The following is a 132,624-nucleotide window of genomic DNA, read 5'->3' as shown; positions in this document are numbered from 1 at the left end:
GACCTTTGACTGCTTCCATCTTTTTCATTATTATTATTCGGCCACACCATACAGCATGTGGGATCCTGTTTCCCTGAACAGGGATTGAACTCATGCCTCCTGCATTGGAATACAGATTCTTATGCAACGGAATGCATTCCCTGGACTGCCAGGAAGGGCCGTGTCCCAGCTTTCACCGTCTGCCCCCTCACTCTCCTGATGGACGCAGGAGGCTGTAGTTATGTGCGGCCCCAGCACCAGCAAACTCTCAGCCTTTTGGCCATCATGTTTTCTGTTTGCTTTTGTTGTTTCTTTCTTTATTTTTCGCTGCGCTGGGACTTCATTGCCGCGCGCAGGCTTTCTCTAGTTGCAGTGGGAGGGGGCTACTCTCTAGCTGTGTGTGGGCTTTTCACTGCAGTGGCCTCTCTTGTTTGCAGAGCATGGACTCTGTAGAGTGCGGGCTCAATAGTTGGGTCACATGGGCTCAGTTGCCCCATGGCACATGGAATCCTCCTGGACCACAGATCTAACCCATATCCCCTGCACTGGCAGGTGGATTCTTAACCACCAGACCACCAGGGAGGTCCAGCGGTAACTTTTTAAACGGAAAAAAAAAATTGCAAAGGATTATAAAGGAAACCAATTATATTGAAACACAGTTATCAAAACATCTACATTTTTTGGTATAGTAATATATATGCTTCTTTATTAACACATTAAAAACAAGATCTAACAACTACGGTTATTTCAAAGTAGTGATGAGAGTAAATGATATTTTGTGATATCTTCAAAAACTATAACACATTCTGAACACATCTGTGATTTCTGTTGGTTACAAAGTCACAGGCACTCTTAAAACTACTGTGGCTTATTGCCCGTACATAGGAGAATGGTAAATTTCAGTTACAGGTGAGTAAACGTAAAGATATAACTTTTTCCTATCTAGTTTCACAACCCCCTGAAATCCATAGACCCCAGTCAAGAACTTCTGGTTACAGAATAGAATGGGAAGGAAAGGAGAAAACCATCACCATTGAGCCTTATATTCCCTCTGCCATTTAATCTTCACACCAGTCCTGTGAGAGATATATTATAACCTAGATTTTCTGATGAGATACTTGCGGCTCAGAGAGGTTGAGTGTGTTGCCCCACGTCATCCAGGCCCTGCTCAGAAGCCTTTATTGCTCCTCCACACAGAGGTGTCTCCTTAGGGCAGATGAGCTACAGAACAAGATGTTCAGCTGACCCTTTGGCCCTAGAGTCCTGTCCCCTCCCCAGGCCTTGTGACCTGTGGGGTTTATTTAACCAGTGTACAGAAGAGTGATGGCCCCTGGAAATCACACACACTCGGTTATTTTTATCTCCAGTTTATTTTTTTTAGACTAAGAGCAGAGTATGAAAGTCACAGCCAAAGCACTTGAAAAAGGCCCAGGAGGATGGGTGGGGGCCACAGAGGATGGGCAGGGCAAGGTCTTGGGAGCTGGGTCCCGGCTCAGGGCTGGAGGGGGGCATTGTTGTCTCACGGTCTCCAAAAGTGTCTGTGCGTTGCATAGGTCCTGTCTTCACAGAAGACAAAAGAGGGGCCAGGGGGTCCCCCAGGGGGGCCTAGCCTGGTGGGGAAGGGGTCTGAAGCTGGAGGGGGAAGTCAAGGAAGGTCAGGGGGTTAAGGAAGGGGAGGGACTCTGTCCGTCTGTACATTATATATAGATATATAGAGTCTGTACATGCCTGCCTGGCACCCCAATGCCCACCCCTCGTCACCCTTGTCCACTGTCGGCGGCCCCCCACAGTGGTGTCTGCTTGTAAACTTGGATTCAATCCAAACCACAATCCTGGGAGTGGGAGTGAGAGGAGGACGTGCTTATTGCTGTAAACAGGGGAGGGGCAGCCGGTGGTGCCATCCCCTCACCCATCTAGTCCCCTCCCTGTGTTCTGGCCCTGGAAGAGAGTGACTGGGGGTGTCTCCCACACTTCAATTTGCTCTCTCTGGGGCACATTTGTCTCTCGGAGGGGGACAAAGGGGGAGGGCACCAGGGGTCACAGAAAGGTACCAGGGGGCAGGGAGTCCTGAGCACTGCCCTTTACAGCTCCCGGGTTTGGTACCAAACATTACCAGAGCCACAAGGCCACTTGGGACCCGTGGCTGTCCCTGTGCCTGGTCCACTACAGTGCCCTACTTGGTGGAGAGGGGACAGAAGGGGTGAGCACAGATGTATGGTGCAGACCCCACTTCCAGCCGTCGAAGGAGGGGTCTAGGCCCCACGGCTAGGCTTCCCTGGAGAGGCCAAAGGCTCCCTGCTCTGTCCCAGCCCCGCCCCAACTCTCCCCTCCAAGGGAGGGGGCAGAGCTAGGAGGCCAAGAGTGTCATCAGGAAGAAGGCGATGCCCACCGCCAGGGGCAGATGTTCCCGCTTGGGGCTGGTACCGCTGATGCTCTTCTCAAGCTTGGGCACCTGGGGGTTCTCTCCCTCAAAGTCTTCTGTGGATAGATGAAGAGACAGACTGGTGAGAGCCGGGCTGCGCGCTGGGGAGGGAACACGCGGCAGCGGTAGCAGCAGTGGAGCGGGGGGACGTAACCACCACGGGGGTGGTGAGGATCGGTGCCCCCGGGGGAAAGACATGCAAGAGGAGCAGGCACCGGGGAGGGGGCTGCGGTTCCAGCAGTGGCCACCAGAGGGCGCTGCGCAGACTCACCCAGCACGTTGATCTTCACATTGGGGCCCATGGTGAACTGGGGGAGAGTGGGGACCGGCTTCTCCCCGGAGTGCGATGCTGCGGGGTGGGGTGCGGGTGGGGAGAGAGGAGGGGAGAGTCAGGGCCAGGATCCCCTCCCCCTGCTACAGCTGGGGAGCGAGTCCCCCTCGCCTGTGCCCTCCACCTCCACCCCCAGGAAGCCAGGGGAGCCCCAAAGCAGGGGAGCCAAGGGTGGGGTCGCGGCTGGGAGCCGATTATACTCACTGGAGGCGCAGCAGACGAACACCTTCATCCTCAGACACTTCCAGTGCAGGTTGTGGGTGGGAGTGGCTGGGGAGGAGACTGGGCCTGAGTCGCTTTTTCTCCAGATATTCTACCCCGTGCCCTCCTCGCTCAGAAACTCCCCTCAGTCCCTCCAGACTGCCCCTCTTGCGCAGTGTCCTTCAGGACCTCCTCCACCCTTTGCGCATCGGTCGTGGTGGCTCTGCCGTTAGCCCTAGAAGCTCCTGGGGTCCTATCTCTCAATAAACTGAACCCGAGGTCCCTCCTCCGAAATGTCCCTCACAGAAACAGTGACTCTGTGACCTTTGGGAATGCCACTAGACCTCTTTTCTTAGCCTCACGACCCTGAACTAGAACCCTGAGGGCCCCAGCTCCCACGCCTCATCCTGGGGTATCACTTGGAGCCACAGAGACCTAGCGCCTGCAGCGTTGGCCGGCCCCCGGCCCCTTGGGACCCCGCCCCCTAGCACTTAGGCCCCGCCCCGGCCCGCCTCCAGGCCGTCACTTACAGATGTAGTAGTACTCGTGGCCGGCGTGGAACTCGTAGCCCAGAGAGAAGGCGCTGTAGCGCTGGAACTTCTCCGAGAACTTGATGGGGCTGTGGGGGGCGTGCGGTCGGTTGCACTCCCAGCGCTTGGAGCCTTGGCTGGCGTTGCAGGTGCGGTAGCCGTCCCGGCTCACCATATACAGCACGTACTGCTCTGCCCCGCCTCCGGGCCCTGGCCCCGCCCCGGGGCCCACCCCTGAGCTGTTGTAGTGCGGGCAGTAAATATCCAGATAATCGTTCACGTTCACCTGCACCGTGTAGCCCTCTCGCCGCAGGCTGTGGGGGAAGGAAGCGGGTCAGAGAGAAGAAACCCAAAGCCAACTCGCTTTCCACCTCACCTCTCCGCAGACCTTCCCTAGGGTCCTTAGAGTCTCCAGGCTTTCCTTCTGAGCTTCCTCTCCTCTCTAGTCCCTTTCTCTATCCCCAGGGCCCTAGTGCCACCAATCCCCGCACTATCTTTCCAGGCCCACTCCTGGTTCTGCCCTTCTCCTGGTAGCCACCGGAGGGTAGCAGAGACGCAGGGAAGCCCGGCCGGCCTCCAAAGGAAAAGAGGCGGGGGAGAAGGGTGGAGGGAAGAAGGGAACGTGTGCTTTGGTTACCACAGAAACGGCGCAGGTCCCTGCGACTCCCAGACCCAGGCCCGGATTTCCTCCGTCCATCCCCCATAATTCACTAGTGGGGAGGAGGAATGGAAGGAATGGAAGTGTGAAAGTGGGAGGGATCCCTTGGAGGGATGCGCACCCTCCATCGCCTCTCCCAGCATGCTTTCCTGATGCTGCCAGTCCACCCCCAAGGCGAGTCCGACAAGACCTGCCCTCACAGACATATGTATGCAGGCTTCATGCATATACATGCACAAGTTCTGTGGCACACACACAAATATGTCCACCGCCCACTCACAGGCAGCGTACACATAGAAAAACTAGACGATATGTGTGCTGGACTGGCATGCCAGTATTGGTTGACCCCAGCAATCTTCAGCTCTCTCCCTGCCCTTCCTATACAGACACACACACTGGCACACGCTCTCTCTACAGTATGACTGGCCTCTGTACCTTGAGTCTCACTGACCTCCACCCTGAGGGTATGGACAATTAGGTCTCCAACAATGTGACACACGAGGACTTCCCTGGTGGCTCAGATGGTAAAAAATCTGCCTACAGTGTAGGAGAGCTAGGTTTGATCCCTGGGTTGGGACGATCCCCTGGAGAAGGGACTGGCTACCCAGTCCAGTATTTTTGCCTGGAGAATTCCATGGACAGAGGAGCCTGGTAGGCTACAGTCTAAAGGTTGCAAAAAGTCCGACATGACTGAGCGACTAACACATACACCAATGTGACACAATAGATCAGGGAGCAAGGGACTCAATACCAAGGCTCCAGGTGGTGTCATGCCAAAACTGGTATCTCTATACCCCCCTCTCCTCCACCTGACACTAACTCCCCTTTAATGATGCTGAACAGAGTAATGGGCAGAGTGCCCAGACAAGATGGCTGGGCCTCTTACTTCCCTGATCCTTCTATGGGCAGAGAAGCAGATGCTGGGTCCCTTGTAATCCCCACCTGCCTTGCTAGTTATCATCAAAGTGTTGGTCTTAATGCTCTCTCCATGGTGGTACTGAGTGGTGTGGGGACGGGAAAAACATCTGAACGGAGAAAGAAACTCAGAGAAGTAGGTAGGAGTTTCCCCTAATTTTCTTTGCATAGGAATGCACACATCTTGGCAGTGAGAGGGGCGTATAGTGGACACAGGAAGGCATGGGATACTTGGCAAAATGTCAAACCACTGGGGTCTTTGGTTCCTGGGAACTCCCTGAGGGGAGAGACTCGCTCCCCTTGTCGCCAGGCACCTCCCAGTTCCACAAACAGTAATTAGATCCATTAGGGAAACGAGCTTGGAGGCCTTTGGATGGGGTGGGGCCTTGAGGGTCCCTCCCCACCTCACCCTACATCCTTGGCCTTGCCTGTGCCACCCCCTCCCCAAACACCCCCTTTCAAGCCTAGCAGTAAGGAAGACAGGTAAAAGCTGGTGTTTGAGCACCCCAGTAAGAATGGGCTCAGCCTCCTTGAGTCATCAAGAATGCCACCAGCCCCACTCGGTTCCCATGGGAGTGATGGGTCACTCTGGCTCCTCCCTGGCCCTGGCACCCAGGTGGGCAGGAGTCTCGGCCTGGGGCACTGGGAGCAGGAAAACGGGTTAGACCAGGCCTAGCTCCCAGCTGCCACCCCAGCTTTACCTCTCTATCCACAAGCTCAAAGTCTACTGTTCCCACAGGCTTTGAGGAGGGGGCCCCCAGTGCCAGACCGGGAGCAGCTGCACAGCCACTCGAGGCCTCTGTCCTTGAGCCTCACGGGGTTTCCAGCCCTGAAGCAGTGCCTCCCTAGGGCACTGCGTAGTTTTCCTGCAACACACCCTGGGCTGAGTGGCGTGAATCGCCCCTGAAATGCCCCTACCCTTCCTGCTGGGCATGTGGGAGAAAGAACTGCTGGGGGAATGACTGTGCCCAGTTGGTAGCTGGTGGACTGGGGGCAAAAGGCTGGCTGCCAGGAAAACCCAGCCACAACTCCTGGGAGACCTGAGGTGTCTGCTTGGCTTGGGCGCTTTAATTGAATCTGTCATCCTCCCAGTTTGGGCAGTAAAGAGGGAGGTGCCGCTAGGCCCCGGCTTAGCTCCACAGCTAACCTCTCCTTCAGGGCCGCGCCTCCCTAACCTCGAGCCACACCCCGCCCCACCCCGCCCCCGCGGGAGAGCGGGGCAGGCTGGGCTCTGGGGGCTGGGTCGCGCCTGCCCCTTCAAACAGTTCTCTACCCTTCCTCACTTCATCCCCTGCTAGCCTCCCACTTCCCTCGCAGAAAGGCGAGAGTCAACACACCCCACCTGGAGGGGTGCCCCTCAACCTGGCTTTCGCCGCCCCCAGTGCACATTCCGGCCCCTCTCTTCCACTCCTTCTGTGCCCTGTCTGCCGGAGCCTCGTGGGATGGGCGGCGGGGGAACCGGGAAGGAGCAAACCTCTCCCCCCGGGGCAATTAGGGGCTGGTAAACAGGGTGTCTAACAAGACCAGGGAGTAAGGAAAGGATCCCAAGAGATCCTGAACTTGTTAAATCCCTGCCCCCCACCTCTAAACGCCAAGATGCAGAGCAACGGAAGTGGAGGAGGGAAAAAGACACCGGACCCCTGTTCTTCCCTCTAGCGCGCGCCCCCGAGGCTGCGCGCCACTCACCCCAGCAGGCGAGGCCGGACCACGTGTGCGCGGCGTGGGGTCCGCGCGCCCGGGCTGGGATGGGTGGTTGGCGAGAACGCTCGCAGGGCGGCGCGTGCACGGTGACACCCCCCGCACCCCTCTGGCGCCCTGGGCCTCCGCACCCCACCGGACTGGGTCTCGCCAGCTAGGGATTCGGCTCCGGGCTTCTCCGGCTGGCGTCGGGTGGGAGAAAATCAGCGCGCCCCACATCCCCGCCCCTCCTCCCTGCGACAGCGGCGGCGGCGGCGGCGGCGAAGGTTTATTGATCTGCAGCGGCGGAGAAGCGCGAGAGACCCGCCGAAAGCGAGACATACAGAAATGGAGTGAGAGGGAGACGCACACCGAAAGGGGGGATGAACAGAGACTGGATTCACCGAGAGGTGAAAGGGAGTGAGACAGTGAGAAAGAGAGGAATCCAGAAGCCGAGAAAGAGATGTTAGAATGAGACGGGAGAGAGGCTTGGAGAAAGGGAGAGCCATAGAGGCCGCTCCAGAGAGGCCCACAGACAGCAAAGACGGAGGCAGGGACGCAAAGGAGAATATCAGGGACAGGGAGCTGGTTCAGGGCAGAGACTCGGTGACAGGAAGAAAAGAGAGAGAAAGACCAACAGGGACGTAGTAGAGCCTCAATAAATATTTGTTGAATGAATGTATGAATGAAAGAGAGATAAGCAACAGAAACATTCAAGAGATAGAGGGACAGGTAGGGAGACAGCTAGAGAAAGATATTCTGACGCTTCTTGAGACAGGGGCGAATGTCAGCACCCTTGGACAGTTCTGCAAAGAAATGAAGCACAGACCTGGGCGCTTCCATTTGGCCACTGGCCGGTCCCGCCCCCCGCCATTCAGTTCCGGGCTCATGGGACCCCTCGGCCTCATACTCTCATGCTTTCTTCCAGTAAGGTTCCCCCATGCTCGGTTTCCGGGCCAGACTGGGAACAGGTCTCCTCTATTCCAGAGGACCAAACGGAGGGACTGAGTGCGGGACAGGGGCAAGATCACGGTCGCTGTGCAGGGTACTGCCCCCGGGTCTGTCAAAGAGGCCACCGCACGTGTCCCACCAGTACCCTCCCACGTGACCCCCAGGAGGCGGGGTCGCAAGACCCTCTTCACGTGACCCCAGGGGGCAGAGACCCTTGGCACGTGATGGGGGGGTGGGAGTCAGGAGCCCAGCTCACGTGACCGGGGGGAGGGATACGGGAGCCTGTGGCTCGGCCCGGCCCCGCCCCCAGCTCCCTGGCCCTCTCCACTCCCGGCTCCGGAGCACGTCGCTCTCACGATTTATGGGGCCGCGGCTGCCGCAGTGAGGGAGCCGGGGAGCCCGGGCGCAGCGGCAACAAAGGCGGAGGAAGCAAGGCGGGGGCGGCGGCGGCCTCCCGGCCCGGTACGCGCCCCCTCCCATCTCTACCCGTCCAGACCTGCGGAGGAGCAGGGAAGACAGAAAGGAGGCTCTCGGAACCTGGGCTCCTCCACCCCCTCCCAGGGCTTTCACCTGCGCCCAGGTGTATGCGGGGGAGGGGAACCTGATCAACAACATCCCCCTTTCAGCCCTACCCCCCCGCCATTCCCGCATCCCCTGGCTCCGGCTTATCCTAAGAACGTGAGGGTGCCCTGACCGTGGTGGGGAACCCGGAGCCCCTCACCTGCGTGCTCTCCACTCCCTGCCAGACTCTAGCGGGGCGGGGGGCGGACGTGTGAGTCTGGGGGAGGGAACGAGCTAGATAGAGAAGGGGAGTCAGCCCCTAGCGGCCCCCGGAGTTCTCCGAGTCCCGCTGGGGGGGGAGGGGCCGTATCCCCACCCCCGAGGTTTCCATGGGAAGCGAGAGGGGGGCGTCGTTGCCTCATCCCCACCCCCAGTCTGACACTCTGGGCGCGAGGAGGGAGAGAGGGGGAGGCGCAGAGCCCCAAACAACAAAGAGCAGGAGCCGCGAGCGGCAGCCCCTCCCCCGGGAGGTTGGGGGTCGCGGCCGCCCGGCCCTCCTGGTCCCCTCTCGAGGGGCCTCGCCATTTGCTCCCGAGTCGCCCCCTGGGATGGAGAGCCAGAGACAGTGCGGCCGCCGCCGCCTGGGCAGGTGTGACAGTGACCCCCGTGTCCCCAGGGATCCCCCCAACACACAGACACACGGAGGCGGCAGGGGTGCTACACACGGCGGCTCGGCGGGGAGGAGAAGACAAGGGCAGCAAGGACTGAGCAGAATGAGAAACTGGCCCCGCAGCCGGCACCCAGCCGCCGCTCCACACACCCCGGGAAACCACACGGCCGCCCTGACACCCGCCCAGACCGCGGCGGCGCCGACAGCCACCCTAGCCCAGACGCGGCCGGCCACGCGGACAGCGACGCAGCCCCCTCCTCGACCCGTCGCCCGCTCCCACCCCCAGACGATCGCCGACGCAGACACACAAATCACACACTCAGACACACACGCACACTGACAGCCGCGCACGCCCGCTCACACTTGGAGCCACACGCTGTCCCCAGCCCGGGTGTGTGTGTGCGTGTGTGACACGCCGACATCTCCTTGCCTTCCTCCCTTTCGCCAGTACCCCACGTTCCTATCCTATCCAAGCGGCACCTCCAGAGCCCCCCAACTTGGCGACCCAGCCCCAGCTCATCCCAGCCCCGCTTATCCATACAACCAGGGTAATCCATTCACCTTCCTTCTGAGGAGGTGCTCGCCCGGACTCCTTGCCTCAGCTTTGGACCCCACTTGTTAAAGCAGGAGTCATGCCCAGAACCCCTAGAAACGCTCGCCACTGAAAACAGGTCATCCCTGGGCTCCCCAAGTGCGGCGGCCTATCCCCAGCATGCTCGTGCTCCCAAACCCCAGGCCGGCCGAAGGGGGTGAAGATGGGGGGACTGTCAGTGGGGGGTAAGCTATTCCAGAGGCGGTTGTGGAGAGAAGCCAAGGTGGGGTGGGGTATTCCCAAGCAGCTTCCTCCGCTCAGCCCAAGCCTTGGTTACTCTACCTTAACAGCCTCTTTCAGACACCCGCTGAGTTTCATAGACGCCCACAGAGTGTGTCCCCCTCTCCCTCGCCTTCTAGCCCCCAACTGTGGTTTCCCAGGACTGCCACCCCAGGTTCCCCCAGGACTTCCCAGGCCTCCCCCTCTCACTGACGCGGGACGCATGGGCTCCCTGGGCCCCCGACTCACTGCTGGTTGGAGCTGTTCCAGTACACCGCATGCCGGTTTCCCAGCGCCCCCCCGGGCCCCTGGGCCAGCAGCGGCAGCAGCGGCACGGGCACGAGCAGCAGCAGCAGCAGCAGCGGAGCCGCCGCCATCCCCGGAGCCGCCGCCGCCGCCGCCCCCCGACTGAGCCCCGCGCTCCCGGCTTCTCGCTTCCCAGCTCCCTGCCGCCGCCGCCGCCGGCCCCCGAGCCTTAGGCCACGCCCCCAGCCCTTCCCTCCGCCCTCCCGGGCGCGCCCCCAAGGCCCCGCCCCTGGCGCGCTCCCGTCAGGCCCCGCCCCGCTCGGGCCTGGAGCGCGCGCGGCGCGTGGGAGGTGAGAACCGTGCTGCCCTCTCCGGAACAACCGGAGCGCTCCTCGCCTCTCCCTCGTAGGTTTAATTTGCTACCGCCGGTCCCATATCTTCTGCTCCCCAGTCTGGAGAAGAAGACTAGGGAGGCCAAGACAGGGATCTCAATCTCTTGTCAACATTCATTTCTGGGATGGGAGACTTGAGAAGAAGCTTGGGGTCCAGGATCCTTTAATGAGTAACACTAGAGCTCCCTCCTTTCTGAACAGTCAGGTCCTCTGCTCTCTTCACATTCCTGTTCCCATATGCGTGAGGAGCCAGATGGGGTCTAGAGGGTGGCTGAGAAGCCCTTTAGCTGCCATCAAGGACCTTATTACTGTTGCCCTGACCCCCCAGCTGAGCAGGAGGCTTGTTTTTCCTGGCGGTAGTGTAGAGGAGCTCGGCCGGAGAGTGTCAGGGCTGGGTGCTGGGAGGGCCTTCGGCAGTCCAGGGCCCAAGGCAGAGGAGGGACTGAGGAGAGTCAGCTAGAGCCAAACCGGCTTTCCTGGGACACTGACAAAGGATTCTTCACTCACTCTCAACCAGAGATCCCTCCCAGAACAGCCAGTGGCGTCCCTAGGCAGTCTCACTCCTACTCTCACAGACATTGATGAGAGCGCGTACAGGCAGAGCACCTTGTACTCCAGTTCTCATCACAGTCATTGTCCTCACAGTGACACCCAAACACAGACATTACATCCACACATTCAGAAGAGGCACAGACACCCAGAAGCAGAGAACACAGAAACACAGGCATATAGACACACAGATAACCCTTCAGAGACATAAAGGTATAGGTGTCACCAGGTACCTGTGTAGAAACACAGAGATTCAGTACACAGAGACATTGGAGCACACACACCTAGACACACACATGCACATCCTCTGACATACACACAGTTCTGTAGTCTCCTCTTCTCTCTTGTCCTATGAATTAGAAATTCAGGGAAAGAAAAATCTAGAATCTAGAAAGTGTTAGTTGCTCAGTTGTGTCCGACTCTCTGCGACCCCCCGCCAGGCTCCTCTGTACATGGGATTCTCCAGACAAGAATACCAGAGTGGGTGGCCATCCCTCTCCAGGGAATCTTCCTGACCCAGGGATCAAACCCTGGTCTCCCACATTGTAGGCAGATTCTTTACCATCTGAGCCACCTGGGAGACCCCAGAGATTGAGGGAAAGGGTCTCAAATCCAGACCTAGGGATTGTCCACCCCTCATCTCCTTTTGTTGGGGACGCTCCGATTAAGAATGATCAGGAGGACCAGGTCTCAGCCCAGACTCTCAGAACCCAGTCCAACCACCTGGGCCCAGGGTGACAGGAATGATGTGCTTTTCTTCTACTGCAGGAGAGAAGATATACAAGCACCCTTTATGTGCTTATTGTTGGCAGGACAGGGGTCTTGACCACAATTTGGCCTCAGATGCTGGGTTTGGGGGAGGGGCAGTACCATCCAGAAAAGGCCCTGTGCCTAGCTGCTGTCAGGAGAGAGCAGGCTGTGTCCTCCCTGGGCTCTTCTCCACCCCAGGAGATCTCCTCTCCCTTCTCAGGAGCCAGAAAATAAATTAGGCCCCTTGAGGTGGGAATGGGGGACATTGCAAACAGCTCTCCCTCCCCTCAGACACCTCAGCCCGAGGGAGATTTGTTTCACCCAAATGATGCTGACCTGCCTACTCCAGGTGCCATGCATCGCAGCCTCCTCCCCGCCTACCCACATTCCTATTCTGCAGAAGCAGCGTCTCTCTGTAGGTCCCACAGTTGGCAGAAAGGCTGCCCGTATTCATAGGGAGTGGGAGCTTGCTGGTTTGGCCTAGGACTTTAAATTCCATTTTAGAAGCCCTGTTTATAGAATCTGGGTCCCACTTTAGGATTTGGGCTCTTTTCCGTAGGGCTCAGATACTCCTCTTTAGAATCTGGCACACTCCCTCCCAGCCCCCCAATAATAACTGAGCTCTCGTCTCTAGAATTTGGAACCCTCTCTTGTGGATGTAAGCAGCTCTCTCTATGGGGTCTAAACCTCTGGCTTTTAAGTTCTGAGACACTCTCTAAAGAGCCTAGGCCTCTGACCATGGGATCTGGTGCTCTCTCTATCTAGGCCTCTAAATCAGCTGCTGGCTGATTTGGGTTTTTGTGTGAATTAGCAAAACCACCCCTTTCTGCAGACCCAGTCCTTAGGGTGCATCTCTTGGCAAGTGGTACCTTTGTGCAAAAACAGAGGTGCCGCTCTTTCCAGTGGGAAGTGGCCCCATGTGTCTCCCCATCTTAGTGAGGGAGCTTGGACTGATTGTCTCTACTACTCATTGTGGGGCTCCTTTATGCCAAGAACAAACAGCACTCCCATATGTGGCGGTTCTGAATATAGGAGATGTGCTTCCAGCTGTAATTTTTAGGCCTGTCGATAGGCCTCTATTCGTGGCGTCTGGGCTTCTCTAGGGATGGGGTCTCTGTGTATAAGATCTGGGCCACTGTCTACAAGCTGGGATTTGATCTGAAGCCTATGCCTCTTTATGTGACATCTGGGTCATTGAAGAACCCAGGCTTCCATCAATGGGGCGTAGGGCCTCTGTTTATAACTGTGACTCAAATCTTTCCTGTGACCCACAATAAGATGTATATTTTCCATTTGCCATACAGCAGACATACACACATTCACATATAATTGAAACAACAAGTTTCGTGAAACAATACTTAGCCTTATTACAGAGGCTGCACTCTGATATTTTTCTTCTGTTCTACTCTTAAAAAAACAAAAATACAAAGCTCGTTCAGGCCCAGAAAATTGATTCCTTGGTTGTATCACCCCTAATGGGTTACAGTCTACAGTTTGAAATGCTCTAAGGCCTGGGCTGTGACTGCCACCTCTCTGTTGGCTGAGGGCCTCTGTGAAAGCCGAGGTTCTCTCCATGGGGCTGATCCTCTCTCTCTAGGGCCTTGGGCTGCTTTCTCCTCTTCTTCAGGCTCTGCCTACATTTCCCTCTGCCCTCAGCTTGCCATGTTCTCTCCACGGGCACTGAGCTCAGGCCCCTGGGAGTTATCTGAATGTGGTGCCTCACCCCGCCGCCCCCCCTGCCCCCTGGGGTCAAGGAAGCAAGGAGCTGAACAGGTCGGGGGCAGAGGGAGTACTCAGGCTGTGTGGCCGAAGGCGGCTCCTGGGACATCGGGTGGCAACCACAGAGCCGAGCTATGTTCAATAAATCATGGAGGCTAGGGCCTGGGGGAGGGGGAGGCCAGGAGGGAAGGGGGGCCGTGGATAAATAATTCATTAAACAAACAAACAAGGAGCCTGTAAGAGGGAGGATGGGGCATGCGTGTGAGCAGGAGAGGCAGCTGCCAGCTCCAGACATGAAATATTCACAGGTTCCACACCTTGCCTAGGGCCCACGTGTGTGTCCTGGTGCAGGCAGCCTGTTGGCATGGTCCTAACATGGGACCCTGCGTGCCAACAAGGAGGGTGATGTATGTGTCTTCTGACTTCCAAGTGTGACATGTGCGTCAGCATGGCTACGTGGTTCTTTAATGCCCTCGAGTTGACATGGAACAACACACATGACTGACAGTGGGGAACTTGGTGCACGGGACACAGGAAGTTAGGATTCAGAGCTTGATGGGTGGGATCAGAGCATCATAACCTCTGATTCTAGTTATGCCCTGACCCCTCAAATGAGTCCAGCAAGCTAAGAACCGTGAAGTGGAGAGGCATCTCTGGGGTGTTACACTGGAGGTTTGAGTGCGTCCTCTGAATGTGCTTGTTTCTAGAAAAGCTGAGAGGGAGGCAGTTGGGCTTGGCAGTTAACAGGATGGGATTGGGTTCAAATTCCATTTCCACCATTCACAGGCTGTGCTGGTCACCTTAGTTCTCTGAGACTGTATCCTTATCTGTAAACTGGGGATAATAACACCCTTCCTTGAAGAGCTGGTTGTTATGAGGATAAAGATCTGTGTCTGGGAAGCATTGGGCACAGAATTTAGGACCCACAAGGTGCTTGACTGATGGAGGCCTCATCATTATTGTTATCCTGAGGTCTGCCAACCTAGACTAGCTCCAGACTCTCTTTTTCATCTTTCTTCCCAGCCATTTCCAAACTTCTCTAATAGCTGTCATAGTGGGAGAGGTGACCTTGGGCTTGGGGAATAGCGATGGGATAGGAAAAGCTCAGATAGAATGAGGGGGAGTAGAAGTTACAGCCAAAGAGACATTCACATCCTTGAGAGTGTGAAAAGAGAGGTCCTTGACCTTCTCCTCAGACCCCAGAGCCTCTTTTTAGCCCCTAAATCTCTCCTTCAATCCACAGTGTCTTCTCTTTCCTGCCACCAAACTTGAGCTTTCTAGTAAGTGGCTGCAAGGGGACAGAAGGAACTGGGATAGAGTCTCAGAGGAGCATTGCAGTCTCCTCACCCCACCCATCTCCAGGCCAGTCCTCACTGCCATAGCTCTAGCCTCTACCCTCTGCCTACTGGTTGAGCACTTCCCTGGCAAAGATGGCTATATCTGGGCAAAACCCAGAGAAGTGGCACCCCCATAGTGGGTGGGGAGAATCCAGGCTGGAGAGAGCTGCAGAGGGCCAGGGTGGAGTACCTAGGGCCTCCTAGTAGGCCCTAGCATTCCCCAGCCCTCTCGTGTCCCCTGGAAAGGATCCGCTCCCAGTGGGAGAGAGCCAGCAGACAGGTCTGAGCTGGTCTGCTCCTCCACAGACAGAAGAAGAACAGGCTGGGGGAGGGGGCCTGAGATCTTGGTGGGGAGTGGTGGCTATAACCCCCACATCTATGGGGAGCTGGGGCAGAAGGGACTGTGGCCTGGGCATAGCTTGCCATAGCCTGGGGGCCCAACTCTTGGCTCCCTTGGCTAGCCTGCTGCTACTTGGGGTGTCAAGGGTCTGGGCCCCCAGGTGGCGAAGGTGGTGCCTGCCCACCTCTTCCCGGAGAGCCAGCACTGGTTCTCCACTTCCCCTCCCCTGGGCTGGGCAGGTTCAGGCTAATCTGCGCCAGAGCTTCACAGCAAACGTTGATCTGTAATAAAACCACAATGTGTGTTTGGGAGAAGGGATTCCAGACACAGAAAAATCCAGACACACACACACACTCACACACATACACATGGATGCAAAACATACAGCTCTGAGGAGTGCAGACACCAGCAGTCCTGAAGACACAGCTAAACATGGACCTCTATGCTGAATCAAAAGCATGATTAGCTCTACACTTCCCCTCCACGCCATAAACTTTGTCCTTCAACACCCAAGCCTTCTCTGACAGTTCGCTTTCCCTGTGTTCCCACAGCACATTCTGCACAGCTCCATAACGGCATTTGCAGTTGGCATTCTAATTATTTGTTGGCCAGTTTTTTCTCCTCAAGTAATCTGGATTCCTTAAGGGAAGGGATCCTGACTTAGGCAAGTGTATATCCTCAACATCTAGCATGAAGCCTGGTATTTAGCTAATAGGCATAGGTGAGGTGCTTAATAAATAATTGTGGAATTGATGAACAGAAGAATAAATGGATTCTGATAGTGAGTCACCCATGCTGAGAATCCCTCAGAAGCACACAGCATAACTAGTACATGCTACTCAGGCCTGTGGTCCCACCTTCTTGTCTCCAGCTCCCCTGACCTTACTGCCTCTTAGGTTCCTCAAAGGCCCTCCTTTTTCCCTCTGCTCAGTGTGAGACCATGAATTTGAGTACCACCTGAGGGCTGGTAGGCAAGGTAAGGGTTAATGACACATCATTAGTGCTTAATTGGAGGAAGGAAGCTGCCCTGGCACCAGACAGGTGGGCAGGCCTGCCCCTCAGCTGGAAGCAGGCATCCCTAGTTCCAGCACCCTGCCGGGCACGTGGGTGATTTGGCCCTGGAGACCCTCAACTCAGCCCAGGGCACCTCCCCCAACCATTTGCTTTGCCAATGTAGTCTCCAGGCAGTACAGACCAGCCCTCCCCATCTGTCACCAAACATCCAGTGGGAGAGGCAGACTTCTTATCCTTTCTCCTTTAGCTAGGCTGTGCCCTCTCCCTCCCCTGGAGAGACTGGAGGCTGGGAGCAGAGGTGGGGTAAGGAACTGGACCACTGAGAGGTAGATTAGAGAGCCAGGGAGGAAGAGATTTGGGATACAGACAAGCTACAGAGCTGGGGATGTGGAGATGTCTGCCCAATTTGACCTTAAATGAAGAGAATGCAAATGAGATGCAGACGATATGCAGATGAACGCGAGGATCTCAGAATTAACATTCTGGGTGGCGGGTGGCGTAAGCTCTGTACCCAGGACCCCCACGCTTTTGCCAATACTCTCCTCCTAACTTCCTCGGCTGAGTGAGTAAAAGGATCTCTAGAAAAATAAGAGCTTGGTTGGGCTAGGACTGCAGGACCTGGGAAGCAGGGCTCCGCTCTCTCCTCTCCGCCCCCAACCCAAGCACCACCCAAGCTGCCATTGAAGCACAAGCAGACCACTCTCCAGGTTACGCTCGGACGCACCGTCGGTTGCTATGGGGACCCCCTCCACGTCCAGGCCTGAACCAATGGGCACCACCGCTGATGACCTCATGCCCCAGGCCCAAGGATTCTATTGGTTATTTGGAAGTCTGCGTGCCCCTCTCCAACTGCGTCACCGCTGGGGATCCCCCGACGACCCCAGCTGGTGTGGCCGACTGTAAGAAGAACGCGCTGGGAGCTCACAACTTGCCGAATGAATGAGTAAGGAAAGGAAGGAATTACTGAAAAGGAAGAAGAAAAAACAGTGGGGTTACATAAAAAAGACCAAAACTTTAGAGTTTAGCCTCTGGTGAAAGACTTATAACCCCAGAAAGTGGGGAGCAGGATCGAGGTCAGAGGCTGGGGCTCTAAGGTTCTCGGAACAGCGACATAGCTTGATGCGAAGATGAGGGGTTTTTGCATCATTCTGGTGAGACTAGGGCAAGCCCAGCAAATTGAGGGCCCCACCCTCGGCCATCTAGCGCCGCTGAGTTTAGGGGAGATCGGCGACGCCTCAAAACCTGCAGGTCTGCCGAGCCTCCTGGAACCACGCCCGGGAACACGCCTCGAGGACTTCTCATGGGTAGGGCCCAGTCCCGGAGGACCGCCCAGAGTCTTCGTCCTGTCTAGGCCCCATGAGCGGACTTGGCCCTCGCTTTCTTTGGAGACGCGCCCCGCAACTGAATCAGTTGTCCACACAAGGCCCAGGCTGGGCGGAAAGTGAGTGTAGGGAGGGGCTGGCTAGAGGCCTGCGGCCGGCGGGCCTGCGTCTCCCCCGCCGCCTCCTCTCCCTCCCCAGCCCAAGTGCGTGGCAGCCCAGGTGTCCACCCTCACACCTGCAGGGAGCTAGGAGCCGGCGAGGGCCTGCCTGTGTCTATGTCAAGTGTGCGCGTCTGCCTGAGAGAGAGGGCGTGTGTGTTGAGTGTGGGGAAAGCCGGTTTGGCCCCGCGTCTCTTTCGCACATGCGTTATCAGCGGCGAGATCCGCGCGCCGGCTATAGGCTCGGGAGCGAGCGCGCCGGGCTTGGTCCGCGAAGGGAGGGTGCCTGCGGCCGCTGGGAGCAGGATGAGAAGCCCGCAGTCCTTAGTGCTGGTCTAACCAGTCATCCCCGGCCTGCGCCGCCTCTGGCTTCACTGGAAAGGGGCGGAGGTAGCAGTACAGTCGGTTTCCACGGCGACAGATAGACACCCTTCTGGTTGGCATAGAGACTGAACTCGAACACAGGACCGAAGACCGAGTCCCTAGCTCAGGCTTCAGCTCAGACTTCACCCTCTTCACTCTGGTCTCTCGCCCCCACTAAGAATCGTGTTTTGGGGTGAGGGCCCTGACACGAATACGCCAGCATGCACCTACAGATACGGCATTTTGAATCAGGGGGCGGGTCAACTCATGTAGGCTTCGTCCTGGGTTCTGTCCTCCGCCCCAGGCCTCAGCTAGAGCGATGGAAACAACCCAGAGGGACGGGGTGTGAGCCAGGTGTGCAAAGGGGTGGGGCAGGGGTTCGAAAACCTCCAGCGTTTCGGCCTGGTCATCGGTCTCTGGACCTCGAGCGCCCTCCGCCCGCCGCCCCCTCCACGCGCATGTTCACACGCCGCCTCTCGCCGCCGCAGCCCCGCCGAGCTAATCAGCACAACATCCACCTATCGATCGCTGGCTGGGTGCCAGGCGGGCCGGCACCGTGCCAGGGGAAGCTGTGGGGCACCGGGGCGGGTACAGCATAGCACCGGGGGAAGGGGCACCCCTTCTCTGGCTCCCCCCAGGTCACTGGTCACTGGTTAGTCTTGGGGGGGCGTCATAGCTTTGCCTGCCAGAGGTGATAGAGACAGAGTGGGGCTGAGAGCAAAGGGGGCCCTCCCTCCTCGGCCCCACCCCCTCCTCCTTATAAAAGCGAAGAACAAAGAGGCCGCTGGGGAAGGAGGCTTTGATCTGACCCCACCTTCTCAGTTCTAGGCCAGGCACCGCCCAGGCTGCCCTTACGGAGTGGGGGGACATCCAGCTCTCAGGGACCCAGGCATTCGGAAACCCAGATGCTCTCTTTCTACTACCCCTTGCCTTTGCCCCAACATCCTGTTTGGTGCTGCCACAGCTTGAGCAGTGCCCCGAGAGTGTATGTGGGGGCTATCAGGAGCACCTGTCCCCTCCCCAGCCCAGGAAACCAGCTAGAGAGGTGGTAGAGGGTGCCAAGCTCCACAGCTGCTGCTGGCACCAACCCCACACTGCCCAGAGGGGTGCCCACTGAGGCCTGGCATGGATGGCTTGGGCACAGCTGGCATGGGGGTCAGGCCAAGCCATGTTGAGAGCAGAGACTTCAGGGAGCTCCGCTGCTGTGCCACCACCCACCCTGCATCCCGCTCCACCCCCTCCACCTCCCGGGCCCAGTGTCAGGCAAGGAGCTAGAGGGCAGAGGGCGGTAGGTTGGAAAAAGCAACAAAAAGATGGGTAGTTGGTTTATTGAAGTCCAGACACTTACAAAAATACAAACTGGCATGAAATTCAACCTCATGGTAAGTCCGTCTTCACAGAAGACAAGTGAGTGATCCTCTGGGGAGGTGAGGTGCTGCCCCAGGGAAGAGGCCCACAGGGCACCGGGGACAGATGGCAGGCCTGGGCTTCTTGCCTGACCTGGTCCAGCAATCCGCCTGTCCCCAGGTCTTCGCCTTGGCCCCCAGCAGGCTCCAGGATGCCATCCCATCAAGTCCCAGCCTTCCTGAGGGCAGGGATTTGAGCATCAAAGCCACCGATGGAGACCTTATGTTTGTCTTGCCTCTGCCCCAAGGTGCCCAGGGCTGTCCACTGCTCCCCTGTGGCTCCTCTTCAGCTTGTGATGAGGAGGCCAGTACCTGGAAGGGTCAGCTCAGACCTCCCTCATCACTCTTCTATCTTGTCTGTCTGGCTTGACACTCCCAGCTCAGGTAGGGGGCAGGGGCCCCTCTCCAAGGAGTCTTGGGAGGGCTCTGGTTCCTGGGGGTGTCAGGAAGGGTCCGCTTGGCTCAGAGAACTCTCAGGAGTCGCAGAATTGGGAACAGCAGCAGCAGCAAGAGACAGAGGGGACTGGGAGTGGCCCCTCCTTGCCACCCTGACGTGCCACTCTCTCCATGGCTCCCGACAGGATGGGCTGACTCAGGCTCTGTGAGGGGAGGGGTAGCACCGATGGGTCCTCCTGCTTCCGCAGCCTCCTTCTTGCTCTGCCCGTTAGTTGGTCACTCCCACCCCTTTGTTCAGGGTCTCTCGAACTAGCCAATCCCTCCCATAATCTGCCACCTCTAAGCCCCGACTTGCAGGGCTCCTCCCAGGTGCCATTAGAGGCCACCAGTTCAGTGAAGGCCTTGGAGGGCCTTGCCCCTGGAGATGCCATTCCCACTGTGCAGCGGAGGCTCCCAGAGGCTAAAGGGGGAAGAAGAGGCCCCCCAGAGTCTAATGCTCCCAGACTCTTCCCACTGCCCCCCCGCCATTCCCGAGGGCCCCACACTAGCCAGAAGGGTTGCTCCCCTGCCCCAACCCACTCACTGTCCTCCTTGCAGCAGATAGACACCTGGAGCCTCAAGCATTGGCCAGGACTCCCCGGAGCTGGCACTGCTGGGTGGTGGGAAATTGGGAGGAAGAAGTTAGCATGGGCTAGTTTGCATGCTTCAGAGTCACTTTAAAACCCTCCCAACTTCTCCTCTCTCCAATTCCCTGGAAAGCTTTTCCTTATTTTGGGGCTATATCTAGGTGCCCACTTGTATCCCTCCTCATGTCACCTTGCCCAGCTCCTCTTCCTTGCCCCGTCTCTTTATCAGCTCACTCTAGATGTCCCCCTACCATGTCCTGGACCCTTGCCCGCTCCCCCCTCCGAGGCCTGGCCGTCCTTTTGCTCCTTTCCCTGCCCTTCAGGCTCTCTGCCTTGACTGCTGGCAATGGCAGGTAGTCCCACTCCCCTCCCTGCCTTCCCCAGGAGGTGGCCAGGGTGCCCATCCTCACTCACAGATATAGTAGTAGGTCTCTCCAGGCAAGAACTCCATGCCAAGGGAGAAGGGCGTGAAGCGCTGAATCTTCTCTGGAAATCGAACAGGGCCAAAGGGAGCGAAGGGGTGGGAGCACTCCCAGCGCTTGAAGGCACCTGGCCCTTCAGCCCGGCAGGCCTTGTAGCCTGCCCAGTCCACTACGTATAATGCGAATGTCTCGGGGCCCTCAGGGGGCCCTGGACTCTCATAGTGTGGGCAGATGATGTCTAGGTAATCCTTGAAGCCCAGCTCCACCACGGCGTCTCCTCGAAGCAGCCTGCAGGCATAAGGTAGATGAAGGCAGAGGGGCTCCTTGGCACAGCACACCGGGGGCACGAGGGTCAGAGATACCCCTTCCCAATGGTCCCTGCCAGCCAGTCCCCCACCCACTGGAGCGGGAGCAGCTTGGGAAGGTCTTTGAGTTCCCCAGACTGACAACTCTTGAGAAACAAAGAGAGGGCCAGAAATGGATGAGGTAACATGCACAGTTTCAGAGAGGTTAAGGGACTGCAGGGCCTATAACCACGTGGCTCAAATGTGGGAAGGCACTCCCACACCCTAGCTTTTGTGTGGGAGCTGCCACCCCTCTCTAGCTCTAATGCCCAACACAAGGCCTTGGTGTAGTATCTGTGCTTGACAAATGTTAGGTGGATGGCTGCTGTGAAGAAGCTGGGGCACAGAGGCAAGGGGCACAGATCTGGGCCCACAGTGCAGTCAGCCTAGAGATGGAGACTGGGAACAGTATCCTCTTTAACTGATTCACAAAGAGGAAGGCTGCCTTTTTAAGATGTCAATTCAATGCCGAAAGAATGCCATAGTAAGAAAGAAAGAAAAAGAGTGGATGGTGGGAACCTCCCTCTCCCCCTCCTTTTTTTGCCAGGACAACAAAGTGCCAGACTTGGAGCCCCCTCCACATATCTCCCACTCTTTGGCCTCCTCAGGACTCCCTTCCACCTCTTGGGAGACCCTGGGGGATCCAGTATGGGTGGGAGGACCTAGGACAGTCAACCCCTCCTGCATCAAGTAAAGCACGAACGACTCCCACCCCCATGCTCATCATACACAGAGCCCAACTTGACTTACGAAAGGCCCCCAACTCTCTCTCAATGGGTGGTCTCAAGACCACCTGCATCTGTAGTTGTGATTAGGAATGCAGATTCCTGCAGATTCCTGGGCTCAGCTCAGACCCGCTGGAACACAAGCTGGGCCTCTGTTTAGTTCCATGGCATCCCTAGTGCCTGGAAAAGTGTCAGGCACAAGGAAAATGCTTAATAAATATTTGGGAATGGAATGAATGAGTCAGAAACCTCAGGGTTAGGGGGTAGAAACCTGAATTTTTAACCAATCTTCCAAGTCATTCAGAGGCACTGGTCTGGAACACAGAGAGGAATTCAGAGGTAGAAGACAACAGCCCTCACCATACAGCATTGGTATTGTAATGACCTGTTCTGAAGCCTGCTCACCCGGGGATCCTTCGGGATCCCAGAGGGCAGAGCCTAGGTCTTATTTCTAACCCCCAGCGCTCTAGCACAAGTCCGGGCACATGGTACACGCTTAATAAATGTTAGTGAGTGACCAAATGAACAGAGTCACAGATTGTTTTAAGTAGAAAATCAGGAAGGAAAACATGGAGAAAGCAGAGAGAGGCAAGGAGAATTGGGGAGGAGCATGGAAACAGGGAAAATACATACAGGTTCCAAAGCAGGCAGATGAGGAAACAGAAAATAGTCGTTTATATCTGTATAGCCTTTACCTCTTGGACACACATGACCTCAGTCTACCTGACTTCCCAGGGTACTAGACATTATTACCCCATTTTACAGATGAGATAACTGAGGTTAGGGAGGTCAGATGACTTGCCTAAAGGTGATTCAACTCTAGAAGGGCAGGGCCGAGACTGCACAGAAATAGAAGGGCTAATAATGACTGAGATGAAAGCGTTCTAGAATGAGCTCAGGAGAAAGAGCGAGCGCCAAAGAGGAGGCCAAGCGAGCAGGAGAGTAACCCTCTTTCACAAGAGTAACCACCGCCTCTCCGGCGCCCCGCAAGTCCGCTCGCCCCAGCTTCGGCCGGAGGAACGCTGGGGATCCCCAAGACAGAAGCGAGGGGGGCGGGGCTCGGAGTGCAGGCTGAGGTTCCCCCAGCTCCCGGCTCTGAGACCCCACCGATTGCCTTCGGGACTGGGGTCCGCCGCTCGCCTCCAACGCGTGCGGGCGGGCATAGGGGACCCCAGGCGCGCCTCGCCCCTCCCTCCTCCCCTGCCGGCTCAAACAAAGGATCCCCGGCGCGCGGCCGGGTCCAGGCGGCGCCGCGCACAGAGCGAGTGTCGGGCGCGCGCCCGGCCCGGGAGCGTGCAGGCCCGGCTCGCCGCCCGCCGGTTTCGGCCCGGCTACCTGGGGTTACTGGAGTTCCAGTAGACCGCAAGGCGGAGGCCACAGCCCCCTCGCAGAGGGGAGCTGAGGAGCACGGCCCAGAGGACAGTCTGCAGCAGGGGCTGCAGCCGCATCGCCCCCTAGGTCTGGTGTGGTCTGGCCCGGCCCGTCCCGGTCCGCTTCGCAGTCGCGACGAGAAAGGTACAAAGTGCAGAGGAGGTTGGGGTGGGGTGCAGAGACTCACAGGCCACGCCCCTGGATAACTTTTCACCAATGGGGTCGCGTCTCCGCCTCTTCATTCAAAGCCAACTCTTGTTAACCTTCTGGGCGCCGCAGCGCTCTCCAGCTTCGGCAAGCTGTTGCTGAGGTTGGGCCCATTTCAAGGAGGCGGCGAGGAGGGACACAGTCCCCTGTCTAGGAGTTGTTTTAGAGAGGTCTTGTCTTTCGTGCTTGTGTTAGTACAGGGTGCTTCCCTGGTGGCTCAGCGGTAAAGAATCCGCCTGCAGTGCGGGAGACGCGGGTTCGATCCCTAGGTTCGATCGCTGGGCACTTGGCGGGCTACAGTCCATGGGGGTCGCAAAGAATCGGACTGAGCGACTAAACAAAAACAATTAATATAGGGTATGTGTGTGTGTGTTCAGTTGCTCAGTCGTGTCTGACTCTTTGTGACCCCATGGACTGTAACCCGCCAGGTTCTTCTGTTCTTGGGATTATCTCGGCAAGAATACTGGAGTGGGTTGTCATTTCCTTCTCCAGGGGATCATCCCGACCCAGGGATTGAACCCGCGTCTCTTGCGTCTCCTGCATTGGCAAGTAGATTCTTTGCCACTGCACCGCCTGGAAAGCCATAATACAGGGTAGAAAGCCTTATTAAATCTTTGGAAGACTTAAATACGGGCCCACGCCTCTCACCCAGAAAGAGGCAAGTGAGGTGCGGGGCGAGGATCCATGAAGTTTATCCAGACATCTTAGGCACATTGCTCCTTTTTTTTTTTTTTTTTGGACGTCTAGAGATACAGCGAGAGGAGGACAAATCGCCTCCCGGGGACCCCTCACCCCACCCTTTACAGAGCCTCAGGTGGCAAGCTTGATGCTTACCTTGGGATTGGCGCCTGTCCCTTTCCACCCCACACCTTCGTTCTGGGAGAACGAAGGCCACAGTCTCCAAGAAGAAGTAATGAGGTGGTTGCGGGCCGGTACAAAGCATCTTTGTTCCCAAACCCTCAGGTGGGGTGGGGGAGGGGGGAGGCAGGTGTGCCGCCTCGGAATCGTGGGAGCCGCCGCCCCGCCCTGCCCCAGCTCCGGGGCTCTGAGAACACCAGCTGGTTCCCTTTTCCCCAGCCACTGGTCAGAGGGTGGGGAAGGCGAGTCCAACAGCTTGACGGATTTGTCAGTGGCCGCCGCTAAAGGGCCGCGCAGCGTTGGGGGCGAAAACTTGGCGATTGCGGGTGGTAGAGGTCATATAGCGTTCTTTGTGGTACTGGATTAAGCGGAGAGACATCACAGGCTAGGCAGAAACAAGCCGCGAGCATCCCAGGGATCCTCTCACCCAGCCTGGGACTCTCGCCCTCCCTATCCTGTCTTCGTCTGAGGCGGCAGCGTCTCCTGGCGGCCAGACCCGGAATCGCAACAGGGGAGACCCTCCTTCCCAAAGCAAACTTTAAAGGCGTGCTCCCAAGACCTCGCTTTTATTGTAACCCAGCAGACAGGCTGTGCGCACTTCCTTCAGCTCCGTCCAGCTCCCAGACCCTCCCCAACCCCCAGATGCCGCGGCGTGGGCCAGTCCCCAGAGTGCTGTTTGACAGCAAGTGAAGATACCCGGTGCCTTAAGACTCCTGCTCCACAGCGTCCAGGCTCCGGCTCCTTCAGTCACCGTGGGGGGTTTCAGGGGTCAGGTCTGCCTATTGGCGTCCTAAGTCCAGGCTGGAGGCAGCAGAACCTCAGGAGAAGTTAGAGGTAGAGCGAGGACGCTGCTGGGGGCGGCGGCGCAGGCCTGGGATGTGGAAAGCGAAGAAAAAAGGTCAGAGGCGCTGTTTCCCCAGACCACTCGCCCAATCCACCCATCCTCCGCCCCTCTCCTCTCCTCTCCTCTCCTCTCCTCTCCTACCTGGAGGGTACCACTGGGGGCGGGATTCCAGCTCCAGGGCCAGGCAGGTCACCAGAAGGGCGCCGGCCATGAGGGTCAGCAGGCAGTGGCTTTCTCGGGGGTGGGGGCTTGGTGGGCCCCTGTGACTGAGAGAGAGAAGGCCAGCTTGGGAGAGCATATCATGTTGTTCACCTCTGACACACTGATGCTGGGGAGCACCAGCTTGAGAGGTGGCACCCTAGGTCACCTGTGTCTCCAAACGAACCTGTCACCATTAAAGATGCCACCGGCGTATGTGGCCTCAGGCACAAAGGGCATCTTGCCACCAGCACCACAGCCCTGGGTGGGGGGAGAGGCTGTGCCCTTCTCTCCCCCCACGGTTACCTTTGGGCGCCTCACCACCGGGTCAGCGGGCAGAGGGCGGGTGGGGGGATTGGGTCGGTCTGCCAGCTCAGCCTGAACAGAGAGAGGGGCAGTGGCTATGAGAGCACAGCCAGGGGCAGTGGACATGCGATGGGTCTCCCCAAGGGTTCAGGTCAACATGCAAAGTCAGCCAGGGGGGCAGGAGAGAACTGGGGCATGCGCATGGGGCTTGAGCGCATGCCAGGAGAGGCCTCAGGGGAGAAAGGTGGGGGTCACTGGGGGTGTCCCTGGCCAACTGCAGTCCCACCACTGACCACTAGATGGTGGTAGAAACCAAGACAGGAGGCTCACCCTTTGCTGCTTCTGGGGCTCTGAGGGCTGAGGGCACCCTGGTCCCCTAATGATGAGTGCTACTGGCAGGGAACAGGGATGAGAGCTGCGGTTGGGCACCAAGCCTCCCACCTGCCCTGGGCCAGGGCTGGGCCTGGCCCAGATTTACCTGGAGTCTCTTGGGCACAGGGTCAGGAGGCAGCGGCCTGGAAGGAGGGGCCGGGAAGCCAAGAGCACTAGCCTGCTGAGAGAGCAGGAGGAGCAGACAGGCAGGGGACGGGGGAGGGAGCAGAAAGACAGATGTGGGCAGAGAGGTGTTAGTGCTCAGGGATGGACAGCCAGGGCCCCAGGGGCAGTGGGGGCTGTGCATGCATGCGGTTATTCAGTTGCATGCAGAGGGGGTGACAAGTGGTGGGGTAGGCATGCAGACCACCTCCACACACGCACTCCTGTCATCAGATCCAGGGGGCTCAGGGCAGAGGCACTCACCAGCCCTTCTACACTTGGTGACCAGGGCCTCATCAGGTCCTGGCACACTGAAGACCACTCTGAGCACCCCCTCATGCCCTCCTGGGGCGCCACTGCTGGGAGCACAGGTAGACCCGCCTTTGAAAGCCACTGGCTTGGCCAGCTCACAGAGCTCAGCGCTCCTAGGTGATTGCCCCTCCCAGTCCAGACTGGACTCTTGCTTCTCAGCCTGCAGCAGGGGGGGTGGCGGGAGGGCTGGCCCTGACTCCAGTGACTGACTCCTGGGCCATGCAAGTCTTATCTCTGAGTCCAGAGCCTTGGACACCCCCACCCCAGGGCCCAAGCTGGATTCCTGGCTGGGTCGGGGCCCTCTCTGCTCTGGCATACAGACTTACCTTGGCACCCGGCATCACCAGGGCCCTCTGTGGGGGTCCTGGGCGTTCTGGGGGACCAGACTGGGCTGCCCTGAGCATGGAGAAAGGCAAGGAGGACGAGGGCTCAGCCTCAGACCATTTTGTGCCCATAGGCAGCCCTGGAGTGGGGTTAATCCTTTGTGGCCCCTTGAAGCATGGTTTAGGCCAAATCAGAGGTGAGGAGGGGAAGCTGATCAGCCTGAGGGAGGGCCCCACTTATCCAGCCCTGGGGCTCCTGGAGAGAAATGGTCCTAGCAGCGCAGTTGCCCCACCTGGGTCTACACGTGAGGTGAAGAGTTATGGGGCACAAGTAGGGAAGGGGGTGTATGGGGTGTGGTCTGGGGGCTGCCCAGGGGGTAGGGGCAGGGCTCTGGAGCTGTTGTCCTTAACAGAAATGTTGAGAGAGTTGGGAACAGGGAGGCTGGTACCTGTATTGGCAGCTGGGTCCTTTGAGCTGGCAGAGTCGTTGGCGCAGGCGGGCACGGTGCCAGTAGCTGGCACCAAGGAGCACCAGGACCAGCAACAACAGAAGGCTGAGGGGCAGCCCTGTGGTCAGGGAGCTGGTTGCTGTGGGTGAGGTCAGGTGATCAGCGAAGGTGAAAGGGTCAGGGGTCACAGGGAGTCAAGGAACCAGCAGTGAAGGGATCAGGAAAAGAGGGGCGATGAAGGACGCCCTCTCAGCTGCCCCTGCCCCCCGGCCCCGCTACCTCTGATGTGGGTGGTGCAGTCTGGGGGTGCCCAGCCCTCCTCACAGTGGCAGCTTCTGTTGCTGTCGCAGACCTAGGGTGCACAGGTTGGACAGTGAGGAGCTGGGCCCTCTGGGGCCATGTTTCCCTGTCCCCAGCTTTTCAGGATCTCGGATGTCCTGTCTTCTCCCAGCACAGCTGGGAGGTGTGCTGAGGATGAGGGGGTGGAAGGTGCCACCGCTCTGGAGAGAGGGACTCTATCGGCGCCAGCGGCGGAGGAAGTTAGACTGAACTCACACTGTGAGTGCCTTCTATCTGCCCTGGAGTGCAGGGCACTGTGCCAGAAGCTAGGGTACTCATCTCATGTGCCTCAGGAAGTGGGTACTACTATTATGCCCGTTAGATGAGGAAACTGAGCTCAGAGAGGTGAATAACCTGCCCGGGTTCCCTAGTTAAGACATGCTAGAGCAAGGATTAGAGCCCAGGTGTGTCTGTTTGCAAAGCCCACTGTTATTTTCCTTCCCAGAGGCTCCCTGCGCCCCTTCATCTCCCCCCATGCCAGCTCACCCCATGCCCGTGGCATCTCCTTCGACATTCCTGTGCTCCCAGGACCTCTACTGGCTGGCACTGCTGCTCAACACACACCTGCCCAGTGGGGAGAGAAGAGCAAAGATCACCCTCTCACACGCTTTACTGGCACTGGGAGGCCGAGGTCCACCACGCTTTTACATGGGGACACCAAGGCTCACAGGACCACAGGATCTGCTCCATCTGAAGTGAGAATCTGAACTCCCCTCAGAGACTGCACTGTTTGCACTGGTGGTTAATGAGGCCTGGGCACTGCTCACAGCAGTTCAGACATCCCTCCCCACCTGGCCCTGCCCACCGAGGCTGCTCACCAGGCCGGGGCCACAGGCTGTGCCAGGCAGAGTCAAGAGGGGCTGGGCCACGTCGTTGCCCAGGTCCAGGTGTACCCAGCTGCAGTTCAACTTCAGCTGGGTCCCGTTGGCTTCTAACATCTCCCAGCGATGATCCCGGGCTGAGCCCAGCAGAGGCTGGGCCCTCCCGCCCTGGCACTGGAGTTGCCCGCACACGGCATCTCTGGGGTGAGGGAGGAGGTGCAGGGTCAGTGTGGTGGAGCCAAGATGCCCACAGACCTAGAGGAGGAGCCAGGTTCCCTCACTTACCGAGGGGCACAGGACACATAGCTGCCGTCAGCATTGCGCCCGCAGCTCCCAAAGGCGTCCCCTCTGGTATTGGCAGTAAGGAGGCAGAGTGGTGTGGCGGGCGTGGCCCCAGGCCCCCAGAGAGCCTGGCACTGCTGGGCATAGGACGCACAACGTCCTTGCATGCACACAGCCTGTCCTCCAGCACAGGGCTCACCGTCCCCCATGCTGACATCCGGGGGGCACTGGGAGCTGTCTCCTGGGCAGAACTCGGGCAAGTCACAGTCACCTCTGGTGGGGCGACACTTCCAGCCAGCTGGACGCAGCTGTGGAGGGTGGGTGAATGTCAGTGTGGGGGTGGGGCAGATCCAGCCAGGCCCTGGGAGTTAGGGTGACCTTTTCCACCCTGGCCCCTGGCAGGTGGGCTCTGGGTGGCCGGTCCAGTCTGTGCCCACCTGGCAATTGTGACAGCAGAGTCCATCAGATGCGCACTGGGCCCCTGGCCTCAGCTGGCAGGTGAAGTAGTCACAGCAGGGATCAGTGCAGTCCTGTAGGGAAGGGCACCGACGGCCAGGCATCAGAGCGGGCTGGGCCCGGGACCCCACCCCAACTGCCTCCTGGAGCCTGAACCCTAGGCATTTGCACAGCAGATGAGAGCTGGAGCCCCACAGTCTGCCTGCTGCCCCCCAGACAGGCAGACGGGGAGAGGGGCTCCGGGGGCCGGAGACAGCCGATGAGCCTGGGTGAGGGCACAGAGGTGCAGGGGCAAGGCTCTGGGGGAGGGGCTTACACCTGGGAAGCCACAGTCACACTGCTCGCCGGGCTCCACCAACATATTTCCGCAGACACTGGCCATAGAAGGCAGACCGGACAGCCGTTCAAAGAGGCAGCTGCCCATCCCACCCAGGAGGGCTTTTTCCAGGGCCTGTCGGCTGCAGTTGCTGAAGTTCAAGCCTGGCAGGAAGCTGGGGATGACAGCAAGGAGGTTGGGGCTGCGGACCTGCCCCTGCCCCCTTCTCTCTCCATCCTGCAGCTACTCACTCTGTGGAGGCCTCCATGATGCAGCTCTTGGCTGGGGCTGGACCCGGACAGGGGCAGCTGTTCCCAGGGGAGTCATGGCCCAGGCCCAGGCTGTGTCCCAGCTCGTGGGCTATTGAGGAGGCGACTCCCAGGATGCTCGTGGAGTGGTCCTGTCATTGGGGAGGGGATAGCCCAGGTCGAGCACCAGCCTGATTGCTCCTGTTCTCTCTTCATCTGACCTCTTGGGCCCTGAGCAGGTCCCGCCTCCCTCCTTAAGTGCTTCTAAACCAGGAGAGCCCAGGCCTGGGTGGTAGGAAACCTGGGCTCTAGCTCAGCTCTGTTCCCCATATCTCACACTGTATGGCCCTGGGAGAGTACCACTGTCCTCTGGGCCTCAGCTGTCTCCCCCGCCCCCAAGAAATGGGCAGAGCTTCTAGGTGAAGACATGATGAGCTGGCCACAGGCGAGGGGCACCTTTCATGTACCCCTGCCCTCTATACCCTCAGCTTGGGGCTGGCAACTTTGCTGGGGGTTTCCATGAATATATGGCACCACAGCTGGCAGGACCTGGATGGGGAACAGTGAGGAGATGTAGCCATAGCTCACCATGTTCACGCCTCCTGAAAACTCAGGAGAACAGATGGAGTTCTGAATGGCCATGCCCACCATGGGCCCAGAGAATGAAGTGGCACTGTGGGATTGAGAGGTCAAAGGTTAGGGCTTCAAAGTAAAAGTGGCCAGAGCGTCAGGCCCTCAGGGAGGGAGTTGGGGTGTGAAATTGGCCAGGCCAAGGCAGAGCCAGACCCTGCTGGCTGATCCTGGGGGAGGCCTTACGTCACCAGCTGGGCGCTGTCGTGGGGCAACCGAGGCAGCAGGTTTGTCCGGCGCCAGTGGAGGAAGCTGTCTAGTGTGAGACCTGGGTGCTGGCTTATCTCTATCAGGTTGTGCTGGGTCCAGGCCTCCAGGCCCACCAGTGCCACCCGGACATTCATAGGCCTGAAGAACTGAAGAACTGGGACTCAGGAGAGGGGTTCCCAAGGTTGGGGGCCATAACGATGCTGTCAGGCCTGACACTCACTGTGTCCAGGAGGAGGGCCACTTCCAGGGTGCGGTTCAGGAGGCTCTGGAAGCCCCGGTGCCTCTGGACCTGCGGGTCAAGAAAGGTAGCCAGGAAAGGTAGCACGGCTGGCAGAGGCCAGGGGAGGGCAGCCAGGGGCCGGCCAGCTCACCTCGGCATGGTCAGCCACAATCACCAGCTCAACAATCTTGGGCTCTGTCACCACATCCCGCCTCCACTGTGGACAAGAGGAAGGAGCATCAGGCACACCCACCAGTCACCACCCGCAGCCACGCCCACCTGGCCAGGCTGTGTCCACACCCACCCTGTGTGGTCAGAGCGAAGAGAGTGAAGAGTCCATTTTACAGAGGACCACTGAGAGCCTGGGAGGCCGGGGACTTGCCCAAGTGGACTAAGAATAGGTTATGAAGCTGGGAGTAGAGCCCTGGTTTTCTGGCTTCAAATTCAGTGCTTTTTCCAAATTAGGAAAAAAAAAAAAAATAGCTGACACCATGAAATACTTAACATATGCCAGACAGATTGGAGTTCTAAGCATTTACATACATATATATATGTATGTAGATTCATTTAATTTTCACAGTAATCCTATAAGGTAAGTAGTTCCATTATCCCCATTGAATAAATTGGGTTCTTATTGCTTGATGATCAGTAACTATGTATTTGATATCCAAGTGAGAGCTCTGCATTTGGATCATAAGACGGATGAAGGGTTTGAGTCAAGTGCCTGCATCCAAATCCTGGAAATACCATGTATTAGTTGAATGGCCTTGACCAAGTCACTTAACCTCTTAGAGCCAGTTTTCTCACTAAAACAGAGCTATGAATAGCACCTATCCCCCAGGGTTGCTGGGGTGACTGAAGGAGTTAATGTTTACAAAGTGCCTGGTACTGCGAAATCACTCCATGAACAGGAACTGTCTTTACTATGAGCCAATAGTTCTAAGGGCCAGGGGGCCAACCCCGGGAACAACAGAAGCCCAGCCCTCCTGCCTTCCCTCCTCACCCGGCGAGTGTGACGCCGTCCCAGGGGGTGCTCCGGTAGAGCCTGAGTGAGCACAGATGTAGGCCAGCTCAGGGCACAAGTGTGGCGTGGCAGGAGGAGGTCTTGGATCCGGGAGATAACTGGGGGACCCTGAAGGTCCCCGGGCCCCAGCTCCACAGAGTAGCTTCTTTCTGGGGACAGGATCACTAAGCCCCTAAGCAAAGATGCAGGAAGTCAGAAGGCTTACCAACTCCATGCCTCGTTCACCCTCGCTCTCTCCACCTTCAGGGAATCGGCCCCTTGTACCTGAGCCCGGAGCAGGTGCAGAGAGAGACCCAGGAGTGCGCGTGGCCACGTACTCTCCCCTCGTAGCAGCAGTTCTCCTACAGCAGAGAAACACGAGCGCCAGCCTGAAGGCCAGGCCAGATCCGAGCCAGCAGGCTGGCTTGTTGGCGAGGATATGCAGTGTCTTCCCATCGTCTAGGGGTGGCACCTTCCAGTTGCCCCTTCCCTTATCCCCTTGGGCCAGAAACAGGGCACAAGATGGCCTGACTCACCAGAGTATGGCCCTCACTGACCACTCGGGTGCCATCAGGCTGGTACCACACCAGCGTTGGGCGCCCTGAGACTAGCTCCCTGCGGAATGAAGAAAAAGGAGGGCAGGGTCAGCTGCCTTTCAGGGTGGTGCAGTGACAGCTTGAGGCCTGGAGGTGGTGGAGGGGCAGCTGGGGGCCAGGCAATCCCCCTGACCTTCCTGCTTCCCCTCAAGTAGCAGAATATGGTGGTTGGGCCATAGACTGGCTACAAACCCAGGCTATCTGGGTTCCAATCTAGTTTTTAGCACCCACCAGCTGTGTGACCTTGGGGGAGTTATTTAACCTCTCTGTACCTTGACTTCTTCATCTCTGAGGCCAATAATAATACAAATAGTATCTACTTTATAGAGGTTGTTAAGAAGATTTAGTGAGTTCAGGCTCTTAGTACCTAAGTACCACATCGTAGTACCACATCATAGATGCTATATGAGTTGTTAGTAGTGTTATTAGTACGTTACTGCTATCATTATTACCTATTCTGCAGCAGCTCCAGGATATGACTCTCACCATCCAATTCCAGTTTGATCCGCAAAGCCTCAGGCAGACTGGTCTGTGGGCACCAGAGGGCATGTCACCTCCCTGGCCCTGTCTGTAACTCCTATCTTCTCTAACCAGAAAACCTCAGGCCCTTAGGAGAGCACCGACGATTAGATCATTGGTGGGGGGATCCCGAGGGAGGGGCCAGGAAGCCCTGCCTGGCCTGGGGCATTGTTCTGGGGGGTTGTGTGGGGAGGTCAAGGAAGGTATCTGAGCCGCCCCTTCTCGGCTTCCTGCCCAGAGAGGAAGCATCATGGAGGGCCCAGTGCAGGCCCCAGCCCTTCCTCTGACTCAGCTTTAGAATTGGGAGGGGAGGGTATCTAGTGGGGCCCGACCCTCTCCAAGTCCCCCCACTGAGAGAACCAGCAACATGAGACCAAGAGATCAGGTTTGGCCTCAGTGGAGATGGACGACTTGGGTGGGGCTGAAGCAGACAGATGTGTGTGTAGATGCGAGGGGGTGAATAAGTGAAGCCAGGTGCTGAGGTGTACAGGGAGTGGCGGCAGACCTGGGGTGGCCATGCTGCTGTGGAGTCCACTCACCCGCTCTCAGCCTGTCTCTGCCTGGAGACACCTGATTACTCAGGGTGGTGAGGGGGTGCGAATGTATTGCTTTGAGGGAAGAGAGAGGCTCACCTGAAGCGCTTGTGCTAGGCTGAGCGTGAGGGTGTCCTGAAGGATCTGGGGCTCCAGAGGTCCATTCTGGGCCCTCTCTGGCCTTGCCTGCGTCTCCTCAGTGACACCTGCAGGGTTCCCAGGACACCCCAAAAGAGTGCTGAGAGAATCAGCGCCAGGGCTAGAGGTGGCTGCTGCCCTCTGACCCACCTGGCTCCCAACCCATCAAGGCTCTTTTCTGCCTGAAGGACTCCTACATTGCATTCTGGGACTTAAAGGAGAATACTGGAGGGTGCGGGCCTCTCTCCAGTTTCTCCCTTTCATCCCACCAACCCATCCACAAGTCCCCAGAGAAAGAAGTTCAGCTTGCCCAGCCTGTTGTCCTTCCCTGTCCCCCTCAGACCAATCCCAGGTTCTCACAGGGACCCTCCCCCTGTTCCCACTCCCTCCCAACCCCCTTCTCCCCTGGAACGCCCCCTCTCAGGACTGGGCGAAGCCTTGTGGCCCAGTGCCCACTCACCCTCCCTTTCCTCACATCAGAGATGCCGGGAACGCCCATTTCTGGGTGAGCATTGCAAACACCCCCCTCCCTAAACACCCCTCATGCCCAGTTAGGCACACCCGCTCCTCACAGCCTCTGCTTCCTCCCGGAGTCCGCCCCCCGCCCCCAGTAGCCTGCTCTCCTCCGGACACTCCACCCCCGCCTGCCCTCTCGGCCCCCAGCCCAAGACAGCAGCGGGAAGTGAAAGTTCCAAGGAGGAGTTGGTGTCCCAGCCTCTTTCCTGGCCAATTCTCCCATTCCTGGCTCCTCCCGGGCCCCCTCCCGCTCTGCGAGCTTTCTGGTGGGATCAGCACCAGGGTGAGGGGTGCCAGCGTCTCAGGCCTGGGATGAGGGGCCAGGAAATATCCTCTTCGCCAAACCCTAGGAGCCGTGCCTACTCGGGGCCCTGGCACCGGGTGGAACGATCAGCTAGGCCCCAGAGGAGCGAAGACGTCAGTCCCGGGGAGCAGAGCCCCACTATCGCGATCCTGAGGGGGTGCTGGGCGAGGCCCCGCGGTGCCCGGCCCGGGAGCCTGAAAGTGTCCGCGGGGACCCTGCAGAGGATGACCGGCCCGGGGGCGCCGGCATCCCTCCACCTTCCCTCCCCACTCCATCGCCCCGTCGCCGGGTCCTCGGCCCAGAACATCAGAGGGCAGGCTGTGCTTTGGATGGGGTCTCTCGGGGTCTCCGGCCGACCCCAGGACCCCAGGGCCTCCCGACTTCCCGCGCGTCCTCCCAGGGCGACCCCCGGCCCACTTCTGGCCAGGTACTCACCTATATCTGGGAGCGGCCGGGAGGGCAATGGGCTGCCCGCGCCCAGGAGCCCCAGGGCCCAGAGCAGCGCCAGGCGCATGGCAGCGCCGCCCGGGGCCGGGCGAGGGCAGCAGGTGCTGGGCCGGGCGCCGAGGAGCCGCGGCTGCCGGGTCGGCTTCTAGCACCTCGCAGCCAGGCGCAGCCACAGGCCCCTCCCAAGCTCCTCCCACCTTGCCCAGAGCCCGGCCCCGCCCCGAAGCCCCGCCCCTGGAAAGGCTCCACCCCCACAGTGCGCCGGGTCCCAAAGAAGCGTGGATCCAGCCCTTGACCGCGACTGCCGCACTGCTCACCCTGCTCTGCACAGCCACTTCAGGCTGCTGTGCAGGATGGGAGCCGAGGCCCTGTCCGACCTGCTTAAGAGTCGCGCCTGCACCCGGCCCTGGGTCAAGACGCCTTCGTAGCAGCTTCACTGCCCTCCGTTCTCACGACGGCAGCCGGGTTCTGCCGGATCAGGTGGGCTGGTTCTCCCGACTGCCCAGCTCACCCTCCGGTACCGGACGCCTGAGAAGCGCGGGCAGCAGGAGTGTATAAAGGATTTTATTAAACAGGAAGCAGCGGTTGGGAGAGCGAGCAAGACACCCCTTCACTCCGCGTAGGTAGCATCATCGTTGCTGTCGCTGTAGGCGGAGGAGGAGAGCTCCTCGCGGGGTGTGCAGACCGGGCACCGCTGCCGCATGTCATTCCAGCACGAGCGGCAGTACACTGCCTCGCAGTTCGGTGTAGGGCACACGTAGGACTCGGGCGTCTCAGGTGCTTGGCACACCACGCATCGGCGGCGCAGCCAGGGGCGCAAGAGCGGGCAGCGGCGGTGCAGGATGTCAACCAGATGGCGGCGCTGTTGAGAGAGGAGGCGGGTTTAGAGCCGGTTGGGGAGCAGGCGAGAAAGATGGGGAGCTGGAGAGCAGCGCTTCTTTTTGGAGAACCGCTTCTTATCTGAAGTCTCAAAACCTGACTACGCCCATATGTTGGAGGAAGCTGGATTTGGCAAAGAAGAGCCCTGGAGGGCAAGGGTTCTATGGAAGTCGGTCCTGGAGAGCCTCCCTCACTTCGTGGTGGAGAGTCAGAAGATGCAGCCGGTAATAGCAACAACCATCATCACATGTACTCTCCCGTAAATCGTAAATCGTCTTATTTGATTCTCACCGTGAGGCTGAGAAGCGAGTAGGGCAGATAAGACTATCACTGCTGTGTTTTCCTACTTTACAGATGAGAAAGCTGAATCTCATAAATGTTAAATGACTTTCCCAAAGGCACAGACTGAACAGTAAAACCTGTCTGGATCCAGGTACCCTGATTCCAAATCACAAGCCTGGCTCATTATGCTCCCTCTGTCTCCCAGCCTCTCTCCACACGTTTCCCAGGAATTCTCAGGCCACCTTATCTGGTCACTCTTTGCTCAAGAAACTCCAGGGCCCCCACTGCCTGCCAAGCAAAGGCAGGACTCCTGGCCTTGGCCTTCTGAGCCTTCCACAATCTGGTCCCTTTCTAGCCTCTGCTCCAACTTATCTCTCCCTGAATTTTACATGTTCTGTGCCAATTTCTCCTTAGACTTCAAGCCCTGGCACTTGGTTGGCATTTCCTTTGGACTCTGAATCCTTGCACATTCTGCTTCCTCAACTGGGAATGAATGCCCTTCACATTTCCATCTGCCCATCAAAATCCAGTTAACTCCATGATCTGGTCATGGAATCACTTTATGTTCATTTTGAGTGAGTTTCTTGGGAGATCTGGATCAAGAGGATGGACTAGGGGGACATGGAGCTCACCTCCTCCCATAGTATCAGTATGTTCATCAGACATTCATCCAGCCTCTACCGCATGTCATGGGAGCGGGGGAGGTGGGAGCTTCCCTGGTGGCTCAGAGGGTAAAGTGTCTGCCTGCAGTGCAGGAGACCTGGGTTCGATCCCTGGGTCAGGAAGATCCCCTGGAGAAGGAAATGGCAACCCACTCCAGTACTCTTGCCTGGAAAATCCCATGGACGGAGGAGCCTGGCAGACTACAGTCCATGGGATCGCAAAGAGTCGGACATGACTGAGTGACTTCACTTTCACTTTCAGGAGCTGGAGGAAAAATGTAAGCAAACATGGTCTGTCACTTTTATGAGTTTTTTAGGGCTGATTAAATAAGAGTGGCTGCTCCTTGTGTTTTTAAATGATATTGGGCCCCGTACCAAGAAACTGTAAGTAAATTAATTCAATTCAAACAATAACTATGTAAGGCAGATCTCTTTTCAGCTGAAAAAACTGATGGCTTAGAGAGGTGATCATTTTCACACGATGACAACTAACACATATATAGAACTTGCTCTGTACCTGCACTGTGATTAAATGAAACTCATTTAATCCTTACTACAATAGATGGAGTAGTAAAGTCCATTTTACAGAAGGGAAAAACCAAGGCTCAGCATTTAAGTCAGTGGTCAAGAGCACCCAATTGTCGCAGTGGTCCAGTGGTCCAGTGGCTAAGACTCCAAATGCAGGAGGCCTGGGTTCCATCCCTGGTCAGGGAACTAGTTCCCACCCCTGCAACTGAGAGTTCACACACCGCAGCTCAAGATGCTGCATGCCGCAACTAAGACCTGTCACAGCCAAACAAGTAAATATCCTTTTTAAAAAACGACATCTTTATATTAAAAAAATAAGCTCTCTGGCACCAGACCCTCACACCTGACCACCACTCTATTACTGATCTCTAGTGACCAGGCCTCACAGATTTGTTCAATCTCCCCATTCTTCAGAGGGAAAAACTGAGGTCCAGTGAAGACCATGGCCAAGGTTACAAAGCTTACTGAGGGCATGTGGACTGGAGCCTGGGTCTGCTGACAGTGTGCCCTTTCTGTATACCACATGCCTCTTCATGAGGCCTCCCCGATCCCCAGCCCACCTGAGTCCCCTCACCTATGTCACCTCCTCACACCCGCCACACCCCTCCACCCCTCTGCTGGAACTGCACTGAACTTCTAATCTGAAATCCTCTCAGAAGAACCTGTGGCTTTCCCTTGGGCCCCTTGTTTCTGATGAACCTGTCTTGCTTTTCTTTGACCCAACTATATCAAATCTGATTCCTCCTTTTTGCCTGCTTCCCTATGGTCCAGGTGGCTCAGTTGGTAAAGAATCCACCTGCAATGCAGGAGACCCCAGTTCGATTCCTAGGTCAGGAAAATTCCCTGGAGAAGGGGTAGTTTACCCAATCCAGTATTCTTGGGCTTCCCTGGTGGCTCAGATAGTAAAGAATCCGCCTGCAATGGAGGAGACCTGGATTTGATCCCTGGGTTGGGAAGATCCTCTGGAGGAGGGCATGGCAACCAATTCCAGTATTCTTGCCTGGAGAATTCCATGTATAGAGCAGCCTGGCAGGTTACAGTCCATGGGGTTGCAAAGAGTCGGACATGGCTGAGCGACTAAGCACATCACAGCCCTATGGTCCACTTAGGATCTCAGGCTGGGCAGATATGGACACAGCCTTGACCTCCAGGCACTGGATGACCAAGGCCTTTGCATGCATCCCATGAGAACTCACTGAGTGTCAGTAGACTTGGGACCTTGGTAGAGACTGGATGGACTAAGGGGAGATGCCCCCCGCCCCACTCCAGTTCCTAGACCCAGAGGTGCAGGCCTGGACTTACCGGAGCCCTCTGCTGTCTTGCCCGCCTCACGATGGTAGCCCTCCTCAGCTGGGTGAAGGCTGCTCTCTTCCTCAAGAGATCATTGTAGAGGAACAGGATCCGCTTCTTCTCTCGCTGGGGCCAAGGAGACAGAACAGAGGAGGAAGACATCCCCCAAGGTGGGGCTGATGGGGAGCTGGGTGCAGGCTGGTGTGTGCACACCTGAGGGTGGAGAGGCTGGGGGCACACCTTGGGGAAGTAGAAGGCTGCGATGACCCTCCGGAGCCGGTAGCCGAAAGCCTGGAGCAGGCAGAGGCATGTTAGGAGGCCACTCGGTAGAGCTGCTTTCAAATAGGCCCTGGTGCTCAGGGGCACGGGCTGGGGCAGGCAGGCTGCGGGAGGAGCCAGGCCTGTCAGGGGCATGGCCCTGGTCCAGCTGGCCGCAACTCTGCACTGAACTCCCCATGTTCATGGGATGTGGGTTAGGTCTCTGATTACCCTGTTTTCTTCCTGCCTGCTCCTCACCCTGCAGAGCTGTGTTGTCAGTATTGTAGCCATTAGGCCCAGGAAGCTATTTGTTCAACATGGCACAGATGTAGAAATTTTCCATCATGGCAGAAAGTTCTACTGAACGGCATTGCTCCAGAGGGCTGGGACCTTGGGGGACCCTCTGGACTCCTCTGACCCAAACCTGTCATCCTCCAATCCTTCAAGCTTGACCTGATGTTTCCTACTCTGATTCTCTAATGCAAACACACCGACCCCCTTTTCACCATAGCCAAGGCCCAGTCCCCTAATTCTTTGTCTTGGAAACACCCTGCCTGCCTCCTCTCCTCGGCCCCCAGCCTTCAATTCCTCTGATCCAAACTTTCAGCATCACTCACGCATGTTGTTTGAGTCCACCACCATCTCGGAGGAGGTGTTCAGGGCTCCGATGGTATTCCGAAGAAGCCGGGCAAGCATGGAGTCTCCCCCGACTTTCACTTCCAGTTTATGACTGCCTGATGCCAGGATAGGGGTCGTGGTGTGTGTGGGGAGTGGGGGAGTCAGGAGAGAGTTGGAGTTAAGGAGATGGGGCAGGATGGAGACTGGGTGGAGGGGAGAGGTCAAGGTATAGCAATACTTCTCAACTGCACAGGCCTTTCCATCCCTTCACTGATTACTAATGCCTCCTTTTGACAGATACAAAGGGGAGTGGCAACTGAGGCTCCCAGTGACAGCTGTCAAGTTGCAGGGCTGATATTTGACCCTAAGGTGGGCAGGTAGGGGCTGAGAAGCAGAAGGAAATGACAGAACTGGGGACTTCCTTTGTGGTCCAGTGGTTAAGAGTCCGCCTTCCAGAGCAGGGTTCCATCCCTGGTTGGGGACCTACGTGCCCACATGCCGTGAAGTAACTAAGCCTGAGAGCCACAGCTACTAAGCCCGTGCTCTGGAAGCCCTGCGCCACGACTAGACAGAAGCCCATGAGCCACAACCAAGACCTAAGCAGCCAAATATAATAAACTTTTTAAAAATTGGAAGAATTGGGATGGGGTGGCTGCACAAGGGTGGGAGTTCTCCAGGGGGTTGTCTCCTTGGGCCTGGAGCCTGGAGTGGGGGCTGGGCTCACTGCGGAAGGAGTACTGCACGAAGGAGTGGTGGCGGACAGTGTCGAAGATGGAGTAGAGAGCCCAGTCCAGGCCACAGAGCAGCAGCAGCAGCAGCAGCACGGGCAGTGTCTCCACGAGCTCCCTTAACTGGCCAGGGAGCAGGAGGGGCAGAGCTGGGCAGTGCCACTGGTCCAGGCCTGGAGCCTCCTCTGAACCCCCTCTGCCCTCCACCCCTCAGATCCCTGCCTCTAGTAGGATCTGGGGTCCTGCCCTCCGTGCTATCCTCACCACATTTCTCATTTCTGCGGCCTGGATCGTGGGGTCCCAGGGGAAGATGACGGTTTTCTTCTCGGCTTTGCGGAGTGGCAGCAGCGTCTGCTTGCCCTGGGAAAAATGTCCCCATCGTGAGAAACACTGAGCACCCTGTCCTCTTCCCTTCTGCCCTCCTGGAGCAGGAAGCCACCCAGGGAACAGGACAGGGCACTCCTGGGCAAGGCTGCGCACACTCACTAGCTTCTTCCTGCGTTCATCGATCTGACAGAAGTAGGTGCTGATATAGATGTTGTCGAAGCGGATGTCCCCGTTATAGCTGTCCATGTAGGAGAAGCACCTGTGGATGAGGGTGTCTCCATTGCCTCCAGGTTTACCCACCCTCAACCACGGGCTTCCCTGCTGTGATCAGTCAGCCGACCACCCAGCATGCACCAAGCACCGTCTATGTCCTCGGAGAAGAAAGCCCTGCCCTGCCCTCCAGCAGCCCCACAGTCCAGTGAAAACCATGCACGCACATTCTGCTGAGACACAACAGAGGTGAGGAGGGGAGGGGGGTGTGTGTAAGTGCATGTGTGTGCCTGGGAGTCTAGGGGAAGCCTTCCCAGGCATGGAACTTTCAGGAAGAATATCAAGCAGAGGAAACATTAGGAGGAAAGGAGGGAGACAAGGAAAATCCCTCAAGGATGCAGAAATCGCCTGATCCACTGACTCCCACGTCCACCTCGCACGCCCCTGCCTCTTGGCTGAGCCCTCAAAATATCTCCTGGGAGCTCACTTGAAGCAAAACTCATTTCAACCATCATTTCCCTCCTCCTCTGATACACCCCTGAGTAAAGCGATGTTTTCTGTGTGAGCGTGTGTGCACACGCAAACGTAGCTTTTCTGTGTGTCTCTCAAAGTCCCACATAATGCTTCAGTTTCCTGAGGAAAAATGTTAATTGTTGGAAATGTGTTTAAAACTGTAAAAGTACATTAAATAAGCTCTGTAAACTGTGAAACAGGATTTCCAATGCTATTGGTTCTGGGACCCTGTAAAAATCCACATCTTTGCCTTTCAGATAGAAATGTCTGTAAGTGCAAAGAAAGACTGTGAGCGCCCCCTTGTGGGGAGCCCTACCACTGCTGCGTCTGGGCCTGCGGAGCCGGGTCTCCGCCCCTCCCCAGCTCAGACCCTTCAATGAGTGACCTCACCCAGGTTGAAAGCCTGGAAGTGGCTTTTGACTCTGTACCTCCTTCCTTCCCTCCGCAAGCTGGCTCTGCACCTTCCCCCACCTCCCTCCATTTCAGGCCAACTTCCTGCCACGCCCCCCACCCCCACCTCCGTTCCAGCCTGGCTCCCTAACCTCTGACCCACCTTGGCCTCCCTGCCTCCAAGCTGCTCCAGTACAGCCTGCAACCTTGCCACTGGGGGGCAGTTCAGGGCCCTCCTGCAAGGATTTCCAGACTGTTCTGACTATGCCGGGTCCTCAACCACAACCTCTGCCTGCCACATCCCATAAATGCTGGATTCCTGACCCAAGAGAATACTTTCCCGCTTCTTGGCTGTGGCTCCCCATCTGCAGCCTTTTGAAGCTCAGTTATGGCCCTTTCAGCGGCACTTCCTCAGTTCCCATATCTGTCCATCGTACAGCCTTTGAATCATCTCTGTCTTGTGGACGCCTCTTCTACCTCCCCTCAACCATGAGCGTCTTGAGGGCAGAACTATGGCTCATTCATCTCTGTCCTCCCACGGGGCTCTGGGCATACACATAAACACTCACTTGCAGTCTAGGCCCCACGGACAGGGGCAGGAGGAGCAAGAGCCCCTGCGGCCGCCCTGGTCCAGCCCCTGCCCATCTCAGGCACGTGGGGCTAGAGACAGGAAACAGAGGGTCCAGAGGTCGGCAGGGAAGCAGAGTGAGGCCCAGGGCAGCCCAGCTGGACGCCAGGCTGGGTGGGGTTGAGGACTTTGGTCCAAATGGAGGGAAAGTAGCTGCCAACACAGCAGGCGGGAGAAAATGAAAGCAGAATTGGACGATAAAAATGGCACAAAGTCAGAGCCAAGGGGAATATGAAGGGCAAGAAAAAAAAATCAAAAGTCAAAGCTAAAAGTTAAAAAAAAAAAAAAGTCAGCGTTGGGATAAAGGCCGGAAGGAGGTAGATAAATGAAGACGGTCGCCCTTTTAAGGTGGTGGGAACATGGGGTAACGTTTCTTTTGACAAAATGTCCACATTTCCTTTAACTTTGTGTAAACAACGAACCCAGCTTTGTAAAAAGGCAAAGTCAAAGGCGAAGAGCGTTCAGATTCAATCGGAGGAGGGCTCTGCAGCTCCATTCCTAGGCCCTCCCTCAGGGCGCGGCCGGGCGGTAGGCCGGGCTCCGGGCAGGGGTTGAGGACTCACGCGTGGAGGACCAGCAGGAAGGTGCAGGAGAGCAGCGCGTGCAGCAGCCCCAGGGTCCGCTCGAGCTGAGCCTCCTGGCGCCTCACGTAGTCCCGCACCTCGGTGCTCACGTGTTTCCAGCTCGTGTTGAGGCCCAGCACCCCAGCCCGCCTCTCCTCCTGGTGGACGGCACGGGCGCCGCCTCAGAGGCCCAGACCCAGCTTCCCAGGCCGGCTGTGGCTTCTCCCCCTGGGGTGCTCCCTCGTGCTCTCCTCCTCCCAGGAACTTCAGGGGGGCTCTGCCTTCTGTTCGCCACCCTCCTTGACGCCGTCTTGCTCCTCTGCCGCTCTGTGAGCTGACACCCTCTCACACCTGGCTGCCCTTCCCACAGGCTGGACACCCTCCCCACTCCCGTCATCCAGCGCCTTCACCACTTGCCACCTCGTCCCCTCCCTCGCCAGCCACCTCTCCTGGGTCCTCGCATCCTGTGCCCTGTGGCCTCCTCCTCCCACTTCCTACCTCCCGCCACCTCACACTGCCCGTCTCTTACCTTGAGGTTAATAGTCGCTGAAAATTCCCCCTCCAGGCCATGAATAGACTGGTTGAGGGAGTCATAGGTCTGCCCAAAGTTGCCTTCCACTGGGATACGACTGCGGCACCAAACTTCCATCACTGCTGGGCAGTGGGGCCAGGTCAGGGGGCCTCCCTGTGCCCGGCCTCCAGTGCTCCCTTTCCGTGATCCTGTTTTTGTCTCTCTGCCCGTGACTTTCTTTCTTTCTTTTCATTTTTTGGTGTGACTTATGGAATCTTAGTTCAGAGGCCAGGGATTGAACCTTGGCTCTTGGCAGTGACAGCTCGGAGTCCTAACTGTTGGAGTCTTAACAACTGGACTGAAAGAGAATTCCCTGCCCACGGCTTTCTACCACCTTGAGTTTTTCCCTTCTTCACTCCCCTTGATTCTTCCCCCCATTTTTTTCACCTGTCTGTAACTGTACCAAACACTAATTTGATAGCCAACACTTAACAAAGCAGTTCCTCTGTGTGCTGGCTCTGGTAGTTGCTTTATGTGTATGATCTCCTTAAATCCTCAAGACCCCTAATGGGATAAGTACTATCATGATGCCCATCTTTCAGATGAAGAGACAAAGCAGGAACTTACCTGAGTCACAAATCTGGTCAGCTGGAGGCGCTGGGCCCTAAGGATGCTGTGTCCTCAGAACCCAAAGCCTCCCCTCCTGACTGCCTTCCTGCCTGACACCTTCCCAGGGTCCCCCAGGACTCAGATCCCTAGCCCTGGTGCTCCCCACCCTCCTGCCTGTGTGCTCACCCTTGGCAATGCTGCAGAAGAACTTGAACTTCATGGGCAGGCAGAGTAGGTGGTTGAGGAGGGGCACCCAGATGCGCTGCATACACACTCCATGCTTCTGGTCAAACCAGCGGCGGCAGCTGAACATGGCCTCGTTCACCACATCTGCAGGAAGGGCCACCGGGGGTCTGAGGTCCCCAGCCCCTGAGCCGACGCCCGGGCCCCTGCCCTGCCCAGGGACCCTCGCTCACGGGAGCAGCGCAGCTTAGTCTTCAGCTCATACATCTTCTGTGTAGAGAGGTGGTGTCTGAAGGCTGAGGCAGCGGGGGCCTCCTCACCCGGGGCTGTCTCTGAGCCCTCAGCATCTTTGGGTGAGAATCCGCTCTCACTGTTCACCTGGGCATCCAGTTCCTCAAAGGAGTTGGTGATGTTCTGGGTCTCAGCTTTCAGCGACTCTTTGCTGCTCTGGGGTTGGAGGCAGGAAAGGAGTCAGGCATGGCAACTTGGAGCTTCTGTGCCCGACAGCCTGTCTGTCCCCAGCAGCCCAGCCTCGGGCTCTTACCTCCAGCTATAAGGAGCCGAGGCCTGGAGATGGGCTCTCAGCTTAGTTTCTCCACTGTCTGTAGTCCTTCGGAGCCTTCTCCCCTCCCCCGGTGCCACTGTTCCACTCACCTCCCAGGTTCCCAGCTCCTCCCGAGGCCTCCCATTCCAGATCCTTGCTAGTCGAGGAAGGTTCCCCAGGTCCTTGACTTTACCCCTCATCGCTACTCAGGCCACTGTGCCATCTGCATTCCCAGCTCCGAAGCCCCAAGGTCCTTGTGTCCCCAGCTCCTCAACTTTCCAACTTTTCCAGACCCCAATCTTCAGTTTTCCAGTACCTTATTCCCTCATCCCCTCACCCTCAAAGTTTCCCAATTCCTCAAGGCCAGGGCCCCCAGTTTCCTGCCATCCTAGCTCAGCCGCCCAGAGCACTACCTACTTGGGTGTTTGGGAATGCATGTGGGATATGCCCCAGGGGCCAGAGGGTAGGAGCTCTTCTGCCATTTGGTGCCCAGAGACCAGGGCAATGTTTGGGAACAGTTCTGCCCAAATGCCAGTACCACTGGCCCTGTTGTGAAACTATATGTCCAGGATCCCAGCTCTCAGCTCAGGTCATCTAGGCCCTGTGGGGAGAGGGACCCCTAGACCCTGCCGGTGTAGGGTCCTGACCAGCAGGTCCTTGAGCACTGCCCGCAGGGGGGCTGTGGAGACACGCCAAGCTGTGCGGGTGCTGTTGATCTGCAGCTCCACGGTGCAGCCGAGCGATGCTATCACCTCGTTGAGGTTGTGTCGCAGGTTGGCCACTGGTCCTGGGGGAAGATGCCCTGGTAGATTACCTCCCTCTAGAGCCAATTAACTTTCTCCAGCCCATCCCAAGCTCCCACTCTGCGGGTGGTGACCACCTTCTAGAACTGTACATTGATGGGGCCCAGAAGCTGGTGAGAGGTCATCTCATTCAACCCCTGATTTTTTTTTTTTTTTTTCGTTTTGTAAATGAAAGAGGCTCAGACACTCAGAGGAACTCTCTCAGGGGACACACAAGTCAGAACAGCTGGGATTAGACCCCCCACTCTTTGTTCTTCACCAAGCCTGGCTCTCAATGGATAGCCCACCCAGAGTCACTGCTTCAGGGTCACTAACTGGTACCCAGGGGAACACACTCACCCTCATAGATGGCGGCCAAGGCATATCCCAGTACAAAGAGCCTGCCCTCTTTGCCCAGCATCTTGGGTATTAGCAGAAGGCTGGCACAGCGAATGTGAGGCGAGGTCCCCCAGCCTACGACCCCCAAGCCTATCAGGAGAGCCCAGCAAGTGGTGAGGCAGAGCAAGGAAGCTGCCTCTCCCACCAAGTTTAGCAGAGCACCCACCTCCCACAACTCCTTTCTAGAACCATCACCGTACTGCCCTTGTCCCATTCACTCTGGCTCTGATAGGCCTTCAGGCCACTCATGCATTCATCCATCAAACAGCCATTTATAGAGTTCGACTGTGTGCCAGCCTCCGGAAGGGCTTGGAGAGGAGACCAGAGATTGAAAAGCCTGGGTCAGTGATTGACTTGGTGCGTATATACGAGTGTGTGTGTTTGTGTTAGGGAAAGGGGCCAGCACTTTCCCTTTCCAGGCTGGACTCACAGGTACCCTAGGTACTGAGGGGGCAGAGAGAGCAAGAGGTGAATTCTGGAAACAGGCATTGGTGCTCAGAGCAGTCGGAAGAGAGGTCACAGCCACCCCGATATCCCCTGCTCTCTGACACCTACAGCTCCGTCCCTAATTTTAGCCTTTAGTCGTGTACCTCCTGGTGTGTTTTAGCAGCTCCACATGTGTCTCCCTGTGGTCTCTGCAGGGAGACAGTGAGCTCCTTGAAGCTCATAATCCATGGAGAGAGACAGACGGGTAAACAGATGACTGCAACACCGAGTGCTAAGTGCCCAGGGAGGCGCTTATGGAGAGCTGTGGGAGCCCAGGAGGGAGCGGGCATTGCTGTGGGGAGGGGTGGGGCTGGGAAGGCTGGACAAAGGCGGCGATGTGACAGCTGGGCCTGGGCAATGAGTCAGTGTTGCGAGGCATTCCAAGCCAAAGGAGTAGCATAAACTGGTCAGGGAACCCAGAAGACTCCTGTGTGGATGGAGCGTTCTCCCAAAGATGGCCAAGGCAGATAGATCCCTAGTCCGTACCCTTCTCTCCATCTGCTCTGCCCTCACGGAGTCCCCAGCGTCTCTCATGGGAGCCGCCTCGTCCCTTACTTCCTCTCTTGCTAACCTAGATATCAATTTTCTTTAGGCAGCCAGAGTGATCTTACAGAAACAAAAATCTCGGATTATGGTTCCTGCTCTGCTTGAAACCATGCAATGACTTCCCATCTTTGCTTGGGATCAAATCCGGACTCCTCTAACACGATCACCAGACTCTCGTGATCTGGCCCCTTCCCACCTTTTGAGGTGATCTCATCCTATTCAGCCCCTCGCCCACCACGTCCGCCCACACGGGCCGTGTTGCTGTTTCTGGAACTTGCCAAGCTCGCGCGTCCTCCCAGGTCTTGGCCCGGCCGTTCCTGTGCCAGGAGCTCTCCTCCCCTGGTCTTCACCTGGCGGCTCTACCTTGCCATACAGGTTTGCTGCAAACCCTGTCTGTGCCACCTCATGGTTTGTTCTCCCTTCTTCCTTGCTAACACAACTTGGGTTTTGTTCCAGGGCAATGGCCTGTCCCTACCCTGGCCCTGGGGGTAAATCTGGATCCATCTAACCCAAGCATGCTATAGCAGGACATCGAAAGGGAGGTGATTCTGTGGTCTTGGCCTTTTGGCCAAGGCTCAAGCTGAGGACGATAGTTGACAAATAGTTGCCCTACTTTCTGAGGATGATTGTTGACTGAGAGCTGCTCTACCTTCTAAAGAGAGCCTCATGGAGTTTGCTATCTGGGCATTCCCCAAAGAGCAAAAGTGGTGTCTCAGCCCTCTACCCCAACCAGCCTAGACAAAGACAGGGCCAGAAATCGGAATTATCTGGAAGTAGAGGGAAGTGGTTAGAGCAGGCAGACATAGGAGGAGAGGCTGTGGGGAGGACGGGTGTTCACTTCCCCATGGCAAGTGAGACTCCAAGAGCACCCTTCTGAGGCTGGTGTTGCAAGAAGGGGAACCCGGCTGACCCCTCCCAACTGGACACCCGCTGAGCTGCAGAGCCTGGCAGGGCCACCCCAGGGCTGCGTCAGAGCAGAGAAAAGGAGGAGCGTTCATGGACGAGGCCAGCAGGGCCTCCCAGGAGTACAGGGGAAGCAGGCACACGGAGCATGGTACTTCTCATCATGACAGGGGAGGGCCGACTTCAAGGGGGCCTGTGTTCCCCGTTTGGGAGGGCAAGGATGTTTCCTTTGGGACAAGCATACATATAGAGGGCATGTTAAGTCGCCTCCGTCATCCAGACTCTTTGCGACCCCATGGACTGTACCCCGCCAGGCTCCTCTGTCCATGGTATTCTGCAGGCATGAATACTGGAATAGGTTGCCATGCCCTCCTCTAGGGAATCTTCCCAACCCAGGGATCGAAACTGCTACTCTCCTGCGTTGACAAGTGTGTTCTTTACCACTAGCGCCACCTGGGAAATAGAGAGGGCAGCAGGCCTCAAAGCCATCTGTGTGGGTCCCATCTCCGAGGGCTGCCTGATTAGGAGGAGGCATCCGAAAATAAGAGTCTGCAGGTGGCCTGTAGGAACTACAGGGAGCTTCGTTCAAGGTCAGTCAAAGAGAACTGCCCTCAGCAGGAAACTGGGCCCAGCGCGGTCCACACACAGCCTCCAGCCAGACCATGAACAGGGCCTCCTGAGACGACCGGGGTGTGAGGGAGTGCTGCACAGAGGCGGGGGAATTCTAACAGTATCGATGACTTCAGACTTTTGTCCCTTTTCCTCTAATTCTTCTAATCCCCTTTCTGACATCAGAAGAGCCAGAAAGGGAAGGAAGTGGAGAAAAAAAGTGAGTGAGCAGGCTGTGCCTGTTGTCCGCGGCAGGACCCCACTCCACGGATCAGGTCTGCGCTTCGGGGCAAGGGCGTGGTCAGCAGGGAAGATTTTTGAGAACGACGTGAGATTGAAATCTTTGACGTAGAATGGACTGGACTGGACCTTTTAAGCCCCGAAAATAGTCATAATTACTGAAGCAAGACTGGATCTTCTAGATTTAAATCACCAGAAAGCTAAGGGTCTGTGTGAGAGGTCATCAGTGGGGAGAAACGTTGGAAAACAGTGGTCAGAGAGAAAGAAGTTTCCTGTTGGAGCCGCATCGAGGCGGTTGATTCCGTGAGCTCAGGATGATGCCGCGCCCGTGCCCCTTGCCTGGGAGAGGGCTAGAAAGGACACGTGCTGCAGTTCGGACCAAAGAGGTGTGGGGGAAGTCGGCCAGGGGGTTACAGGAAGCTCTTTGTTCTCATAGGAGACGCGGGGAAGGAATGCGCTCGGCTTTTGAGATTGTCACGTGGGGACGTGGCGTCTGGATTTGCTGCAGCCATTTTGTGACCTGAAGAGGGATGATCTACAGGCCAAAAATGGCAGAGAAAAAAGTCAAAAGGAAGCTTGGTCATTGGTGGGTTTACTGAGCTGCCAAATTATCCAAATTCCAAAACTATTGTACCTTGAAACTTGTTAAATGAGATGATCAATTTCCTCTATGGTTAAACCACTTTTAGGTGGGTTTTCTGCTCCTGTGGCTCAACGCGTCTTGATGCAAGGCCTCTCTTCACGTGTCACCTTCTCTAAGAAGCCTTCCCTGACTACTCCCCAGCTAGCTCCCAATCCCTTTCTATCACATCCCCCTGGTTACGTTTTTCATACCACTTGTAACCATCCAAAATGCTCTCGTTATTTCTTCATCTATTGTCTAACTCTTTCCACTAGAATGTAAACTTGAAAGAGAATGTAAACTCTGAAAAAACTGGGTGTGTGGTGGGGAATAGTTAAAAAGAATTAAGAGGTACAAGCCTCCAGTTATATAATAAATAAGTCAGAGATAGATAACAAGGAATTTGGTCAATAGGAAATATGGCCAGTATTTTATAATAACTTTAAATGGAGTACAATCTATAAGGATACTGAGTCAAAATGTTGTACACCTGAAACTAATATAACATTTCAAATTAACTGTACTTCAATTAAAAGCAACGTGTTCAATAATATTGTAAAAACTTTGGACAGGGAAAAATGGTTCTTAGACTTATTGTGGTGATCATTTCATAATGTATGCAAGTGTCAAATCACTATATCGTACACCTGAAATTAACATAATATTGTACATCAACTATATGTCAATTAAAAAAGAAATCATTATAAATTTATAGCAGTCACTGCACATACACACAGACACACATGTATGTGCTATATACCATGATGTATGTATGTGTATGTAATGCATGTTCTATATATTATAAACTCTAGGGGACTAAAATGTAAAAAGTGAGCTGAGTGCTTGTCAACCTTGTTCACTGCTGAATGAATCCTCAGCAGGTGCTCAGTGCTAAATGAAATGAGTGAATGAATGAATTGAATTTATCAGAAGCAGGAGGAAGCAAGATCAGAGAGGTCAGGAGAGACGGGGATTATGAATGGTTTTGGGGTTTATCATGGAGGCTAATCTCTGGAGGAGGAAATGGCAACCCACTCTAGTATTCTTGCCTGGTGAATCCCATGGACAGAGAAGCCTGGCAGGCTACAGTCTGTGGGGTTATGAAGAGTCGGACATGACTGATCACACACATAGGGGTTAATAGGGAGTCCCTCAGACTGGGGAGACTCTTGCGGGCAAGGACTGTGTCTTCTGTAGACTGGGGGCTCTTCCCTCTCATCTCCCCTCAAAGCCCAAGATGAGGCTGAAATTACAAGGGACACTTGGGAACAGAAGAAACAAAGAGGAGATTCCTTCCTGGGCACCCAGGGCTGTACTGCATCCCGGCTCTTAGCCCAGCACTAACCCACCAAGCTGTATAACGTCACCATCTTCTGATCTTCATAGATGTTCATAGGGTTCACCAGAAGCTGAAAGAGACCTGAAGATACAGGGTTCAGCCAAAGGTCGAAAGATGCGCCCCACCTCTGACCTCTGCTCTGTACTCACCTATGGCCAGGAGCCCTCCGGTGCCTGCCCCCAGCAGGAAAGCGCTGATGGGAAACTCACCCGGCTGGCGCCAGAGGAATTGGTTACAGGTCTGGGCAGCCCCCAGTTCAGGAACCCCTGCACCGCTGAGGGGTCAAACGGTTTAGCCCAGCAGGGCCAACATACCACTCTTCTGGCTGGGACGTGGTTCATTAGGATTAGGGGTGGCAGAGAGGTGGAGGCTGGGGGAACCTGGATGAGGGTGGCCAGAACGCAAGGGACCCTGGGGAAGTGAGGCAGACACGAGGGAGGGAAGAAGAAAGGGCTAGGCCAGCAGAGGGTGCTGGATGAGAGGGGTGGAGGCTGGGGGCCCCCAAAGTGGGGGAAGGGGCAGGAGTCCTGGAGGAGAGACTGGGTGAGAGGAGTGGGGGCCAGGAGTTGCTGGAAGTCACTGGGAAGGGTCAGGGTCTCTGGTGACTGACTCACTGGTGTGGGGTAGTTTCCTTTGCCCTTTTGCTCCATTCTGATGAGGTCTGATGGCCATGAGTCTGCTATGGGGAAGTCTCTCTCATTCCAGAAAGCTCCTCAAGGATGTCTTTGGATCAGAGGTTCGGTTTCTGTCTCCACCTCACCCACAGCCTGTCTGAGGGCTGTGTCTGTTAATCCCTCAGCTGTGAAATGTGGGTTAGAGACCTACCTATCCCTTTGCAACTAGATGAAGAATTCCAAGACACACACGGTAAAAGCCCTCCGGAACCTTAGAATATGGTGAGAAATTCTAGGGCCTTTAAAGAGCCACAGAACCTGGTGGGCCTCACCTGGAGACAGGCAAACATTTGGTCTCCTCAGCCATGTCCAAGGTCACGAAGGATGCTGCGCAGCCCTTGGAGGCAGAGGAGCCAAGCATGGCGCGGGCTGTGGTCCGCAGCACAGGGGGCTTTATCCTGGGCTTGTCCCTGGCCACAGCCTACGGGCTGCTGGAGCTGCTGGTGGAAGGGCACAGCCCCTGGGGCTGCCTGGTGGGCACCCTCACTCTGGCCGCCTTCCTTAGTCTGGGCATGGGGTTCTCCCGCCAGGTCCGGGTCACTGTCCTTTTGCTGCTGCCCCAGGCCTTCTCCAGTGAGTTTGGTGCCCAGCGCAGGGGGTGGGCCCGGGAGGGGCTGGAGCAGGAGGGATCTTGCGGGAGAGGGCAGTCGAAGGAAGCCCTGCTGCCTTCCATACGGCACTTGTATGTGCTGCCATGGGCAAGGCTGCTGGCTTGGTTCCCATGGTGCTCTCTCCCCAGAGCAGGGCCGGACACTGCTGTTGGTGGCTGCCTTTGGGTTGGTGTTGCAAGGGCCTTGTGCCAACACCCTGCGCAACTTCACCCAGGCCAGCGAGGCTGTGGCCTGTGGGGCAGAACTGGCCCTGAACCAGACCGCCAAAGTCCTGGAGAGGGCCAAGCAGCCCCTCATCAGTAAGGCCATCCACCTCCACGGGCCCCCGAGCTCCCCTCAGCCTGCACATTCACAGCCCTCTGGCTCCATTCCTCTCTGTGGTCCTGGGCCTTAACCTCTAAGCCTCCAGCAGGACCCCCTGACCCTCGCTCTCTGGCCCGCTCCACTGCCAGATGGATTGTCTCCCAGACCCCAGCATCTGGGCAGCTCCCCCGCTCCACTCCCTACTCCAGGGCAACGGTTAGAGCCAGCCTCTAGAGGAGGAGACCCGACCGTAGCCCTGCCCCTGCCTCTCAGGTGCTCTGAACAAGATTAAAGCCATTGCCCAGAGAGCCAAGCAGGTGGCTGACCGGGTCCGAAAGTTCTTCCGGTCAATCATGGATGGCGTGAAGCACGTAGGTCAGCACGTTAGCATGTCTGTTTTGGGGGGCCAGGATTTACCCAGCCTCCTCACCCTCACCCCCGTCCAGGACTTCTTGGGCCCTGCCAGAGTGCTAACTAGACCCCACTGGATAAAGCAGAGCCCGGCCCCTGACCACGGGCCTTTCCGGGTCCGGGTGCTGCCCTGGTGTTCCCCCCAACCCCGCTGAGAAGATGCTGCAGGACTCCTGGGTACCAGCCCCGCAGCCATTCCCAGCCAGGGCCCTGCGGAACGTGTGGTATTGGCTCCTGCACATTGGCGATGTGTGCAACTCGGAGCTGGGCAACCCCTACCTGAAGTGTGCTCGGGTCTTTGATGACGCCAAGGACAGCTGCATGAAGGCCATACCGCAGGCCTACCACCTGTGCTTTGTGCTCATGCCCTTCAAGCTGATGCTCTGTGGACTTGCCAGTGGTGAGAGAACATGGGCTTACTGGTAGGAATGGGGGCCCGGGAAACGTAGGGACCAGCTGGGTGAGTGGGCCCGGGTGACCAGTAGTGTAGCAGCAGCGTGTGTATGCTTAGTCGTGTCTGACTCTTCGCGAGTCCATGGACTGTAGCCTGCTAGGCTCCTTGGTCCATGGGATTTCCCAGGCAAGAATACTGGAGTGGGTTGACATTTCCTTCTCCAGGGGATCTTCCTGACCCAGGGATCAAACCCACGTCTCCTGCTTTGGCAGGCAAATTCTTTACCACTGGGCCACCTGGGAAGCCTCCTTCCAGGGGACTAATGAGGGGCAATAAATATGGGACCAACAAGGATGCTGGGCTCCATGCAGGATTAGGGAGCAGGTAGGGGGAAAACCAACGTGGAGGGTGGGGTAGTAAGGAGAAGCCAAAAGGTTTTGAGCTGATGTGGAGGCCAGCAGGAACAGTGAAAAGTCGGGAGGCCCTGTGAGAGCAAGGTCTCTGGAGATTGGAGAGACAAGCTGCGTCTCTTTGCCCCTCCTGACACTCCGTCTTGGCTATCAGTGGCCCAGGTGTTCTGCATCATTCCTGGCTATATCCAGACCTTCCTGCGAGAGACCATGAGCACCCGTGAGTGGTCCCCGCCTAGCCCTACTCATGCGGTGCTCCTTGGAGGCCTCCCTCCCTCATCCCGGCATGTGCCAACCCAGGAGCGCTCCCTGTCCGCAGATGAGAATTCAGGAAAAGACCTCTGGAGGTTACCCAGGCCAATGTCCACGCCATACAGATTAGGAAATTGGGGCCCAGTGAAGAGAGGGTGCTTCATGAAAGCCTGACTTGAGAGGAGGAGCTGGGGAGAGAAGCAGGGCCCCCGGCAGCCAAGGCAGGTTGTGGAGATGCTCCCTGTGAAGGCAGAAGCCTGGTGCTAAGCGTGCATCGGCCATGGCATAGACTGTGGAGGCTCTGTCCCCTCCTCAGTCCACTGTAGGTCCCAACACTCGGGGTTTCTAGCTGACCTGGGAGCCATGGGGCCCCTGGGCTGGCCAGGCCCCTCCAGGGTGCAGCCCTGCCCCCTTGTAACTCTCCTTGCTTGCATCTCCCCTGGACACGGGGCCTCAGCTGTGAGGAATTTGATTGACCGAGTGCGTCAAGAGTTTGAGTTCAACATGACAGCCACCCATTACTTCTTTGTGGATCTCAATGCCTCTCGGAGCCTGTCCCAGGTAGCTCTGGACCTCCACGAAGCCGTCAGCATGAAGCTGTACCGCGTCCGAGAGGCCTTGGCTCTGATGGGCTACACCACGCCTCTGCTGCTCCTGCTCCTTTACCTCCAGTGAGGCGCTGGAGGGCCCCGCCAACGCAGGGGTGGGGCTAGGGCTGTTGGGGGCCAGCTTGTCCCCATGGCATCCTGGGAGGCTGGAGCTTGTGGGCAGGGGTGAGAGTGGGGAGTGTGGTGCCCTGGAATGTCTGGTTGGGGCTGCTGAGGGGCCTCATGTGTGTCCCACCAGAGCCCTGTATTACCGATATGGTTACCTGAACTGGGACGGTTTCGACAACATCTACATCACCAGCCGATTCCTGCGCATGGAGGCTGTCCGCTCCAGAGCAGGATTGCCCACGGTGCTGCCGCTCACTGCCCATGAAGCCAGACACTACATCCAGCCAGGCGAGGGCCCCGAGGACCCGGAGATAGGGTCCCTGAGTGGGGCCAGGGCTCCCTCCAACCCCACTGCTCTGCCCAGAAGTGCTGGGCACAGGCCTGGCTCAGGGCAGGGCCAGAGATGGGGGATGACACAGAAAAAGGAAATTTCAGGCTCGGGAGGTGAGGGAGACACAACCCTGTCCTTGGGAAGCCTCAGCCTAAAAGGGGGGTTGTCTCAGAGCATGGAGACAAAGAGAAGAGTGGCAGGTGATGCTTCTGGGAACACCCTGGATGTCAAGACAGAGGGAAGGACGGGTGGAGAGTGGATGTGGAGCAAGGGAAGTGAAGCTGGGAGGCTTTTGGAGGTGGTGAGCAAGAATGTCCATGCACACTGATATGGAGGTGATGCAGCCGGCGGGAGGTGGGGAGCAGTGCTGTCTCTGAAGTGGGAAGCGGGGAACCACATCAGGGTATCAGGGATGCCTTAGAAGGGGGGATTCCTGGAGAGTGAAAACTGGCCACCAGGTCAAGGTGGAGATACTAGGTGTGTATCTCGAGCCACGGAGGCCCTGCCCAGGAAGAGTGCTTCCTTCCCACTCTTGCACAGGGGTCCTCACAGCTTCCGCATCTTCCAGGTGAGCAGACAGGACCCGGTCTGATGAGGGGCAGGAGCTGCCTCCAGGAGGGAGGTCTCTCTAGGGGCAAGGGTCTGGTGGGAAGGAGAATTGTGGAGAGTCCTCCTGACCAGCCCTCCCCGATGCAGGCTCCATCTTCTTGTCCCGGTGGGAACAGATTTTTTGCATCCTGGCGATCTTCCACCTTGCCCAGCACCTCCTCCTCGTGTTGTTCCTGGTCTTCCTGGACTATGCCGTCTTCTGGGTCCTGGACCTGGCTCGGTACCACCTGCAGGGGGAGATTGTGGCCCGAAGTGAGTGCCCAAATTTCCCTAGCTTCCTCAGTCCTGTGGGATGGCCTGAATGTCACTGCTACTTACCAGCCCCTGACATTGCCCTCCTCCAACCCCATCCTCTGCCTGGTAATCCCTGTGTCCAGTTCAATATTACACCATAACACAGTAGAGGAAAACACAGGCTCTAAAGTCAGACTGGCCTGGGGTCAAATCTCAGCAGTGTCCTTTACCAGATGGTGACCTTGAGCAGTTTGCTCAACCTCCCAGACCTTGAGCTGCCTCATCTGAACCATGGGACGGTAATGGTAGCAGCTTCTCTGGGTGGCTGTACATAGATGAGACCACATGCTTGAGTGCCTGGTGGACCTTGGATTGACGGTGTGCCACAAACCACAGAATAGAGTTAATCTAATCCTTTATACCAGAGGCCCAACAGAAAAAGTAACAAAAAACAAAACTCGAAATAATCGATAAAGCCCTTAGTTCAATACCTGATACACAGTCATTGCTTAACAAATGCTTTATTTTTGAAAAAATTTTAAAAATTTGATTGACGTACAGTTGACTTACAATGTTTTAATTTCTGCTGTACGGCAAAGAGATTCAGTTATATGTATATATATATATTCCTTTTTATATTCTTTTCTATTATGATTTATCACAGGATATTGACTATAGTTCCCTGTGCCACACAGTAGGACCTTGTTTCTCCATCCTATATATAATAGCTTGCATCTGCTAATCCCACACTCCCAAACCTTCCCTCCCCTCAACAAAGGCTTTAAAATAAATGTTTCTGGGTAGTCATGGAGTCTGGGCATGGACCCACAGGCCATCAAGGTCATTTCAGATCTGGTGGCCTGAGAAGGCAGACCACATAGGTAACAGTGCCAGCCAGCTCTGGACCACGGAGCCAGGCCTAGTTTCTAGGAGCCGATGCCGGGGCCTGGAGCACCACAAGGGTGTCTGGGGCCTCCGGGGGGGGCCTGGGGGCCATCTCTATCCTTTGCACCATCCACCTGCCACCTTCCAGAAGGTGTGGTCTTTTGTGCATGGTGGAGTGGGCAGCTTCCAAGAGCAGCCCTCACACAGGGTCTTGGCGCCCAGGCCCCGTGTTCGTATCCATAACCGTGGAAGGCACTGGCTCCACGGGGAAGATTTACCGCGACCTGGTGTCTGCATTTGATGTCCTCCAGCAAGGCAACATCACCGTCCTGTCCCGACGCTGCCGTCTGCATCCCTCAGAGCCCGACTCCACTGGTTACATAGTCATCGGTATCCACACCTCTGAGGGCGCTGGGGAGACAGACACAGTTCAGGGCATGAGGGGCACAGTCTGCTGAGGGTGAGTGTGGCTGGCACCTGGTACCCCCCAGCAGCAGCTTACTGGGTCTGCTGTGCCCCCAGGCATCATGTATGGCCTTTGCTTCTTTGTCACTTTGTTCGGCAACTATGTCAGTCGGCTGCGGCGGCTCGTCTGTGCCTCCTACTACCCATCTCGGGAGCAGGTGAGGGGGCTAAGCTCCTGGCTATCTGTCTTGGACTGGGGGAGTTCACAAGCCTTCTGCTCCCTCTGGTTGAACCGCTGAACCCCAAAGCAAATGACCTGGACCACAGAAGGGAGAAATGGTGCCTCTTGAGATAAAGCTTGCTTCCAAAGATTTGTTAAAACCCTGGGGAAGGGGACTTCCCTAGTGGTCCAGTGGCTCAGACTCCATGTTCCCAATTCAGGGGGCCCAGGTTTGATTCCTGGTCAGGGAACTGGACCCTACATGCCAAAACTAAGGATCTGATGCAGCCAAATAAATAAATTAAAAACAAAACAAACAAACAAAAACCCTTGGGGCAGGAGCCATGCTGGTGTTGAGGTGGGAATGAAAACCCTGCCATTTGTTTACTTACTCATGACTCATTGAGCACCTACTGTATGCCAGTCACCATGCTGGTGGCTTCAGGGATGCAGAGATGAACCAGACACAGTCTCGAGGCAGGTTTTAACAAGACTGCTACAATGAAAAAAGTATTTTTAGGAAATTCCTTGGCCATCCGGTGATTAAGACTCCGAGCTCCCACCGCAGGGGGCGAGAGGGTGAGGGGGCGAGAGGGTGAGGGGGCAAGAGGGTGAGGGTATGATCCCTGGTTGGAGAATTAAGACCCCACAAACCTCAGAGCACAGCCAAAAAAAAGAGAAAGAAAAAAATGTTTTTATTAAGGAATAAATAAGTGCTAAGGAAACCCAGAGGAGGGGATGGGTGCGTCCACCTAGGGAAGCCCTGAAGTCTTCCCCCAGGAAGGGGCATTGAGCCAAGCCTACAAGGAGTCATAGGAAATGGAGAGAAGGTAAAGGTAAGGGGTAGGAGTGAGTGCAGAGGGCATTCCAGGCAGACAGGATCAAGGGGACCCCATCCTTGACTTCCCCTCCACCAGGAGAGGATCTCCTACCTCTACAATGTCCTTCTGAGCCGCCGAACAAAGCTGCTGGCTGCCTTGTACCGATCAGTGAGGAGACGGGCAGCTGACCACGGCCACATGAGCGTCCTCCAGGTGCTGGCTGGACGGTAAGCCCATAGTCTTTCCTTATAGGGAGTGGAGTGAGAGGGAGTAGAAAAAGAGCCAGAGGTCAGAATGGATCACTGTCTTTCCTAGGTGTCCAGAGATTTGGTTGAAGAGGGTGCTCATTCATGAATGGATTGAGGATGACACTCTGTAGGGGTGGGGAGTCAAAGGAGGAGGAGGACAGGAAGAAGGGAGGTTCTTGCTATAGTCAGAGGGATGGAGGTTAGACTGTAGGGAGACCTACCTTTGATTTGGAGGGTGATACTGGAGAGGATGAGGGTTAATTAGGCGGGCTGGCCTGGCCTGCTTTTTAAAAAATTAATTTAAAAAGTGTAATATAGCTGATTTACAATTATGCGTTAATTTCTGCTGTATTATAGCAAAGTCATACAGCCATCCACACATATACACTCTTTATAAAAAAAAATATTCTTGTTATGGTTTATCACAGAATCTAGAATAAGTTTCCCTGTGTTATACAGTAGGACTTTGTTATTTACCATGCTATATCTACTAGTTTGCATCTGCTGACCCCAAACGCCCACTCCATCTCTCCCTTCCCCCTCCCCATGCAACCACAAGCCTGTTCCTCCATGTCTGGGAGTCTGTTCTCCACGTCTGTGAGTCTGTTCTCCACGTCTGTGAGTCTGCTCTCCATGTCTGTGAGTCTGCTCTCCATGTCTGGGAGTCTGTTCTCCATGTCTGTGAGTCTGTTCTCCACGTCTGTGAGTCTGTTTCTCCACATCTGTGAGTCTATTCCTCCTCGTCTGTGAGTCCGTTCCTCCATGTCTGTGAGACCTTTTCCACATGTCTGTGAGTCTCTTCTTCCACGTCTGTGAGTCCATTCCTCCATGTCTGTGAGTCTGTTATCCATGTCTGTGAGTCCATTTCCACATGTCTGTGAGTCTGTTATCCATGTCTGTGAGTCTGTTCCTCCACGTCTGTGAGTCTGTTCCTCCACGTCTGTGAGTCTGTTCTCCACGTCTGTGAGTCTGTTCTCCACGTCTGTGAGTCTGTTCTCCACGTCTGTGAGTCTGTTCTCCACGTCTGTGAGTCTGTTTCCACGTCTGTGAGTCTGTTTCTCCATGTCTGTGAGTCTGTTTCCACATGTCTGTGAGTCTGTTCTCCACGTCTGTGAGTCTGTTCCTCCACGTCTGTGAGTCTGTTTCCACATGTCTGTGAGTCTGTTCTCCACGTCTGTGAGTCTGTTCCTCCACGTCTGTGAGTCTGTTCCTCCACGTCTGTGAGTCCGTTCCTCCATGTCTGTGAGTCTGTTTCTCCATGTCTGTGAGTCTGTTCCTCCATGTCTGTAAGTCTGTTCTCCATGTCTGTGAGTCTGTTTCCACATGTCTGTGAGTCTGTTCTCCACGTCTGTGAGTCCGTTCCTCCATGTCTGTGAGTCTGTTTCCACATGTCTGTGAGTCTCTTCCTCCATGTCTGTGAGTCTGTTCTCCATGTCTGTGAGTCTGTTCCTCCACGTCTGTGAGTCTGTTTCTCCACGTCTGTGAGTCTGTTCTCCATGTCTGTGAGTCTGTTTCCACATGTCTGTGAGTCTCTTCCTCCACGTCTGTGAGTCCGTTCCTCCATGTCTGTGAGTCTGTTTCCACATGTCTGTGAGTCTCTTCCTCCACGTCTGTGAGTCCGTTCCTCCATGTCTGTGAGTCTGTTTCCACATGTCTGTGAGTCTCTTCCTCCACGTCTGTGAGTCCGTTCCTCCATGTCTGTGATTCTGTTTCCACATGTCTGTGAGTCCTTTCCTCCATGTCTGTGAGTCTGTTCCTCCATGTCTGCGATTCTGTTCTTCATGTCTGCGAGTCTGTTCTTCATGTCTGTGAGTCCATTTCGACATGTCTGTGAGTCTGTTATCCATGTCTGTGAGTCCATTTCTCCATGTCTGCGAGTCTGTTTCATAAAAGTTCCTCTGTGTCATATTTTAGATTCCACAAATAAGCGTTATCGTATAGTACTTGTCTTTCTGTTTCCGACTTCATTCGGTATGAGATCTCCCGGTGCACCCATGTTGTTGCAGATGGCACTATCTCGCTCTTTTCCTGGCTGAGCAGTACTCCACAGGATATATGGGCCACATCTTTTTTATCTGTCCATCTGTCCATAGATAGTTAGGTGGCTTCCGCGTCTTGGCTGTTGTGAATAGTGCAGCTTTGAGGAGAGGGGTGCATGTACCTTTTTGAATTATTTTTTTGTCCAGATATATTGAGCTGACCTACTTAGTGTCTGGGACCCCTCTCCTCAGGTGTTCCTGCCTGGTTCCATTTATCAGCCACTTCAGCCAGCATCAGACCTACTGCCTGGGCTGTGGGCAGCTGCAGGACGAGGGGGACACAGAGAATTCGGTGGCTTGCAGTACCCCAGGCTGCAGAGGTGAGAGTTCTGAGGAGGATGCCTCTCTGCTGGGACTCTCACCATTTGTATATGACAGTCAGCTTTTATGGACTTCTGTACCTCACCTTTTGTACCCCTCCCTTCATTATGACGCATGTCCTCTTTTACACAGAACCCTCAGGTAGCTCATTTTCTCTGTGTGCCTTAATCCTCCAGTGCAAGTAGAATTCCTATGCAAGTGGTATTGCAGCAGTTCCCCAGAGTGCATGGTTTGATGAATGGTCTCCCCCTTGGGTGGAGCTGGGGAGGCAAGGGCTGAAAGCTCGGGAGCACAGTGCCGGGGTGAGGGTGGGGGAACAAGTTCAATTCCGTCCCTCCTGGCCTCCTCCAGGTCTCTTCTGTCTCACCTGCTTCCGTCTCCTGGGCAACACCTGCTCCGTGTGTGCGTCTCCCCTCTCCTGCCAGGAGGAGCTGGATCTAGAGCTGTGAGTCTCAGGCAACATGGGGTGGCTGGAGACTGTGGGGGCAGTAGGAGCGGCCACCCCTCTGCAGGACCTCTGTGGGCTACTGAGATGGGAGGCTTCTCCAGGGACTCCAGTGATGAGGAGGGCCCCCGCCTATGGCTGGCTGCCGCCCACCAAAAGGGTCCTGAGCAGGAGGCGCTACTGCGGCAGCAGCTCCAGGAAGCGCTGGGCAGGACCCTCTCATCGGATTCCATGTCGGAATCCAGGTGAGTGGAAGACTTCAGGCGTGGGGACTGGGAGGCCTAAGCATGTTCGGTCACATTTATCAAGGGTTTCTTGGCTGCCTGGCCCTCTGCTAGAGCTGGAGAGATAAAAGGGGTAGTGGGGAGGGGGGTTTGCCCCATGCCTGCTGTGTCAGCACCCCTGCCCTGGGGTGAGTGGGGGAGAGCGACATCAAGTAGATAAGTGACAATGTAGAGAGCACCCCAAATGAGGAGTGAAACAGGCTCTGGGAAGCACAGAGGACAGAACACCCGGTTTGGGATGGAGGTATATTAATGAAAGCTTCACGAAAGAAGTCAAAAAAATAGGTGGGCTTGATTTTCACTCACAGAGAGCCAAGTATATCAAATGCTGTGAGATTATCAAGTAGGATGAAGCCTGGAAGCCAGAGGGTTTGTCAGGCTAAGGAGTGCAAGAGGACATTCCAGGGGGAGGCTTGTGTGAGTCTGGAGAATATGGGACACTTAGAGGTGAGGGGAGGGTCAGGGAGGGGTGTATTTGTGGCTGGGTGGAGACAGCAGAGCATACTGGGAGATGAGGTTGCCCATCAAGGCAGGGAGAGGTGGGAGAGGGCCTCAGTTTACCATCTGAAGATCCTCAGTCAGAAAGTGATGTATTTGTCTTTTGGGACAATAAGCTAAGAAGGCAGAGTGGAGGCAGGGTGGGAGCAGGGAGACCAGAGAGGAGGCTGTCTTAGCTCAGGAAAAGTTGGTGACAGCCTCAGGACTGAGGTGCTGAGAATGACAGGGAGCTTGTGTTTGGAACTGGGTGGTGTTAGGGCAAGAGGAGAAACAGGTTCTGCAGAAACAATGGCCCAGTTCTAGACCTTTCTGGTATCTGTAGGGAATCCACTGGGAATGCCCAGGGGACAGTTAGAAAAGGGCAGGGCTCTGGGCCAGAGGTATCTTTTGGGGGGTTGTTGACTTGGAGACTGTGAGAGAAATGAGCTGGATCACCCTGGTGGAGGGCAGGGCAGCAGAGGAGGAGGCAGGGACATGACCCTGAGGGGCTCCATCACAAACCAAGGAGGGGAGAGACTCAAGAACAGAGAGCCAAGCGGATCCGGTGTTGTGAGATGATCAGGTAGGATGAAGCCTAAAGACTGGTCATTGAATTTGGTGGTCGAGAGATCCTTGGAGTGGCTTGTGGGACTATTTCTCATGGTGTGGGGAAGGCCAAAACCAGTCCTCGTGGGTTGAGGGGGTGACTGGTAGAGAAGACTCAGAAATGGGGTACATGGCTCTGTCACTGTTGCAAGTTTGGAAATTATTATTAATATTTTTAACGTCACTGCTGTAGTTTAAAAAAGGAAGCTTGATGGTAAAGAGGAGAGAGTTAGCTTCATAGAACAATAGAGTAGCTTGAAGGGAACCTAAAAGATTTTTCTTTATCCAAGAAAAAGCTTTTTCTTTACCCAAGTATGGGGAGATTTGAGGATTTCAGAGATGAAAAAAGTGTTGAAGAGTGAGAGATGCCGGAGAGATGGGATCTAGGGCCAGGTGAACAGGGTGGCCTCAAATAGGACCGGGCTCGCCCGAGGCAGGAGGGGAGAGGGCATGTTCCTCCCAGCAGAGCTGAGCCTGCTCCAGTCTGATGGCCTTGCTTTTCTCAGGGTGAGGGGGTGGGGTTGGGGACTGGGGGTGGGGATAGGAGGCATGCACACCTGCTGAAACAGTAAAGAATGGGGTTGGGAGTGGAATAAAGGTTTCAAGGAGTGGGTGGTGGAGGTTGAAATGCCTGCCTTGGGGAGTGTGCAAAGGAGCCAACTGGGGAGGTTAAGAGATTTCCAGGGAGCGTTAAAGGCTCAGATGAAGTTGAAAATCATCACGTGTAATGACAGACTCCAGCGTGCTTGGTTACGTGGTTTTCTCAAGCAAATGTGGTAGCCATGAATGGGCTTCCAGGGTTGAAGGCTTTTTCTGGGCAGGTCAGGAGATGATGGGGTGAGAATTGGGGTGCTTTAGTCAGAGTATCTAAGATGACTGGGGAAGAGAAAGGGGTTGAGATCCCAGGGGGCAGTCCAAGGTCTATGTGTTGCTGGGGTATTAAAGCAGAGGCCAGGAGGGATGCAGACAATGGGCCAGGCCCAGGAAGAATCCGGGGGATAAATCCAGAGAGTAGCCAAGATTGAGGGTGATGTCCGAGTAGGAGCGGAGAGGAAGGTCATTATGGCCAAGGAGGCTGAGGATTGGAAAGCCAGTGTGTTGGAAGAGCCTGCCCACCAGCGAGAAGGCAGCTGGGCCACAAGAGCAGCTCAAGTCTGGTACCAGCACCCTGGATGGGTATGGCAGGATGTTGGCAGGGCCTGGGGAGATAGGCACAGCCCAGGAGTGTAGCTTCCATGGGAGCCAGGGGCTTTGCAATACGCCACAGGCATGCCAAGTCTGAGAAAGACAAGCAACCTCCACTTGGGAGGACTGAAGAGAAAACTGTCCAGTGGTCACATTCCAGTGTGAATGGGGCACCAGAAGTTAGTAATGAATTCAGAGGTTGAAGGGGAAGGAAAGTTTTATTTTGAGTGGTTCCAGAGGGCTCAAGGAAGTTAAAAGCTGGGCAGCCAGGGAGGTACCCTACAGCCTTGAGTGAGTATTATTTCCGAGGTCACTACTGGTTCTGCCCTTGCAAAGCACATGACCTTGGGCACATCATTGCCCACTCATCTCTCAGCCTTAAGTCAGACGATATCTACAGACACACGCTGGCTTGCTTTGGAGGGGCCTGTGAGAGCCGCAGTGGCTGGAAGACAACAGGAGCCAAATCTGAATAGACAGGGCAGGTGCAGGAGGAAGGAAGTCACCTGTGAAAACAGAATCCTGGTGACTGGGCCACCCTCTTCCTCTCCTCACTAGTGACCTGGATGAAGAAAAGGGGCCTCAGGAGAGAAGGCACAGGTAGCCACCACCACTTGAGGCCCTGTCTGTCAGCAGCCCCCTCAGCCCCGCTAACTGCCTCAGAAATCCTCTGCCCTCAAAGCAGTCCCATCTCTCATTTCCCCTCTCCTCCCCATCCCGCCCACATACCTCCAAAATAAAGAAATCAAAGTTGGACACAAGCATGAATCTTAAATTATTATTATTTCTTCCTGTCGCTTACACCCGAGGTGGGGGGCAAGGGAAGGGGAGGGCACAGGAGAGGGGGGACCGCCTCCCCCCTTAAGGCACTGAGTGGAGAAGCCGCAAGGGGGGGGGAGGCCACACTGTCCTCACTCCCCGGGGCTGGGCCCCCCATCACCTGAAATGCAAAGAGGAGGCCCAGAGCAACCTGGCCTCCCTCTACCCCAATATATTACATCATCACTTTTTAAATAGAGACAAGGACTGGTCCCGCTACCCCCTCCCTGTGACCCCCCCCACTATTGGGGGTACCTGGGCAGCTGTGCAAATGGGCATGGGGGTGCATGGGAGGGAGGGAGAGCACCGGGCCCCTGAACCTGCCCCTTTTAAGGAGGGGGGGGCCGCCAGGCCAGGGAGGGGAAATAGTGCAAGGCAGAGCCCAGGCCCGAGCGGGGTCCAGCACCCAGCGAGGAGGCAGGGGAGATACCCCCACCCCCAGCAGAATTGGGTAGTTAAAAATCTGAAACTAGATTTCAACAAGACCAACAGAAAAGGCTATGTACAGAACGGGGGGTGGATTCAATCCTAAGGGAAGAGTGAGGGAATTACTCTCCCCACCCCAACAGGGAGCCCTGGCAGGCAAGGGTCTAAGGGTAGGACTCCTTTCCCACAGGGCCGCAGCCCACTTTCCCTGGGGGCGCGGGGGGCAGTTCCGCGCCCCGGCCTTGGCAAGGGGGCGCAGCTCACCCGCTGGGGTGGTGGAGGTGGAGAAGGCGGCTCCCTGGCAGTGGCCGCCAGGGGCGCTCGCACGCGCAGGGCACAGCCGCCAGATGGCGCCGGCCAGCCCGTTCTCCGCCAGGCTCCCCGCCAGCCCCTCACCCGGTCCCACACCCAGCACCGCGCCAGCCCGGGGGCGGCGTGAGTCAGGGGCGGCAGCAGTGGTGGTGGCGGCGGCTCGCACCTGGGCGGGGAGGAGGTGGGGAGGAGGAGAAGAGGGTAGGACACCGCCCGGCCCGCCCTGCCCTCTGGCCCCGGGGAGGGAGCGGCGGGAACAAGACATTCCCTGCCCGGGGACGCGGGAGGGGAGGGCCGGGGAGGAGAACCGGCAGCGGCTCCCCTGGCTGGGCGGGGCCCTCCCGCTGCCCCCAGGGGCGGGCGAGCCAATCAGGCCACCCCGCCCCCTTCTCCAGGACCCCATGACTCAGCGCTGGGAGAAGGGCGGAGGGGGACTGGGATGGCTCCTTCCTTACAGGCCCAGTCCCCGTCTTCCAAGCTTTTACCTTGCTTTCCCCCACCTACCCATCCTTTGCCGCCCCCCTCTGCGTAATTCACTGCCAGGAAAAGGGAACAGAAACCAGGAAGGAGGGGTCTCGAAAGGGAGGGGTAGTCCTTCACCCCCTAACACAGCCAAAACCCCAAGGGGCATGGGGGTGGGGCAAGGCTTTGGTCCCAAGCCCCCCACCCCCTAGAAACCCGCATAGCCGAAGAGGGACCCCACAAATCAGAAATACATTATTGCTTCTACTCCCCAGGAGCAGCTGGGGACAGGGACCCCACCTTTACAATGGAGCTGTAAATATATACATAATATCATATGTATCACTCCGTGGGAGAGCACCCCAATCTGGGGAGACTCTGCCCCAAAACCTTCTCGGCTTGGAACTGGAATGAGGGCTCTGAGGGAAGGAGCCTATTTCCGATGCCAGGGAGACTCAGGGCCTGACCCCCAGCGCCGTCTCTGCTGTGTACACTCCCACTGCTTGGCATGGGCCTCCCCGGTCCCCGTGCTGCTCCAGCTCGGCCACTCGCCCCTCTTTAAGAGGTGTCCATGGCACCTTCAGCCTGAGGTGTGGCGGGTGCCCCCTCCTCCTCCTCGTCATCAGGGGGCCCTGGGGTGGAGTCTGGGGGCCCGGTAGGGGCGGACGTCTCCCAGAATCGAGCCAGAGACAGGCGGAAGGTGTCCAAGTGACCGTTGGAGAGGTCGAGGCCAGCAGGGGACGAGGCGGCGGCGGAGGGCGGGGGGTAGTGAGGGGGCGCATCGTCCTTGCGGCGCCGCCGGGTGCGCACCTCCAGGCAGTTCTGGCCCTTGAGGTGGCGCTGCAGGTGGTCCTCCTTGGCGAAAGCCTTGTGGCACAGGTGGCACTCGTAGGGCCGGTCCCCTGTGTGCAGGTGCATGTGGTTCTTGAGGTCGTAGCTGTGCAGGAAGCGGGCTGGGCAGTGTGAGCACGAGTAGGGGCGCTCTCCGGTGTGCTTCCGCATGTGGATCTTCAGCTTGTCGTTCCTGGTGCGGCAGGGAGAGGGCGAAGGGAGCCGTCACAGGGGGTCCCTGGGTCGCCGGCCCCGCCCCCTAGCACTGTTCCCCTATTTCTGCTCAGGGAGACCCTTGCTGACTTAGCCCCAGGTTAACCACCTGCCTCCAGCACAGTCAGATCTTTAAGGCCCCAGACCCACCTTCCTTGACTTTCTTTCTCCTGGTCTCTCGCCTCAGCCTGGGGACCACCCCACAGTCCCTCCAGGATCTTCTCCCTCCACACCCCCCACATGGAAAGGGTCTCACAATCCCTTTCTCCCTTGCGCCACCCCCCACGCCCTACATGGCCCCTGCTGGGCCTCTTCCCCCGCTGGTGCTCACCGGGTGAATCGGACACCGCAGACTTCACAGGCGAAGGGCTTCTCACCCGTATGGGTCCTCATGTGGCGTGGCAGTTTGCCCGCCCCGTGGATGATCTTGTGGCAGACTGGGCACTCCTGGGGCATCTGGGAGCGGCGTTTGCGCACTAGCTTGTCCTGGCTGTCCAGGCCTGGAGGCAGGGTGTCCTGGTGCAGGGAGCTGAGGTAGGCCATCAGGTCGGGATCGATGGCATCCTCGTCTGAGCCCAGCTCCTCTGGGGACAGCGGGGGCCCACCGCCCTGTGCCAGCCCGTAGGGAGGGGGGTACACCAGCTCCTCCTCTTCTTCCTCACCCTCGCAGGCCTCGTAGCTCAGGGGCCCCTCGGGGGGTGAGGCAGCCCCTGTGGGAGGGCTGTAGCTGTCTCCCAGCCCGCTGCCCACTCTGCTCGCCTCCTCCTCCTCCTCGTAGGTGAAGGGATGGGTGGGCACTGTGGGCACCTCAGGCACCAGGTGGTTGGCCCGGGCCCCCTTGGTCTGCAGGAAAGCTTTGCGGGGCTTGCGGCTGCGGCGGGCAACAGGCCGAGGAGGCGGTGGTGGTGGCGGCGGTGGGAGGGGTGCCTGTGGAGGGCTGTCGTCACCGTTGGGGACTCCTGAAGCTGAAGCACTGGCTGTACAGGCGAAGGCTTCCAGGTACTGCCGCGCGCGCTCACAGTCGTCCTCGTCCGGGCTGGGCGCCTCTAGTCCGCTGCCCTGCAGGATCTCCATGCAGGCCGCGATGACACAGGGGATCTCCAGCAGCCTTGCGGCCTGCAGTACGGCTGGCATGTTGGCGCTGCTGGTGGTCAGGGTGGCTGTGTAGGCAAACTCGAGCAGGGCACCCAGTGCCTCCGGCCCCACGAAGTCCAACTCGCACACGCCGGCCCCTGCACCCCCAGCAGCTGTCCCACCGCCCCCAGCACCCGAGAGCGCACCACCACCACCCTCGGTGAAGAGCTTCTTGAAGTAGTGGCTGCAGGCAGCCAGCACAGCCCGGTGGGTGCGGTACTCCAGGCCCTGCGTCCGGATGGTGAGGTCACAGAGGTGGCCCAGCTGGCGCTGCTCATTGAGGCAGCTCAGGAGCTCACTGCTGTGGTCTGGGAATGGAATCCCGATCAGGTCATCCTCAGGGCTCCCCATCTTCTCCTGTGGAGTGAAGGAGAAGGGGAGGTTAGGAGCGCTCAGCCCTGCCAGGGCGCCCAGAGACGGAACACCAGCCCTGGCCATGAACACAGGCCCTTCAAGTGCTTTATACCCATTTCATCTTCCATGACCTTCTAAAGTAACAATTATCCATTTCACAGGCAGGAACCTGAGGCGCAGACATGTGAAGTGACTTTCTATGCTAAGTGCGGAACAGGTTCAAAGCCAGGCTGCGGCCGAGCCCTGTTCCTAACCACTGTGCAATGTTCTGCCTCAGTGAGTGCAAGAGCTCTGCCTTTCTGGCCTTTCCTAGAGACCCATCTGCTTCACCTGCCCCGTTCCCATCCCTTTGGAAGAAGCACTGGTCTGGGAGAAAGGATGCCTGTGTTCTGGTTCAGGCTTCATGAAGAACTGGCTGAAGGACTCTGGGTGCCTCTTGCAGCCAGCCTCAGGCATCTGAAAAGTGGGGTGACAAGTCTCTGTGATGGAACCTCCTCTCACCCCAGAGAGAGGCCAATGAGAGAGTTCAGATTCACTTTGGGCCAAGGTCTGTTCAAGGCAAGGTCAGGTGCTTTAGCTCACATTATCTCCCTAAAGCGTTTGGTGCACTATAAAAACACTGCAAACCTGGGAGGTGGCTCCCCAGGACCCCACCTTCTTTCCCACCCACTAAAAGTTCATCTCCCCTTCTAGGTCTCCCCCTTGTAGAGGCCAAAAGGGAAACACAGCTCCCAGCATACCTCCCCCCACATCCTCCCCTCCCCCATGGGGCCAAGGAGCAGCCACCCTTTGCTGGGGTGTCGCTGGCGCTGGCGCTGGCGCGGGTGCTTCCTGCCCCGCACCGATAAGCATCGTCCCCACCCCTCCCCCCTGCCAATAGGCCAAGTTCCAGCCCTACCCCTCCTCCACCGGGCTGCCACTGCCAGCTCTCCCTCTCCATTCCTGGCCAGTCAGGAGAGCCCCCCTCTCCGGAAGACCTTCTTCCACCCTCTGTGCTAGCCTTTCCAAGGCACAGCCACAGAAGGCACAGCACTTCAGCAGTCCCAAGGCTGGTGGAGGGAGGCAGCTAGCAGAGTGAGTCTGGCCTGGAAGTGAGGAGATCAGCTTCTAATCCTGGCTCTGCTACTATCTTGCTGAATGACCTTGGCCAAGTCATTTCTCTCTGTGCTTCTGTCTCCTCATGGTACACAAGGAGCGGGTGGGGATGAAAGCCGCTCAGCCCTTCCACCCTGACGTTTGGTGGTCTGGAGCAACTGGAGACAGAGTTGAGGCCTGGAAAGAGCTGGGCTCTGGAGTCATCCAGGCTTGAGTTTGAATCCTCACTCTGCGGCTGATTAGCTCTGTGATCCTTAAACAAGTTGTTTAATCTCTGAACCTTCTTTTCTATAAACATCCCATGTCTATAACATGGGATAACTCCACCTGATTCCTAGGGCTGTGGTGAAGGTTAAATGAGCCCGTGGGGGGCACAACGCCTAACACATAGTAGGGGCTCAATAAAAGTTCTGGCCTTGGGAGGGAGAAACCAAGCCTCACCCGGAGGCAGACTGCGCTATACAGATGGTCTCTGCTGGGAGAAAGGTTTGTCTCCCTCCGTCAAATCACCCAGGGGGAGTCTGGTAACTACTAGCTACATGACCCTGAACTAGTCACTTTCTTTCCCATTTCCTCATCTGCAAAATTAAAGGCTGACCAGATGATCCATAGGGCAAGTCTCACTGACAGTTTGCCAGTCTTCTCTGCCACTCCCACCGACTGCTCAGTCTCGGCCACTGATGGGGAAGGGTTTTGAGGGGGCTGGAGGAGTCAAGGGCTACAGGTTTCCTTCTGAGGACACAAGAACTGCATCGTCTCCGCCTGCCTCCCCGTCTTCCCTATAGCATCCGGATGCCTGCGTGGAAGCCTTGAGTGAGCAGCACCCATGTGCTGGCTCATAAGCCACAGTCAGGCACCCTCAGATAGCCCACCCCTTCCCACCTCAAGTCCACAAATCACTTCTCTCCCTGAGGGCCAAGCAGTCTGGGAGCACTCCCAGTTTCCTTGGGTTTTCCCACCTGTACTTTACAAATAGTACAAGTGGCAAATGGCCCCAGGACTTAGGAACAAACAAAACCAGGTGGGCAGCAGCAGTGGCCACTCAAGTAGCAGTGGGCACCCTCCTGAGCCCAAAGTGAATCCTGTCCCTCCTGAGGGGGATGGGTGGGGCTGTCCTCCCTGTCCATTGGCCCGGAGCTGTGCACCCGCAGGCACGTGGCTCACCCTGTCCCTCTCCCTTCTTCCCTCCCACCCCACCCATTCCCGCTGCTTAAGCCCGCCTCCCTTCTCCCACCCCAGGGCCATCTCTGTGGCAACTTGGTGTGGCGGGGTTGCTGATTGGCTGACCCTGCTGTCAGGTCACAGGCTCAGGCTGGTTCACGATGCAGATCACACGGGGCTTGGGCAAGGGTAGGTGTTTAACCCCTAGGGCCTAACTCCAAAGCCAACGGCCACGCGGTAGCAATGAAGGGAGAGAGAGGCAGAGGACCCATCTGGGAAGGGGAGGTGTTCCTATGGGTCTCTAGCTTCTGGGAAACTCCCCTAGCCCTTTCTCAGGGCTCTGGCACCCATGCTGACTTAGGTGCCACCTGGAGCTAGGCTGGTGCCAACCAGGCCAAGGGGGCACTTCAGGCCCCATCATCTGGGAGGGATTGATGGGGAGGAACTCGCCCCTTCTTTCTGCCAGGGTGGGGCACTGATGCCAGGGTGCCCACCCCAACTTGGGCACCCTTCCCACCTCTATATCCCAGAGGGCCCAGCCCCCCGACGCCCGTGAGGACGGCCCATCCCCACCCTGCCTGGCATGCCCCCTCTTGCTAAGACCTTGTGGGCATGGGCGTGTGTGGTGGTTGGTGGGGGGGCAGCTGTGCCAGGGAGCCAGGCAAGGTCTGTTTGCCTGGTAGGGGGAAGAACTGGGGGCCCCGCCCCATCTCTCCCCCCTTTCCCGTCACCCCCCCAGGCTCCCCTCACTGTCAGGCCTGCTAGACCGGCCAAGCCGGTGGGCAGCTCTCTTGAAACTGGGCCCTGAGTCAAGCTTGCCCCATCTTTGGTTGGGGGAAGACTTTGGGGATAGAACAGTATGGGAGGGGGCAAAGGTGGGAGCCCCTATCACCTACCCCTCAGTGCCCAAAGGCACCTCCCAAGGTGTGTCCACCACCAAGAAACCAAAAGGTAGAGGGCACTGGCCCTGGCACGGGAAGGAAAAGGAGGCTGAAAGTCTTTCCAGGTGCTGACCTCAGGCAGTGTCCAGTGAAGGGCTGGGGGAATACCAGGGCCAACACCGCCGGCTTGAGCCAGCTGAAGAGCTGGGATACGAGGCCCTGAATGGGGCAGCTGAGTAAAGCTGGCCCCCCTTCCCCACACCCTGGGGATTAGGGGAGTGAGGCTTAGTGTGGGGGGCAGCAGGCGGAAACAGGATTAGTGGCGGAGAAAATAGATATGGGCCTGAGACTCAGGCATACAGAGCACCCCCTCCTTAGGCTCAGAGGCCCCCACCTCCGGGCTCTGCCAGAGAGCCCGAGAGGGACCTGGCCAGCTTCTCCAGGTGTAGCAGCTTGGGGTGAGGATGAGGGCCAGGCTGTGATGCCTCCTGCCAGGGTGATGGAGAGGCCTGACGCTCTTCCCACCTTGGCTGGCCACCCTTCCCCCTTACTTCTTTCTCCTTTCTCCCCCCGCCAACCCCCACCCCAACTCCAGCCTCAGGTTCTCTTCCTGTTTTTTTGGAGCGAAGTTTGCACGAAGCCAGAGCTTTGGCCTGTGGCTGGACCAAGGGCGGGGGTGGGGAAATAGGACAGCCAGTCCAAAGTCCTCAGGGACCCAGGAATCCTAGCTCCCCAGCTTCTTCCACCCTTTCTTAGGGCCTCTGGGGCCCAGGGCTGAAGCCATCTGGACTGCCCAGTTGGAAAGGCGGGGTGAGAGGTGGAGGTGAATCCCCTGGAGGACTGGAAGGGCTTTGAAGGAGAGGCCCTCAGCCCAGGATGCCCCAGACATGCATGGAGCCTTTCGCTCCCCACCCAGCCCCTCCAAGCTAGTACATGCCTTCCCCATCCCCCATATGTCGCTTCCCCCTCCTAACCTCACCACCCCAGCACTCACACTTCCTGGGGGCCGAGGCGGGGAAGAGAGACCGCAAGCCACGAAGGGGGAAGGAGGCAAGGGGAGTTGGCTGCTTCCCGGTGCTGTGGGGGTTAAGCCTCTCCTCCCTCAAAATCCCCAATTCCTGGTGCTTCAGCGTTTGACAGGAGGGAGACCTCAGTGTTCCCCCACACTTTCTTTCCATGACACCCGCCCTAGTCCACAGCCTCTGAGATCGCATCAGGGGAAATCTGAGGGAGATAAAAGATGGCGGGGAAAGGAATGGGGCAACTCTGTCTTCCCTAGTCTTCCCCTCTTTTCCTTTGGGGACGCCTGCCCTCAGCCCCTCTCCACTCTTGGCCCCTTGCCTTGGCCTCTTTCTGTCTCCTTCCTGCCTTCTCGGACCCTTGTCTCCTCTCTCCGCGGCTCATCCTTTGCTTTCCTCCCTTCAGCCCTTGCAAGGCTCCTGCTTCCTCTCTCTCTACTAAGTCCTTAAGTCCCTAGGTCTCCAAGGAACCATCCCTACCTCTCCTTTCTTTTGGCTTTTGGTTCTCTCGTTCAGGCCTCTCCCACTTCCTCCATTTCACCCTACTCCAAGCATCTCTTCTCTTCTCCCCAGGCCGATGGTTGGATGCGGGTGGAGAGGGGCAGAGGAATTAAATTAAGAAATCGGGCCTGCCCTCCAAGGCCTGGTCTTGCCATGAGATGGTTGCATTTAGGCACCCATGACCCCATTCTGGATGAAGCACAGGACCAAAATCAGGGGGAACAGTTGGCGAAGATGGGTGGGGGGGTGTACAGTGAGAGCGGATGTGGGGTAGGGTTGGGGGACAGCCTAGGCCTCTCTGCCCGTCAGAGTTTCCAGCCCTGGAGCAGCTGGAGTTTCCCCAGAGGCTGCCCACCCGAGGCCAGGCAACCATGCGCCTGGACAGACCCTGGCCATCAGCGCTCCCAGCAGGGGTCTGCCGGAGCAGCGCCAGATCCCCTGAGGGCCTGAGGAGACCTACAAGGTGCCAGGGTCTGCCCTGTGCCCACCCCCTCCCCCCTAGCCTAGCGTCCCGGCTGCGTAACCGAGCTGGCTGGTAACCCCACACCCGCCAAGCCGCCGGCAGAAACCTGAGCCCCCCAGCCCCAGAGGACACCCCAGCCCAATCCCCGGAGCCCGGCTCCCTGCCAGCCTGTCCAACCTCCTGTCCTGGCCCAGCAGCCCCTCGGCTCCCGTAGGCCCCTTCTTCTGCTCTCCTGCCCTCCTACGTCCCTCGGACACAGAGGTTCTCCCACACTCCAGCCCCTCAGCCCCTCAGTTCCCTAAACCACCCCCTGTGAAAATTTGGACACCCTCTTCCTAGCCTGTTTTTCAGTCCCTCTCTGACCCTTGGCCAATTCTAGGCCTCCGAGCCTCCCCTGGGGCCTGATCTCCCAAGCCAGAGCGGGGCCTACTCACCTGAACGCTGAGGGGCCTTGCCGGCAACTCCTCCTGGCCCCTGGGGGGAACAGGTTGGGAGGGGTGGGGGAGGGCCTGGCTGGGGGGCAGGCAGGGTGGCTGTTCCCCGCTCCAGCTCCCTCCTTCAAAGGGGCCGCCCACGACTTGGCCCAGCCCCTCCCCCCTACAGCCTTAACCCTCTGGGTGCTGCCCCCCCTCCCCCCAGATGGAGGGAGGGGTTACCAGAGGCCTGGCAGCGTGGGAGAGGGCCTAGAGTCTCTGCCTGTGGTGCCCGAAGCCCCAGCTATACCCACCCCCGCCTGTCCTGACTCAGTCCTAAAAGGGGAAAAAGGTGAGCGGTAGGAAAGGTAGGAGCTGGGACAGTCCAGGAGGACAGAGGTGAGGAGGAGCAATGGGAGAGGCTGCTGGAGGTGGGACCAGGAGAAGGAAGAAGGGAGGGGAGGGGACAGGAGGCAGCAGTGGCCAGAGAGGGAGGAGGGGAAGCCTGGACAGTCAGTGCCAGGGGTGACAGGTGCCCAGGTCCCAGCCCCTCAGGGCATGTGGACTAACAGGGGACCACAGGGAGGCCCTTCAGACCCCCAGTGGGGCCCTCAGCACCCTTGGGAGCTGGCCGAATTTTCCCCACCCCGTACTGGGCTGGGGCCCTCAGGGGCTGGGCAAGGCAGCACCCCGCCCTCCCCATGCCTCACCCCAAACCCACTCACATACCACAGTTCCTTGCCCGGGCGCCAGCCCCTGCCAACCAGGCCAGGGGGCAGCACTTGTGCCAGCCCCCAGTGGCCAGGGGGATCAGGGGGATAGAGGTGGCCTGAGGTGGGGTGGACAGATGGGGGGAGCTGTGGGCACTGAAAGAGGAAGGAGCCGAGAGGGGGCATCTGCTGGGAAGCGCCTAGCCCCACCCCTTGCGTAAGCTGCTGCCACCCTGGCCGGTTGGGTGGGACCCGCCTGGGCCTGAGGGGCAACTCAGGAGGGCTCTGAGCCCAGAGGAGGGTGGGCCACAAAGTTCCACTTAAACAACTCTGGGGGTCTCTTATTCCTGTAACGAGGCGGGCCCTAGGTCCCCCAGCCACTAGGCCATCCCATGTCCTGCTGGGCTGGGAGGGGGCGCCACAGAAATGCCCCCTAAAATATCCCCTCCCCTTTCCCCCCAACAGCTGCTGGCTCAATGCCGCTGGCCTGCTGCCCCTCACCAGCTCCCGGCCCGGTTGGCACCTACCCACCAGGATGCTGGCAGTCCTGCCCTCCTCTCCCTCCTACCCCCCTGGCTCCCAGCGCCCCATGCCAACTGTGGGCCTGGGGTGGGGGAGGGTCACCCCTGTGCCTTGGTGCCAGCTAGGCAGGCCCAGGCCCCTAGGTCCTCCAGATAAGGCCCAAGACCCTGTTCTCAAGCCATCTCCTCAAGAGGCAGTACACAGTTTAGGGCCTATACAAAGAGAGTCCAAGGGGGCTATGGACAGCTTGATGAACAGTTATTGAAGGTTCTACTCCCCAAGATGGGGGCCAGTGTCTCTCTGCTGCCAGGTGCTGGCCTCCCGGCAACCCCCTGCCCAAGCATTTGCTTGGGCACCAGAGTCCCTGCAATTCCTGATCACCCTAGTGCCCGCAGCCTGCCAGGGAGTGGGGTGGGGCTGCTCTCTGCCCTTTGATCCCTGTAAAGGGAGGGAACCAGCCTAGAGGGCACGGGGCAGGGAGGGAGTTCATGGGGCCCCTCCATTCCACCCCTGCCAGGGGCAGCAGGGCAGGGTGTGGGCATCTCTTGGGTGGAGCCCTAAGGTGAGAATGGGTAGCATGTCTCAGCTGGGGGTGGGGTGGATGACAATCATGGATACATGGTGTCCTGGGGGAACAAGGTGATGAGGACAAGCTGGGGGGATCCATCGGGTCCCCAGGTTCCAAGTCATCCCAGTCCACTTTTAGTCCCATCCAGAAAAATTCCAACTTAACCAAACTGAGAGATCAAGAAGGACTACAACTCCCAGTATGCACCACAATTGCTTTGCATGTACCTTGGGAGTTGTAGTTCCCTTGAGAAGCTCTGTGCTCTTGCCTTCCCCAGAGCCTCACTGCTGATGGGGTGGGGAAAGCAGAGCAGGGGATGGGAGGTGGTCATGAATCTCCAGGGGGACTGTGTTTAGAAGAGGTAAAAGGCAGGAGGTCTATGATTGGGGGAGAGGACCCCTGCTCCCAGGCAAAGCGGGAGGAAAGGAGGAAGGAAGGAGGAGAGGATGTCTGTTGAAAGGGGCATATGGGTGGGGAGGAGCTGGGGGGGGGGCGGTGGAAACAGGAAGGAAACTGAAGCCAGAGACATGAGGTCGAAAGTAAGGGCCTGGTGGAGCCCCACTCCGAGGCCGGCAGGGACTGGGAAGGCATTTCCCCCTGCCGGGCCTCGGGACCATTCTGGTGGCCTAGGGAGGCCTAAGAGGAATTAGTGATGTCAAGTGAAAAGTCAGTTGGCATGTTTGTGGGGGGTCACTGGCTCCATTTACCTGCCACCAGCCCTCTTTTGTCTGGGGCACCGTCAGCCCCTGGATCTGGCACGAGTATTTCTGGCTGGAGAGCTCTGAAAGCTGACTCGGCTCTGTGATGCTAGCAAGCAGAGGAAGGGGTTGGGGAAGATTAGGGCTAGGCCTGATGAGTAGTATGGTGGAGAGAGATATATATAGGGTTAGACCCAGGGGTGAGGTCAAGAAATTCTGCTGGTAAATGTGGATTCTACCCTCTAGGGCTGAGGCCATGGCAACTGGGAGGCCTCAGTGAAGAGAGGGCTAAGATGCCAAGGAAGGCCACTAGCCTCCCACCCGCTCCAGGCTGTGGGACAGAATGAAGAGGGAACCATTTTCTGGTGTCCCTGTGGAATTTGCTAAAGGTAGCTTTTCCCCTTGTGTCCCATTGCCTGTGAACATTAAAGGTGGCAACTCAGGGGACCAGAGGGTAGCTGGGTGCCTTTACTTAGTGGGGGTGGAAGTCAGAAGTGGGCAGAGGCTCTGCTTCCAGGCCACTTTCTGTAGGCTCCCCAATGTTCTGGGACAGATGTTTATAGGTCCCAGCCAAGACTCTTGCCAAGACCTGGGTCTGCCTGGGTGGGGGATCATTTCTGCCTCTCCAGGATCCGTGATGGTGGACAACAGTAGCTCTAACCCCTTCCCCCTAGTCCCCCAGGCCAGCCTTGGCGCCTGGCCGCCTGTGTGTTGGCAGGACCGGTGGTGGGGGGGGGGCGGCGAGGCAACTTCAAACTGTCCGGGCAAAACGTCAAGTTTACTCACGAGTTTACTCAGCAGAAGGAGGGGGAAGAGGCCAGGGCGGGCACACCCCATGCCAGGGTCCTATCCCTCTGCCTGTCCCCACCTTCCTCCCCCACACTCCTCTTCAGCCCTAGGCCAAAACAGGCATAGGCCCTAAGGCCTGGTAGCAGGGCAGTCTTAACTCTCTGAAGGTCAGGGAGCCAAGCAGGCTGGAGGCAGGAAGCCCCAAAGCAGTCCCAGAGGCTTCTATCAGAGGGCAGTGCCCTGCCTGGAGCCCAGTCACTACCCGTCTTGGGACCTCGGCTTTGGGCCAGAACTGGGTCTCTTAGCCACCAAGAAGGAGGCAGTACAGGCCAGGCCTCCTCTATCTGAGCAGTCCCCTGGGCAGTGACTTCTGACCCCAAATGCCCAGTCCTAGGCTGTGCCCCAGGCAGCATGATGCCATCTGGGCAGCCATAGGATCAGGGGCTGGTTCTCTCTGCCCTGGCTTGGGATGGGGGGCCAGCACCCTAGCTGACCTACTTCCCTTTCCTCCCCACCTGCTTTCATTCTCTGCTTCTCTCCCCCAGCCTTCACTGTCCCCACCCCAGAGGCGCTCCGCCCCCCATGCCCGCTGGGCCCCCCTCCCCCACCCTTCCCCAGGGTGCCAAGTGCAAGCACACAAAGGGCCCGATGGTGCATTGTTAGCCCAGCCCCCGCTGCCCGCCGCGCCCTCCCAGGGCAGGCACTAGGCCAAGGAGGAGCTGGGGGCCCTGGGTGCCAGGGGGCACCATGGGGAAGGGGAAAGAGGTCAGCACCTGTCTCCCAGTCACTGGGGTCCATGTCAGCCGGAGCTGAGCAGGGATGAGAGTGCCCCAGTGGAGCAGGCCTCTTTGACACCTGAGCCTAGTGGGCACTGCCTGCTTTCTTCCCCAGAGCCCCTTTTGGATGGTATTAACCCCTTCCTGACCCCTGTACTAAGGTTGAGGGGTGTGGTACCCAAGGGAGGGGACAGTGTCTGGGGGTGCCAGCAGGCTGCGTCGTGCCCACAGCAACCATGTAACAGAGGCACGCTGGGGGAGCCGGGGTCCCGGGGGCCAGGGACAGGCAGCACTGACAGAGATTTCTTCTTGTTTCATCAGCTGCTCCAGGGGGAGCCCCCTGCCCTTCTCCCCAGTCACCACCAAGGAGGAATACTAACTGCTACCCAAACTCAGTCACAAATATGTCCCTCTCCAGCCAGCACAATACTCCATATGCCCACTCTCTCTGCCCAACCTGATGCCCACTCCATGCCAGCTCTCCCAGCAGTGCCAGACGGGTACAGGGGTGACCAAACCAGTTGGTGTGTGTGGGGGGAGCAGGAGGCAACCCCATAATCCTCCAGTCCTCACCCCCCCCCCACACACATGCACCTTCAGGGAAGAGAGAGTTCCTATCCCAGTTTAACCCCTCACTGCCCAATCTGGCTCCCCCAGCGCCTTGATAAACTGTCTCCCTCCTCCAGGAATAAGTTGAGGGAAGCGGGAATAGCTGCGCTGACTCATTCTCATTCTCAGCTGCAGCTCGGGGTCTTCACTGCTTTCGGGTGGGGGTCAATTCAAGAACGCCTTCCACCTGGCCCGGAAGCCAGGACAGCCTGCTGGTCTCCCCCTCTCCCCAGCACCCACTTCCGGTGTCCCAAACTAGGTCAGCAGCGCTCGTTTCCTGTGGGTCAGCTAGCACCCGCGCCTCTGCCCCTCCCCTGCTCCGGACCCAGGCTCCCTGCCCCCCCCCCCAGGGCGCCCCGAGGTCTCACCACGTCTCAGCCGCCCTTTGATACGTGGGGGTTGTGCGGGGCGGGGGGCAGGGGACCCGCCCTCTCTCCAAACACCAGCAGGGCCGGGGCGCCTGGGCAGGCACGTGTCCGGGCACAACCCGCTGCCCACGCCGCCCCCCCACTCCCGGCCCCCCCCCCCGGCTCTGGCCGGGACACGTCGCTCTCTTACTTCGGGTGGGGTGGGAGGAGAGAGAGAAAACTGGAAATTGAAAGCAGCGCCCCCCACCCCTTTGAATGGCAACCCTCTGCCAGCCGCGCTCAGACTAGGTCCTACAACAACACAGTAGCGACCCCCACTCCGGGTAGGGGCAGGTGCGCCAGCGCCGGTGGGGGACGGACGGTAGGTAGGATTCTTCCTAGTCGCCCACACTCGCTCTTGGGTTCTGGGGGCAGGAGCTGGCTTTGAAAAGGTGGCGGCAGTACTGGAGCCCGAACGAAGAGAGTGGGATTGAGGGGCGGCGGAGAGAGGGGTCGTTCTGTATCGCTCGGAGGTCGTCGCTGAGCCCCACTACCGGCGAGAGAGCGCGGCTGTGGAAGCGCAAGAAACCAAATAGTCCAGCCGGTAACTTTCCCCCAAGCCGCGGCTCCTCCTGTGCTCCCCCCACCCCCCATGCAACTGGCCCGAGTCCAACCCACCGCGCCAGGGGGCGCGGAGGAGGTGGGGGGAGCGTTGTCCTAGTTAGAGTCCGTCAGCGTTTCCATTCCCTCAACTCGGTCGGGTCGGGGGTCTACCTCTAAAGTCACGAAGGAGACTAGGGGAGCGCTGGGCGCCGCCTCGCCCTCTCTCCATCCCGGAGCCGCCAGTCTGTCTGATCCCAGAAGTGCATAGAAAGTTTCTGGGGACCCTCCGCCCTGGGTTGGGGGAGGCTGTAGTTCCATCTCTACCTTTCCTCCCCGTTAAAATCAATTCCCAAGACCCGGAGTGTTGGGAAGGCACAGGAAAGGGGAGTGGTGGGAATCTGGTCTGCATGCGCGCGTGTGTGGGGGGGTCCCACTTACAGGACAGACGAAGGACACTGCAGTAATCTCGAGTATGGGGGACCCCTAGCCAGGAGGCAAAAGTGGGGTACACTCACCTCTCCGCCTTTGGGTCCGCTGGCTGGAGCTGCTGAGGCTCCGGGTGTGGGGAGAAGCGCGTCCCCCGCCAGGCCCGGGGGCTTGGGGCCCTGCTCCGGTCCTGGTCAGAAGGCCGCGGTCAGTGGCTCGCCGCTCTCTGCTGGGGGGCTCCTCCTCCGCAGCCCTCTGCCTCCTCCTGCCGCCCGCCCCCCCTCGGCCGCCGAGAACCGTACATTCACCTGGCTCCCACCCGCCCCCCCCCTCAGGGCCCGCCTCACCTGTCCTGCTGTCTCACCTGTCCTCCTGCTTGCTTTCCCCCCATCCCTCCCCTCCCTCCCCCGCCCCCTGCCACCCCCCAAACTCCCCCTCCCAACCCTTAGCAACACCCTCTGTCACTTCCTGGTTTTTCACCCGCCCCCCCCAGGCCCCCCTCCCTCCGCCCAATAAGGACATAAACTTCAACCCCTTGGTCCAGCCAGTCTCTGCAGGGCGCAGATGGATCCCTCCCTCCTTTTTCGCTCTTTTCTTCCAAGCTCTTACTTTGCACTCTGAGCTTTTCCCACCCTCCTCTTTTCCCTCCTTCTTTCCTTGTCTCTCTCTTTCTCCCTTCACCTGCCGCGGTCCCGTTCCCCCTCCCTCTCCTCTTTCTCGCCCCTATCTCTCCCAGTCCACCTTAACTCGAGCTCCGCCCTCGACCCCCATCCAGCCCTCCGCCGCAACTCCGCCCCGCCCCCTGCACTCCACCGCCCTGTTCGCCCATTGGCCTCAACACCCGCCCATCCCAAGTGGGTCCCGCCTTGCGTTGGGCCAGGGAGGGGGCGGAGCCGAGGGGGCTGGCCTGAAACCTGGAGGAGGGGAAGAGGAGGGGGCAGTGTCCGCAGCGGCCGGGGAACCGAGCACCGCCCCCGCTCCCCGGAAGGGCTCTCACTTCTCTAAGAGGGTCTTCTGTAGGGTCAGCACCTCGGGAGGGAAGGGTATGAGGAGGTCGAAAAATAGGCTAGGTGGGGGTGAGGCAGGGACTTAGGGGGTTGAGGGAGGGGGTCCCGTGAGGGGCTATAATCAGGTCAGGGCCCCTGGAGGTAGGGGGAGGGGAGCCACCCGGCCATCAACTCCACTCCTACGCCCCACCCCCAACCCCCTTAGAAGGAGCGGGGGAGATGAGGCTGCAGGCACCCTGCCTCCCTCCCCACGCGTGACGGCGCCCCGCGGGGAGGGAACGGCGCCCTGGGCAAGCAGCCTCTGCGCTCCAGCCGGTGCCCGCTGCGGCCTTGGCATTGTCGAAGGGGAGGGGCCAGGTCCGTGAGGGGGGAGGGGGAGGAACGCTCAAGCTCCTGCTCCCCGCCTCCATCCCGCTGTGCCATAAGTGGAGAAACTGAGTCTCCGCCGAGAGACATCTGGACTTGGATTCGCTCAGAGACCCAAAAGGCGAGGGGGACCTGAGTGTTTTACGATGTATATGTAGGTTTAGGAGGATCGAGATATGTGCTTCAGTGCCCCCCAACTGAAGAAGGTAGCCCGTTTGGGTCGCTTCCAACTGGGCCTGCGGCGCTACGTACCCCAAAGAGCCCCTCCCACTAGTTTAAAACTGATTCAAATCCGGCTATCGCGGGCCAGGTTCCGCTCCCCGCGGCCTGCCGGGCCGAACCGGGTCGAGCTCGCTTTCTCCAACCCCAGCCCCCTCCGCAGGGGGCCTCCCTCCCTTTTCAGCAGGTGGCTCCGCGGGACACCAGCTCAACCTGTTGGACCACAATAGGCGGCGCCAGGGGGGCCCTGGCCCTCACCCGGGCTGACCCGGGATCCCCGCGCAGGGGGAGGGGCGGAGTGCTGGTCCCTCCCTCCCTCTCCCTCCGGCCGTGACTCAGCCTCGGGGCCGCTGCCCTGCTCCCCAGCCAGGGGCGGAAAGTGTGAGGCGCCCCTGAGGGCCTAGGCCAAACCAAACAGCCCCCCACCCCAGACATTATCTCACTGTAGAATTGGGGGGGCTCTAGGAAGGAGGGGGTAGCAGCAGCAGGAACGGGGCGCTCCCGATAGGTAATCCGCTCCGGGTTTTCTTATCGTCCCTGTCCCCCATGGGTCCCGAGGCTGGTCACTGCTCCGGGTTTTCTTCTCGGCCCCGCCGGACAGATTCTGGTTCGTCAGGGCCCGGAGCCGGTGGCGTCCAGGCCAGGGTTTTCCCCTCCCTCCTCCAGCTCGGGGTCGCGCTAGACTGGAGAAGGGCTGTGCCAGGGGCAAGGCGACAGTGCCAGAAGCACAAGTGAAATGGAGAGGGGGCTGCTTCGGGCTGGAGAGGGCATGGAAAGTGGCTCGGGGAGGGCAGAGCCAGAGCCTCTAGAAGCAACAGAAAGGAAGGCGCCTTGGCATCAGCCCTTAGGTATAGAAAAATGAACAGCGGCCTCGCCATGTCCCCCGTTCCTGGGGGTCGCGCCAGGCGTCTTGTTGGACCCTACCTGGATCTTTTAGCAGCCAGAATGCATTTCCCACTTGAGTCTGGACAGTCCTGGAACCCCTTGTTAGTTTTTTAGTGACCACCTCTCCCCCCGCCCCCCCGCCCCGCTCCGCCCCCAACACACACATTCTCGGCTCCCTTCCTCGCTCAAAGGGTGGAACCCCCAACTTGAAATTCCTGCCGAACCCCCAACCCCAAGCCTTACCTCGCCAAACTGCGGCTATTTCAGCCAATAAAAGCTGACTGGGCCCCCCGCCCCCTCCCACGAAACCCCCGAGGCCTGCGACCACCCCTGCCCAGCTACTAGGCCTGTACTGGAACCGGGAACTGGAGGGCAAGTGTGGGATCTCCAAGGGGCTTCCTGGGGATCTGGGCACTTCCAAAATCCACACTTTCAGACATATTTTTCAGGCAACCAACTAGACCTAAATTTGGGGGGCAAATTAGCAGGAGGTCTGTAAATACCCGGAGGATGAAGTGGTTGACCAAAGAGAAGGATGAATGTCCAGTCTGCCCGGAGTTAACCCCCTTTTTAAGGGGAACTGCACACCTGGGGTTGGGGCCACGTGCGCCAAGGAGCAGCTGCAAGGGACCTGGATACTTGCAGAGCTCGAAGAAGAGAGTACTTCTGACGGGAAGAAAGGCAAAACTGGGCCTGGGCGAGGTACTGAGAGAGTGGGTCTAAGGGCCCGTTTTGGAATGTGGAGGGGCTGAGCTGGAAGCGGAGCTTCAGCCTGCGCCGGGCGCCCACCTCTTCCCCACTCTCCGCCTTCCCCAGGCTGCCTCCGCTTCCCTCGAAAAACCCGCCGCCCAGGAAACCGCTGGGGGCGCTCAGACCGCAGCCCCGGCGCCCCCACCGTGACCGCCCAACCCACCTGAAGGGACCGTGGCTGCCAGGGTTGCCCCCCTCCCGCCGACTCCCCCCACACCTGCGGGCTGCTCTATTTATAACTCGGCGCCTATTCCGGGCCTCTGGGCGGGAGCGCGCTGCCGCGCAGCGCTAATCGTCGCCGGGATCTCTGCGCCCCCCAGGGCAGGGGGAGATAAATTTAGCCTCAGGAAGTTCGGGGGAACATTTTCCAAAACTCCACGTCCCAGAGAAGACGAAACAGAACCGCCTTGCTCTCAGTTTCCTCCCTCCAGCCGCCAGGCGGCGCAGGTCCCCCGGCTTCTCGAGCCGGGTCGCTGCCTTGAAGCTGGGATAGGCAAAGGATTGAGAGCGAACGACCTAAGAGCACGGAGGGGCGCCCGTCAGAGCAGACAGAGAATGGCCAGAAAAATGGATATGCCCCTAAGGTTGGCAAAGACGGGAGTAGACAGCTTCAGCTGGGAGTAACTAGAAAGGACTTCTGCCTTTTGAAGGGGAAATAACTCATGTGCAAACGAGATGCAAATAGGGATGCAAATAAGAGCCGATGCCCTTGGAGGTCGGCGCTCCGGCGCCAGTGAAACAACTGCCACACTGCCTTCTGCCCGGCTTTCAGTGTTGCTGGGAAAACGCGGGACTCTCCCAAGAGCATCACTATAATATCTAGTTAATTGCGCAAGGCTCCTCAGACCACTTTTCTCGACCCTTCTCCACCTACTTTCTGCACACCATTGAGGGTCATGCCCGAGGTAATCAGCTGGGAATCCTGGTTATGAATAAGGCCGCTTTCCCTCCGCATGCTGTCGTATTTGGGGAGTCACTTCCAGTTCTGCCAGTTCAGTTCTTCTAGTTCCGACGAGGAAACTGAGATAGAGTGAGGAAAACTGACCTCACCCGAAGCACCAGTGCAGGTACAAAGCCGGTACTGGTAAAACGCTTCCTAGGTGACGCAGTGGTAAAGAACCCACCTACCAACGCAGGAGAAGCCAGAGACGTGGGTTCCATCCCTGGGTCGGGAATATCCTCTCGAGTAGGGAATGGCAACCCACTCCGGTATTCTTGCCCGGAAAATTCCATGGACAGAGGAGCCTGGCGGGTTACAGTCCATAGTTTCTCAAAGAATCAGACAGGACTAGACACCGCGGCTTTACCTTTTACCCCTTCAGTTCTGCCTGACTTTCCTCACTTTACTGGCCTAGTCCTCTACCCCTTGTTGCCACTAGGGGGTCCCGGGGGTGGGGGACGGTGGGTAGAAGAGCTCTTACCCATTCCTCTCAGTCTTGGTGTTCCCTATCTATCTTCCTTTATCCCTCCCCTCAACCCCCTCCAGTGAGTCCTGGAGAGAGTGGTTTGGACATTCAAAACTGGAGCTTATTCTAGATGGGAAGAGAACACTACAGGGAAACTGCCACTCACTTTTCCTTCTGGACCAGTAGGGAGTCTCCTGGCTCTGCGGCTGACATGGAAAGGGCATAGCTGGGCCTCCCAAATGCCCCCAGTAGGAAATGAAGAACGAGGGGAGCTTAGGGTTGAGGTCAAGCGGGAGATCATGGAGTGGGTGTAGAATAGAGTTGATTGTCCCCTCCATCCTTTTGCTTTCCTGGCCCTGCCTCCCAGGCCACTTAGACCACCATCCCAAGCATGGGTTCAGGAGAGGAAGGCAGGCTAATTGAGAGCGCCTCTGAATTTAAGATGAAAAAAATCTGGGTTCACCAAATGACTACCCTACTGCAGAGTGCTGTTTGTGCGACTTTGGAGGGGTCACCTCAGCTCTCCGGGCTTGTTCCTTCATGTAAAGATATGACAATTACTCTTGTCCTACCTACTTTTGAAGTGGACTTTTGGAAGGCTCAGAGCACTCTAGCTGAACCGGGCTTTTGGAATGGTGTATGAGGTTTCTGTTATCCTCCCCATCTCTCTCTCCAGTCTTTCCCCTTTCAGAGCTCTGACACTCTCTTTCCAGCTCTGACACTCTCCCTGGGCTACTGGCAGTCACTACTTGTCTCCCTCCTTCAGCTCCTACCACGGGCCACAGCCCTGGGCCCTGCCTTCCTCTACCTACCACTTCCCCAGGGGCCCTTGCCAGGCATCCCCTCCTCTGGCAAAGTCAGAAGCCTCAGACTTTAGGATCTACCGCCAGCACTGCTGCAGCTTGGTGGGAGTGAGGTCTAAGAAAGGAAAAGGAGGCAGACTTCTCCAGCTCGAGTGAGGCCATGGCTGGAGCCTGCCAAGCAGGGTGCAGACTACAATGGGGAAAGGGAACTCCAAATTCAGAGGCGAAGGCGAATTCTTTATCCACCTCTCCCACTAACCTCTCTCTGGGTGGATTCAGGACCTTCTCACTGCTGGGCCCTGGGGCCCTGGAGACACCAGGGAAGAACACTGACCTGCATTTTGTGGATGTGGGGCTGCCAGGGATAGGAAATAACCTTGATTTGGAGTACTATAGAGTACCATGCTACCATAAAAAGAATGGACAGGCCGTAAGTATACTGGTATGAAATCCTTTACAAGGTATGTGAAGCAAAAACAGCAAGGTGCTGAGCAGGGTGTAGAGTATGTTATTAACTAGAAGGACAAATATATGCAGAATGCAGCCGCTTCTCTCCACTGCTATGGCTGTAAGCCTGCTATAAGCCACCAACACATCTGGCTCCAACTGTGCCCATTACCTCCTAAGAGGTCTATACTCTTCTACCCTTGGTCCCCTAAAGGCTATTCTCAAGCCAGCACCAGTGTGAACCTTTTAAATAAAAAAAAATCAGTTCATGCTCAGCTGCCTGCAACAGTTCCTTATTTCACTCAGCATACAATCTCAAATTGTTACCATGGTCTACTAGGCTTGCTCCAACCCCCATCCCTATCTCAACTTTCTCTTTTTCCATAGCACCTATCACCTAATAACATCAATGTGCTTGTTTTTATATTTTCTGTCTCTACCCACCAGCACCTAAGCTCTGTAAGTACAGGGATCTGTTTTGTTCTCTGCTGTATTCAAAGCAGACAGAATGGCATATAGCAAATGCTCAATAATATATGTTAAATGAATGAATGAATCTTTTGCCATTTCCAACAGCATGGTTGAACCTGGAGGGTATTATGCTTAATGAAATAAGTCAGAGATAGAAAGACAAACATGGTATGTTATCACTCACATGTGGAATCTAAAAAAAAAAAATGAATGAATATAAGATATAGAGAACAAACTAGTGGTTACTAGTGGAGACGGAATGGGGAGAGACAAGATAGATCTAGGGGATTAAGAGGTACAAACTACTATGTGTAAAACAAATACGCTACAAATGTATTTTGTACAGCACAGGGAATATAGCCAATATTTTATATAACTTTAAATGGAGTATAATCTATAAAAATTTTGAATCACTGTGCTATACACCTGAAACTAATATAATATTGTAAGTCAACTATACATCAATTTAAAGAATTTTTAAAAAAATGCTGTCCAAGAAACAGGTCACCATGGTTACCTCTGGGGAGGAAAGCTAGGGGATAAAGAATTATCCAAGTTCTTTACTCTAGGCATATGTTACTTTGACAAACAAAGAAAAAGAAAACAAGCCCAGGGGAAAAGGAATTAACTAAGAAGTCTGAGGAAGAGCTGGTCCCTGGCAGATGGAGAGGGTCACATATACCACCTCCAGGCCAGTGTCCCAGGATAGAATGGGGGAAAGGCATAACTGGGCCCCAGAGAATGCTGGCTAGAGATCCGAGGGACACTTTGGCTGGCTCTGAGGTTGTGGGGCTCTGAGTGGGCATGTCAGTAGGCAGGTGCAAGATGATGTAAATAACTGGTGTGTACTGATCCCAGGGAGTGATTCAGGGAGAGCATGTGTTGGTGGCTGCCAAGGGGAAGCGAAGAGTCAATTCTGCTCATTCTGGCTGTGTCCTGTGCATTGTCATAAGCCTGCAGGACAGCTTTCTCTTGCAGCTTTGTGTGTGAGCTAGAGGAGCAGGGCCTGATCTCTGTAAGCTGGGAACTAGTACCAGCTCAGCGCTTTCCCCAAGATCTTCAGGGGCAGGGAGGTGGCTAGATCAGGTCTTCTATTTAGGTTCCCAGCCTTACATGGAGGGCCTCATAAAGACCCCACCCAAGCTAGACTCCTCCTTTTCTACACGTTGGGAGGAACCTGGCCTTTCCACCCAACGCCCTTCCCACCCAGGCACCAGTGAGTCAGGAAACCTGGCTTTCAGTCTTTCTATCCAGGACAACCTCCTTTCCTCCCTGGGTCCCAAACTGTTGTGGTGCTGACTTTTTCTGATTCCCCTGTAGACATTTAGAACTTTCAGTCTCAAGGCCTATTTATTATACATATAGTTCAGTGATTCTCAAACAAAGAGACTGGGGGCAGGCCATTCCTGGTATTGGGAGGGTATGGTAAGATCAGCCATCTGGGCCAGTAGGCTCCCCGAGCCAGACTTGGAGGAGCGCCAGGTCCTGCTGCAGTCTGACTGGGGTCCTAGCCAGCAGGCCAAGCTCCTGTGCACCAGAGGTGCGCTGGAGGTGGGGGCTGGGAACGGAGGCCCAGAGATGAGGCAGGTCTGACAGATGGCACAAACTGGAACCAGGATAGCACTTCACTCGCTGTTTGTGGCCCATCCTTGGTCAAGCACAGCTGGCTCCGGGAGTCTTGATGTATGCTGGACTGGGTGCTAAAAAAAGAAGAATGGGAAGCTGAGAGGCAGGCTCTGCCACAGAAGTTGCAACCATGCCTCCTGTCTGCCCTACCCTGCCCACCTGAGTGATGCCAGCCATGGTGCCTGTGGAGTGGAGGCAGGTCTCGGCCACCATTAATCCAGCAGCTCCTTGATACACCAGCAGCAGAGGAGGAGGTAGGCCATTTCCTTCAGGGTCCGCTGCAGGCCCTCCCACCCTGTGCCCATCTTCATAATGGGAACCCGAAGTCCAGTGTCTCGCAGGACCCCTCGGAGGGAGAAGGGCAGGGCCTGGGCTAGGGGCTGTGTCCGGGGCTGCATGTAGGCTGCAGCTGAGGAAGGGTGTGGTAGCTGTGTCTGGTGCCTTTTATCATCATTGTCCCCACCCCCTTCAGACCTCATGACTGTGGGCACAAGGGCCCCAGGGTCTAGCACAGGGAAGGTTCTGGGCCCGAGAATGGGCTGAGTCAGCCCTTGTGCCCAGGGATGCTGGGATGGGGTTAGTAGTAGAGCCTGGCCACTCCATCTTTCATCCTCCATGGGCAGGCCAGCTCAGCTTCCCTTCTTCCAGCCTGGGTCTTGAAACCCTGGGTCTACTGCCTGGTTGTCCCTCCCCCCTACCCCCCAGGGTTGGCACTGCTCCCTGCTTCTGCCCTCTATTGGGCTCCTGCTGAGGCTGGCACTGAAAATAATCAGTGAGAGCTCCTTTCCAGCCTGCTCTGCCCCCCCATCCCCCTTAGAGTGAGCACTGGGGGCTCCAAGCTGCCAGGGCCTGGCTTCCTTTTGCTTTTCCCGTTCCCTGAAGCAGGAAGACAAAGGCACAGCCAGAGCAACAGGCACAGGAGAGGTGGTTTATTGACAGGTTAGACCCCAGGGTGGCCTCCTTCCTTCCCTCCTTGGAAAGGGCAGGAGTGGGCCGTCATGTGCGGGAGTTCCGCTCCTCGTCTTCATTCTCAAGCAGGTAGGCCGGACGGTAGGTGGGCTGTCCTCCTGGGCTCAGGCACTTCAGGGCCGGGTTCCGTACTGTGTTCTCCCGGCTCCCCAGTGACGTGTAGCTGGGTGGGGGGTGGGGTAGGGGGTGGAGGGTATGGTGGGTTTGCGGTGGGCTTGGTGTTCCCAGTCCCAGCACCCTCATGTCTTCCACATACCCATCCTGTTCCCCCAGCCTTACCCTCGGTCATACAGGATACAGTAGGGGACAAAGAGTTGGCGCAGAAAGTCCCAGATGTCTCTGTAGGTCCAGTCCTGGGAGGCCAGCGTCAGAGCAGAGTCACAAATACTCCCCCTCCCACATCTACCCTCATCTACCTGGGAAAGGGCCTATCCCGGTTCTTTTGCTCCCCTAGCCTCTGAGGGAGGGCCTGCTGCTAAACTCTCTGGTACATCTTGCTCTGTGTACGCCAATCAATGAGAGAAACCATCCCTCCCCTCCCCATTCTCAGTCCACCCTCCACTGGCATGTAATTTCCAGGAGGAAAGGGAGAGGCTGTTTAAGGCTATTTGTGTAAGCCTGTGCTGTCCATTAGAACTTTCTGCAGTGATGGAAATGGTCTGTATCTATGCTGTCTAACATGGTAGTTATTTGACATAAGGCTAGTACAACATACAACTAAGGAACTGAAGTTTGAATTGTATTTAATTTAAAAATCGAGATATAATTCATAAGCCATGATATTCATCTTTTTAAAGTATACAATTCAACTTTTTAAAGCAATTTATATTTCATTTCAGTTAATTACAATTCAAGTGTAAATAAATGGCTCATGGCTACCATATTGGACAGCACAGGTCTAAGACACTGTTTGGTCCACAATGCTTGCTGTTGAATTAGTGCTCAATAAAACCTGATCAAAAGGCTGAACGAACAAATACCACTGCTGCCCTTGGCTGATGGGGCCATTTCATCCAAGCCCAAGGGTCTAACCCTCCCACCCCAGGAAGCCAGGGTGCAATGACTGACAGGGGCCAGGAGACTGAAGGCGATAAATCCCCTTCTCCATACCAGGAGTGGATTGATGCGCATAAATGTAGGCCAGCCTGGGTCGGTGGGGCTGAAGGGGCAGAGGCTGCAGGAGTAGGGGTCAGTGCGGCGGGTGCCCATCAGCACAGCCTCCAGCTGGGGGTGCCGTGACTGCAGCTCACTCAGGGCCTGCTTCATGTCTCCCTCAGCCTCTAGCACCTGCAGATTGTACCTGAGGAAGAGTGCCGGGAGTCAGGAGTGGGCCCTCCCAAGTCTCTCTGGGATCCCAAATCTTCAAGGCCCCTAGTACCTCTTGATGGTGTCCTGTAGAAACTGCTCCAGCTCAGGAAAAGGGGAGATGCTGCGGATATACAGGATCTGGAGGGGCTCCTGAGCATCAGGGCACTTCCTGGGGAGGGGGCAGGATCCATTGGCTTGCCAGGATGGGCAGGGAAACACTCCCCAGAGAGCTTGCTCTGTTCCCTTTGGCCACCGGAATAGACACCCTCTCCTCCCTTTTCCTCGTCCTTCTCATCCAAAGGGAAGAATCCATTTCCTCTGGCAAGCCCACTCTTGGTTTCTCAAATCTGGAGCCCACACAAGACTGTGACCTCCCTGTGGTTGGGGAAGGTGGCTCGCACATCCATACTCAGGACCAGGCAGGTGGCAGATGCTCAATAAATATGGGGAGGATCGGAACTGAGAGGTAACTGTGGCTATCACCCTGCCAAGCCCCACCCAGACACCCCCCTTCCTTCCTGCTTCTTAGGATGGGGAACTAGCGAATGGGGCAGCTCTATCTCTGGGGTCTCCCACGAGGGGGTGAGCTCACCTCTGCACTGCGGCGTGGAAGAGGTGCAGAAGGGCAGTGCAGTCCTTGCCTCCATTGAAGCCCACACAGAGCTGGGTGAGGCTATACTGAGCCAGGGCAGTCTCAATGGTCTGGAGGGCGCCTGCCACCTTCTCCCCCAGAGAAGACCCTGCCAGGCAGGCAGGGAAGAGGGCATCAGTTAGATACATAGGGCTGTCAGAGGGCAGTGGGGGCCAAGCTGCCCTTGCCTAAGCCCCTCTCTATCTTCCCAGCGTTCAGTGCCTTCGTCTGCCACCTGCCCCATTTAGCCACACCTTCACCTCAGTGTATTCCCTCGGGGGTCCTGGCTTCTTTTCATTCTCCTACAGCTCATGCTGCTTCCTTCCCTCTTTCACAGCTTCCTTTTGCCCATCTCCTGGTCTAACCAAATTCTTGCGTGTGTGCGTGCTAAGTCGCTTCACTTGTGTCTGACTCTTTATGAACCCTACGGACCGCATCCTGCCAGGCTCCTCTGTCCACAGGATTCTCCAGGCATGTTTACTGGACTGGATTGCTATGTTCTCCTCCAGGGGATCTTCCTGACCTAGGGATCAAACCTGCATCTCTTAAGTCTTCTGCATGGGCAAGGGGGTTCTTTACCACTAGCGCCACATGAAAATCCTCATCACTTAGCTTATGTGTCACTCACCCAGGGAAGCCTTCTCCAACCCCAGATCAAGGCTGATCTCCCTGCTGTGGAACCCCCCTCATCACTGATCCCTCATGCATGATTACCTTTTCAACATTCCCCTCTCCTGTTAAAACTCCTTGTCCAGAGCAGGGGTACCTCTGTCCTGTTGAGCTAAACCCCCAACACCCAGCACAATGTTGCTGAAAGGAGGTACTCAAGGAGGACCTTGACCTCCTCTCTGCTTATGGATTCAAATATCAACTGATATTTACTGGAAGAATGAATGGATCTGCTGTAGCTATCTTCTACCCTCTCTTGGATCTGTGGCAAGCCTTCAACAGCCCACTGCTCCTAAGACCCAGGGTGGCACCGGTGGTCTGCTGCCTTCTGCCCCTTCCCCAGGAGGCCCCTACCTGACTCAGTGAGTTTGTACACGGCCTCACCGGCCTGCTCCACGGCATTGGGCACGTAGGGGACCACTGATCCTTGGGGCAGACGGGCAGTCAGGTAGGCCAGGCACTCCTCCAGGGGCCCTTCTTCCTCCGAGTCCAGTGTCAGCTTCACCTGATAGTAGTTGCTGCCCCAGTCAGGGTAGGAACCCAGGCCAAGCCTGCGCCCAAAATGGGCCTGGGCCTCAGCCAGGATGGGGGCGATAGAGGCCTCGTTAGCTGCCACATACATTTCCCGCAAGTGGAACTGAACAGCTGTGTTTCGGAACAGCCCCTTCAGCCCTTCCAGCACCCGACGAAGCAGCTCCGGAATTCCCGGGAAGAGGTAGACATTTCGGACGGAGACTAGTGGGAATCGGAAGGGGTGGCCAGTGTGAGGATCTGTGCCATAATGCAGGCGGGCAGAGGTGGGCACTCGCGACAGTTTCTCCCAGCCCGCCCCTCCTAGGGCCTTGATGGCCGCTTCCAGCTCAGGATGTGGCTTGAGCTCGTCCCCAAAGGCCTGGGCCACTGCCTCAAAGGTCACATCATCATGTGTGGGGCCGATGCCCCCTGCTGTGAGGACGTGGGTGAAGCGGCTGGAGAAAGCTGTGACCTCAGCTGCGATGGTGGCTACCTCGTCGGGTACCACAGAGACTCGGCACACCTGGACCCCCAGGGAACGCAGTGTCCGGCACAGAAAGTAGGTGTTGGTGTCTTGAGTGTGTCCCTGGGAGATTGGGGATGGGGAAGATGAGTGTGTCAGTGCTGCGGGGATGCAGGGCACAGCAGGAAGGATCAAGCTGCAACTGCCTGCTGACGGAGCACGCTGCCCTTTGGGGGACACCCACCTCCGGCAGCCCACAAGCCCACATTAGGCCCAAGGGTGGGAAAATCCATGTGAAAGGAGTCAGGGGTAATGTGATCCACCTTGGGCTTCCATCTCTGCGCTTGGACCTTGACCCCCTCTCTGCTTATGGATTCAATTATCAGTTTTATGTGGACCACTCATCCACTTCCTCAGCAGCCCTGACAGTTTCAGTCCCCTGGCCCCAAGTACTTCAGGGCATCTTCAGATTCCTGGCCGTGGTCATTTTGGTCAGTGGCATCCTCAGACACTGTCTGCAGCCTGTCAGGCCCTTCACGCTGTCAATTCTACTTCTGAAATGTCTCTCCATCTGCTCTCTTCTTTGTTCCTACTGCCACCAAACAGGTCCTTGGCACTTTTCACCTGGATGGTGGCAACAGACCCCTGGCCAGGCTCCCAGTGTCCTGCCACAGCACTCTGCCCTAGGCCTCCGCAGCAACCTTCCTAACATGTCACTGTGATTGTGTCACTCTTGGCTCAAAAGTCACTTGTTATTTCCAACCATATACAGAATAAAGTTCAAATTCCTTTGCAGAATATTTGAGGCTGTGTGTCTGTGGTGTGTACGCACTCTTCTTTTCCAGCCCCATCTCCTTCTACTTCTCTACAGAGTTTAGTGGTTAAGGTTGGCTCTGGAGTAAATGCAAATCAAGCTGGAATCCCACCTACCACTTACTAGCTGTTCATGGAAAGCTTCTCAACGTTTCTGAGCCTCAGTCTTATTATTTATTCATTTAGATTTGTAATAAAAGTACCCACATCACAGGGTTGTTTTAAGGATTAGGAAAATCACATATGTGATATAATACAAGCACACTGCCAGGCCCTAGTAAGCAGGTTTGTATTACTATTACAAACCTGATGCCCATCATGACCTCTAGTGAGACTTCCCTGATCATTCAGAAGAGATTTCCCCCTTCTAGTACTTTCCTTCTATCTCTCCTGAATGCTTTGGATCATTTTTCCAAATAGGCTGGACATAACTCTGAAATAATACATGCACCTGCACCTCCTATACATGCTGGACTCCTTGTCATTTCTGTAAAGGTCCTCCTCCCCATACCTGCTGCTGCTGCTAAGTCGCTTCAGCCATGTCCGACTCTGTGCGACCCCATAGACGGCAGCCCATCAGGCTCCCCCATCCCTGGGATTCTCCAGGCAAGAACACTGGAGTGGGTTGCCATTTCCTTCTCCATACTGCTTGGCAATTTGTAGGGACTTTGCTACAAGTTTTTCAACTGAGTAATCGAAAGAATAAGGGTCACCTTTCCGCCAATATCTTGGACTCACTCCAGGGCCCTACTGCAGCAAGAGGGCTCCCACCCTGGTTCACCCTCCCTCAACAGAACGTGGAGCAAGCTCCCAAGGACTGGAGAATTCTGCCCCTCCCCCCTCCTGTCCCAGACACACCTTGAGGATCTCATCTCCAACAATGATGATGCCCGCCGTCACGCTGCGCCCCGGCGGAGGTTCAGAGGCCCTAGACGCCATGGTCCCGCTTTCTCTGCCCCTCTGGAAGGCCCTCCAGTAGCCACCCAGACCCCCAAATAGGGGTCGCAAGCACTGGGGGCCAGCCAGGTCTACAGGGCACTGAGGGTCACAGCCTGGGAAGAGGGATTCCGGGGTGGAGGGAACCTGGAGGAGCCAGAAAGGACAATGGGGAAGAGGAGGAGTGCACAGTTTTCCTCACCAGGCCCTTGACAATCGACTCCTTTATCCCTGTCCGTTTAATAAACGTGTTCTTAAACTCTAGCCCATACCTCTTTTAATGTCTTCTATGCTCCGTCCTAGTCTCCTTAAAATGTCCTTCTCTTCCGAACCTACCACTTAAAAATGTCTTCTGTCTGCAGAGCTCGGCTTCTCTAGGGTCGACTCTATCCAGGGCATCTGTGCTTTTATATTTATATGTCTCTTCTCTTTGGGGCACCTGTCCCTTTAAATGTCTACCTTATCCTGGGCCTTGGCCCCTTTAAATGCGTTCCCTCCTTCCACCACCGACCAGAACTCAGCAGCCTTCTGCAGGCTTCCACACCCTTTCTAGCCCAGAATCCTGTCTTTTCCCGCCACGCTTCAGATTGCTGAGCTCTTCCAGGTTCTCACCTGCCTCTTACCCCTTCACCGGGTCTTTCCCTCTCTCCTTCCCTCCTGTCTCGGGGCAGCTTCCGTACTCAGAGTCCCGCCTCAGACTCACCTCATATTAATTGGTTATTTTGGCCGTCGCTCAGACTACTTCTATGGGTCCATTGGTGTAGTCCACCATCGCTCGCGAGCTTTAGCCAGAGGGCGGGAGTGGTGCTGGGTTGTTATTGGCGACAACCACGTGGCCACCCTCACCCGGAAGCGAGGGGGCTGGGCCTTAGCCGCGGGGCGGGGCTTTTCTCTCAGGAAAGAACCTGAGGAGTGGAAGGAGCCGAGGGGGCTGGAGGGGTTCTAAGGTGTTTGTGGTGCTTGCTCGCCGCTGGTGCTGGAAGTAAAGAGACGCTTGACTCTAACTTCCGCTCAGTGTTCGAATTCTTGCGTGCACATACTATCTGTTACTCGTGATCCCTGACTCATTCTGAGGGGTCAGGGGCTGGCACTGGTGTCAAAGGGGATTTTACACTGTAGCAAGTGGAAGTTGGACGGACACCAAGAAAAATTGTCAAGATTGCCTGTGAGCTAATGAGATCCTGGTGGTGAGCTTTAATTGTGTGGAACTTTCATTTGTCTCTGTTATAAACGATAAAACTAATTACTTCAACTTTTTTGACAATGAAGTCTTGCCCCACCTTGTTCCAGATGGTGCTTTAAACATAACCCTTCCCAGTTAATTGGTCTTGTAGGTACAAGTGAGGGCAGCGACAAAGGGAGGGCCACATGTCCACTTTGGATTCTCAGCTTCCACTTGTTTTACTCGTCTCTGGTCTAAAAGTACTTAATACTCCTGCCAATCGTCTGGGGTTCTTTTTAATATGCTGATTAAATCTACAGGATTCTGGCCGTTTGGGTGGGGCCAGAGATCTGCATTTAACAAACCCTCCTGTCATGCTGATGCTATTGCTTTTTGTAGTAAAGGTCTAAAATTTCACGTGAACTACTGAGCCACACCTGCCTCATTTTACTCTCCTAAAACCCCTCTGAGAGAGATATGCCCATTTTACAGATGGGCAACAGGCTCAAAAAGGTGAAGACATGTTACACAGAAACCACAAAAACACTACAGTCAATGACAGAGCCAGGCTTCTAGAACCTTCACGTAATAAGCCCGGTTTTGTTTTTCCAATTAAGGGAGTCTTGGCTCTAAAAAAACAAACCTGGGCTGTCCTAATGGCATAAGCCATATGCTACAGTATCTTTCTTAATAATCATGGTGATATTTGACAAGCCCCTCCCTGAAATGCCTCCTCCCTACCCCTCAACATCAGCTCCAGTCTTTTAGTGGGTTCTCAAACATAAGTGTGCACCAGAATCACCTAAAGAGCTTGTTAAAATGTCACTGTGTCCAACCCTCAGAGTTTGATGCAGTAGGTCTAGCAGCAGCAGCAGGGTGGAGTTCAAGAATGAGCACTTCTAAGGAGTTTCCAGGTGATACTGATGCTTCCGGACTAGGGACCACACCTGAACTACTGCTGACTACTACTGCTCTAGGAATGAGTGAAAGATTAAGAGAAAGTGGGAAGATTAATCTCACTTACTTACCACTACTATTAAAAGTAGAAGGTAAGCTATTACTTGGCAAAATGTCTCTTAAATATCCACAGTTTACAACCATTTCCTCAAAGCTGAGTGCAGTAACTACCTGTTTAAGAATGCTCGAAATCCCCTTATCCAGGCCATACCCTAGACCAATTAAGTCAACTTAATGGGAATGACTCAGGCATCAGCACTTTAAAGCTACTCAGGTGATTCCAATGTTTGGCCAAAGTGAGAACCACTGAAAACATCCCCAAACCACTCTGGAGTGAACAGGCCATAGGTACGCAGGAGCCTTAGGCTGGTCAAGAAGTGGAGTATACTAGCAGCCTTACTTTACCCTTGTTAAGTGTAAAGTCTCTTTGTGACCCTAGGGACTATAGCCTGCCAGGCTCTTCTGTCCATGGAATTCTCCAGGCAAGAATAGAATACTGGAGTGGGGTAGCCATTCCCTTCTCCAGAGGATCTTCCCAACCCAGGGATCGAATCTGGGTTTCCTGCATTGCAGGAAGATTCTTTACTGTCTGCGCCACCAGGGAAGTCCCAAGAACCCTTGAGTGCCCTTCAGAAAAAAATCAGACTATGTTAATGGCAGTACCCGACCATAGAAAACAACTGATTTGTTTTGATGAGATGATGTTGTCCTATATAACCTCTCTTAGGCCTGTAGTTAGAGTGAAATGTATTTCAGTAGATATTTGACAGCAAAGTCTACTTAAGGTAGGTTACAAACCAGTTACTTCAATGTTGAAACAAACCTCAGTGTTAACAAAGAGCTGAGCTTCATTATCTTACTGGAGGGCATATAATTAGAACCATGATAGTGAGGGTGATGCCCTGAGAGGAGGGGGGAAAAAAAAACTTTAACAATTAGAGAATTAGATTATAAAAATTTCCTCTTTAATCAAGGCTTTTAACATGGAACAGATTTCTTGGAATAAAATGGAAAGTTTCCAATATACTGAAACATAAATCAACATACACACAACACCTGGCAGGAAAAAACCCAAAACAGCCAAGTTTACACAATCCCTGTAATAGCCGTGGTCGTATTCTCAGATGCTTTCTCCATCTGTCAAGCGTGTTCTGCTGGATTCAGAGCTCACGTAGGTTTTGGGGGTCACACTTAGCTGAGGCTGCAACCCAGAGAGCACTCACTCATCCAGCTGGGCTGTGGTCCTTCCTGTCAGTTCTGCTCAAGAAGCAAAGCAGTCACCAGCACATTCAGTGTATTGAAAATCCTTTAAATATCAAAGTGAGAAACAAGAAGGCAACACAATTATGTCATCAGGAAGATGTTAGCAAGTGAGGACAGCTGTGTAAAGCTTGAGGCTGAAAAGTGGCTCCCCAGCTTCATTTCTTTGGTTTCTTGGGCAGTGGCCGCCGGAACAGCAAGATGTGAGGTTCTGAAAGAGTGAGAGCTAAAGAGTAAGTGAAATCACACCATCCCATGCACAACCTATAGTGTATTCCACTCCCACTTCCCAGCTATCACCACTTAGATCTTTGTAACTAAATGAAGAGTTAAGCATATGGCCTTAGAAGCAGACCCAGAAGCCTGGCTTGTGTGCCAAGCACAGAATTGTTAATATCAGTTTTCTTGCTTTTCCTATAGCCCCGGGGTGTCCTTTATTAGTTTTGCCTGGTAGTTTGGTGTCTGGTGCCTTATCAAGAAATATACTTTCCTTGGTTTATTTGGAACACATCTCAGAATTCACTTTCTGATAGAGAATGAAGAAGAGGCCATAATCTCTACATCAAGATATATGTGGCCTTTAAATATATATATATTCTGATTGAATTAGAGACTAAAGGAGTTTTTTTTTTTTTTGCCCCTCCAGTGACAGGTTGCATCTGAACCTCCCAGATACTTTATTTCTTATTTTTGGTCACTCCTGTTTTTCTAGACAGCTGGTGAGTTAAGAAACCCATAAATCATCCCCACCTATCATTCCTTCATTTCCTTGGTCCTACATGGTTGCTTTCAGCCATTGCACTGACCTGGTTCATGGATCATATAATGGACCCATCCCTGACTCTGCTGAACACCAAGATTCCTCCATTCAGATTCAGACATCAAATGAGTTTTAGGGACCAGCTTGGCTATGTCCTTGGGCAACATGACATGCCTGTAATAGAAATGTGGGAAGGTGGGAAATTTGTATCAGAACTGGGTACAATCTATCAGATGAGGGGGTTAGCAGGTAAAGCCAAGACAGACAAGAAAAGAGAAACCAGTTCGTAATGGCAGGGAGTTTATAAAATCTTACTGTAGTGCAAAGGCAGCTAGAAATAAAGCCCAAGTTACAGGCCAAGTTACGTAAATTCTCACGAAAGTATATTAGAAAGTACATATTAATGAATAACACCCGTGAATGAGTGCCAAAATTATAGCCACTTACAGTCCTCTAGTTGATTACTCTTAAACAATATAATGGGAGCCCCAGAACACACACACAGACTGTTAATAATTAGGGGTGGTTCTGAACAAGGTTGTAAGGAAGGGAGAGAAGTGATTTCAGAGAGGAAAGGCCTATCAGGCAGTGCTGTGTGGAAGAGCCAGAACATAAAATCAAATATATGGAGAAGGAAATGGCAACCCACTCCAGTATTCTTTCGTGGGGAATTCCATGGACAGAGGAGCCTAGCGGGCTATAATCCATGCGGTCGCAGAGAGTTGGACATGACTTAGCGACTAAACAACAACAAGATATCTATTTATACATTTATACTTATATAAATTTCTATGGCCTATGTATATAATGTCCACAATCCCCTCCCTTTTTAAGTTTTACAATTTACAATTTTACAAACACCTGAAGGCAAACATTTTTCTCATAATCCATTTGGTTACTAAATCTGAGATGACCTGAATTTATCTGCTGGTGAAATAAAGACTTTTTTACCCGCCCCTGTCACCAAGAATGAAATAGAAAAATCTTATCTTTTAAAATCTATCCTCATAAGTTACATTTTTCAACTCTGAAAGGATGTGCCACGAGACTTCTTTGGGGGAGACTCCATGCTTTCCTAACCAAGAATAAGTCTCCTTTTATAGCAAAGAAATTACTACTTGAATTGGGGTGACCCAGACTTGATTATGTTCAGTGAAACTGCACTGAATGCTCTCTCTGTGCTAAGTAAAAGGGATTCCACCCCCCACCCCCCACCTGTAAGTCAATTCTGGTTTAAATGTCTGAAAACAGCTTACATCCTAATAAGCCAATGGCATAAAGACTGGCTTCCAGGGACTATTTAGACCAAAACAAAACAAAACAAACCTTTCCTTAAATCAAATATCACTGCCAAGACTTACATCCTGCAGAGGATGAAACTAGTGATGTCTCCCTAGCCCTGCAAAGACATTTTAAGCACACAATTTTAGTTAGCCTAGTTCAGATGTAGAGAACAGCTGAGGAAAAGAAAGTTAATTGGGTTCAAACAGGGCTGGAGTGTTTTTTTTCTTTTGGTCGGGACTGTAGTTGCAGCGTGTGGGACCTACTTCCCTGACCAGGGATTGAACCCAGGTCTCCTGCACTGGGTGTTTACCATCTTAGCCACTGGACCACCAGTGAAATCCCAGGGCTGGGGATCTTTTCCCAAGGATCTGACATAAAAACAATGCAAACAGTGTTATTTGACAGCATACACCAAGTTCTCCAGAAGGCTCAGAGCCCTGCACTAGGCTCAAGAAACACACGAAAACCAAGCTTCCAGTTGTTTTAACTATTAACGCTTACTACAGATTAGTGGAATGCCAACATTTGTAAAATTCTTTGTGTTGCTTTATTTTCTAATCTAGAATTATGGACTTAAGAGTTTATCAAATGCAAACTCTGTATGGACTCCTTTCTTTATCATGTTTGGTAAATCCTATGTGCTCCCACCACAACCTACCTGTACATAGCTCTATTATACCAATTATCATCTTCTTTCTGAAGCCTGTCAGTATTTCCACATATTTTTTAGGTCTGTTGAAAGCAGGGACCATGGCTTATCCGTGTACTTTAGCAGAACACCTGAAACCTATAAACACTCCATAATTGTTTCCCAAGTAGATGCCCTTCAAACATTTGACGGTAATCTATTAGGGCCATATTAAGTCTTTCCTCAGTGGTTCTGGTCAGTTTCACTCGATTCCAGTTCCTCGAAGCCCCCCTTCCTAAAATAAATCAGACAACCACGCCCCTTTCCCATGGATTAATAAGCAACACTCAGGCTCTCTTAGAACTCTCCTCACTTTGAAGACTCGAAGAAAATTCAAGCTTCGCCTTTGCCACCTTCTCCCAGAAGGCTCTACGGTGTGGCTGTAATACAAGCAGTCTCAAGAAGGCAAGTTCAGTTTACTCAACTGAGGTGAGAGAATGGTCCAGAAACCCGCAAAGCTGAGGGTGGTCAGTATTCTAACATTCGAACACTCTAACCACGACCACCCACGCCTCCTTCCAAATTCGCTATCACTCTAGGGGTTTTTTTGATTGCCCCCCCTACCTTTCGCGCATGCGCCTCACACTCTCAACGCACCCATTCCCGTTAACCTCCCGCGCATGCGCCAACTCTGCAGTTTCAGTCCCCGTTACCAACTTCTCGTGCCCTCAGTTGTCAGAACTCACGACCTTGATATTGCCCCCGCGCCGGCACTAACCGGTACTCGAACTCCTCGTCGTCGTATTTGTCCGAATAGTAAATTTGTTTGTGCGACATGATCACTCTGCCTGAGGACCTTCAGCCCCGCGCCGCCAACCTCCGAACAACTCCCAGCAGCACGCGCTCCCACCCTCTTTGGCCTCGCTTTCAAACACGCCGCCTGCGCTTTCTATTGGTCCCTCTGCCGGAAGGCGGGACAACCCCACCTTCAAGCCTCCGATTGGCTTAGGTTTACTTCTACTCAAGTCCTCATTGGAATGAACATTGCTCAAGAATTGCCGTAAGTAAAAAATAGACGTTTTATTGGCTATCACTGCTACTGTGCGCGTCCGCGCACTGCCATTGGCTGATTCGGGAAAGAGGGATGGGTGAAGGAGGGACAATGAGGTACAGGGTCAGGGGTTAGTGAGGCCGGAAGTGAGTGCAATAAAGTTTCTCCAGGGAGGCCGGGCCCGGGGAGAAAGTTGGAGCGGCAACCTGAGGAGACAGTGGCGTGATCCGGAACCAAATCGGCCCGCGGTGCGGTGCGGAGACTCCATGAAGTCCTGGTGAGTTGGGACATTTTTCTTCTTAGGTGACCCACTCCTCTACCCCGGAACCCCTCTCCCGGGACCCTACTTCCGGTCTTCATTTACAAGTCCCGCCCTCTGCGACCCCCTCCCCGGAAGTCCCACCTCCCAACTTCAGGGGGCTCTCCGAACCCCGATTTATATTCCATTTACTGTCCCCAATCCTACCCTGTCGTCCAGCTTTCCTGGAAGTCCCACCCCCAGACATGCTTCCAAACCCCTGCATTAGTCCTTCCGATTCCCCGAAACCCCGCCTTCTCGAGACGATTCTCCGCTAACCCCTGTCTATCAAAAGCCTAGCTCCCAAAAGGACAGAACCCTGCTACTCAACTATTCGAATTCGTGAGGCCACGCCTCCCTAAGGGTTCCGCCCCTTTAGAAGCCTCGCCCCTTCCTTAATCCACGTCGGATCGTCCAGAAGCCTCGCCTCCTGGGAGTCTCTGGTGCACGCGTCTTGAGGGGCCACGCCCCTTTAGGAGCGTTATCCCGGTTGGACCCTTGTCATCGCCTCAGGAGCTTTGTCTTCAATCCCAGAAACTTCACCTGCTTGCGCTTCCTCGTTCCTTTTCTCTTTGGGGCCCTTGGCTCAGTTTTCCTGAGCTCTTAGGCTCCACTGGATAGGGTCAAAAGTTCACATCTCTGACTCTGTGGAGTAAGAGATTAGAGGCAGCCCTTTCCCTCTCCCTTAGCCCCTTCCAAGGGTGGACCTATTTGAAGGGGGCTGGACTTGGGGTTTGGCACGAGAGTGGGAGGGAGACTTGCTCACAGATTCCCTGCCCCACTCCCTGAGTTTTCCTTCCCAGGACCGACTCCACCCCAGAAACAGCTGTTTGTCTCATACCTGTACGACGGGAGCTGGGTAGGGCCGTGGATTTGTCGATGTGTGACATGTGGGTGTGACAGAAGAGAAAGTTTTCTACCACCTGAAGACGGTGGCTTGGAATGGGTGTAGGTAACAGTGTCCTTTTTGATGTTTGATTTTTTTTTTTTTTTTTTAAGGGACTCTTCAGGCCCCACCACTTCTCTGGCTCTTCCCCTCCCCCAGACAGAGTTCTAGTCTGGGCATTTCTCCTGGTCCTGCTTGCCCAGCCTTCCCTGCTGGAAACATTCCTGAGGCTTTCGCCATTTCCTGCTACTTTCCGCCTCTCTTGCCTCCTCCTCCCTGCTGGGCTGAGAAGCCACATGCAGCTTCTTCCCCACACCCAGTCGTTCAGATTCCCAGTAGCAATCTCCTTTCTTCCTTCAGATTGCCAATAGCAATCTCCTTTCTTCCTCCGTAAATTTAAAGAGCCCTACTTCCTCTTTCTTTTCTAAACATGCCCACACCTGTAGGTCATCCCTTGTCTCTGGATTCTGCAGGCACCCACAGAATGCTCACCTCTAAAGATAGGATATCCTGGTGTGTGCTTGTGTGTGTGTGTGGGGGGGGTGGGGCGCGGTGAGGCTTTGGCAGAATACTTTCCTCACTCTCTGTTTCTGAGTGCTGAGGCCTTAGGAAACAGAGTGATAGATTTTCTTCTCAGGAGTGGTGCATGGAGTGGTAAAGCTCTCCTGGGTTGAGGACTACGGGGGCGGTGGGAAGCACAGTATCTAACATGTTTTCATTGTCAGGATTGTTAATCACTGTAATCACAATATTTGCATTTTTTTAATATTCTGAAGTAAATTTAAAGATAGGTAATTCCGAGGTGAGCCTGCTGAGGGTATATGTATCTTTTACTACTACTTCTATTTGGTTGCTTTCCAACTTCCCCTGTGGCCTCCTGGAGCAGAGCTGTGGCAGGATGCTGTGGGTGGGAGGAATGAGTTTGGGACTGTTCCCTGTGTCCAGCCTCAATCCTCTTCTGGCACCCCTTTCTCATGAGCACAGATTTGACTTCTGCGCCTCTGTCCCTTCCTGGCCACTTCTCTTGGACAACCGTCCCACTGCCCCATCTCCTGTGGTCAGACTCTTTCCTTGGTATGAGGGGTATCATGCTCCTTGGTGGATACCTGCCCTCTCTCTGGTCACTACTAAAAAGGAGGGGTATGTGTTCACCTGGAGGTCTAGGGATCTGACCTTAGTGTCAATGCCCTGGCCACCCCTCACCCCTTCTGCCCTTGACAGCTTACTTTCCTGTGGAAGAGGGGGGCAGAAGAGTATTTGGCTTGGGCCTCTGCTCCTTGGCATGGTAGGCGCCATGCATGGAGAACAAGCCTCCACCAAACTGTCCTCTGCTCCTTGGCATTGTAGGCGCCATGCATGGAGAACAAGCCTCCACCAAACTGTCCTCTGCTCCAGCTCCTGCCTGGTGGCTCCCTGATGTGCCACCCAGCTTGGACTTTATTCCTCTTACTTTAACAGCTTTGCCTTTCCTCTTGGCCCCTCCCTGCATCCACTGGGACCATGTCCTTCTTTTTCCCATTTCTTTAGCTCCCTCCACAGCTGTGATAGCCAAGGAGGCTAATGGCCCAGGCTCCCTAGGGCCACCACCCCTCTGTGGGGCAGTGGTGGGGGGGCGCTGGGGCTGGAGGCTGAGGGAATTTGAGTGTTCAACCAGGACAGGAAGGGAATTGCTGAGCTCAGGAATCCCCTCCCTTTCCCACCCCCAGCTGCCTCTGTTTCCTCCCTTAACCTCCTCCTCGCATCCCCCCGCCCCCGTCGTCCCTCAGCTTCCTGCTCCCTTTGGCCTGCCCTTGTCCGGTCTGGATTGATCCAGACCTCCTCTTATCCTCCTCCTTTCCTTCTCACTCCTCCACCCTCCCCACCCCCACCACTTTACTCCTCCCCCAGTTACTTGTTTGTATGGTAGGGTGGGGGGACCAGGCAGGGGGACATGGATCCCTCTGCCCTGCAAGAGTTCTGGGTTGGGGCAGTGTTGGGGGCTCAGCCCCTCAGAGCCTGTGAGTCAGCACTGTCCTTGGGATTGGTCTCTCCCCTTAGCTCCCCGCCCCTGGGGAGGAGCTAGGCAGCTCTAGGTCCAGCCTGTTCTCTTCTCAGCCTGAGAAGAGGCTCCAGGCTGGGCGGGGATGGGGCCTGAAACTGTCTGGGTCTGAGCCGGGGAAGCCAGAGCTACTTGTCCCTCTCCCTCTCCAGGACCCTTGAGATCCCTGGGCCATAGAGGTCCGATCAGGCTAAGGGCCTGGGATGCCCCCTGCCTGGCCCCCTTGCCCTGACTGGCAGGGGGGCCAGGCTGGGCAGCAGCCTCCCTCTCACCCCAGCCATGGATCTCCTGCCCCCCAAGCCCAAGTACAACCCACTTCGGAATGAGTCTCTGTCGTCGCTGGAGGAGGGGGCCTCAGGGTGCACCCCACCGGAGGAGCTGCCGTCCCCGTCAGCCTCGTCCCTGGGGCCCGTGCTGCCACCTGTGCCTGGGGACGACAGCCCCACCACCCTGTGCTCCTTCTTCCCCCGGATGAGCAGCCTGAAGCTGGCCAGCCCAGCTGGGGGGCGCCCAGGCCCGAAAGGGGAGCCAGGAAGGGCAAACGAGGACGGGGAGGGGGTCGCAGGGGCAGTCACGCTGGACTCAGGCCCCCTGCCCCTCCTCCAGGACATGAACAAGCTGAGTGGAGGCGGCGGGCGCAGGACTCGGGTGGAAGGGGGCCAGCTGGGGGGCGAGGAGTGGACTCGCCACGGGAGCTTTGTCAATAAGCCCACGCGGGGCTGGCTGCATCCCAACGACAAAGTCATGGGACCCGGGGTTTCCTACTTGGTTCGGGTGAGTGAACATCCTCTCCCTCCCACTCTCTCCCGGACCCCTCCAGTTCCTCTGCTTACTAATCTCTTTCTCCCCCCCTGCTCTTCCCCAGCAACTCCCTTGGTTTTGGTGTCCTGTTTCTTAAACCTTTCTTGCCCCTTCTCCAATTCTCTCACCTCTTCCCTTCCAGCTCTGTCTGGGGCCCCTTCCTTCTGGTAACTCCCCTACCCCCACCCCGCCATGCTTAGCACAAAGCCCAGCACAAGCCCTTAGTAAGTGTTGGAATGAGTGACTCTTGACTATCCCCTCCAGTCTCCTCCCCGCTTTCTGGAGATGTCACTCCATCCCACCCGATGCCCGTCACGCCTTCCCATAGGCATGAGGTCCGCCTAGCTTGCCCTTCTCTCTTTGCCCCTCTTGTCCTGCATGTGGTGGGGTATATCCGTGGGCAGTGGCAGAACTTCTTCATCCTGACTTCCCTGAGGGACCAAGGAAGGAGAAGTCCAGGGCCCTTTGTGAAGAGGGGGGAGGTGGCTTACCGGTATCCCCTGTCCCTCCCCTCAGTACATGGGCTGTGTGGAGGTCCTGCAGTCTATGCGCGCCCTTGACTTCAACACCCGGACTCAGGTCACCAGGTCAGTGGGGCTTGGGGGAGGCGCAGTCCCAGGACTCATGAGAGGTGGGGAGAATGGGCCACTTGGTGGTGCTAGTGATGGTTTATCTTTAGGTGGTAAAGGGGGTTGAGAGAAAGTTAGGGAAGTGAGTCTAAGTCTTAATGTAAAGGGGCAACTCTGACCTGGCTCCTTATTATCCAGCCCAGGGAGTTGTGGGGGAGGTGGGCAGAGGCAGCTAGCAGCTAGAGCTGGAGTGGAAAATGGGGGTAGCTGGAAGGTTGCTGCTGCCTTTGGGAAGGGGATGGGACATTTGGTAGCTAGAAGGGGGTGGGGCCAGACCCATTGAGGCCCTAACCCAATCAGCCAGGAAGCGGCCTCTCAGTGTCATCAAATATTAAAGGCCCTTAATTCAATCCACCACGACAAAGAGCCTGGAGTGCCCCTGGAGTCTGGCCTGGCCTCCCCTCCCCCAGCCCTGTGGCGGCCCCAGCCGAGTGGGAGGCAGGCTCTGGGTCTGAGTATTCCTCTTTCCCCAGGGAGGCCATCAGTCTGGTGTGTGAGGCTGTGCCGGGTGCTAAGGGGGCAACAAGGAGGAGAAAGGTACCCGGGGTCTGTGGGGCTAGGGATGCTGGGAGATGTGGAGGAGCAGGGGGAAGGCTAGTGTGGGGCAGGTGGGGAGAAGTCCAGAAGGCAGGAGTGTGGGGGTTTCCTGGTGTGGGGGACCCCCCAGCTTCTGAGACCCTTGGGCCCTTCCCTAGCCCTGTAGCCGTCCACTCAGCTCCATTCTGGGGAGGAGTAACCTGAAATTTGCTGGAATGCCAATCACTCTGACCGTCTCCACCAGCAGCCTCAACCTCATGGCCGCAGACTGCAAACAGGTTGGTGGGGTGAGGCGGTGGGGGTGGGGTGGGCAGAAACATCGATGGGAGGGCTAAACGGGAACTTGGTTATGAGGGTAAGACACTGGGAGAGAAGGCTTGGGAGCAGTGGAACAGTAGGGAAGGAGGAGATTAAGAGAACATGCGTTGAGAAGCCAAAAGGATGAGACTGGGACGCCAGGGTCTTGGGCCAGTGGTGGGCGGTGCCCAGTAGACTCTGAGGCTGCCTGATGCCCATCATTCCCTTCCTTCTCCATCCTCTGCCCTAACCCTCAGATCATTGCCAACCACCACATGCAGTCCATCTCGTTTGCATCCGGCGGGGACCCGGTGAGTTGGGGAATGGAGCTTAGGTGGTGGGAGGAGAGTAGGGGGCTAGGGATTGGGAGGACACTGGCAAGAGACGTGAGCCCGCTAGGACTGAGGCAGTGTCTGAGAAAGGGGCCTGAAGGGGTCAGGAGTAGGGTGGGGCTGTACAGTTTAGCTAACTGGCCTCTTCTGCCTCTGTCCACCCCAGGACACAGCCGAGTATGTTGCCTATGTTGCCAAAGACCCAGTGAATCAGAGAGGTGAGGTGTGGATGGGGAGCACTGGGTGGGGCTGGCTGTCCAAGGGGCAGGTGAGCAGGACCCGGGGGCTCCTCCTGCTGAGGGCCCCATCTGCGCCTCCTCCCAGCCCCACGGTCCCCCCGCCGCCCAGCTCCCTAACAGCCTCTGCTGCACCCCCAGCCTGCCACATCCTGGAGTGTCCCGAAGGGCTCGCTCAGGACGTCATCAGCACCATCGGCCAGGCCTTCGAGCTGCGCTTCAAACAGTACCTCAGGAACCCACCCAGGCTCGTCACCCCCCATGACAGGTGCGCGGGCGAGGCAGGTGGGGGCGGGGGGCAGCCCACCCCGGGGGGCCCCAGACCAGAACTGGAAAAGGAGGCCTGCTCTTCCACAGTCCAGCTCAGAAAAGGGCAGGGAAGGAAATAACCTGCGTGCCCCTGCTTCCTGCTATTCTTAAGTTTCCTGTGGCCGGCAGGAAGGTGCTCCGTGGCCCTGCCCGCTGCAGGGCCAGCTCTTCCCGTCGGGCGCCCGTGGTGGGGCTGCAGTGCAGGACGTCCAGCTTGTCCCTGGCTAGACGGGCTTCTCTTTTCCCAGCCGTCTCGTTTCTGGTCTGTCTTTTTGTGCTTCTGTCTGTACGTAGTTTAGTTCTTCACGTTCTTGCCTCTAGAAGCCATCAAGAATTTGGGCAAGGGAGGATGGCTCTTTCCTGAGATGGTCACGTTTCCCACCTCAGACCAGTAGGATCGAGTATTTAGAGGAGGTGTTGGGATATTCTAGGGTACCCCCTCCCTGGTTACTTGGTGCCTCCCCTCCCTCTTGGGAGACCGCGTGACGATCAAGGGCATGACGTTAAGGCAAACTCTGAATTGACACTCGGCTCCACCAGTAGCGGTGGTGGTTCAGTCGCTAAGTCGTGTCCAGCTCTTTGCGACCCCATGGACTGCAACACGCCAGGCCTCCCTGTCCTCCACTATCTCCCAAGGTTTGCTCAAACTCGTATCCATTGAGTCGGTGATGCCATCTGACCATTTCTTAGTTGTGTGACCAAAATCTTTTTATCCCTGATCATCATTTTCCTCACCTAAAAAACCGGAGAAGGAAACAGTATGTGCTTTATTGGTTGCCCAGAGAGTGAAATGATTATACGTGAAACACCCATCCTCAGGCCTACCCCTCAGGGAATGCCCCATACGTGACCACTGTTCCGTTCTCCCTCCGTCCTCCCATCCACACTCCTTTCTCCCTCCTGTCTCTCTCAGGATGGCTGGCTTTGATGGCTCAGCTTGGGATGAGGAGGAGGAAGAGCCCCCTGACCATCAGTACTATAATGACTTCCCGGGGAAGGAACCACCTCTCGGGGGTGTGGTGGACATGAGGCTTCGGGAAGGAGCCCTCCCAGGGGCTGCTCGACCCACTCCACCCAGTGTCCAGACCCCCAGCCACCTGGGAGCCACGCTGGTATGTTGCTTGGATGGAGGCGGGTGGGGCTTGGATGGGAGCAGCTGGTTAGGGCCTCTGGTTTCACTCTGTCTTGGTCCCTGCAGCCTGTGGGGCAGCCTGCTGGGGGAGACCCAGAAGCCCGCAGACAGATGCCGCCCCCGCCACCCTGCTCAGGTATGAAGGGGACTGAGGGGCAGAGGAGGAGTGAGAAGCAGGGCGGGGCCCCTTTAAAGCCTCCGTTTCCTCAGCAGGCAGAGAGCTCTTTGATGACCCCTCCTATGTCAATGTCCAGAACCTAGACAAGGCCCGGCAAGCAGGGGCTGGGGCCGGGCCCCCCAATCCTGCCATCAATGGTAGTGCACCCCGAGACCTCTTTGACATGAGTAAGTGTGCCTCTTGCCTTTCTGTGTCTCCATCTTCTCACTTGATTCCTCCTCTTTTCCTGCCTCTCTGCTTTTTGCTTCCTGGCCTCCCCTCCCTGAAGGTCTGGGTCCTGAGCATAGGGTTGTGTCAGCTGCCTCTCCTAGCCTTCTCTCTGTATCCCCAGAGCCCTTTGAAGATGCCTTGCGAATGCCTCCACCTCCCCAGTCAACAGCCATGGCTGAGCAGCTCCGAGGGGAGCCCTGGTTCCACGGGAAGCTGAGCCGGCGAGAGGCTGAGGCACTGCTACAAGCCAACGGGGACTTCCTGGTGCGGGAAAGCACGACCACGCCGGGCCAGTACGTGCTCACCGGCCTGCAGAGTGGGCAGCCCAAGCACCTGCTCCTGGTGGACCCTGAGGGAGTGGTGAGTGTGGCAGGGGTGTAGGTGGGCACGGCAGAAAGGAAGGTGCAGTCCCCTACCTGTGGCTCTGCTCCTGCCTCACTGCTTCCTAGACTTTGTCTGCTGGGCACCTCTGTCTGGGCCTCCCCTGTTCCCAGGTGTCTGGCACCTCCCTCGTCTAGTGGTCTAGAGTTCCTTCCCTTCTCACATCCCTCACCTGAGCTGTATTCCCTTCAGTCCTTGCCAGTCTTCAAACGTTGTGCCCTCGAGAGCTAGAAAGTGGTCATCGCACTAGTCCCTCTTTTGACAAATAAGGACACCATCCGCCAGAATTGTAGTGCTCTATGTCAGATGTCTAGAGGCGAAATATCCTGAAACTTTTCACAAGAGGAGCCAGGGGCCTCCCCAGCTCCTGCAGACTCAGGAGTCAGACCAGAGCCCTGTCTCCTGTCTGCGCCGCCCGCTGCCCCTCATGACTTCGCTCTTGTCTCTGCAGCAGTCTCAGCCTCCTTTGCATGTCTTTTTGTGTCCTGTGTATCCTCTTCTTGGACATACCGCCCTCCTCCAGGTCAAGGAAGGAGTAGCTAGCCTTCAGTTTCACGACTTCTGGGCTCATGTCTGTTCTGCCTTTTCCCAGTTCACTGACTTGCCCATTCCCACATCTGTCTCCAGCTTCTCTTCCCAGAGAAGCCTCAGTGATCAGAACTGAGGGCCCTCCCTCTCCTGCCATCTTTTTCTCCTGCCTCAACCCTCTTGACTATCCCAGCTTCCTCGGCCTTGGAGACTGAGATTTTATCTGACTCTTCACCTGAATCTCCTTTCTCCCTTCCCACTCCCCAGGTTCGGACAAAGGATCACCGCTTTGAGAGTGTCAGTCACCTCATCAGCTACCACATGGACAATCACTTGCCCATCATCTCTGCGGGCAGCGAACTGTGTCTCCAGCAGCCTGTGGAGCGGAAACTGTGACCTGTTCCAGTGCTCTCCCTCAGAAGATGCCCTGCGGTCCCTTCCACTCTATTCCCTGACTCTTAGGACCTCACTTGGGAGTGTTCGTGGGCTTGGCCTTGTGTAGGACTGGGGATACTGTGGACACTGGGTTCAGCATGCAGCTGAGTGAGAGGGTTTGAGTCAGGAACCAGGGGTAGAGTCCTGCTTCTCCCCAAACCTCACCAAAGTATTAATGTACAGAGTGGCCCCCTTCCCTGGGCCTTTCCTGTGCCAACTTGATACCCTTTTCCCCAAGGTGGGTGCTGGAGGCCTGGGCAGGATGCTTCCTGGTAATGGAAGATGTTCTGTGGTGATAGGCCCAGTGGAGTAATCACCCTTTCAGGGAAGGGGAACTGAATCATACCTTTAGTCTACCCCTGGGCTCAGGGTACCCCAGACTCCTCAACAACCCTCCCTCCCAGCATTCAAATTTTGTGCCTTTGACCATCTCCTAGGTCTGAAGATATTTTATGCAAAGAGTTCTTGGGCCCCTGAAGTCAAGAATGGGGGTGCTGACAGCTTCTTGGCTTTTGGGACCCTGTCCTCTCCTCGCTCAGCACCTCCTCCAGTTTAGGTTGGGCCAGCAGAGGCAGGAGTAGCAGCTGTCCCCTCTCCCTGGGATGTGCAGCCCTTAGAGACTGCCGCGGCGCCCTGCTCTCAGCCAGTGGGGAGATGGACCCCTCCCTTGCTCAGTGCCTCCTGGCCAGGGCCCCCTCACCCAGGGCTCTGTATATACATTTCGTAAGCCACCCCCCCCCCCCACCATGTTGCATGCATGTTATACTCTACAGCCAAAGTACAGCCCTTCTTCCTGGCCTCTGCCCTGCCTCCCCCTGCAGGGGTGGTGAGGGGGGTGACGGAGCTGCCATCCCAGCTGGATTTGGTCGAGGTGGGAACAGGGGCATTGAGACTTTAAAGCAGTAGACAATCCCCAGATACCATCGGTAGGTTTGGAACTGCGTTTTTTACTTTATATGCATATATTTTAGGGCTGTAGATTTACTTTCCTAATTTGTTTTCCATAGCTTATTCCTGAGCACAAAATGATGATAATCGATGACATTTATACATCACCTCTTTGACTTTTTCAAAGCCCTTTTACGACTATTGGCATTTTCCTCACCCCGGCCTGTGGGGCAGTTGGAACCGGTAGCATTATCTTTTCTACCAGAGAGACCCAGAGAAGTGGAGTGTAAGCTAGGACTAGAGAAACTTGGCCCTCCCACTGCGAGGCGGGGAGGCAGAAGTTTGGCTGTTAGTTTCACACGAGGCGGGGTCACGGTTATTTAATCCCTTCTCCAGGCCTCGCCTTGCAGCAGCAACAGAGGAGCCGGTCCTGCTCTGTCTTTAGGCTTTGTAGCTAAGGGAGAGTGGACTATCTAAATCCTCGCCTCCCTTTTGTTCTTTTCTTTTTGTTTGGATGTTTTCACGGGTCTCACTTATACCAAAGGGAAAGAATCTTCATTAAAGTCCATATTTCTTCTACCTCGGCCTCTAGGTCTCTGTCTCAGCTTATTGTTGGCTCTGGGCGCCCCCCACGGCAGGAGGAGAGGCCGGAGGCCGACTCGGCCTCACCTGGACTCGCTTGGGTCGCGCTCGAGTGAGAACTTAGGGATTCTCGTAGGAGGGTGCGGCGGGGTGGGGCGTGCGGGGCCACCATGCCAGGGGATGTTCGTGTCTGCAGCGGGGACCGAGGCGGGTGGGGTCGCGGACAGCCCGACCCCAGGCGGCTCGGGCCAGCGTGCACCCCTGCGGCGGCCCCTCGGCGCGGGATGGTACGGCCCAGCCGCAGGGCCGACGGCTGCCGTCTTCCCTAGCGAGCCGGCACGCCGCGCTCCCGGGCTGGAGACGGCCTCCCCCAGGCTTGCGCCTTGGTACGGCCCTGCCCGCCCAGCGCTAGGGGGAGGGTCTGGCCCGGGCCTTGCTCCCCCTCCTCGCCGAGCGCAGTGGTGGCTGCCACGCCGAATTCCGCTTCCTGTGGCTGCGGTCGCTGGCGGGCGGTGAGGCAGGGCGAGCGTGCAGTTGGCGCCGCGGCTCGGCACCCCCGCCTCGCCGCCCCTCGGGCTTGCTGCCGCGCGGGGGCCTGCGCCGCCCCTGCCTTCTCTTCCGGGCCATGGTGCAACCCGAGGGCGCGTCCGTCCCCCGCCGCTGCTGACCCGGGTCCCCCACTCCATGGCCGCCTCGGCGCCGCCCCCACCGGACAAGCTGGAGGGAGGTGGCGGCCCCGCACCGCCCCCTGCGCCGCCCAGCACCGGGAGAAAGCAGGGCAAGGCCGGTGAGAACGCTGAGGGGGCTGGGGCTGGCGAGGCTCAGAACTCTCGGACCTTGGAGGGAGGGCTGGTGGGCCGGGGAGGTGGCGGCTCTCAGGCTGAGGGCCCTGAAGAGAGGGGAGGCTCAGTGGAAAGGAGAGGTGGGTGAAGCCCTCCAAGGGTTGGGGACGAGGGGTCACTGACTGCCGATCCTAGAGTTTGGGGCACCTGGAATGAAGGAGCCACTTGGGAGTCTGAGGCTATCAAGAGATGGGGACGTCTCTCATTTAAAGGGAGAGGCAGCTGAGAGTGTGGCATCCCATTTATTCTTCATAGTGTATCTTTGTTAGTATCTAACAAAGTAGATACTAAGTAAATAAACAAGAATATATTGAAGTTAGAAGAATCTCCTAGATCGTGCTTGGGAGAGAGGATGTTGGGGAAACCTCAGGGAAACTTGTTTGTGTCTGCCTTTTACTGCCTTTCCAGGTTTGCAAATGAAGAGTCCAGAAAAGAAGCGAAGGAAGTCAAATACTCAGGTGAATGGTGGTTGGTTGTGGGGGTAATTTCTGGTAGCCCGTTTGGGTTCTCTGTTCTCCCACCCCAGTGTCTTCATCTTGCATCAGCTACAGGGAGAAGGGAAAGTTGTCTTTCTTACTCTTTTTCTGGTCCTTTCCTTCAGTTTTATATTTTGGGAGTAGGGTAGGGATGAGACGATTTGACCAGAGATTTTATCAGTGGGAATTAGAATCGTCCTCTCCCCTGTGTGTCCTGTTCCGGTTCCCCCATGATGATAACAACTATCACTTGCTGAACCTTTTCTAAGTATCAGGGATTGTGCTAAAATGCTTCAACGGCTTTGGGAGGTAGGCATTGTCACAGTTTTACAGATGAGAAACCTGAAGCTTAAACATGTTCAATGCCTGCTCCAGGGCTTTGAGGTTACTCAGTGTCAAAACTGGGATTCCAGTGTAGTTCTGCCTGTTTTCAAAACAGTTACGCACTATGGTGGTTGTGCTCTCCACTGTGTTTCTTTGTTGCACTCTAAGGTCCGTCTGAACTGGCCTGTACCAGCCTCTCAAACTGTGTACTGTGTTTCTGGTGCTCTCTTGGTTTAGCTCTGGGTCTCTCTCCATGATCCTCTTTCCCTCATCTTTTTCCCCAGGGCCCTGCGTACTCTCACCTGACGGAGTTTGCACCACCCCCAACTCCCATGGTGGATCACCTGGTTGCATCCAACCCTTTTGAGGATGACTTCGGAGCCCCTAAGGTGGGGGGCACAGCCCCTCCATTCCTTGGCAGTCCTGTCCCCTTTGGGGGCTTCCGTGTCCAGGGGGGCATGGCAGGCCAGGTACCCCCAGGCTATGGCACTGGGGGTGGAGGAGGTCCTCAGCCTCTTCGTCGACAGCCACCCCCTTTCCCTCCCAGCCCCATGGGCCCTGCTTTCAACATGCCCCCCCAGGGCCCTGGCTATCCACCCCCAGGTAACATGAATTTTCCCAGCCAACCCTTCAACCAGCCTCTGGGTCAGAACTTTAGCCCACCTGGTGGGCAGATGATGCCAGGCCCAGTGGGGGGATTTGGCCCCATGATCTCACCCACCATGGGACAACCTCCCAGAGGGGAGCTGGGCCCCCCTTCTCTCCCCCAACGCTTTGCCCAGCCAGGGGCACCTTTTGGCCCTTCTCCTCTCCAGAGACCTGGTCAGGGGCTCCCCAGCCTGCCTCCCAACACAAGTCCCTTCCCTGGTCCGGACCCTGGCTTTCCTGGCCCTGGTGGTGAGGATGGGGGGAAGCCCTTAAATCCACCTGCGCCCACTGCTTTTCCCCAGGAGCCCCACTCGGGCTCCCCAGCTGCTGCTGTTAATGGGAATCAGCCCAGTTTTCCTCCAAACAGCAGTGGGCGGGGTGGGGGCACTCCAGATGCCAATAGCCTGGCACCCCCTGGAAAGGCAGGTGGGGGCTCAGGACCCCAGCCTCCCCCAGGCCTGGTGTATCCATGTGGTGCCTGTCGGAGCGAGGTGAATGACGACCAAGATGCCATTCTGTGTGAGGCCTCCTGCCAGAAGTGGTTCCACCGTGAGTGCACGGGCATGACTGAGAGTGCCTACGGGCTGCTGACCACCGAGGCCTCTGCTGTCTGGGCCTGCGATCTCTGCCTCAAGACCAAGGAGATTCAGTCTGTCTACATACGCGAGGGCATGGGGCAGCTGGTGGCCGCTAACGATGGGTGATGCTGGCGCGGGGCCCAGGGAAGTGCACATGTTCCTCCTTGCTCTTCCAGGGTGATTGCCTTCTTGTCTGGCTCTTGGTCCTGGTTTCCATCGGCTTCGCATCCCCATGGGGCAGAAAGCCAGTGGCTCCTGGGGGCAGAAAAAGGAACTGAGGTGGCCAGGCAGAAGAGCCTGTATCTCTCACTCTTGTGGAAACTTACGTATTGAGATCTACAGAGGTTCAGGAAACCAAAGCCCTGCCAAGCAGAGCCATTTTTGGTGGCTATCTCTGGAAACCCAGGGGTATGGCTGCAAGAGGAAAGAGGCTGGAGGAAGATCCGAAGGGCAGGGGTGTCCCCTCTACAGATGATGGATGCCCCCAACACCTGTGCCTAACATGCCTCTCTAGCTCCACAGCTCCAGCCTTAGTGTTTGGAGTCCAGGATTAAAGGTTTCTGGCCAGAGGAGTTGGGGTCTCTTCCCATCTCTGTGGTAGCCCTTTCATGGGCACTGGGAGATAGCTTTAGGGAATAAATGGAGATTTTCCCCTTTTCCTACCTTCCCCTTGTCTCCTTCACCTGTCCAACTCGTCCCCCTTCAGAAACCAAATAGCTTGAAGAAGCAGGAGAGTACGTGGCTATGGCAGTTCTTGGTGATCTGGGGCTTGGAGACAGTAGGTAAGATGCTGTCAGGACATATCTCCCTCATACCAAAGTCATTGGTCCTTTCTCAGCCTCTCTTGTGCTTTTTCCCTGATGATCATGTTTTTGCCAAAAAGTGGGATGTGTGGTCTGACAGACCAGAATATTTGACATTCAGACTGTCCTGGAAGCCCAGATTCTGTGGTTGGACACCTCTCTTCCCGGTCCGCTCCCCCAAGCGCTGGTCTTCAGCTTCGGCGCCTTGAGTTCCCTGCCTTGATGGAAGGAAAGCTTGAAAAGGCACAGAGCCCTTATACCTCATTTTCCCTCCTGATAAAAGGATCCGTGCCACAGCCTGCGGGTTGGGGAGTCTGCAGGACCCTCGTTGCTGTGGTACTCGAATGCAGTCCAGAGCCTGGATGCTTTTGCTCCCCTCTCTCCCTGCTGTTCTATCTTCTCTGGCCTGGTAATCGAGCTGTTCTCATCCTTCTCAGACAAAATCCGTGCCAGGGCTTTATTTTTTATGTTTTAAGCACTGCCTGCGAGAGATGGGCCTGGGGCCCCATGAGGAGCCCCTCACAGCTGCATGCTGTTCCCTACAGCTCCTACACACATTCCTCAAGTGGGGTAGGGAAGGCAGGCTAGGGGTCTGGCCCTGAGAGGAGCTGGTGGTCCCCTGCCCCCACTTCTCCTGGGACCTTATACATGTGAAGAGGAGACAGGTATACTGCAGAACTCTTGCCTTCCCTGGGTGGAGCATGCAGCCTTCGAGGCTGTGTGAGGGAAGGGAGGGGCCTCTGGGCTTCTCTTTTCCAGTGTTCCCTGCCATCTAGGCGCAGAGATGGCAACCCCTTCACTGCTCAACTTTGTGTTGTGTTTGTGGTTCTGTTTGCCCCTCTTTTTATCTGTTAATGTTTTTGTGGTCTCCGCCCCGCTCCCCCACCCCTGCATTTTGTAAGATGGCTCCTGGCCAGGGATGGGGGCAGTGTCTGGTCAATCCCTCTCTCCCTCTCATGCCACTGCTTTTTGGAAGAAAGTGGGGGTGGCAGAGATGTGGTGGGGAAGGTTTTGTACTGTTGGATTAATAAAATGACTTGGAAGATCCACACCTGGACTCCTTGGTGTTGGTGTGCACAAGGTGGGAATGAGTCAGTCACTGCTGGTGAGGATGGTTGGGGGGTGAGGACAGGGACCCCCCCAGGGTCCCTGGAAGTGGGGATAGCAGGAAGAGTCAGCCCCCTGAGCTGACCTAATACAAGCTGTGGAGCCTGGGGAGGCCTCTTTGCCCCAGCTCTCCCTGCGTCCCTGCTGTGAGAAACAAGTTTCCTTTCTGGGCACATTCCTGAGCCAGGCCTAGAGCCAAGCAGGATCTTTGGCTCCAAGGCTTCAGGGAGACAACTGCCATTAGTGCTTCTTGGTGTAGTGCCCGACTCCCACTCCTGAGTTAGGAGGTCAGTGTAGCTCCAGGGGTGGGGGAAGGGGCTGCCCTGGATCTAGCAAATTGCATTTTAGGATGCTTTTCAGTACCCCCTGCCCCCGCCTCCTTTAAAAAAGAATAGTGGCATCCTTAGACAATCGGCGCCAGGGTGAGCATAGGGACAACCCACACTTTGCCACTCTCCTCCCCCATCCTGCAGCTGTCTCTTGTCTATCCTGGGACCAACCTGGCTCCTTGTTCTGGACAGGCCACCCGCTTGCCTTTCAGTTCTGAGTCTTCCCTTCAGAAGTTGTTTAGCCACTGGAAAAGGAGGGGAGGTGACCCCCAGTTGAGTTTGCTGGAACCAGTGTCCCACCGGGAGGTAAGTCCAGGTTTAGGGGCTCTGCAGGGCGCCCGCCCCGCCCCGCCCCGCCCCGCCCGCCCCGCCGCACCCCCGCGGCTCTCAAGTCTAGCTATTATTGGCCAAAAGTTTCCGCCCCCCTCAGGGAAATTGACTCTCCATTGGGCTGTTCTCAGTCACGTGACCTTCCTTTCTTGTGCCTGTAAAGCCGGAGAGGCCTCAACAAGTTCAGCTGAAGACTGAAGCAAGAGCTGGGTCAGGTAATGCCCTAGCCGGGCAGGGGCAACAGAGATCCCCAGGAGAGGAAGGATAGAGGAGAGGAAGGCTAGAACGTTGAAGGGTTGAGTTCCACCCAGGATCTATAGAGCTGTTTGTCACTTCTGGGCCGGGAGGGAGGGGGATCATGGGCGGCCGTTTCCAAAACATGAACTTGCTCTGGGTCTCCCAGACAAGTTTTTGTAGCCCTGGGTGCTTTATTTTAGAGGTTTGGGGGAACAGCTCTTAGAGTGGTTGAAATTAGCTGGACAAAACTTCCCAGCTGTGAACAGAGTGGCAGAGCTCCCCCTTTAGCTGTCTTTTGGAAATAGCACAAGTCCCTGACAATCCTTACAGGATGTTTTTGTTGAATCTTGCCTGAAAAAAGGAGAGGGAGTAGTGAGGAGGGGGTGGAGGTGGGTGTTCTTCCAAGAGGTTGGTGAGAAGAAAGAGATCTGAAAGCAGCAGGGAAGGGTGGGAATTAGACAGCAAAAAGAACTTCCTAATAAGGCAGTGAGATGCTGGCCTGGGGGGAACAGGGAGAACTTAGGGGATCTTCAGTGAATCCAACCAAGAGAGAGGTACCAGCCAGGGTTTGGAACCCTGAGTGCAGAGGTTCTGGACTGTATTCTGTTTGGGTCTCAGGAGTGTTTGTCTTGTTGACCCAAATACCGTTTCTGGTTTCCATGGAGACAGTGGGTCTGACATCACCCTGGTTGCCATAGTGCCTGCTTCTGGAGGACCTGAGCAGGCTGTACACAGCCAGGGGTAAACAGGGACTTCAGCCCAAGCTGCTGCCACTTCCTTCCTGCCGCCACCTGTTAAAGAGTCACACGCAGCAACTGGGGATGGGGAGATGATGACAGAGTGGCGGGGGTGGGGCCTGAGACCAGAAGGCCGCACAGTGATGGTTCTCTGGATGCCTGTAGAAGCCGGCCAGGGGTGTCCTGCTGGACTGCGGTGTGGGGAAGTCGCTGCAGCCATTCTCTCTCCTTGTGGGATGGGTGCTTGTCTCTGGGAGGCACTGTGTAGGGCTCCCACGGTGTGTCCTACTGAAGGGGGAAGTGTAGTGGTTTCCCATAGTAGAGCTGCCACGCTTCTACTCCAGCCTTACTTCCTCTCCCCAGGACTTCCTTTCAGGATCCGTTTCCACTTATCATCCTTCTAGCCCCTCAGCAAGCCATCATGTAGCCTCTAAAGGATCAGAGTCCAAGACCAGGGGCTCAGCTAATCGGCCCCTCAGCTTTATGCCAGGGCCCAGTTGCCAGCCTGGGGCCATAGTGTTGGTCACGGAGGGAGGGGTAGGTCCTTCTCTTCTTGTCCTGCTTTGTGTCAGGCTTTTGAAGCTGGAGTGATTTCCCACCCTTACCCCACCATGTCAGAGCAGAGTAGCAAGGAATAGGGCCACAACCCTGGTTATTGTCCATGCTTTGCAAATGGTACAGTGCTTTCTGTATACATGATAGTTGCCACAAATCCCTTTTTAGTCACCTTCAAGTTTCCTCAGATGGAACGCTGGAGTTACTAAGAAGGGAAACAACCTAGAATGGAGAGTAACAAGGAAACTTACTAAAGGTACATTCAGATGGATGTAAGCTGTGCCGTTGCTCTCGGCCCTGGCTGCACGTGAGAATCATTTGGGAGATTTTTCGGAGCCTGGTCCTTGGACTCAGTTATATCAGAATCTTAGGTGATTGATTCCATTGTGTAGCCAGTGAACAGGACCCCAAACTAGACCATACAAAGGACTTAACCGGTGGGTGATGGGTTGGTGGGAGACTTGTGGCTGACGAAGGCCATCGGCTTTTCTCTTCCAGGCCCTGGGGGAGGAGGTGGGATTGTGAGGGAGCTTGGGGAGGGGAAGGGAGGGCCAGATTGTTCCTCACTCTTCTCACTTGCTGTTCATCGCTGGCAAGTCAAGTCAGCCAGTTTTCGGGCCTTTGTTTTCCCTGACTATAACATGAGAGAGTTGGCCTGGATTTTTCCCAGAGCTTTTCCAGCCCTGTGCTTCTCTGACCTTTGAAGGTCAGTTCCATTTCCCAGTTTCCCAAGGGCTCTTTTGGTCCCTGGGAAAGGCAAACTTCACTGCAGCTGTTGGTAGGTTCTGATTTGCAAGGCAAATACTGCCCAGAATTCGGATTTGGGGGTCAGAAGGACTGGAACCAGGCTGGTTCTGGAAGTGACTGCCCAGCCCTCACACTTGGAACCCACCTGAGGCTGCTGTCTGCATCCCACCTCCCCAAGGGAGCTAGAGTCCCTAAGAGAGCCTTTCTCTGCAGGTGGCAGCCTCAGCAGCTGCGGGGACCTCAGCAGTGATGGCCTCCTGCCCAGACTCGGACAATAGCTGGGTGCTTGCCGGCTCAGAGGTAGGAAAAGCAGGCCTGGGAACCATATGGAATGGGAGTTCTGGCCTGGCTGGGCTGCTTTTGGGGTCTGTCCCCCTTCCTTGCTCCTGGTGATCACACGTGTCACCTCCTGCTGGTTGTGAGAGGAACTCCAGGGGCAGGGAGAATACGATCAGGCCCCAGGAGTCAGGAGTTGGGACTTGGACCGTGGCTTGAAAGAAGGGAATTGTCGGGGTAAGCTATGAGAAGCAGGGGAGAAATTCTGGTGGGGAGACCAGCATTAGCAAAGGTCCTGAGGCAGCAATAGATGAGCTGTGCTGGGGGAGACTGAGGAGGTCCGTTGGAGGAGGTGGAGGTGTGGGCCAGACGGTGTTGAAGTGAGGTTGGATCAGAGCCTGTGAGCCTCCGGAGGAGGCCTATAGGATCTGGCTCAGGCATTCGGGCCGCTCCTTGATGGAAAATAGTGGGCAGGCTCTGAGCTGGAGGGGGTCAGGACCATCACTGCTGTGGGCAGAGGGTGCAGCCACTGTGTGGGCTGTGTGGGAACAGGGGGAGAGTGTTTTGAAGGTCCTGCAGTCCAGGTTGTAGTTGGCGGGACGAGAACCCAGTGGACTCCTGTGCCCCAAAGCCACTGAGAAGGGGGCTGGCAGGATGGGGAATGGAGTGGCTGGAGAGTTTGTCAAGGACTTGGTATGTTCATCTCCCAGGGAGGGAGGTAGCTGGGAAGTTTGAGTTAGAGACATCGGGTTTGAGTGGCCTTGAAGAAATTGATGGGGAGTGAGGGAGCTGCCCTCAGTGTGATGCTGGAGCAGGACCCACGGGCTGGGGCTGGCTGGCAGAGCAGACGACTCCGCACTCCCAGCCAGAGCCCTCGCTGCCTTTGCAGACAGCAGGGGGACCTCGGACCAGCTGTTTCGCCTCGCTGTCCTCCCTTTAACAAGGAGGAGTCGTGTTTCCTTAAATGTAGGAGGGACTGGGAGAAAAAGGTGACTTGAAATTGTAAAGAGGGACTTCCCTGGCAGTCCAGTGGTTAAGACTTTGCCTTCCAACTCAGGGGGTGCAGGTTAGATCCCTGTTCCAGAAGCTGAGATTCCCACATGCCTTGGGGCCAAAAAACCAAAACATAAAACAGAAGCCATATTGTAACAGATTCAATAAAGACTTTTAAAATGGTACACATTTAAAAAAATCTTTTTTTAAAAAAGAGTCTTGTAAAGAAACATATTAAGGTCAAGAATTATTCTTGGAAGTTTAGCGGGAGCCATGGATGGGATGAGCAGGCGGTGGGCCTGCTGAGGGGCCGTTTGCAGAAAAAGGAGAGGCTGAGGCTGTAGATGGCTGGGCTGAGAGCACCCTGGGAGACAGGCTGGCTGTGGCTGGGGTGAGGTGGGCTTCCGTCAGCTCCTGGGAGACGGGTGTGCAGGGAGCGGGAAAGGCCGGAAAAGTTTGGCAGATGGAGCAGGTGGCTCGTTGTGAGGAGAACTGGGGGGAAACCTGTGGGGGGATGGGACTGTGACCCTTAGGCTCCAGGGGACTTTGTTCTCTTGCCAGTTCCTGAGTTGGTCACTTGTGGGGAGGGAGGCCCAGGCTGTAGCTGGCTTCTCTGGGGAGGTGGTGGTGGGTGTCAGGTTTGTATCGTGGTCCAGTGCCTTGGACCAGTGGTCCTTTTTTTCTTTTTTAATTAGTTTAATGTCTGATTGAATAACTTAATTCTTTTTTTTTTTTTTTTCAACTCCATGTCCTCCCCATTCACCATACAGATCAGGCAAAGTGCCTGCCTAGGCTGTTTGTGGGGTGGGTTTCCTCTGACTCCTCTTTCTATGCTGTCAGTGTAAGAACACAGCCTGTAGTAAGCACTACGAGGCTCAAGTTAATTCCTGTAAATATAGGATTCCTTTAAAAATAACATTTACTTGTGTTTTTTTTTTTTTTTTTTGGCTGTGCTGGGTCTTCGTTGTGGCATGCAGGATCTAGTTTCCTGACCAGGGATCAAACCCCAGCCCCTGGCATTGGGAACGCTGAGTCTTAGCCACTGGACCCCCAAGAGAGTCCCTAGTGGTGCGTCTTCATTTCACAGAAACTTGGCCTCCAAAAGTTCCTCAGAGCAGCAAGTAAAGTTAGGGAATGGCCGAACACTGTGTCGAGCAGAGAGGTCACAGTGCCAGCCGCCCCCTGCCCCTTGCCCGCTTTGGAGCAGCCCCTGCTGAGTGTGTTATGTATGTGTACGGTGCGGGCTGGGAACCCTGAGCACAGGCTGGTCTCGGGCACCCAGGAGAGCACCCCGTGCTCTCGGTTTCGTCCTGCCGTCCTTCCTCTAAAGCAGCCCTTCTGCTGTACCCCTGCCCCCAGAGCCTGCCTGTGGAGACCTTGGGCCCTGAATCTGGGAGGGACCCAGAATCCGAGAGAGCTCCTCAGGCCCCTCGGAGCCCCTCCAAGGCAGCTGCTGAGGAATTGGCTGGGACCTTGGATGGAGGAGGTAACAGGGCCCTGTTGAGGGGGGCGGTGCAGCCACCTGTCCTCCATGTTCTGGGGTTTCCCAGTTTCCTCAGGGAGAGGGAGGCCAGTTGGTCTTATTCCCAGCATTGATCTCAGTTTAAAACCCTCCCTTATCCCATCCTGGCTTTCTCCTGTCCCTTCCTACCTGGTCGCGGCCTGTGGGAGCCAGGGGGGCCGTGGTGTTTTTCCTGACTCTTTTCTCCTGCCACAGAGACAGTATCCCAGAGCGAGAGCTCCCAATCTGGGCCCATCCTGTCAGAGGAGGCTGAGGCCAAGGTGAGGACCTTCCCTGGGGGAAGGGCGGGAAGTGGGGAGGGCCAGGGAAGTGGGAAGTGCTCACGGCTGTGTCTGCAGCAGGGTGTCCTGAAAGGTGATGACCCTGGAGTGGAGCCCCCCGGCCCAGGAGACACAGAGGCCCAGGGAGACTTGGAGGAGACCCCTGAGGTGGTAGGCCTGGAACCGGACTCACAGGACCTGGGGGATCAGAGCCCCTCCCGCAGCCTGCCTTCATCCCCCAAAACAGGTGAGAGTCCTGCTTGTTTCGCCTGTCACTATCCTTCCAGAAGGTGTTGGAGTGGGAATAGATAGACATCACTGCCGAGCACAGCTCTGGTCTAGGCCCTAGGACTTGGCAGCTTGGAGCCTTCCTTAAGCTGTATCAGTGAATCCTCACCACCGTCACCCCTGGGAACACTCAGGCTTAAGTCACACAGCTGATAAGTGGCAGGGCCTAGGTCTGGTCAACTCTTTCTTCTCTGCTGTGGGGCCTCCTCTTTACTTGCCTCTAGATTTGCCTCTCATTCCCTGAGTCCCTTCCATGAGTCAGTTCTGGGAAAGCAGCTTGGCTTCGCGGCCTGTGTAGGAGGTGGACTAGACTGAGGCAAGGTGCAAGTCGGACTTGTGAGGGTGCAAAGGCAGTGTGATTAAGGTGCCCCTACGGGAAGGGGGGAGGGTGGGTTAGTCAGGGGACAGGTCGAGGGGGAGGGGGAGGCAGGGACAGCTGGGGAAAAGGTTCACAACGGAGGGGACATTGGAGTGGAACCTTGAGCAGAGTGGACTTTTGGTAGGTAGGGTAGGAGGAAGACAACGTTGCAGGCCAGGGCTGCAGCATCCACAAAGGGCTGGGTTCCCCGGTCCTGCACCGAGGAGGCTGCGTCCCAGGCTGGCGGCAGGAGGAGTGTGTGAATCCATCTCTGTTGAGGGGTGACAGGGTGGAGGGGGAGGTGGGGTCCGAGGCCATTCGGGGGCAGCTGCAGTCCGACGAAGCTGAGGAAGACTTGGACTAAGGCAGATACAAGGCATGTGCCGCTGAGATCTTTAGGGGCCATGTTGTTGATCTGTGCATGGGAGGCAAAGGGAGGGCTGAGGTTGGCTCGTGGAGCCCTGGCGTCTTGCCCTGCATCGGGGAGTTCCAGGAGAGAACCAGGAGAGAACCAAGTTGGAGGGCAGTGCGTGGAGTGTTTGGTCCCCAGGGACAGCCAGGTGGAAGAGACCAGGAGGTGGTCAGACATGCAGGCCTGGAGCTCTAGGGAGGCCAGTCGGGAGTTACAGATGAGGGACTCAGTCTGCTCTGGGGGGAGCCGGCAGGGTGGGTGAGACTGGGCGATTGTGCGTGCAGTGAGAAGAGCAGAAATGGTGCCAGGGAGACCTCAGCCTCTAGGACCAGGAGCAGCCAGGCACTGAGAGGAGACGCTGAGAGGGCGTGGCCAGGTTTCCGACAGAACCAGGGCAGGGGGCACAGGTGGGAGCAGGAGGACACTTTTAGGAGGAAAGTCGCTCTTGTATCTTGTCTGTAGTAGAAAGGACTGGTCTTCAGCCTCCAGACTGGGCAGGGGTAGTCACTGATGCCCAGGCACATGTGGGAGGGTCTCCATGCGCTCCCTCTGTGATCAGGACTGGGGGGCTCCTGTGTTTTCCTCTGATTCTGGTCTGTCTGTCCGTCCCGTCTCTTCAGTTGCCTTACTGCCCTGTCCCCCTCCCTCTCCCCAGCTTGGATCAGGGAGGAGGCCCACCACTCCAGCAGCGAGGACGACACCGATGTGGATGTGGCGGGTCTGCGGAGACGGCGGGGCCGGGAGCCCGGCACTCCTCAGCCCGCAGCCACCCTGGGTGTGGAGGACCAGGTCCAGGGCGAGGGTGCAGGCGGGGTGCTGGGCATCTCCCTCAACATGTGTCTCCTCGGGTCCCTCGTCCTGCTGGGCCTGGGGATCCTCCTCTTCGGTGAGTGGTACCCCCCCCCCCGCCCCCGCCGCCGGCACCTTGAGCCTCTGCTGTGGCCCCTCTTGCAGCACTCCGACCCCATTCTGCCCCTGCCCCTGCGGGCCTGACCAGACTCCTCTGTCTCCATTTCAGGTGGTCTCTCAGAGTCTGAGAGTGGTGAGTGAGGATGGGGCCTGACCCGTTTGTGTCTGTCCCCTTCCAGCCCTGAGGGAGGCTGATGGGGGCAGTTCTCTGGGTCAGGAGTAGGGATCCTGGGGGCTATACATTTTTTGCTCAGTTATAGGCCTTATGTCAGCTATTTGGGGTGACCCTTGACCTTTTACCTTGCTGGACCCCTCAGCCATAGGGCGAGGTCCAGGGCAGGACAGTGACTGTGTGTGTTGGCAGGGCGGGGGAGAGGGGCGGGGGGTGTTGCAGGAGGGGGAGGAGGAGAGGGCTCTGTGTGCCTTGAGGCCAGCTTCAGGATTCCACTTTCCCACAGGGCCCCTGGAGGAAGTGGACCTGCAGGTCTTGCCAGATATGGAGTCTGATACTGAGATGCTGGAGGCTGTGGGGGATGGGCAGGCATGTGTGACTGTCTCCATCTGTGTGAGGGGCCCGGTGGGGGCTGTCGGGGTTGTGGGGCTCGGCTGGGGTGACTGGCTCCTTTGCCCGTGTGTGTGTGTGTGTGTGTGTGTGTGTCTGTGTGTCTGTGTGTCTGTGTATCTGTGTGTGTGTGTCTGGGTCTGTGTGTCTGGGTCTGTGTGTCTGTGTCTGTGTGAGTGTGTGTCTGCAGGCAGATTCTTTACTGACTGAGCTACCTTTGCCCTTAGGATGGACTACAGCAGCTACAGACCTCAGAGCTCCTGGACAGTGTCCCCAGCCTGCAGAACATGGCCCTTCTGCTGGATAAGCTGGCCAAGGAGAACCAGGACATCCGACTACTGCAGGCCCAGCTGCAGGTGGGCACAATCAGGATGGGGTGGGCTAGACATCCTCCCTAGGCCGCGTGTCTGTCTGTCCAGTTTCTTCCACCCAAAGAAGTTTCCTGTGTTCACCCACATATGCTGACCCTCTCCCTTTCCCACTAGAGTCCAGTCGTCTTCCATGTTTTGTTCCCGTCCTGCATGCTAAGGGTTAGGCCAGGACTGGCATATCTGCTTCACGTGGCATGCCACCTCTGCTTGATTGGCATGGTCTACCTGGAGCCTTGTGTGGAGAAGGATTTGAAGAACAGGCCAAGACTCAGTGGGAAAGAAGTGCTGTGATTAGTTAATAATATCTGTTCTGGGTATAGGAGGTTGAAATAGGGCAATGAGAGTCCTATCTTGGCTCTCTTTAGGTGAATTAAAGATGTTGTGGGCTTATAAACAGACAGAGCCAAGACCTGTGGTAGAATTTGGGGATCCCAGGGTCAGGTGAAGGGTGTGGATGGGGTGGGAGATGAGAACCAAATCCTCTGAGTCTCTCAGGCCATAAAGGCTGTAATGGAATGGAATTCGGGTAACAGGCACTGGACCCATCCTTGACGACTCCCTGGACCCTCTATTACTCCCATTCCAGGCCCAGAAGGAAGAGCTTCAGAGCCTGATGCATCAGCCCAAAGGGCTAGAAGAGGAGAATGCCCGGCTCCGAGGGGCCCTCCAGCAGGGCGAAGCCTCCCAGCGGGCCCTGGAGTCAGAGCTGCAGCAGCTGCGGGCCCAGCTTCAGGGACTGGAGGCTGACTGCGTCCAGGGTGCAGATGGGCAGTGTCTCCAGTGGGGCAGAGGCCCACAAGCTGGCAAGGTCACCAAGGAGCAAGGCCCTACAGGGCAGGAGCCAAGCCCTGGTTTCCTGGAGCAAAAGAAACAGCTAGAGGCTGAGGCCCAGGCATTAAGGCAAGAGTTGGAGCAGCAGCGGCGGCTGCTGGGGTCTGTGCAGCAGGACCTGGAACGGAGCTTGAGGGAGGCAGGCCGAGGGGATCCAGCCCGGGCTGGCCTGGCTGAGTTGGGTCACAGGCTGGCCCAAAAGCTGCAGGGCCTGGAGGACCAGCGCCCTGGGGTTCCTGCCAATGTCTCAGAGGCCTGGCATCAGAAGCCTCACTTCCAGAATTCCAGGGAGCGGAGTGGGAAGGAAAAGTGGTGGGATAGGCAAGGGGACTGGAAGGCCGAGGCCTGGAAACATAAGATGGAGGCATCTGGCCGGGAGAAGAGCTGGCGGGGTAAGGAGGACAGGGAGCTGGCGGGGAGGCGGAAGGAGGGCAAGCCAAGGGTGGAGGAGTGGGCCGGCAAGAAGGATGGCAAGCGGCAGCACGCCAAGGAGCCCCCCAGGAAAAGTGGGCGCCCCCACCCCTCCGGAGAAAGGCAGAAACACCCTCGGTGGAAGGAAGGGGCTAAAGACGGGCATGACCCCCTGCCACTCTGGGCAGAGCTGTCTAGGCACGAGTACCAGGCACCGCAGGGCTGCTCAGGTGTGCATGAGTGTGCCCGGCAGGAGGGCCTGGCCTTCTTTGGCATAGAGCTAGCCCCCGTGCGGCAACAGGAGCTGGCCTCTCTGCTGAGGACGTACCTGGCGCGACTGCCCTGGGCCAGGCCGCTGACCGAGGAGCTGCCCCTCTCTCCCACTTACTTCGGTGAGGATGGTATCTTCCGCCACGACCGCCTCCGCTTCCGCGACTTTGTAGACGCCTTGGAGGACCGGCTGGAGGAGGTGGCAGTGAGAGAAACAGGTGATGACGACGCAGTGGACGACTTTGAGGATTTCATCTTCAGCCACTTCTTTGGAGACAAAGCACTGAAGAAGAGGTGGGCGGCTGTGGGGGAGCTGGGTCAGTGGGACAGAGCAGGGGGCGGGAGGTGATGGTGGGCCAAGGTGTCTGTGTGTATGTGTGGAGCCAGGGCCCTGAGTTGGGGGTGTTCAGTTTGAGGTTTTGTCTCTTGAGGGTAGAGAGCTGAGCCTGTGCTCAGCCCAGAGTCGTCCTGGGGAGTCCCCTTTGGGGCTAGAGTGTTTTTCCTCCCAAGTTGCCCTGTGCTGACCATACCTGTGTGGTCTGGGGGGTAAGAGAGATTGCTTCCTGTCTCCCCAGCTGGAGCCTTGTCCTGGGACACCAGGTCTGGCCACACTCCCCTCCCGCCAGTCTGATGGATGGTGGCTGCCCGTGTCCCTTGCCTTAGGGGGAACCGGGTCCCCTCTCAGGGGCCCCCCTTCTCATCACATGACATTGTTCTCTAAAGGCCTCTTCCTGCCTCCACTCCCTGCCCCCCCCAACAGGTCTGGGAAGAAGGACAAACATTTGCAGAACTCCAGAGTTGTGGGGCCCAGGGAGGAGCACAGCCCCCACCGCCGGGGCTGAGGCCCCGCGTTATCTGTCCCCTGGGAACCGTTAAGCTGCCACCTCCCTCGGCTTGGTTGGTGTCATTGGGTGTCCTTCACAGAGCAGCGTGGAGATCACCCAGCCCAAAAGGCCTTAGCTGGAGCTGCTGTGCTGTCTATGCAAATGAATGCAAATTCTTAGGGCCGTGACCCTTGCAGCAGATTGTGAAGGGGGGGATGGGAGAGAAGTCTGTGGGGGTAAGAGGTATGGGGCGATTCAGATTCTAAAGCCAGAGTGCTTGTGTGTGTGGTGTGTGTGTGTGTGTCTGTGTTTGTAGGGTGGGATATGAGGTATGGGGGCAATTCAGATTCTAAAGCCAGAGAATTTGTGTGTGTGTGTGTGTGTGTGTGTGTGTGTGTGTGTGTGTGTCTGTCTGTCTGTCTGTCTGTAGGGGGGCCAAGAGTGGGCCCCTTGGCTGCACACACTGACCCATGCACCCTGGGATTCGATTCACCCCGGTGGCTCCCGGCTGGCTGGAGGCCCAGCATGAAGGCTTTCCCTGGGGTTTTGTTAGATTTGGAAGGAGCTATCCCTAGGGAATCGAAGTCCCCCTTTTAGCCCAGCTCCTCACATGGCCTCACCTCTGCTTGTGAACTGTAGACTCAGATTCCAATAAAATTCTGTAGGAGCTGTGACATTGGGTGGGGGCTCTGTCGCTTAGGGCTGTTTCTAAGCTCAGGGGAAGCCCACACCCACCACCTCATACTGGTACTCACCTTCTCCTCTCCCCGTCACCTCACCCTCCCTGCAAACCTCAGGCCCTCCGGGCTGGAACTCCCCATTTTGCTCACAGCTGTCTTGGCTGCATCCCTGGGAGATGTAGAAATATGCAAGTGGGTTTTGGGCTCAAATCCTGGTTGAGTGATTTTGAGCAAATTAATCCCTGGGAACCTTGGGATTCAAATCCCCAAAAAGGGAAATTGAAGGGCTGGGGACTCTTCCAGCAGGATTGTAAATAAATCAATGTAAACAAAATATGTGTCCAATATTTGGTGCTCAGAAGTGATTTCACTCCCTTTAGAGTGTGGAGGAGGGTGGAGGAGGGGCTCCCCACCCCCACCTCACAGCACCGGCTTCTGCGTTGGGGGAGGTGAGGGAACCACTAGGTGGCGCCCTGGCTCCACATTTGCTCCAGACCTCACCTACCTCACTACTTGGTGCCCCAAATCTTGGACCCCTGGAAATCCCCCTGGGGGGACAGAATGAATGTGTGGCTTCAGGCCAGGTCCAAGGAGTGTGTTAGTAAAGCTGAGGTGTATTAGCCCCTCAGTCACGTCCAGCTCTTTGTGACCCCATAGACTGTGACTAGGCTCCTCTTGTCCATGGGATTTTCCAGGCAAGAATACTAGAGTGGGTTGCCATTTCCTTCTCCAGGGGATCTTCTTGACCCAGGGTTCCAACCCGGGTATCTCACACTGCAAGCAGACTCTTTACTGTCTGAGCCCCCAGGGAAGCCCAGGGGTCTGCCCGAAAGGGGACTGTAATTGATAACAAGTGCTTCTGTAACACTATGACTGATGGGTTGCTCACTGTTAAAGGACTTTAAGGATGCTAGCTTAATTCATGTGCGGATGTGAGAGTTGGACTATTCAGAAAGCTGAGCGCCGAAGAATTGATGCTTTTGAACTGTGGTGTTGGAGAAGACTCTTGAGAGTCCTTTGGACTGCGAGGAGATCTACCACCCAATCCTAAAGGAAGTCAGTCCTGAATACTCATTGGAAGGACTGATGCTGAAGCTGAAACTCCAATACTTTGGCCACCTGATGTGAAGAACCGACTCATTGGAAAAGACTCTGATGCTGGGAAAGATTGAAGGCGGGAGGAAAAGGAGACCACAGAGGATGAGATGGTTGGATGGCATCACTGACTCAATGGACATGAGTTTGGGCTCCCAGAGTTAGTGATGGACAGGGCAGCCTGGAGTGCAGCAGTCCATGGGGTCGCAAAGAGTCAGACATGACTGAGCAACTGAACTGAACTGAATTCTAATAGGATGGGGTGAGGCAGGGTGGGGATGGAACAAGGTTCACTCATTCAGCAAACATTTACACTCTATTGTGTACCAGAGGCAGTGTGGTACTGAGAATACGAAGGCGTGTTAAGGAGTTCATAGTCCAGTGGAGCCCCCTTTCTGAAGCATGAGGGATTGCAGTTAGACGTAAGGAAGAACTTCCTCATAGAGGGTCGATGAAAAGGGGCTTTAGGAAAGGAGTCTTCTAGAGTGTGTGTCGAGAGGAGTAAGTACAGTCTAGCCTGGGGACCAGGGTCTGGATTTCGCATCCTGGCTCTGTGGACCATCATCCACCTGAGGAAGCCTGGTTCACATTGCTTGCCTTCTGCAGGTGTTCAGAACTTACACTTCTTGGAGAGGGAGGCAGGCTAGGTAGGAGGTATGATTCCGTGTCCCAGGAGGGAGAATGTGTTTAGGGAGGGGACACAAATTGGCCCCCTGGGTTCCCAGAGGGTGTGGGCTGCCTGGGGCTTCTCAGTTTCGTTTCTAGGGCCCATTTCCTTCGTTTGCATAACGAACTCTCAAGGAGGCTAGGAAGTTCCCCCAAGCCCCCTCCTCTTTCTGAGCCACTCAGGAAGTGATATGCTGAGCTGGAGGTTTCTGAAACTGCTGAATCAGGAAGAAAAGACCACAAACCCAGGGGGTAGGTTGGGGAGGGGCCAGGACACCAAGGACATTGGCCATTCTGATTACCCTCTCTCTGCTGTCCCCCATCAGCGATCCTCCTGCCCATTGTAGGTCACTGCCACTCCGTCACACCCATGCCCCTACAGCAGCGCTGGTGAGGGGGGGACCCCGAGTCTCAGATCATAGGATGCTCGCTGGTCATAGACACAGCATGTGGAGACGAGCCAAGGGAGGCTGGAGCTGTGGGGACAGAGCTCCCTCCTTCCCACAGGGCTGGGGACATCTTTGACCACGCAGGAGGGTAGACCCACTGGACTCTGCCACACGACCTTGCTTGGCCCCCAGGGTCTGGCCTGGGCCCTTCCAGTTTAAGCATTTGGTATTTTAAGCACTTGGCTTTTCTGCCCTTTCCTCTGGGAACTCCCGCAGCTAAGTGCTCAGCTCCGGGGTGTCTTGGGGGAATCACTAGAATCAGGGGTGGCCCTCCTTGGCTTTCCCCTCTCAAGTGGAAAAATTCTGCTTCCTTTGACCATCCCCCAACTGTATTTCCCTGCGGTCCCCCAACCTGCCATTCCTCCCTCCCACCCCTGCCCCTCACTCTTCAGCCTCACCTCCTTTCCTGCCCTCAGCGCCATCTTCTCTCATCATGCCCCCTCCAGCCTTAACCTCCTCCAGGATCCTCCCCATCTCTTCCGGCTTCCCTGGGTCCTCCAGGCCCCAGTTTCACCCCTGCCTTTTACTCCCACCCATGCTGGGGAGTGGGGGGATGGGGTGGTGGTCACCTTCAACCTGCCCCACCCTATAAGCTCCTTGAAGGCCAGAGGCCTGTGTTCCTTTGGAGGACCACTTCCAGCCCCCTCTGCTGGGCCCCTGGACAGATACTGGATTGGCAGGCTGTTGCCATGGGAACCTCAATCTCCTCCTCTCATCTGTTCTGGGTCATAGGTACTCCTGGTCCCTCCACACTTCACCTGCTCACAGAGGGTCTGGCTGGAATCTGCAGGTAGAGGGGTGTGTGGGGGTTATTGGCCTAAACCCAGACCATATCAGATTCCTTTCACCAGCCAGTGGTCAGAGCCACAGAAGCCCCTTAGTACTAATTCTCGGGGGTTGTCCGAGTTCCCTGTCCCTCCCCTGTGGGCCTTCCCTCAAGGTTGCTGCCCATCCTTTTGTAGCCCTTGGCTTCTGGAATAGGCCCCTTCCCCGCTCACCTGGTCTCTATCCGGGGCCAGGTGGAGACCCAGCCCGGGTCTCTTCTAACTGGACTGGTAGCCTGGGCAAACTTTCGGTTCCGGTCTCCACAACTGCCTGCCTGCGGGCCTTCTTGCTTCAGGGCTCGGCTTTCTCATCACTGAAGTGAGCCTGTACATCCCCCTCATGGGTAGTTGTGATGATGGAATGAGCCATCCAAAGACAAAGGAAAAGGCTTTTCAAACTGTAGAGTGCTGTCAAAAGTTTTAGTTACTTAGCCTCTAAGGGGGAAGTTGAGGCCGCTGTGAACTACTGATATGGGAGCAGAGGGTGTTGGTTCCAGACCATGTAGTAGGAGCTGACAGGGAAAAGATGCCAGCCAGCACTCAAGACCCAACACTGTGCTACGTGCTGGGGCGACCACAGTCTTTGCCCCTGAGGCTAACCAAATTAGTTTAATACCAAGCAGAGAGGTTTTCTTTTTTTTAAATTATAGTTTATTTTTTAAAATTGTAATCAAAAATATTTGTTGTAATTGATTGATGACTGCTTTACAATATTGGTTTGATATCTGTCATACATCCACATGGATTAACCATAGGTATACCTATGTCCCCTCCCTCTTGAACCTCCCTCGCACCTCCCATCCCTCTAGATTATTATGGAGCCCCAGTTGGAGTTCCCTGAGTCATACAGCAAATTCCCATTGACTATCTATTTACGTATGTGAGTGTAATACCAAGCAGAGTTTTAAAAGTACTCTCTTACCAGTGGCAGAAAGGCGAAGAGGAAGGAAGGAGGGGGTGGTGTTTTTTTTTTTGGGGGTGCTGTGCTATGAGACATGTAGGATCCTAGTTCCCTGACCAGGAATTGAACCGGCATTCCCTGCAGGGGATGCATGGAGTCTTAACCACTGGACCACCAGGGAAGTCCCAGGAAGGGGTGGCCTTTGAGCTGGACCTTGAAGATAATAAGGATGGATGATGGGGAGGGGATCTCAGACTAGGCAGAAGTGAGGCCTTAGGGGAGGGTGGAACAGCCCTGTGGTCAGATGGTGTTAAGTTCACGGTCCTGCAAGGGAGCAAGTTCTCCCATAGGCCTGCTTGCAAGTGTATAGTGATAGGAAATGGAGAGAGGTGTGAGGGGCAGGGGCCATGAAAAAGGAAGACACACTGGGGTGCAAGGCAGCTGGCAGGTGGAAGGGTGGAATAGAAAGAGATGAAATCAGAGGTAGTTAGGAGGTGTCAGCCAGCAACTCAGGAGAGAGATGATGCAGGC

General features: G+C 56.2%; 12 protein-coding genes across 31 annotated transcripts; 4 read left to right on the top strand and 8 right to left on the bottom strand.

Annotated features, from left to right (window-relative positions):
* On the bottom strand, nt 656-10,091 carry EFNA3 (ephrin A3). 2 transcript variants are annotated; one of them, XM_018046226.1, is made up of 5 exons: nt 9,896-10,087; nt 3,464-3,777; nt 2,937-3,002; nt 2,673-2,750; nt 656-2,457 (listed from the first exon to the last, which is right to left on the bottom strand). In XM_018046226.1, the coding sequence occupies exons 1-5, from the start codon at nt 10,021-10,023 to the stop codon at nt 2,327-2,329; spliced, it is 717 nt and encodes a 238-aa protein (XP_017901715.1). In that variant the 5' UTR covers nt 10,024-10,087; the 3' UTR covers nt 656-2,326. The 2 variants fall into 2 exon arrangements, with proteins under 2 accessions (XP_017901715.1, XP_017901716.1); XM_018046227.1 differs by lacking the exon at nt 2,673-2,750 and having other exon boundaries at nt 9,896-10,091.
* EFNA4 (ephrin A4) lies at nt 19,149-23,618 on the bottom strand. 3 transcript variants are annotated; one of them, XM_018046223.1, is made up of 4 exons: nt 23,091-23,612; nt 20,679-20,974; nt 20,222-20,290; nt 19,149-19,841 (listed from the first exon to the last, which is right to left on the bottom strand). In XM_018046223.1, the coding sequence occupies exons 1-4, from the start codon at nt 23,201-23,203 to the stop codon at nt 19,705-19,707; spliced, it is 615 nt and encodes a 204-aa protein (XP_017901712.1). In that variant the 5' UTR covers nt 23,204-23,612; the 3' UTR covers nt 19,149-19,704. The 3 variants fall into 3 exon arrangements, with proteins under 3 accessions (XP_017901712.1, XP_017901713.1, XP_017901714.1); XM_018046224.1 differs by having other exon boundaries at nt 20,222-20,287; XM_018046225.1 differs by having other exon boundaries at nt 19,653-19,841; nt 20,247-20,290; nt 23,091-23,618.
* ADAM15 (ADAM metallopeptidase domain 15) lies at nt 24,742-34,911 on the bottom strand. 5 transcript variants are annotated; one of them, XM_018046218.1, is made up of 23 exons: nt 34,724-34,911; nt 33,430-33,536; nt 32,731-32,807; nt 32,219-32,297; nt 31,968-32,044; nt 31,683-31,875; nt 30,831-30,896; nt 30,680-30,748; nt 30,436-30,605; nt 30,208-30,292; nt 29,623-29,771; nt 29,372-29,546; nt 29,037-29,129; nt 28,603-28,907; nt 28,315-28,516; nt 27,983-28,060; nt 27,437-27,509; nt 27,158-27,296; nt 26,712-26,781; nt 26,018-26,092; nt 25,540-25,611; nt 25,177-25,301; nt 24,742-25,062 (listed from the first exon to the last, which is right to left on the bottom strand). In XM_018046218.1, the coding sequence occupies exons 1-23, from the start codon at nt 34,800-34,802 to the stop codon at nt 25,020-25,022; spliced, it is 2,601 nt and encodes an 866-aa protein (XP_017901707.1). In that variant the 5' UTR covers nt 34,803-34,911; the 3' UTR covers nt 24,742-25,019. The 5 variants fall into 5 exon arrangements, with proteins under 5 accessions (XP_017901707.1, XP_017901708.1, XP_017901709.1 ...); XM_018046219.1 differs by having other exon boundaries at nt 26,018-26,089; XM_018046220.1 differs by lacking the exon at nt 25,540-25,611.
* On the bottom strand, nt 35,003-51,056 carry DCST1 (DC-STAMP domain containing 1). The gene is given in 17 exon segments (XM_005677410.3): nt 35,003-35,597; nt 38,389-38,502; nt 38,617-38,759; nt 39,252-39,368; nt 39,977-40,103; nt 40,245-40,340; nt 40,467-40,566; nt 42,612-42,769; nt 43,141-43,262; nt 43,918-44,061; nt 44,148-44,361; nt 45,106-45,245; nt 45,601-45,729; nt 50,391-50,465; nt 50,534-50,626; nt 50,629-50,658; nt 50,999-51,056. Coding segments are annotated over 17 exon segments (2,112 nt in total). The 3' UTR covers nt 35,003-35,345.
* DCST2 (DC-STAMP domain containing 2) lies at nt 51,364-65,077 on the top strand. The gene is made up of 15 exons (XM_018046213.1): nt 51,364-51,631; nt 51,798-51,968; nt 52,246-52,347; nt 52,586-52,783; nt 53,342-53,407; nt 53,897-54,110; nt 54,286-54,443; nt 55,183-55,347; nt 56,437-56,604; nt 56,737-56,837; nt 57,757-57,887; nt 60,140-60,267; nt 60,620-60,713; nt 60,818-60,958; nt 63,824-65,077. The coding sequence occupies exons 1-15, from the start codon at nt 51,364-51,366 to the stop codon at nt 63,867-63,869; spliced, it is 2,151 nt and encodes a 716-aa protein (XP_017901702.1). The 3' UTR covers nt 63,870-65,077.
* Nucleotides 64,030-79,801, bottom strand: ZBTB7B (zinc finger and BTB domain containing 7B). 4 transcript variants are annotated; one of them, XM_018046214.1, is made up of 4 exons: nt 79,745-79,801; nt 79,487-79,587; nt 66,660-67,819; nt 64,030-66,308 (listed from the first exon to the last, which is right to left on the bottom strand). In XM_018046214.1, the coding sequence occupies exons 3-4, from the start codon at nt 67,811-67,813 to the stop codon at nt 65,843-65,845; spliced, it is 1,620 nt and encodes a 539-aa protein (XP_017901703.1). In that variant the 5' UTR covers nt 67,814-67,819; nt 79,487-79,587; nt 79,745-79,801; the 3' UTR covers nt 64,030-65,842. The 4 variants fall into 4 exon arrangements, with proteins under 4 accessions (XP_017901703.1, XP_017901705.1, XP_017901706.1 ...); XM_018046216.1 differs by having other exon boundaries at nt 79,762-79,780; XM_018046217.1 differs by lacking the exon at nt 79,487-79,587 and having other exon boundaries at nt 79,745-79,766.
* LENEP (lens epithelial protein) lies at nt 87,083-88,201 on the bottom strand. The gene is made up of 2 exons (XM_005677413.3): nt 87,537-88,201; nt 87,083-87,451 (listed from the first exon to the last, which is right to left on the bottom strand). Exon 1 carries the CDS (start codon nt 87,992-87,994, stop codon nt 87,590-87,592), a length of 405 nt encoding a protein of 134 aa, XP_005677470.3. The 5' UTR covers nt 87,995-88,201; the 3' UTR covers nt 87,083-87,451; nt 87,537-87,589.
* FLAD1 (flavin adenine dinucleotide synthetase 1) lies at nt 88,286-94,474 on the bottom strand. Of its 4 annotated transcripts, none has more exons than XM_005677417.3 (8): nt 94,383-94,474; nt 93,602-93,826; nt 91,309-92,053; nt 90,247-90,394; nt 89,725-89,823; nt 89,457-89,646; nt 88,626-88,699; nt 88,286-88,509 (listed from the first exon to the last, which is right to left on the bottom strand). In XM_005677417.3, the coding sequence occupies exons 2-8, from the start codon at nt 93,680-93,682 to the stop codon at nt 88,374-88,376; spliced, it is 1,473 nt and encodes a 490-aa protein (XP_005677474.1). In that variant the 5' UTR covers nt 93,683-93,826; nt 94,383-94,474; the 3' UTR covers nt 88,286-88,373. The 4 variants fall into 4 exon arrangements, with proteins under 4 accessions (XP_005677474.1, XP_005677471.1, XP_005677473.1 ...); XM_005677414.2 differs by lacking the exon at nt 94,383-94,474 and adding an exon at nt 94,292-94,371; XM_005677416.3 differs by lacking the exon at nt 94,383-94,474 and adding an exon at nt 94,303-94,345.
* On the bottom strand, nt 96,742-100,667 carry CKS1B (CDC28 protein kinase regulatory subunit 1B). Its single transcript, XM_005677418.2, has 3 exons — nt 100,509-100,667; nt 97,865-97,992; nt 96,742-97,269 (listed from the first exon to the last, which is right to left on the bottom strand). Exons 1-3 carry the CDS (start codon nt 100,565-100,567, stop codon nt 97,217-97,219), a joined length of 240 nt encoding a protein of 79 aa, XP_005677475.1. The 5' UTR covers nt 100,568-100,667; the 3' UTR covers nt 96,742-97,216.
* Nucleotides 100,823-111,481, top strand: SHC1 (SHC adaptor protein 1). 6 transcript variants are annotated; one of them, XM_018046211.1, is made up of 13 exons: nt 100,823-101,058; nt 104,610-104,777; nt 105,321-105,391; nt 105,907-105,970; nt 106,129-106,248; nt 106,525-106,578; nt 106,766-106,817; nt 106,977-107,103; nt 108,058-108,256; nt 108,343-108,412; nt 108,487-108,621; nt 108,786-109,024; nt 109,841-111,481. In XM_018046211.1, the coding sequence occupies exons 2-13, from the start codon at nt 104,613-104,615 to the stop codon at nt 109,967-109,969; spliced, it is 1,425 nt and encodes a 474-aa protein (XP_017901700.1). In that variant the 5' UTR covers nt 100,823-101,058; nt 104,610-104,612; the 3' UTR covers nt 109,970-111,481. The 6 variants fall into 6 exon arrangements, with proteins under 6 accessions (XP_017901700.1, XP_017901701.1, XP_017901698.1 ...); XM_018046212.1 differs by having other exon boundaries at nt 100,946-101,058; nt 108,490-108,621; nt 109,841-111,480; XM_018046209.1 differs by lacking the exon at nt 100,823-101,058 and adding an exon at nt 101,077-102,027.
* PYGO2 (pygopus family PHD finger 2) lies at nt 111,951-116,200 on the top strand. Its single transcript, XM_005677421.3, has 3 exons — nt 111,951-112,265; nt 112,729-112,778; nt 113,405-116,200. The coding sequence occupies exons 1-3, from the start codon at nt 112,163-112,165 to the stop codon at nt 114,470-114,472; spliced, it is 1,221 nt and encodes a 406-aa protein (XP_005677478.2). The 5' UTR covers nt 111,951-112,162; the 3' UTR covers nt 114,473-116,200.
* Nucleotides 117,026-128,505, top strand: PBXIP1 (PBX homeobox interacting protein 1). 2 transcript variants are annotated; one of them, XM_005677424.2, is made up of 11 exons: nt 117,026-117,130; nt 119,405-119,491; nt 121,820-121,946; nt 122,178-122,242; nt 122,324-122,489; nt 123,956-124,186; nt 124,319-124,342; nt 124,668-124,750; nt 124,999-125,127; nt 125,729-126,948; nt 127,415-128,505. In XM_005677424.2, the coding sequence occupies exons 2-11, from the start codon at nt 119,441-119,443 to the stop codon at nt 127,494-127,496; spliced, it is 2,178 nt and encodes a 725-aa protein (XP_005677481.2). In that variant the 5' UTR covers nt 117,026-117,130; nt 119,405-119,440; the 3' UTR covers nt 127,497-128,505. The 2 variants fall into 2 exon arrangements, with proteins under 2 accessions (XP_005677481.2, XP_005677480.2); XM_005677423.2 differs by having other exon boundaries at nt 122,321-122,489.

This window comes from Capra hircus, chromosome 3 (genome assembly GCF_001704415.2).
Source record: "Capra hircus breed San Clemente chromosome 3, ASM170441v1, whole genome shotgun sequence".
Lineage (NCBI taxonomy): Eukaryota > Metazoa > Chordata > Mammalia > Artiodactyla > Bovidae > Capra > Capra hircus.
This window is presented reverse-complemented; position numbering and strand designations above follow the sequence as displayed.

What these genes read in the sequence shown, in the direction of transcription:
- EFNA3 (XM_018046226.1), bottom strand. Translation starts at nt 10,023, where the DNA reads ATGGCGGCGGCTCCGCTGCTGCTGCTGCTGCTGCTCGTGCCCGTGCCG. An exon ending in TGGAACAGCTCCAACCAGCA is followed by an intron (nt 3,778 to 9,895) that starts GTGAGTCGGGGG and finishes CTTCCCCCACAG; the next exon opens with CCTGCGGCGAGAGGGCTACA. An exon ending in GTTCGTCTGCTGCGCCTCCA is followed by an intron (nt 2,751 to 2,936) that starts GTGAGTATAATC and finishes CCCACCCCGCAG; the next exon opens with CATCGCACTCCGGGGAGAAG.
- EFNA4 (XM_018046223.1), bottom strand. Translation starts at nt 23,203, where the DNA reads ATGCGGCTGCAGCCCCTGCTGCAGACTGTCCTCTGGGCCGTGCTCCTC. An exon ending in AGAGACCTACTACTATATCT is followed by an intron (nt 20,291 to 20,678) that starts GTGAGTGAGGAT and finishes CCCACCACCCAG; the next exon opens with CAGTGCCAGCTCCGGGGAGT. An exon ending in TATCTGCTGCAAGGAGGACA is followed by an intron (nt 19,842 to 20,221) that starts GTGAGTGGGTTG and finishes CTCCCCTCACAG; the next exon opens with AGCCTGAGTCAGCCCATCCT.
- ADAM15 (XM_018046218.1), bottom strand. Translation starts at nt 34,802, where the DNA reads ATGCGCCTGGCGCTGCTCTGGGCCCTGGGGCTCCTGGGCGCGGGCAGC. An exon ending in TGGTGATGCCGGGTGCCAAG is followed by an intron (nt 26,093 to 26,711) that starts GTAAGTCTGTAT and finishes CTGCTCTCTCAG; the next exon opens with CAGGCTAGTGCTCTTGGCTT. An exon ending in CGGTGGTGAGGCGCCCAAAG is followed by an intron (nt 25,302 to 25,539) that starts GTAACCGTGGGG and finishes TCTCTCTCTCAG; the next exon opens with TCACAGGGGCCCACCAAGCC.
- DCST2 (XM_018046213.1), top strand. Translation starts at nt 51,364, where the DNA reads ATGTCCAAGGTCACGAAGGATGCTGCGCAGCCCTTGGAGGCAGAGGAG. An exon ending in CAGACACTACATCCAGCCAG is followed by an intron (nt 54,444 to 55,182) that starts GCGAGGGCCCCG and finishes TCCCCGATGCAG; the next exon opens with GCTCCATCTTCTTGTCCCGG. An exon ending in GAGGAGCTGGATCTAGAGCT is followed by an intron (nt 60,714 to 60,817) that starts GTGAGTCTCAGG and finishes AGGCTTCTCCAG; the next exon opens with GGACTCCAGTGATGAGGAGG.
- ZBTB7B (XM_018046214.1), bottom strand. Translation starts at nt 67,813, where the DNA reads ATGGGGAGCCCTGAGGATGACCTGATCGGGATTCCATTCCCAGACCAC. An exon ending in TGCGGTGTCCGATTCACCCG is followed by an intron (nt 66,309 to 66,659) that starts GTGAGCACCAGC and finishes CTGCCGCACCAG; the next exon opens with GAACGACAAGCTGAAGATCC.
- LENEP (XM_005677413.3), bottom strand. Translation starts at nt 87,994, where the DNA reads ATGGAGGATGAAAGATGGAGTGGCCAGGCTCTACTACTAACCCCATCC.
- FLAD1 (XM_005677417.3), bottom strand. Translation starts at nt 93,682, where the DNA reads ATGGCGTCTAGGGCCTCTGAACCTCCGCCGGGGCGCAGCGTGACGGCG. An exon ending in TTGGAGATGAGATCCTCAAG is followed by an intron (nt 92,054 to 93,601) that starts GTGTGTCTGGGA and finishes CCAATCTCCCAG; the next exon opens with GGACACACTCAAGACACCAA. An exon ending in TGTATCCTGTATGACCGAGG is followed by an intron (nt 88,510 to 88,625) that starts GTAAGGCTGGGG and finishes CCCCCCACCCAG; the next exon opens with CTACACGTCACTGGGGAGCC.
- CKS1B (XM_005677418.2), bottom strand. Translation starts at nt 100,567, where the DNA reads ATGTCGCACAAACAAATTTACTATTCGGACAAATACGACGACGAGGAG. An exon ending in GACGAGGAGTTCGAGTACCG is followed by an intron (nt 97,993 to 100,508) that starts GTTAGTGCCGGC and finishes TTTCTATTACAG; the next exon opens with GCATGTCATGTTGCCCAAGG. An exon ending in TTATATGATCCATGAACCAG is followed by an intron (nt 97,270 to 97,864) that starts GTCAGTGCAATG and finishes TCACTCTTTCAG; the next exon opens with AACCTCACATCTTGCTGTTC.
- SHC1 (XM_018046207.1), top strand. Translation starts at nt 104,283, where the DNA reads ATGGATCTCCTGCCCCCCAAGCCCAAGTACAACCCACTTCGGAATGAG. An exon ending in GGGCAACAAGGAGGAGAAAG is followed by an intron (nt 105,971 to 106,128) that starts GTACCCGGGGTC and finishes GCCCTTCCCTAG; the next exon opens with CCCTGTAGCCGTCCACTCAG. An exon ending in GCCCCCGCCACCCTGCTCAG is followed by an intron (nt 108,413 to 108,486) that starts GTATGAAGGGGA and finishes CCGTTTCCTCAG; the next exon opens with CAGGCAGAGAGCTCTTTGAT.
- PYGO2 (XM_005677421.3), top strand. Translation starts at nt 112,163, where the DNA reads ATGGCCGCCTCGGCGCCGCCCCCACCGGACAAGCTGGAGGGAGGTGGC. An exon ending in GAGAAAGCAGGGCAAGGCCG is followed by an intron (nt 112,266 to 112,728) that starts GTGAGAACGCTG and finishes CTGCCTTTCCAG; the next exon opens with GTTTGCAAATGAAGAGTCCA. An exon ending in GAAGGAAGTCAAATACTCAG is followed by an intron (nt 112,779 to 113,404) that starts GTGAATGGTGGT and finishes CTTTTTCCCCAG; the next exon opens with GGCCCTGCGTACTCTCACCT.
- PBXIP1 (XM_005677423.2), top strand. Translation starts at nt 119,441, where the DNA reads ATGGCCTCCTGCCCAGACTCGGACAATAGCTGGGTGCTTGCCGGCTCA. An exon ending in GCCTTCATCCCCCAAAACAG is followed by an intron (nt 122,490 to 123,955) that starts GTGAGAGTCCTG and finishes CCCTCTCCCCAG; the next exon opens with CTTGGATCAGGGAGGAGGCC. An exon ending in GACAAAGCACTGAAGAAGAG is followed by an intron (nt 126,949 to 127,414) that starts GTGGGCGGCTGT and finishes CCCCCCCAACAG; the next exon opens with GTCTGGGAAGAAGGACAAAC.